This window comes from Eublepharis macularius, chromosome 14 (genome assembly GCF_028583425.1).
Source record: "Eublepharis macularius isolate TG4126 chromosome 14, MPM_Emac_v1.0, whole genome shotgun sequence".
Lineage (NCBI taxonomy): Eukaryota > Metazoa > Chordata > Lepidosauria > Squamata > Eublepharidae > Eublepharis > Eublepharis macularius.
In genome coordinates, this window is record NC_072803.1 from 3,443,060 (window position 1) to 3,585,313 (window position 142,254).

A 142,254-nucleotide genomic window follows, 5' to 3' on the forward strand; every position below is an offset into this window, starting at 1 on the left:
GGTGGCACCTGCAGGAAACCCTGTTCAGATGAGCGAAGCTGCCGTGGAGGAACATAGGGAGGGAGGTGGTCCAGTAGGTATGCTGGGGCAAAGCTGTGAAGCGCTTTGTATGTGATAACCAACACCTTGGCAAAGCTCTAGGGGAAAAGATGTTTAAAATTAGGAGGGCAAGGAGAGTGCTGGGAAGTTGTCGGCCTCCAGGTGGGGTCTGAAGATCTTCTGGAATTGCAACTGTTCTCCAGACTACAGACATCAGTTTCTCTGAGGAAAGTGTCTGCTTTGGGAGGGTGGCCCTCTATGACATACCCTACTGAGTTCCCTCCCCAAACCCTGCCATCCCTCGACTCCACCCCCAAATCTCCAGGAATTTCCCAACCCGGAGTTGACAACCCTAGAGAGAGCTAAGGGACACCAGGGTGGTAGGTCAGGAAAGGGGCATTCAGGAAGTTTCCGGTTCTGTGGTCACTGGGGCTTGGCAATCAGGACCACAAGGTGGCTGGATTTCGTCTCTTGTAGCCGTTGTTTTGGTTCTCAACTTCTACTGAGGCTCTCAGCTTCCGTTTCAAAAAGGGGAGTCACTCTTTCTGTGCATAATTTGTATGGGGGGCGAGAGGGAGTCAGAGCTGCCTTGTTCTGTCTTTCCATCTCATGGTTTGGTTCTCGATTGAAAGGAAATATCAACGGAGGGGTGGAGGGGGCGAGTTGATAGCTGAGTAGGTAACATACTAATGGCCTTAGCAAAATACTTCACATTATGGATCTCTAGAGTTGTAAAGCAGTTCAGAGGTGTGACCGAGTCTCTAGATGGTCGTTTTCACACCATGATGGCCCATCCTAGCTCTTAGGTGAGTGTACCTGTGTGATACATGCCTTTGTTATATTTATATGGTACATTTGTAAACACCAACTTAAAGAATACAACTAAAATGTCCATCTAAAAGATGAAGAAGCCTTCTGTCGGATGGAGCCTTTGGTTGAGAAGATGCAAAATTCAAAGCCCAGCTCCTCTTCTCTCCTCTGTCCCACTGAAGACCGTTTAAAAGGGTTTTTAAAAATTATCTTACTTCCCATCATATTTAGTTCTCCTTGATGACCTTGTGGTGCCTTCCTACAAACTGGGGGAAGCGAAATCGGCGTTTTGGTTCTTCAGATGCAAGAACTGGGGATGAATGCATTTAGTCTCAGGACGCTACCAAAGTCTGCATATCTGCTGTTTCAACTCATAAGCCCCCCCCACTCCCCCCGTTTCCATGTCCTTTCTCCCGTGTGCAAAGTCAAACCTGGGAGTCTTTTATTTTTCTGCCAAATTTTGTTTCCTTCTTCTGAATTTTTCCTGTTGAATTTGTGAGATTCTTTGACCTTACTTTTTCCATCAAAGGCTTATAAAAGGTGTAAAAACCCCAAACTAACCAGGAACTCCAACAACAACCCCCCCCCCCCGCCAAAGATCATGTTGATAAAGGGGAAGGAGCTCTTTGTACATCCCTACTTTAGTCTACCTGAACTCTAGCGGCAGCAAGCGTCTAAGAGCTTAAAGTCTCCTGCGTATATTAATAAACCTCGAGCTGTTTAAGAGCCAGGCTAAGCGGTTATTTATAAAGCACAGGTTAACTGTTGCTATTTTTGACCTCGACCCCCACTATGGAGCTCAGTTTAAATGCTGCCTGTGCTCTGATGCTGCAATATTTCTTGGGCTCTCAAAACCCTTTAAGGTCCACTCGGAGCTGTCTGAATCCCCAGGCTGGGTGGGGGATTTTGCACAAGCCACCTGAATGCTCTGGGGTTGGGCCTGCCTTTATACACAAGATCCTAGTTTGGGTTGGTTTCCTAGCAATAAAAGATGCTGTTTTCTGGAAAGAGATGGGCAAGCCCAGCGGCTTACATTAGGAATGAAGAAATCCCCAGGCAATGGGAATCCCAATTAGAGCTGGGAAATCCCTTCCCATCCCTGCCTAGAAGGCAAAAGTGGGTCCTGCTAGAGAGCTTTAATATTGGGTCTTCAAAGGGTCACTCTAGAGGTCTGGTGGGCTGACACCAAATCTTGCTCTGGCTGGCTGGCTGGGTGGGTGCTGGGCAGTCTTAAGTCAATGGCATTCTCTCTTGGGCAATTTCTGACACTGGGCCGTGCCCCAAATCTTTGGTGCTGCTTGTGTCACGGCATTCCATTGGCAGAAGAGGCGGTCACAGGGGCTGCAAAGCCGAGCTTACCGGGACCAAGCATTCACCTGCTCCTTCAATTCCCAGTTCGGCAAGGAGTTGTTGACCCCCTCCCTTGCTTCACTTCTTTGTATTTAGACAGATGCCCCGATATCACCCCCTTCCTGCACCCTAGCACTAAACTAGGTCGCATGACTGTCTTTTTCAGCGGTTCTGCAAATGTTTCTCCTGCAGTTGGCTGCCTTAGCCTGCCGTGTGGCCTCAACACTGGTGGAGATCAGCGCAGGAGGAAGAACCAGGTTGGGGGCTTCACAAATGTCCTGTTTTCTACCTCCGGTTGTGTCTGTGTGTGTGTGTGGGGGGGGGTTACGTCCAGCGGATTAAGCCTGTAGCCAGCTTTATAGGTGAAGTGTGGCCGCAACATTTCCAGCTGGGGCTTCCAAGACAGTGATTTCCTCATGACCAAGAGAAGCCTGAAGAACTTCTTTGGTATGGCCTGGGCATTTCAGTAAATTGCTAAAGCCAGAAGCAATCTGAGTAAGAGTGGTGATTTTTAAAGCTTGGAAGCTTTTTCCAACTTATAAGGACCCCCTCTGGTCGACAAGAACTTCCTTATGTTCATCTTCGTTCTTCTGTGCCTCCCCACATGGGGACTGCGCAGGCGCAGGCCAGCCGCCGGAGAATTTTCTATAGCTTCTATGGCTCCGAAGGGGCCGTTTGTCACATGCCTCAGCGACCGTTTTCCCGCCCAAACGGTCACATGCTCCTCCAGCGACCAACGGCCCCTTCCCTCAGTTCTCTTCTTGCCGCCGCTTGGAGAGAACGTGAGCTTCGTTGCTCTGTGCTTTTGTGCTTTTCTGCTTTGACTTCTGGATTGATCTTTGGCTTTTGACTTCGACTTTGGACTTCGTTTATTCTTCTGCTTGCTGATTTGGACTTTGGATTAGACTCGGTAATATACGACCCGGACTGTTTGACCCCTCTTAGCGTGCCCCTGAAGATGGCCTCAAAGGCGCTCTTCAAGCATTGCCTCCAGTGCCACACTAAAATGGCCAAGACCGATGGCCATGAACTGTGCCTGTTTTGTTTGGGGGAGACCCACAATGTTTCGGCCTGTAAAATCTGCCAGGGTTTTACCAACAAGGCCCGGCAGGAGCGCAAGGCTCGATTGAATTCATCCCTGTGGCAGAAGGTCATGTCCGAAGGTACCCCGTTGCCTTCCCCCAAGGCCGGCCCTAGCCCCTCTGCCGGACGGCAATCTAGAGCGGACTCAGTGGCTTCCGCGAAGTCGGGGTCGAAATCGCGTCCCCCAAGTGCCTCGGCGTCGAGAGCGGCCTCACCGGCGCAGGGATCGGCAAGGCCGCCCCAGAGCGTGTCTTCTACCCGCTCGGATCCGAGACCGGCTTCGGAACCGAGGATTGTGGTACCGAGTCCCCGTTCGGAACCGACGGCCGGCTCGATTCCGATCAGGGCGAAGGGGTTGAAGCCGAGGTCCACTTCGACGTCGAAGAGCCCATCGGTTCCGAGGTCTTCGTCGGAACCGCCGGCCAAAAAGAAGAAGACCAAGCATCGCCACCAGTTGCCGCGTCCCGCTCCACAAGAGGACGTCATTGTTCTCCCTCGCACGCCTTCTCCCCACCTAGGTTCCCTGGAACCGGAGGGGGTCTCAGAACCGGTGCCGGAACCGATGGCGTTCGAGGTGGTGCCGGGTGAGTTTTCTCCGGGGCCGGAGCCGAGCCCACTGCCGAGTCGGAGTCGACCATCGCCTGCCCGTCATTCCCCCTCTGCTGCCAGCCGTGAGCGGCGTCGGTCCGGAGGGAGTGCCAGTTCTGGCCATTCCATTGCGTCCCGTCACCGCCAGGCTTCCTATCTCCCCCCGACGTACCACTGCCAGTGGGAAGGGGCACCCGCCGGGTTCTCCAGCTCGGAACCGAGGCCTTCGACGTCGAGGCAAGCGTGGTTCCCCCCACTGATCCAGGGTGAGGAATCACAGCACGGTTCCGAAGTGGAAGAAGGAGAGAGCATGGGGGACTACCGTTCCGAGTCCTGGTCCGAGCCTTCGCCGGATGACGACGTGGCGCCAAGCACCGGCTCACCATACGAGGATCTGAGGATCTACTCGGACCAGATGGCCTGGATGGCACAGGCGCTGGAGATGGACATCTCATCGGCGACCCCCCAGACTAAGGATAAGCTCCTGAAGAGGATCTACGGGGACAACCCGGCGTCCATCGGCTTCCCCATGTTGGAAGGTATTGAGGAGATTGTGGAGAGGGTCTGGAAGGTGCCCTGTGACCAGCCTGCGACCTCCAAGAGGATCGAGCAGCTTTATAAAATCAAACGGGGCACCTGGCAAGCGTTGGTGAAAACACCCTCCACCCTCCTCACTAGTCACAGAGGAATTCCACCCCCGGCGTTCAGGCCACACTTCTGTACCGGCTGACAAGGAGAGCAGGAAGGTTGATGCGCTTGGCAGACGACAATACTCGGTTGCTTCGCTGGGCCGTAGGATCGCCAACTACCAGACCATCATGGCTGGTTACCAGCTTTATCTCTGGGAGAAGTTGGCGTCCTATGTTGGAGACCTCCCACCTGATAAGAAGGCGGTAGTATCCCTTCTGCAGACTGAGGCTGTGCGGCTGTCCAAGCAGCAGATGAACGTGGGGAGCCACGCTGCCGACACTGCTGCACGGGGAATGGCTTCGGCGGTGGTCCTCAGGCGCCACTCCTGGTTGAGGTCAACCGCCCTGTCACAGGAGGTGCGTTCCAGGGTGGAGAGCATGCCCTTCGAAGGAGACTCGCTGTTCTCCAAGGCCACCGATGAGACCTTGAAGAGGAAAAAAGAGGACAGGCAGACGGCGCAGTCCTTGGGGCTGGCTCCTGTGGACAAGCCCACCTCCAAGCCACGGGACACTCCCCAGTACGGCCCTTATCACTACCAGGGCAGGTACCAGCAGCAGCGGCCCGGCTACCAGCAGTTTTCTGCCTACCCGCAATGGAACTTTCCTCCTGCACAGCAGCCCAGGAGGCGTAGACCATTCAAGCCTCGCCCGTCGCAACAACCGGCCCAGCAGAGGGATCAGCAGGGGCCCGGGAGGCAGTACTGACGGGTCGCGCCAGCCATATCCCCATACTTTTCGGACAGACTGAGTCCACTCTTCTCTGAGTGGGAGTCAATAACATCTGACTCATGGGTCTTAACGATTGTTGATAAGGGATACGGGCTGGAATTCATTGAGCTGCCTAGGTGCAGTTCACCCCTGACAGCTGTAAATAACACTATGGCCGAGCTGGATGCGGAGATCGTGTCGCTCTTGGCCAAGGGGGCTGTGGAAGAATTGGCCTATGAGGACTCTGTAACGGGGTTCTTTTCTAGGTTCTTCCTGGTTCCCAAGAAGGATGGGGGCTTACATCCCATTTTAGATCTGAGGGGCCTTAATGCCTTCCTCAAGGTGACCAAATTCAAGATGGTTACATTGGCGGCTGTGATCGCCTTGCTGAAACAGGGGGATTGGTTTGCGGTCCTTGATTTGAAGGGCGCATATTTCCACGTGGGAATACGGGAAGAGCACAGGAAATACCTGAGCTTCGTTTACCGGCGAAGGGTTTTCCGGTATAAGGTGCTTCCCTTTGGCCTATCCACTGCCCCACGAGTGTTCACGAAATGTGTGGCCCCTGTGGTCTCATTCCTTCGGGAAGAGGGCTGTACCATCTTTCCATACCTCGATGACTGGCTCATCGTGGCTGAGTCAGAGGCTAGGCTGGTGCGGGACATTGACTTGGTGCTTAGCACTTGTCAACGCCTGGGGCTCTTGGTAAACTTTGAAAAATCCAAGCTGGTGCCCACCTGCAAGGTTTCCTACATTGGTGCACTGTTGGACTCCGTGGAGGGTAAGGCTCTGCTCCCCTGGGAGAGAGCTAGATCCCTAAGGGGTCTTGTGTCCATGTTTAAAAGGAACCGTTTCCAGTCCGTGCGCACTATCCAGTGCTTATTGGGTCATATGGCAGCGTCCACCTCTGTGGTACCCTTCGCTAGGCTGCATATGCGCCCCCTCCAGAACTGGTTTGTGCAGAGGTACGATGCTCAGCAGCACCCTCCATCCCTCAAACTCTCTGTCCCAAGGGTCGCCCTATCCTCCTTGGACTGGTGGCTGTCTGATGACCATTTATTTAAAGGGACCCCTTTTGGCTATCGGCATCCTGACGTCACGGTTACCACTGATGCCTCTCTGCTGGGATGGGGGGCTTATTGTGGTGATGTGTGTGTGCAGGATGTCTGGTCTGAGAGGGAAAAGACCCTCCATATTAACGTGCTTGAACTAAGAGCCATTCGTTTTGCACTTGTGTCCCTTACAGCACTTTTGAAAAATCGCCAGGTGTTGGTACAGACGGACAACACGACTGCCATGTACTACATAAATCAACAAGGGGCACAGTGTCCATGGCGCTCTGCAGGGAAGCCACGCTCACTTGGCAGTGGGCAATCAGGAATGGCGTGACTATTCGTGCTATACACGTGGCAGGGTCAGACAATGCCCGGGCGGATGCCCTGAGCAGGGTCCTTATGCTGGACCACGAGTGGGAACTGAACGTAGAGTGCATTGGGCCGATCTTTCAGAGGTGGGGTCATCTGGATATAGACGTGTTCGCAACTGCGGCGAATACCAAGGCCCAGACATTCTGTTCGAGGGCGGGGAGCGATCCCCTCTCTACTGGGGATGCCTTCCAGTGTATGTGGACTCAGGGATTGCACTATATGTTTCCCCCGTTCCCTTTGATTCCAAGGGTCCTATGCAAACTGGAGGCGGACGGGACAGACTGCATCCTGGTGGCCCCGTTTTGGCCCCGGCAGGTTTGGTTCCCAAAGCTCCTATGGATGTCCCAACGGACATATGTCAGTCTGCCCCCTCGTCAGGACCTCCTTCTGAACGGGGACTTAGTCCATCACGACCCCGGGAAACTGCACCTGACGGCTTGGCGGATCCTTCCTCCCCTGTAGGTTTTTCGGTTGAGGTACAGAGGGTCCTCTTGAATGCTCGCAGACCATCCACTAGGCGCTCTTATGCGGCCAAGTGGCGCAGGTTCGAAATTTGGGCACTTGCTAAAGGGGTGGTGCCTGCCAGCAGCCCCCTAGGGGTTGTATTCGATTACTTGTGCCACCTGCGGAACCTGGGCTTGAAGGTTTCCTCTCTCAAGGTCCACCTGGCAGCTATCTCTGCTGCTCACACCAGAGTTGATGGTGGTACAGTTTTTTCTCACCCTCAATCCCGTCAATTCCTTAAGGGCATGTTCAACCTATACCCACCTGTGTCAGCACCGGTACCTCAGTGGTCGCTTTCCCTGGTGCTCTCACAGCTTATGTTGCCTCCGTTCGAATCTCTAGCAACCTGCCCCTTGGACATGTTATCGTACAAGGTGGCATTCCTGGTGGCCGTAACATCGGCCAGAAGGGTCAGTGAGCTGTCTGCGTTGCGGTCTGACCCTCCCTTCCTTGTGTTTCATCCAAACAAGGTGGTCCTGCGTCCCTGCCTAGTTTTCCTGCCTAAGGTAGTGTCCGCCTTCCATCTCTCGCAGGATATTGCATTACCTGCGTTTTTTCCTCACCCTTCCTCGAAGGGGGAGAAGGCCCTCCATTCCCTAGACTTGAAGAGGGCCATAGCCTATTATCTGGATAGGACGAAAGGATTCTGGTCGAGCCCTCACCTGTTTGTGTGCTTTGGGGCCAAGGACAAGGGTAACAGGGCTTCTTCACAGACCCTGTCTAGGTGGATTGTAACGCCCATTAGCAGGGCCTATTCCCTGGCAGGGGTAGCTTGCCCGCTTCATGTCAGGGCCCACTCCACGCGGTCCCAAGCATCCTCCTCGGCGCTACTCAGGGGTGTGCCCCTGGCTAACATTTGCAAAGCGGCCACATGGTCCTCTGCAGACACCTTTGTCAGGCATTATGCCATAGATGTCAATGCCGAGCAGGATGTTTCGGTAGCCAAGGCTGTTCTACACTCCCTTTTTTCCTAAGGGAGTCTTGGAAAGGGTTTCTTGGCGTACCTGCTAGGTACCCTTGAGTGAAAGAGTGTATATATGTATATTTAGGTGTCTATATATATATGTAAATATTGGATACTTATATATCACTACACAGTTTGTATAGATGTATGTATGTATATCTATAGTGTTGTTGTTCTTGTTCTTTAATAAAATTGTGTTGGATTTCACCCCACCTTCCTTATTGTGTGAAGCTTGGTACACTCCCATGTGTGGAGGCACAGAAGAACGAAGATGAAAACAGGGTTAACATACCTGTAACTTATGTTCATCGAGTTCTTCTGTGCTGACACACAACCCTCCCTCCTTACCCCGCTGTGAATTCCAATGCACGACACTGTGATGGCTGTAACGGGAATTGGTGTTTTTAAGGTGTTATGGCTAAGTGTATTGGTCAAGCGGCGGCAAAGGAGAACTGAGGGAAGGGGCCGTTGGTCGCTGGAGGAGCATATGACCGTTTGGGCGGGAAAACGGTCGCTGAGGCACGCGACAAACGGCCCCTTCGGAGCCATAGAAGCTATAGAAAATTCTCCGGCGGCTGGCCTGCGCCTGCGCAGTCCCCATGTGTGTCAGCACAGAAGAACCCGATGAACATAAGTTACAGGTATGTTAACCCTGTTTTCTCCATGATCACAGCCACCCAGCACAAGGAGGTGGGCAGCGCAGGTCAAGGGTGAGCTACAGGCCTTCCTGAGGCTGCCTAGCAATGCCAACCTCTGATGCCAGCCCTCTTTCCCTGACACAAAGAAGTGTCTGCCTGGAGACGAAGACTGCTCAGCCCACAGGCACAGGAATGAGTGTTACTGAAAGCTTCTTTTTCTACAGCACAAATGATTTGGCAAAGTGACAGCCGTTGCTGCGCTGTAGGTACTTTTCTTATTTTGGAACTGCTCGGTGCCCCCCTTTCCCCATCAGCAAATGTAGATAATGAGGCACTGTTCTAGGTGAGGCCTGCTTGGTGGATATGCAGTAAGCCCAGATGCCCCAAATCTTTGCACAGAAAGTCCCTTCTTTACAACGTAGGTAAATGTTAGAGGTGAAAGCTCCGGCTACTCTTTTGAGAGCAGAATTTCTTCTTGAGATACAACCTGTTCTCGCAGCTTTTCTCCATGGCCTCTAGGCTTCTTGCTGTGGGTCTTCTTTCCCAGAAGCCAACCACTTCCTCTTTTTCCATTCCATGTGCCCGGCTCCTCCTCAGGGTTTTTATAAGCAGCCGTAAATTTAGCCTCTTAATCTCTCCACCCAATAGGTGCTGGCTCAGCCCTTTTCTCAATGGAGAAAACGAAGCTGAGAGAGAGAGAGAGAGAGAGAGAGAGAGAGAGAGCTCTTTGTCATTCCCTGGAGCAGAAATCCTGGAGCCACCCCCCACCCCCGCAAGTCTTTCTAATGCCTTAGGATCCAGTTTGACAGTTGGCATTCCTGTGACACCCTCCCCATACACACACAGTGGAGGAAATGCTGGCTGTTGCAGGGGGTGGGCTTCCAGGGACCCCTCCCCATGTGCTGTTTGGGGCAGAAGCTCCGCAACCCAACAATTAACCCTGCGAACCCCAGACTCTCCTGGCCAGCATCTCTCCTCCTTGCCCAGGCCTCCCTGATTAAATCATCTTGAGGTAATTCTGCATGTCATTGAGACAGATTAACAGTGACCTTCTTCTCCCAGGACAGGATTGGAAGGCAGCCGCCAAGCTCCCTGGGTCTCCCACATGAGCTCAGAAGGCACAGACTGGGCAAGAGGGATTTCGCCTGCTCCAGAATGGATGGGAACGTGGCAGGAAGCACAAGGAATTGCTAGCCGTAGGCCCTGCCTTGAGCCTCCACGGGGACACTTAGGGCCAGCAGGAGCTGCCGTGAGAAGGAGAGGTGTCTGCTACTGCTCCCCGGGTCCGGCCCTGGAAGCACACTCCGCTGGGAAAATGAGGTAAGCACACTGCTTCTTTCTGGCAAAAGGGCACGGGCAAGTTGGCCATGGAGTCTTTGGCCTGGGCTGAAGCCAACTCAGGGCAGGTCTCGATTCATGTCGTAGAATGGGAACACCGGAGCGTAAGTGGGGGTTTTCAACTTCCTGTCCTCGAGCCTGGGCCCCCTTCCACGTGTGCCGGAGCCAGCATCTCTCAGTTTGCTCCCCCAGAACACTTCTCTCCCCCTTGCCCAAAAGGCCTCTCCCAGTCCCCCCCCCCCCATTATGGGGTTAGGGTTGCCAGCTCAGGTTTGGGAAATTCCTGGACATTTGGGGGTGGAGTCTGGAAAGGGGAGGGAGCTGGCGAGGGATGCTGTGTCGTAGAGTCCACTCCCCAAAGCTGCCATTTACTCCAGTGGAACTGAGCTCTCTAGTCTGGAGATCATTTGTCACTCTGGGAGATCTCCAGCCCCTGACTGGAGGCTAGCAACCATAATCTAGCATCCAGCAAGCCTGGTACCATTCAGGGAGGGCGAGAGAACTGTCTCCCCTCTGTAAGAAGTTGCTTCCGAGGGTTGCCCTATCACTGGTTCTTATGAGAAATGAAAAACACCACCCCAGATGCTCTTGGAATGTGCTCTTGTTTTTCAATTTAATTATGGTGATTTATTTATTTAATCTATTTATTAAATTTATATTCCGATCTCCCTGCAGGGCAGGCTCAGAGCGGAGAACAACATCTATAAATATAGATCACATAAAAACATAAAATAACAGTCCATTTCAATCCAATAAAAAGACCTTGGAGCAGCAGCCCATACTGTCAACCCATGCATGTTCATCCCATGGGGCAAGAGGTGGCAGCAGTAATAATGAGTCAGTGGAAACCAGGGTGAGGAAGGGCTCCAACCCCCCCGCCTCCCCCAGCAGGGGGCTGGATGGATAACTCGTGATGGGAAGTGCCATCAAGTTGTAGCTGGCTTCTGCTGACCCCCATGGGGTTTCATGGCAAGAGACAGAGGTGGTTTGCCCTTGTGACCCTGGACCCTGGACTTCCGTGGTGGTCTCCCATCCAAGTACAACCAGGGTCAATCCTTCTGAAGCGTCCGAGATCCGATGAGATGGGGCTAGTCTAGGCCATCCAGGTCAGGCCAAGTTAATTATGGATGGATGCAAAGGAAAGGCTTTGAACCCTCCCTGGGGATCTTCTCCCTTTCTCCCCTTCCGCTAAATCAGGAAACGGTGTTCCTGACTGGGCCTGCCAGGTTTCCTGAGGTAAAGTGGCCTCGGAGCTCATTGTGTGCTACTGATTCATGAAACCGCAAAGTGAAAGGAAATCTTCAGCGTGCATACTTTTCATTCCGTCCTTTAAAAAAAAAACTAGGAAGGTGCACTCCGGGCACTTTGAACATCTACGTCTTTGTGCAAGTAGAGAACAATGGTAAGAGGGTTTGGGAGAGGGGAGCAGAAAAGACCTGCAGTACATGCAGATGTGAGTGAAAGGGAAGTTCTCCTGCAGACCTCTTATCTGTATCCTTCTCGGCCCAAACCTGCCCTGGCTGGATCTTCTAGAAGCCTGCTTCCCTCCCTGAGCGCCTTCCCAGAAACCCTCCCCTTTCCCTTGGGGGTCCAACAAACTGGGCATCTTACACTCCTGTCCTTGCAACCATGGCCAACTCCTCTTCAGCTCCCTGGAATTCACAGTGCAGCTGGGAGAGGGGATCTCTGTGTGTGTGTGTGTGTGTGTAGGTCTGTCTGTTGTGGACCATCTTTCTTGCACTCTTGGAGGAGAGAGCCCTTGGGAAAGGGAGAGTGTGGACCTCATGTGCTTAATGGGAGAGAGAAGAGGGATGAAAGCATTAGATGGAGCTGACCAGATTTATGGAAAGTCTTTTGCTAGCTAGGTGATGCTCAGTTGAGGCCTCAGTGTTCAGAGCAAAACGTCTCTGATGTCAGATATGGAGCGCAGCCAGGAGGGAAGCCAGTGGTGGCCTGCAAGGTTACATTTGTGTGCATTTGTGGTCATAGAAAGGGGACTGTGGGCCACCTGTAGCATCTTATTGGTCACTTAGGGACTGGAGGGACCACTGGTCAAATATAGTAGTGCTTGCCTGCACTTCTACGGCTAATGATGTACTCGCACACACATCTCAACCAGGGGGCCCTAGAACAAGTTTCTTGGATTTTATGTCACGTGTACGGGTTCCCGTGAGTTTTCAGGCCCAATCTGGAATGCTGGAGTGGGTCTGGGGTGCCGCACGGCTGCGTAGATCATTGCCCCAGTTCTTCCTCTGCCGTAAAATGGCCAAGGGAAGTTTCTTTCGCCCCCTCAACATTAATCCGCCAGTGAAGAAAAGGAAGGCCCTGCTGAGATGATTTTCGGGATGCGAATCGCTTAGCTGTCGTCTCTGTCCCTCCAGTCCACCGCGTTTCCCTGCTGACCACCCAGGGGGTTGTTGTCTCTTTGCGGGGGGGGGGGGGGGAGGTTGTATTTAATGATTTAACGTTTATTGTAAGCTGCACTGTGGATCCATTTTGGATGCTGGGAAGGACGGAAATGTTTTAAAGGCATAAATGAAAGGGAAATGAAGTTGGCAAGGAACTCCATCTCGTGACTGGGAAGCCAGATGTCAATGGATGGGGTGGGGAGGGACGGGGGGGCGAGGGCAGCGGTTCCTTAATGGCAAGATGCCGTCTGCACAGGGACTCTTATCCTTCTGTGCACCCCATCAGGCTTGTTGTCATTTCAAAACACACAATAAGGAGCTGAAAAAAGACCCCAACCCCAAGAAGGTTGCAGGCTCCTGTTCGGTAGAGCGGAGGTCTGCTGATCGCTGTGGACCCATGACATCCAGGAAGTCTTGTAGGGGGCATGATGGTAGGGCAGCCGGAAATGAATCCATGCTCAGAGGGATGCCAAACATCCAGTGCCCAGATCGCAGCGGCTGGGGAGAAAACCCCGAGTGCCTGCCATGCTTTCCGGCCCCATCTTTGCCACCTGCGGATCGCTTTTCCATTACAGGCACCGAAGACTCCATTAGAAATTCACGTAGAATTTGCTTTCTGGGGGCCTTGTGGGGGTGGTCAGCTGTACCCATAATTCTGTTTTCACTCCCATTGCGCAATATTGTCACCTTAGTCTTACAGTGCAATCCTGTGCAGTTACTCCATTCTAAGCCCCTTGCAATGTAACACTAAGGTGACAATATAGCACAATAGGAGTGCGATTTTCAGCCAGGGCGTTTTAAAAAAAAGGAGAGAACCAAAATTTTGCAGATAGTCATGGCCAATAGATTAGTTGCAGGGCTAAATTTCCAAATAAAGAGAAAGCTGCCTGCCTGGAACACTCACCTTCTGTTCCTTGATCTGGGTGAGCTAGCTTCTCAGGGAAGTTCTGTTTGTTTGTTTGTTCAAATTAGATATGCTTAGACTGTGTTTATTTTGAAAAGCGGGGCCCATGCTCCATCCTATTCCCTCTGGTTCACAACAAATTGCATTGGAGCATGGACTTCCTTGCCTAAGGCTTAAAATTCTTCTTTCAAGAAAATTATGCCAGCACACTGTACCTGATTGTCCAAATAGTTTGAACATGTGTGCGCGTAAAAGGTCAAGGTAGTCCCCTGTGCAAGCACTGAGTCATTACTGACCCACGAGGGGATGTCGAAATACGTTTTCTTGGCAGACTTTTTTTGTTACGGGGTGGTTTGCCATTGCCTTCCCCAGTCATCTACACTTTACCCCCAGGAAACTGGGTACTCATTTTTCCGACCTTGGAAGGATGGAAGACTGAGTCAACCTTGAGCCGGCTATCTGAATCCGGCTTCTGCCAGGATTGAACTCAAGTTGTGAGCAGAGCTTGGGCTGCAGTACTGCAGCTTACCACTCTGCACCACGGGGCTCCTGAGTACATGTGCACGTACTCTTGCATGAATTGCTCAGTTCTGTGAATTGCTGGGTCAGACAATGCTCCAAGGTTCTCAAGCATCTTCCCCTCCACAGGTATCTGCCCTGCCTGCTTCGGATCTGAAGGGAAGGGCCAAAAGACTGGCCAATGCTTAACATGGCACATAATTAGCTTAGCCATCTGCTGTTATGCAGTCACACGCCCCCGCACTCATACAAACACAAGCCCCAACCACACATGGGTGCATGGGTTTGGCTTTAAACCTATTATTTTAACATAGGCGAGAGGAGTGAGAGATTCCCCCGCCAGGAAGAGCAGAAGCCCCCACCCCTCCATCTGGTATGAATGCAGAGGGGTAAATGGCAATTGAAGGAAAGGCTATTTCCCTCCCCTCCCCAGACTGCTTCGCCTCATCTAGCCTGGCTGGTTTCAGCCAGCACCAGCAGGGTTGCCCAGTAGGGAGCTATGAGAATACAGGTGATGATATACAACAATTTAAACTGGTTCCCTGGTAATTCTCTTTGAAATGCAATCTGTACCAAAGAATGTTCCACACCCTCACCAAGTTACAATTCTTGGGGGACATCACGACATGTGAGAGGAAAAAACCCCAGACCTTTAGGGTTGGTATCCATTGACTGGGAATGGGCTATATGCCAATAAAGGCTAACTTGACTTGACTTGACTGGGAATGGGGATCTTTGTTGCTGCTGAGAAACTTGAGAATTGTGAATGCCAGGAAACGGTGTTCACATTTCTCTCGCAAATATTCCCAGTTTGAGTGACAGCTTCATGAATGTTAGATGGATTCCCTCCAGGCTTGGACTGTGACTGCTGTTGATTCTTGCCTGTCTTTAACCTTCTAAAATCTCAAGGCTGAGCTTGGGCTATGACAGCAGCCCACTCACCTCCTTCAGCTCAGTTTGACTCCAGCCCTGCCCAATTGCGTACTCTATGCTGATTCTGAAGCCCTTCAGAGTAGAACTGGCCACATGCTCCTAAACCAGCATGCTCTGCAATGTGGCGGAGACTGGCCCCAGCCCCCCCCCCATTAACATGTGATGGGGAAGGCAGCTTCAGAGAAGACCATACACCATGCACCTACTACGATAAAATGGTTTTAGAGAAGATACTCTTCCCATTTTCTTCCGTGTTTTTCCTCTTGAAGAACCAGCAGGAGTCACTCCATTGGAGTTCCCATATATATATAACAACGACAACAACAACGACAACATTTGATTTATATACCGCCCTTCAGGACAACTTAATGCCCACTCAGCGTGGTTTACAAAGTATGCTATTATTATCCCCACAACAAACACCCTGTGAGGTGGGTGGGGCTGAGAGAGCTCCCTAGAAGCTGCGACTGCCCCAAGGTCACCCAGCTGGCTTCAAGCACAGAAGCGGGGAATCAAACCTGGCTCTCCAGATTAGAGTCCTGCCGCTCTTAACCACTACAGCAAACTGGCTCGCACTGTCATTAGCTTTTGTAGTTGCACTTTCAACAAGTTCAAAGACTTCAGATCCATTATCTTAATTCCACGTTGGTAGCTGTGTTAGCCTGTAGCAGCAAAATAAAACAGGGAGGCCAGTGGCACCTTAGAGACTAACAGAATTTATTACAGCAGAAACTTCTGTGAGTCAGAGATCACTTCGTCAGATGCATGACACGCACATTCATTTAGATAATGCACTTACATACACCACGGAAAGTTCAGTGTGTGTGTGTGTGTGTGGGAGGGATAGTATGAAGATAGGCTGCTTTAAAACAAAATCCAACCCAAAGAGTAATCAATTCACGTGGAGTGATTGAGAGCCATCCCCAACTGTTGTTAGATGGGTAAAGTAGGATTAACATAAAATCTAATCTAGGAAAGTGCAGGATGAAACCAGATAAGCAGATCCAAATGGAAGTTACAGAAGTATAGTTGAACTAACATCTGTAGGAGATGGGATATGCAAGATATTAGCACCTACAGTGAGTGGGAAATCCAAAATCCTTGCTAAGACCTAGTGTGTGTGTTGAGTGTGTGTATGTGTAGCATCAAACTTAATGATTAATCCCGATTCTGAAATGTTGCATTGGACTTGAAGTTCTTCTATAGCAGAACAGTGACTTTCAGATCAAGAACAGAATGCTCTGGAAGTTTAAAATGTTCACTCGCTGGTTTCCGAATACTGTGGTTTGTAACGCCAGGTTTGTGTCCATTTGTTCTTTTGTGCAGGGACTGATCTATTTGTTGACATGAGAATGGCATAAATCAGGTTGGAAGACGAGCCAGAGGCAGCATAGCTGATGTTACTGGGGCGTGTTGCTTTTGCGTCTCTAAGGTCAAAGTTGGCGGGCTGGCTAGTTGCAGGGTGGTGTTGGGTAGCTCATTGTTGCAGGTGAGGAGTTGTTGTAGGTTCTGGGGCTCTCTGTAAGTGAGAGAAGACCAAGCTGGGATGCAGGTTACTGAGGCAGTGCTGGTCCGAGTTTTAGCAGTGCCTGTGAGCTGTAGGGGACAATCAGGATGGACTCCAATCAGCTGCTTTGGGAAGATTTGGTAGACGTGCGTGCTCACTCTTTGAGCACTGCATCTGAAACCAGGATGAAATCCCTGCCCCAAGTAGGGTCGCCAACCTGCAGGTGATGGCTGGAGATCTCCCAGGATTATTAGTCATCTCCAGGCAACAGAGATCATTTCCCCTGGAGAAAATGGCTGCTTTGGAAGGTGGACTCTATGGCATTAGACCCAGCTGAGGTCCCTCCTCTCCCAAACACTGCCCTGTCCAGGCTCCCCCCTCCAAATCTCCAGGAATTTCCTAACCTAAAGCTGGCAATGCTAGCCCTGAGTCAAACTGGTCTTGCTCCTGAAGATTCTTTTGCCATTCCCCGCCTTTCCTTGTTTGACTCACTGTATTTTTTTGAGGATAGTTTCAGGTGGGTAGCCGTGTTGATCTGCAGAAGAGCAAAAATCAGGTCCAATAGCACCTTAGAGACCAACTAGGTTTCCAAGGTGAAGCTAGCTGGGTAACCTTGGGTGAGTCGCAGCTCTCTCAGAGCTTTCTCAGCCCCACCCACCTCACAGGGTGTTTGTTGTGGGGACAACAACATACTTTGTAAACCGCTCTGAGCGGGCATTAAGTTGTCCTGAAGGGAGGTATGTAAATCAAATGTTATTATTATTATTGTGAGCAAAGAAAGCTCACACCCTAGAAATGTCGTTGGTCTCTAAGGTGCTATTGGACCCAATTCTTGCTCAAATTGTTTTGTTTTCATACATCTAGTGCCTTATGTTTAGCTGCATGTCCTGGATTCCATTGTCCAATCTGGAGCATGGATGCTCTTGACTTTCCTTGCAGTTGGGAAGATGATGTGAGGGACCTTTTGTACCCGTGCATTTGAGCACAAAAGGCCTACTGCATAAATCAGTGTTTTCCTCCCATAATCCTCACAGTTGATATCAGTGGCCTTAATGCTCAGCCATGACAGAAGAGACGTGGTTTTCAGCTTCTCACCTCAATAAGGCAACTTGAAAGGGCCTTATTAGAAAACCTACAGACACTCTGCATGTGCAAAACTGTATAAATTTTAACGGAGAAAATTTGCATGTTCAAGACCTTCCTTGTGTAGATTGAACATAAATGCAAGGGTGGGGGCAACCTATGTGTAGCTGCCTATCAGCTGAGATCTTCAACAGAGGCCCTGCTCTGCAGAGGTTTGGCGAGTGGGGATCAGGGCTTTCTCTGGTGTGGCACCTCACACACGAAGCTGCCCCCACCACAGTTGCTCACCCAGCTTAGTCAATTGTAGGGATCAGGTGAACGTGTTTCATGTTACGTTTGATAGTTGGAGTGAATTCAATGATGTCTGGCTGCTAGTTGCAGTTTAGGTCTTTCATCTGGTTGCACTGTGGTTTTATCATTGATTTTTGCAACTGTTTGTTAAATTGCCTTGGACGCTTTAAGCTGAGAATATCCAGGCTATACCAATTTTAAATTAATAAACAATGAACAGTTGATGCTGCCTTAACGTCAGAACCTTGGCCCACCGAAGCCAATTCTGTCTACTTTCCCAGGTCTCTTATCTTTCACATCACCCACTACCTGAGCTTTTTAAAAATTGGAGGTATTGTGGGGTGGGGATTGAACCTGGGACCTTCTGCTCTGCCACTGGGCCACAGACTGCCCCTAGGTATAAATCTGCTTCTTTGTGGTTGCTATGGTCTGTGCTTTTACCACTAGACTCACTTTCCTCTCCTCCCCTGAGCAAGCCACAACATAATCGGGACCTGCAATCTTAGACGTTTGCAATTAAAGCGAGTTTCAGCAATACCCAGTCTGACTTCCTCAGGATCAGTGTTAATCAAGTAAGAGCTAGCTGCAGTGACCCAACGCAAAATTCAGGAACCATGTTAAAAACCTCCCTCTATTATTTCCAGCATCTGTCAAGGAGGGGCCCCACAGCCTTTGAACTTGGTAGTGTCAGAACGTGAAAGCTGGTGCAATGTAGTGGCTGGACTGGGATCTGGGAAACCTGGGCCCCTCCCTGCCTCCCACCATGAAGCTTGCTAGGGCTAATCACATACTCTTTCTCTAACCTACCTTACAAGGTAGTAGTGAGGTTAAACTTCATTTATAACCCCACCTTTCACCCCAGCGAGGACCAAAGCAGCTTACGTTGTTCTCCTCTGCCCCATTTTATCCTTACAACAACCACCTTAAGCTAGGCAGTGTGTTTATGTGACTGGCCCAAGGCCACCCAGCAAGCTTCCATGGCGGAGCAGGGGTTTGAACCTGGGTTTCCCAGATCCTAGTCTGGCATTCTTATCATGACATAGTACTGGCTGTCAGTAAGAAGATGGACTTTTTATCTGAACCTCCCCTTACTTGCCACCATACCACAAAAGCCACCAGTTCAGGTTCGTAGCTGAAGCAAGACTGGAGCCTTTTGTGGGTATCTCAGATCCAAACAGCTGTCCCCAAAGCATCCTTTTGCGCATTGGTGGAATAATCCTATGCTCTCTTGATGTCTTCTATGGAAGGTCTCAACACCGGAGAAGGTGTAAAGCTCGGGGCTAGGCCCCACCTCGGCCTGTCGCAACCATGGCATTGCCTGCCTCCAGCAGTAACGTGGAAGGCTTGCAGTCAGATGATGAGATTGGTGCCCGCAGCATCGGTGATTGGTGGCTGATGTGTGAAGATTCACGGAGCCGCAGGAACTCCATCCCCCCAGCAAAGACTCCCACTGCCAAGCACATGTTGGCTTACCTCCCTCGCCCCCCCACAGATACAAGCAGATATGGGACCTTTCCGCAGAAGGTAGGAGCACCGGGCCATTTGGGCTAGTTGCCTCTTGGCTGTGGTCATCTAAGCGGGAGCGTCTTGGGGGTGGGGGGTGGGGGAGATCGGTTTTATCCATATGCTGTAATGGATCAGAATTGTTCCCCCGTCTCCAAGAGAGACCAAAATATTTTTGCTAGTGTATGTTGTTATCTGTATGATGCTGGGTTTCAGCAAGAGATGTTTTCATGAGCCCGGATAAGACTGCAGAGCAACTTATCCATCTAGTCTGCATCTTGGCCTTGTTAACCACTTCTTTATGGTGAACTTGGAACCGGCAAAAAAGGCAATATAGAGATCAAATAAATGCATTAAATGCTCCTCTCAAGCACAGATGGCAGACGCTTCCTTTCCATCCACGTCTCCTTTCCACCTCTGGAATCCCACTGAGCTGCCAAATATGTGGCTTTGTTCTAGCTCAGATGAGAACCTAACAATCTGGCCCTTCCTCCCCTCTCCCCTTTGCATCGGCATTCACCCCATAGCTGGTGCCGCCTCCTTTCACCTGACCATGGGGAAAACGTTCCCCATTAGATCATCGCAATACAAAGTGGGACAGGTCGCATTGCCCCTAGTTGCTAATTGGACCCCTCCCCCCATGTACATAGGACCAGGGTTTTTTTTTCTGGGAAAAGAGGTGGCGGAACTCTCAAGAGGGAAATGAGGAAGAAACACACGGGATTCTTTGAAATCATATTATTTTCACGCCCTATTGACGAGTAGTTTCAATAGGTGCCGGAACTCCGTTCCACCACATTCCTGTTGAAAAAAAGCCCTGCATAGGACCCCAGCCTTTTCAGGAGTATATAGCTTGGTTGATTTTCAGAAGTAGAGACCAGAGCTCTATATTTAAGTCTTGTTTTTAATTAGCCTGCTTCTCAAGATGCCTTAATTAATAACTGTTTCAAGGGAAGCCTTCCCCTTGACTGGTGAATCGGCATTCCCTACCTGTCTAGTTGCTTCTCTGTGCTACCTGCTGTCAGCTGGGGATGAGAGTTGGCTCAATCAGCAAGTGTGTGTATGTTTTCCTCCCCAAAGTACCGGCCTTTCCTTAAAACATTTCTCCACAAGGGACTATAGGAGTGAATGAGACGATGAAGAATCAAGGCAAGAATTTGGCGTCAAGGTGATCCCTCCCCCTCCCCCTCCTCCATAAAGCATTTCTCTGTGTGGTCAGAGAGATGCTGAGAATCCTATGAGTGGCACTCCCAGAGGTGCCACCCTCTAAAACTCAGGTGTGCAGGCGCCCGGTTTAGATTGGGATGTTGGCATAAAGGGAAGGGAGATCCCAAAGTGGTCCACAAAGCCAGTAGACTGCAAACAGAGAAGCACCCATAATCAGTACCTGTATTACAGCAGCACCTTGCAGGTAATTGGAAGAGCATCCCAAGAGAGAATTAGTATCCTCTTAATAACATAATAATAACAACATTCTATTTATATACCGCCCTTCAGGACAACTTAATGCCCACTCAGAGTGGTTTACAAAGTGTGTCATTATTATCCTCATGACAATCACCCTGTGAGGTGGGTAGGGCTGAGAGAGCTCTGAGAGAGCTGTGACTGACCCAAGGTCACCCAGCTGGCTTCCAGCAGAGGAGTGGGAAATCAGACCTGGTTCTCTGGATTAGAGTCGCTCGCTCTTAACCACAATACCAAACTGGCTTCCATTCACGCTAGTAATTTATGGACGGTGACAACCCCCAGACTAGCAGTTCTCACCCTCAGATTTTATCTTATAATGATAGCTGCTGCCTACATCTGGGTGGGGGCAGATTCAGGCTTCTCAAGTGGCTGGTATCTTCTTGATATTTGCCTGAGGGCAGAACAATCGAAACCCTTGCAGATAACCAGGCTCTTCAACAGAGCTGGCACTGCCTGTCTGGGAGGGCTTCGTGAGTATGGGACACAAGCACTCCCATTATACAAGACAGCTGACTCTTTGCCACAGTGGTGGAGAAGGACAGATGGACTTATTGGAAAGAACCTCTTAGGGGGCAGAGTGGCAGTGAAACAAACTCCCAAGATCATAGCTGATTTGTTTCCCTTGCTTAAAATTTGGTGGGGTCACAAGAGTCCAGATAAAGCCTCTTCAGGGGCAAAATCTAGCCCAAGATCCACCAGCTGGCCTCCACACAGGGAATTTTAGGCCTCTTGAGCAGCACAGCCTTGCCGACCTTTAGCTTGAAAGATGGGGGCTTCTAATTCAAGAGTAACTTCCATGATTGTACTAAAACTGATAACGCACTGATTCGGGGTGGAACAGGAGGGGATTTCATGCATGTTAATATTTTCTCTTGCAGCCTGAAATGGTGGCCATTCCCATGGGTCCCCTAGATGACAGCCACCAGCAAATGCAAACCACAACGGCAAAGAAAAATGCCCTAACGTGCAACTACGTTTCTGTATGCTGCAGCTCAAACATACCCAACGACAGGTCAGTCCTCCTCCAGAGAGCACACAGCACAGCTGAGCCAACCTGTTACGGAACCGTTGCGCCTACCAAACACCGGCCCAGTGTCTCCATCAACACAGAAGAGTTGCCCAAATACCACCGGGCCTCCAGAACTGACCCGTCACCATCTACACTGTGGCGGGACCTCAATACCCGCTTCTATCCACAGCACGCGCTCAGCGCCCCCAACATCATCAGCTCTGCTCGGAGCAAAACCCCAACCCGCAGTGTGGTCTCGGTGCCCACCTCAGACAAAGGGCAGACCCGGCGCTGCAAACTCATGGAGGATGACGGGCAATTTGGTTGGGGTAACAAACAGCAGCGGCAGCGGTATGTGACCAAAGTGGGCAAGTGCCAGGTGAATTTAGGCAACATTCAGGAAAAGAAAAGGTTCCTGTCAGACATCTTCACCACCATCGTGGATCTCAAGTACCGCTGGTTCCTCTTTGTCTTCAGCATGTGTTACATCACCACCTGGGTGGTCTTCGGTATTATATATTTCTTTGATGCCTGGGTCAGAGATGACGTCAGCCACATAGGTGACACCGAGTGGAAGGCTTGCATCGAGAACATTGATAGCTTCATTTCTGCCTTACTGTTCTCTGTGGAGAGTCAACGGACTATTGGCTATGGCTCACGAATTGTGACAGCCAATTGCACGGAGGGGGTCATTTTGCTAATGGCCCAGTCCATCATCGGTTCTATGATCGATGCCCTCATGGTGGGATGCATGTTCGTGAAGATCTCCAGACCCAAGAAGCGTGCCCAGACCTTAATCTTCAGCAAGAAATGTGTGATCTCCCACCGGGATGAGAAGCTCTGCCTCATGTTCCGCATTGGAGATCTACGGGACAGTCACATGGTGGATGCAAAAATAAGAGCCAAGCTGATTAAGTCCAGGCAGACGAAGGAAGGGGAATTCATCCCACTGGAGCAGTCAGAGCTGAACCTGGGCTATGACACGGGAGAGGACCGCCTCTTCCTCGTGGAGCCACAGATAATTTGCCACATCATCAACGACCTCAGTCCCTTTTGGGAGATGTCTGCAGAGGCATTGAAGAGGGAGCAGTTTGAAATAATCGTAATTCTTGAAGGCATTGTGGAAGCCACAGGTGAGCGCTCTGTCTATGACCAGGGAAGGGCTGAACCCAATTTGTTCAGTATTTATTTACTTATTTCTTCAGTATATTTTTATCCTGCTCTTCCATGAAGCTCAGAGTGGCACACAATGTTCTCTTGCCTGTCTTATCCTAAGAATCCTGTAATGGAGGCTAGGCTGAGAGCCACTTTGATGTAGTGGTTAAGAGTGCGGGACTCTAATCTGGAAAACTGGGTTTGATTCCCCACTCCTCCGCTTGAAGCCAGCTGGGGGACCTTGGGGCAGTCACAGCTCTCTCAGAGTTCTCTCAGCTCCACCCATCTCACAGGGTGTTTTGTTGTGGGGATAACAATAACACACTTTGTAAACCGCTCTGAGTGGGCATTAAGTTGTCCTGAAGGGCGGTATATAAATCGAATGTTGTTATTATTATTATTAGGGTGATTGGCTCAAGATTACCTATTGAGTTCCCATGGAATAGTGGGGATTTGACCTGGGTGTCCCAGATTCTAGTCACTCTAACCAGTACAGCATGCTGACTCTCCTCTCTGCTGCCAACGCCGCCCCCCACATCACACTCAGAAGTGACTTCTTAACATGAATGTTCTCAAAGAAACCAGATTTAACTCTGGAGCCCAAGTCTGGTCTCTGCCACCATTTACGATCAGGGGGTTGAGAGTCTTGTTGATTTGGGTACAACAGCCAGGTATGAGTCTGCGCAAGCCATACAACAGCCAGGTATGAGTCTGCGCGAGCCATACAACAGCCAGGTATGAGTCTGCGCGAGCCATACAACAGCCAGGTATGAGTCTGTGCGAGCCCTTCCCCCTGATTATGCTTCTGTCAATGTCATGCATTTCAAGTGCCATAAGAAGTCTTTCTTTACTGGACAAAAGAGGACTTGTTTAAGAGAGAAAAATTTTGATGTGGGAGAACATAATACAAAGTTCTCCCCTAGTAAATTTAGTCAACAACCAGGTAGACTCTGTGTATGTGTGCGCACATGTGCATGCACATGTACATGTGTTCACAGCTATCCATGAGTACATCTAATGGCATGGAAAAATGGCCAACAACCCCTATAGGAAGAAAGGAATACTTATTGCACACCAAATCCTAAAGACCTGTAATCCAGGAGGTTTGGTGCCATCTGGTGGTCCTTCATCTAGACTTTCTTTGAGTCTGAAATTGTTGCAAGAGGAAAAACTGTTAATCTGTTTGAATAGAGCTTGAGTAACTTGATTAATTCAAGATTTGGGTCCAGTAGCACCTCAAAGACTAACCAGATCTCCAGGGTATGAGCTTTCTAGAGTCTGACAAAGGGTTCTCTGACTCTCGAAAGGTGATATACTGCTATAGGAGCCTGTTTGCATAGTCAGCAGGGTCAAACTTTGTTCAAAAATAGGCAAGATTCTTGTGGCATCTCTAGAATTATTAAGGGAAAGACTGTTTAGTGGGTGAATCCGAGGTTAGAATAAGGTGGGAAAGGATCTGTGGTGTAGCGGTTAAGTTGCTAAGCTTTGACCAGGGAGGAAGGCCTGTGTTTGAATCATGAAGCTCAGGAGTGACCTTGGGCCAGGCACACACACTCAGCAGGGCTGTTGGGTGGAAAAAATGGGAGAAGGCATTCGTGTACACCACTTCGGGCTTCTTGGTGGGATATGAGGGGATTAATTTAACGCCTGGTGAAGCTGGAGCGCTTGGCAGCTCCCTCTCTTTCTTGGAAAAGTGAATGGTGTTATCTACTATAATCAGGTTGCAGGGAGATACATTGGTCCAAAGTAAAATCTAACCATAAAAGCTATACAGTATCATTTATAACAACCAACTTAAAAAAAACACAAAACAATATAAACCTCGTTAGTCCATCAAATGTTTCTTGAGACACTTAACTTTGGTGGATGAAGTTCACAGTTCAAGGGGGAGGAAAAAAGAAACGTGAAGAGCCCAAGAGAGCTGGCAAAGGTGTGTGTTTCTGAAACCCTCCAGGGTTTCTCTTGGAGTCAACGCTGAATCCAACATGGATTTAAGCCTATATGGTATTCATCACATTTTCTCTGAGACGTCACTGTTCATTTCTTGCAGGGATGACGTGTCAAGCCCGGACGTCGTACACAGAGGACGAGATCCTCTGGGGCCATCGCTTTGAGCCCTGTATGTCTCTGGAAAAAGGCGCCTTCCGTGTAGATTACTCTCGATTTGAAAAGACCTTCGAAGTTCAGACTCCAGCAGCTAGTGCGCGAGAAATGAATGAGATGAGGGCGCTGGAGACCCAGGACCAATCGACACTCAGCTTGTACTGGGACCATTTGGTGCACCCTTGCCTTTCAGCAGAGCTCAACAATGATACTCGGCACGGGGATGGCCCCAGCGAGGAAGCCCTCTCCAAACTCTACTTTCCTAACATCACAGAGGAGGAGAGAAGCAATGAGTACCAAAACCAGGAGGCCAAAATTTAAGCCACCTCAAAGCAGATGCTGCAGGTTTCTGCCCAACTCAACACAAGTAAGGAAGGCCCAGGTAACCGTGAGGTTGGTGAAAAGGTGCATCCTACTTCCTCATGCAATTGGGTGTATTAAGTTCCCCGTTGGGGCAGTATGGAAAATAAGGTGATCGAATTACTTTGCTTATGTGGGACTCAGGAAATCAAAGCACAAAAAGGTCCCCCGTGCTATCACTGAAGACTTTGGGCAATCCGTCACATCGCCTGTTTCCTCGCTTAACATGCTGTCCGTTGAAACAAAAAAAACCACTCTAGGAGTTGGATTATGGATATGACATTTGTCACGCTTCTCAAAAATCATTGTTTGGTTTTCCAAGAATGTAAAAGGCCTGGATGCTTATGTATTGATGAGAAAGATTCGTTTTGAGATAAGCTGCTGGAAAAGCATGGGTGGCCCACACCAGTTTTCTGGAGCCTGCTACGTCTTCCGGCAGCTCCCGTTCCTATGCCATGTACTGTAGGTGCCTGGAACCTCTGTGCCGCCCCCCATCACAGCTTCAGGCACAAATGTGAAAGTGTCTCGTCTTATTACAGTGCCATACGGAACTCTTGGTGGATGTTGCTCCCCATCTCCTGTAAATAGCCGACTACCTTCCCTCCTCTTTGCCTTTAGCTCCTGAACTCTTCTGGTTTCTGTGCTGTGGTTGCAGCTAAGTGGAATTATGTCTACACAAAGCCATCCTCTTTTGTAACAAGGACCTGTGGGGAGGGGAAGGGCATCCACAAGCAAATAAAGATTCTTCTTGAACGGACTCGGGTATACTTCCTTGTGGAACTTCCTGTCTTTCAGAAATGTGCATGAGTGTGAAAGGGACTCAAACAGAAGAGAGTCTCTTTCCCTCCCCAAAAATGCAAATTGCAGCCTGGTGCAACCTCAGTTTGGGGACCAGGCAGGGATGGCAGAGATGGATTAACCCTTTGATTTCTACTTGGTTTTGCTATTCAAAACTGGGTCTCCTGATCTGCCGTTAGCTTCTGCAAGGACAAAAGACATGTCGGGTTTTGTTCAGACAAAGCTTTTTGAAAGCCTTGATGAGGGGCTATGGCTCAGTCACAGAGTACCTACTTTGCATGTAGAAGGTCCCAGGTTTAATCTCCGGTTCTAAAGGTTCAGGCAGTAGAGTGGATCTCTTGTGAAAGACCCCTGCCTGAGACCCCGGAGACCTACTGCCCGCCAGAGTAGACAATGCCGAGCTTACAGACCAAGGGTCTGGCTCAGCAGATTGCACCAGCTCCTGCTGGTGGTGGGAGGCCTTTTTCCTAGAGCGGAAGGAAGGAGAAAACCCGGGCGACGTGGAGAGAAGCTGAACTGTTTGTACTTGTGCCAAGAGAGGAGTGCCTTGTGCTGGAGGCAGCTGCTGCCATGAGGGTAACGGAGTGCAAAGAAGATACTGAAACAACCACACCTTAAACCGGAACAGTGAAAGTCTGCCATGCAATATCATTACCCCGTAGCCCCATAGCTTGAGCAAACAGGTGGGTCCTTAAGGCCCTCTTAAGCCCTCTGGATTTTGCAGGTCTGCTCTTCCTTAAGAAGCCCTACAAGAGCTGGGCACATTGTTGGTGCTTCCATCTACTGTGAGAGCCATTGACTCTCAGCCTAGCCAGAAGCCCATGATAACTTTGCACTCGGGTTCCATATTGCTGCTGGATTCTGATTCAAAGAAAGGCAACGAGAGGATCAAGGAACAGGAAGTTACAGGGATACAAAGTATAACTGTGAACACTTACGAAATACAACCCAAAATGAACCATAGAATCATAGGGTTGGAAGGGACCTCTAGAGTCATCTAGTCCAACCCCCTGCCCAATGCAGGAAATTCACAACTACCCCCCTGACTGCCCCAGTGACCCCCTGCTCCATGCCCAGAAGATGGCAAAACACCTCCAGGATCCCTAGCCAAACTGCCCTGGGGGAAATTGCTACCTGACCCCAAAGTGGTGACTGGCATTACTCTGGGCATGTAAGAAGGGCCATGAGAACTAAGCACTGATGTAACCCTTCCTGCCCTCCCTCTCATGATCTACCTGGGTTCACAGAATCAGCATTGCTGTCAGGTGGCCATCTAGCCTCTGCTCAAAAACCTCCAAAGAAGGAGAGCCCACCACCTCTAGAGGTGTTTACTATTTGCAAACAAATGTTACTACAATAAATATCAGTCCCTATGTTGCTGACGGAGGAAGCTCCGTTTCAGTCTTCTTTTATAATAACATAATAATGACATTCGATTTATATACCGCCCTTCAGGACAACTTAATGCCCACTCAGAGCGGTTTACAAAGTGTTATTATTACCCCACAACAATCCCCCTGTGAGGTGGGTCGGGCTGAGAGAGCTCCAGAGAACTGTGACTCGCCCAAGGCCACCCAGCTGGCTTCGTGAAGAAGTGGGGAATCAAACCCGGCTCTCCAGATTAGAGTCCCGTGCTCTTAACCACTACACCAAACAGAATCTCTTAGGGTCTCTTCAACAAAGAAAAATCACTTCATCCATTATTTGTTCAAAAGCTGTATAACCAACACATACTGCTGCTGTTCTGTGTGTTCTACCTTATACTGAAACGGTGAGTCATCGAATACCATTTCTCCAAAGACCATGCTGCTGAAAAGACATTCAGAGCTGTTATTCCAGCTGAAGTAAGTATTTACAGAAAAAATACAAATATCCTTAACGTGCCAGTTCTACACTGTAACCATGCGACCCATGTTATACAGTTTATAAAAAAACAAGAAAGGTCCATGTTCTCATTTAAGTCATAGGCTGTAAGGAGATTGAGCTTAAAGGTCCACAGGGCTTCCTGCCTCAAAAGTGCAGTTTGTGTATCACTACCTGTAACGATTTCGAGTAAATGTGTGCATGTGTCTTTAAATGCTTGGTGAGAGCGGTGAAGAGTGGGGGGTGAAAGAGAGGGATGAGTGAGCAATACGATTGGCTCAGGACAGAGTGTGGGTGGAGTGAATGCAGTTTGAGACTGGGAGTGCAGAGAGAAAAGTTTCAGTCCGAAGAAAGCAGGCTGGCTGTGTGCAGCCTGAGGAGTTTTAAGCATTTCTGTGAGACAAATATTGAGTTAGAGAAAGAGGCTAACTGTGTGTGAAGGCTTGGAAGAGATCTGTGTGAATGAGAGTAAATGAAGTAACTTTAAGAACCGAGAACCACTTTTATGAAACCAATACGCTTCTTAACTAAATAAAAGTTTATCTTGTTTTGTTATATCCCCGAGTAGCTGTCATTGCTATATCCCATTCCTATCCTCAGGGCCACATAGAACCACAAAGGAGCCTGACGCTTAGGAACGTTACCAAAGGGAAAACTTAAATGAAATATATTGGAATATAATATTCCTGGTGGCAGCAAACTACCCAGAGGGTGTTAAGGGAAAGATTAAAGGAAAAATCTACCCCAAAGGAAGTAAAGGTTATAACACTACCGCTGGATCCCTTTTTGCTCCTTATAAAACTGAATACTTAAAATCATCTTTGCTATGATTCTGTTCAATGAAATCTGTAACAAGAGGAGCATCTATAGAATTAGGAATAGAGTGATAGATGTTCCTCTTGTTACACCTCAGCCGAGTTGCGAGGAGAAAAGGCAGCTTTCTTCAGATTTAAACTATTGCCTTCTGCAGGATTTTTAAGTGCCACTAACTGGAAAACATTTGATAGCACTTTGAAATAATTAAGAGAGACACTGACATTGCTATTTATTGTAACAATTGCGACATAGGCACTGATATTTATTGTCGTAACTTTTGTTTGCAAATATTCACTAAACATTTACATAAAAGCATTTTGGATTTTGATTCAAGGTGGCTCTGCATATAGCTCTCTCTTCCATGTTGTTCCTAGTCCCAGACGGCAGGGTAGCTGGCGATGGTAGCAGAATGCAAGAAGGCATTGAGAAACCGGAGCAGGTGGGAAGTTGTTATTTATAAGGCTGGAATGCAGCTAGTTCTGGGTCCTTTCAGAAGATGATCTCAAATGTACCCCCCCCCCACTAGAATACTCATTCACTCAGCTTGGATTGAGTCCGAACTATTTTTAGATTAATTGTACAGCAGACTTGGGACAGAACAGAGGCTTCTAACCATCTCAAGAAGACAACAGGTCTGTTAAGGGAAACAATGGCCTAGGGTCCAGCTTTAAGAGGTATAGAGCAAAAACTGAACACCCTAGAAAAAAGAAAACCCATGGAGCATGAAAGGAAAGACACTGGAGAAATTAATTACTGTGAGGAAACAAGATCTTTTTTTTTTAGTTTGCATTTCTCAAAAGAGGATTTGCTTTTTAAAGCCTGTAAGCTTTACCAGCACGGGAAGGGGAGAAACCTGTTTGGCGTGGTGATTTAATTTGTGGATTTAATTATCTAAAAGATTTATACTCTTTTCTCACTAAAAGTGCTAGACAAGTCAACGTTTTAAAAGAGAGAAAAGTCAGGAAAGCTAAAACTCAACCAACAGCAGCAATCATAAAAGCAGAAGTCTAGAATTGTAAAAAAATGGCACCAGCATTTAAAAAAAATCAACATGAATAAAAGTCAGAATGTCAATCTAGATGAAGTTAGAAATTCAACTTAACTACAGCCAACTGCCTACAGAATGAAATAGATTTGACAGATATACTGGAGGGGTGGGGTGGGTGAGAAGTCTCCTGAGGCAGAGAGTTCCAGCCCCGCCGTGCCCTAGCATTTTAATGAATTCTTACCTGGTTGCTTCAGCAGAGCTGGCTAGAATAAAAATGGACCATCTTCTCTTAAGCCAGCGGCTGGGCATGGCAGGTGACTGGAGTGCCAACACCCTTCTGCACACTGTGGCTTGGTGGGTGACACCCCCCCCACCTCCAGCATTGCTTCTCTGAAAGTTGGTGCATGGGGGCAGATTCTAGCCTGATGCCCCTTCCTCCCTCAGGTATTTGGTCCCAGCCACACTTTCAGTGCAATCCTAAGAAGATCAAAAAGAGTCCAGTAGCACCTTTAAGACTAACCAATTTTATTTTATTGTAGCATAAGCTTTCGAGAATCAAGTTCTCTTCATCAGATGCCTGATCCGAACTGGATCCTCTGGATCCTAAGAAGGGTTACTCTAGTCTAAGCCCATATATACTGATTTCAATGGACTTATGACTACAGTAACTCTTTTTAAGATTAGATCCAGGGGAGTTAGCCATGTTAGTATGCAGCTTCAAAATAGTAAAGAGTCCAGTAGCACCTTTAAGACTAACCAACTTTATTGTAGCATAAGCTTTTGAGAACCACATCTCTCTTCGCCAGATGTAAGCTGTGGTTCTTGAAAGCTTATGCCACAATAAAGTTGGTTAGTCTTAAAGGTGCTACTGGACTCTTTACTATCTTCTTAGGATTGTGTCTTTTATTTTAGAGATGCGCCATTGTCATTTTATTTATTGAAATTTACTGGATCATTATAAAGAATGTTACAACGACATAACGGCTAAGAATCTGAAACCTAACGCCTCCCAGCACAAAAGTGGCAACCAAATTTTGCTCTGTGGAATCCCATTGGCTTCATTTGTTTCTGCAGGCTCGTTTATTCAGTTGACTGTGGTTAAGGCAGCAAAGTCCTGGATTCAAATCCTCCCCTCAGTGACAAAGCTGACTGGGTGAGTCTTGGGCTAGCCACACTCTCTCAGCCTGGCCAACCTCACAGGAGTGCTGTGAAGAGAAAATGGAAGAGGAGCTACTGGTGGGTTGCCCTCAGCTCCTGAGAGGAAGGGTGGGATAAAAATCGTGGCTGATCATTTCAAGTATCAGAGAATATAATACAATTAATGTGTATTATATATATTATAATTTATATCGTATATGTAAATATACATATATATTTATGTGTATATAAAATATATGTATATGTACATAAAATATACATATAAATATGTTTCATATATATATATATATATATATATATATATATATATATATATATATATATATATATATATATATATATATATATATATATATATATATATATATATATATATATATATATATATATTACATTACATGACAACAGCCTTGTAAGGTAGGCCAGTTCGCTTATCTTTGTATTTTTAACCTGATGTGATCCTCTCTGAACCTGCTTGCGGCGAGAGCAGGCTATATATTTAATAAATAAATAAATAGAATATTATCCTCATACCAAGTCCAAGGCGCCTCAGAGCATCCCTCTCTGTCTCGCAGGGCCTCACGGAGGCGGCCTTTCTGGCGCACCGCCAAACCTTGAGGAAGGCCGTTGCCGCTCTACCCAACGTCCTATCTATGGTGAAACCTGACTATACTTTGCATGGAGAAGTCGCCAGTTCCGCCTGAGACCAGAAGTCCATTTTGTGCCGCTCTAGGCCAGGGCCGCCGCGATGCAGGCTGGGACATGTAGTCTCCAGCGGGCGGGAAAAGCGAGGCGCAACCACCGGCCGGGCGGCCTGCCGCGCCTCTCCTTTCCCGTGGTGCCTTGCGCGGCCGAGGGCTTCTTCCCATGGCGGAGACGGAGGCGGCGGCGGGCGCGTCGCTGGTGGCGGCCGTGCTGGAGGCCGCGCAGGGCTCCTCGGGCCGCCTGGAGAAGGAGGGCCTCGGCGGGCGCATCTCCCGCCTCTCGGATCGAGTGGAGGAGCTCAAGGTGCCCGGTGGGAGGGGCCTCAGGAGGGCGGGGCTTTATCTGAGCTTTGCCGTTACCAGCCTCCGAGCGGGGGCTGGAGATCTCCCGGAATTACTGCTGCTCTCCCCCTGGAGAAAATGGCAGTTTTGGACTCTGGACTCTGGCTTTATAGCTACTGAGGGGCCACCCCCTCCCCAAACCCTGCCCTCAGGCTCCACCCCCCCCCAACTCTCCTGGAAATTCCCAACCTGGAGCAGAAAGATGCCCTGGGGACTAGGGACGTCTGTGGCTTTTAACAGAAAGAGCTGAGCCCTGGCGCACGTAATATGTAATGGGGCTCCTGAGCATGCACAAAGTTCGTTTCTGCTTTTAGTGGAAGGTACCAGCATCCTTTAAGGTTGCCTCTGAGCATGTGTGAAATGCGTGGTGCCTAGGAGTTGTCAATCGACCTGGGTGAGAGCTGACGCCCTAGACTGGCTTTCTGGTGCTTTGTAGGAGTACCTGAGGCATGGTGCAGGATGGGGTCCTGCCTCAGCCGACTCCACCTTCTCCAACATCCCTTCCCCCCAAAGGCTCTAGAGATTGAGCTTGTGTGTGGAGCTTGGAGATTCTGTAAATGAATATTCTTAGCCCCACCCCTGCATGACTGAGTCCGGTCTGCTCCCCACTTCCCCTGGGGCTCTGAGAAGCAGAAGGAGGATTTGGGGCAGACTCACGTGGCCTTGGCTTGGTACTCAGAGGCTGACTGTTAGCCCAGTCTGAGATTCTCCCCCGGTTAAATTGGCCAGGGTGACTTGGGAGGTGGTTGCCCTTCTCTGCGGATCCCAAATGTGCCTTTTATCTGCTTGTGCTCTTGTTGGGTTGCTTGCATGGGGTTGTGGTGACTCTTCTCCCTGTCGGTCCAGGATGAGGTCTGCAACATGATCAACCAGCGCTATGTAGAGTTCCTGCCCAGCATGCAGAATGCCCAGGACCTGGAGTCTGAAGCCGAGGAGTTGTCCAGCAGCATTGAGCAGCTGAAGTCTATGATCGAAACAGAGGTGGCCGCGTCTTTGTCAATATGAGCCTTTAGTCCGTTAAAATGACTAGGACGTTTCAGGTGGATTACCAAAGAACTCAACAAAGTAGCCCCAGAAAATTATGAGACAGGCCTTGGAAATCTCGAGATTTTCAAAAATAAGATTTGCCCTCTTGGCTTCCGAGCATCGCCGCGTGTGACTTGTGCTTTTGACTGTGTATTTGCGAGCAGTCTTTTTGCTCTGCTTTCTTAAATACTAGTCTCCAGGAAAGCTCCGCAGCAGTTCGCTTGTTTGTTTATTTGCTGTATTCAAAAGCACGAAGTGTTTTCAAAATATTTCTATTAAATAACTGAAACAACTTTGAGCTTAATAGAAAACGAGAGCATGAATGGAGCTGAATCCGGGCCTGATTTGAGGGTGGTGCCTGCTGGCTGCCCTCATTGGCGTGACAGGTGGGAATCGGAAGGGGGTTGGCAGCTTTCTCTTGCCGTCCCCCTGAGGGAGTGTGAGTTGTGTATAGAAATTCTGGTGTTTGCTTGCCATGATTGTCGGTGTGTGTTTGTATGGCTCTTCCCCAGGTGCAGCAGGACCTTGACGTGGCCATTGCAGAATTCACAGAGCTGAGGCAACAGCTGGAGAGGGACTCGCTGGTTCTGAGCGTGCTGAAGCAGCTGCAGGAGGTGAAGGAGCCCAGCGCTCGCCTCTCCCCCTTCCTATCTCCCATTAGTGATTCCCGCACACTTTGGGGGAAATCCCTCGTGTGTTGCTGGATAATAATTTCTCTTTTCCTTCAAAAAGATCGATTCTGCCCTGAAGCAGTTCAGTGCCCTGTTGCCGGAGAAGAAGTATGTTTCCGCAGCGTGCCACTTGAGCAAGGTGTGTGTGGGTTCCTTGGATCTGTGCGCGCGTGTGTGTGTGTGTTTCCCTTGTCGGATCTGGTGACTCTTGGAATGGATTTGCTTGACATTCCTTGTGAGTTTTCATAGCGATAGTCCTAGAGTTGGAAGGGGCCGTCTAGTCCACCCCCTGCTTGGTGCTGGGAATCCAACATTCCTGACAGATGCAGTATAGTGGTGAGAGTATCAGACTAGGGACCTGGGAATCCCAAGTTCGAATCCCCGCTCTGCCATGGAAGCTTGCTGGGCGACATTGCACCATTCACACAATCTCTGCCTAACCTCCCTGATGGGGTTGTTTTGAGGATGAAATGGAGATGGGGAGAACAACTTAAAGCTGCTTTGGGGAGAAAGGGGAGGTATCAGTGAAGGAAATAAGTTAAGTGGATGTTTGCCCAGCATGTGTTGGAAGATCTCCGTTGAGGTGAGCCCACCACTCCCCTAAGTAACCGAGCTCTCTCTCTCTCTGCCAGGCCCAAAGGCACCTGAAAATGATGGAGTCCCGTCGGGGCTTTGAGCTGAAGATCCTGAAAGCGCTCCACATTGAACTTGTTGCGCAGACCCAGAACATCCTGGGTGTTTTGGGAGAGGAATGGAAGCAGCTGGCTGTGTGGAAGCTTCCTCAGTCAAAAGGTTTGGAGTCTTTTTGTGGTTGTCGCGTGGCTTTTTTGGGTTGTTGCGTGTGTTTAGCTATGCGGAGGAGAGAACTTTGGCTTCCACAATAGAAACGGTAATTTCGCAAATGCTTGGCATGGAGTATCTTTGGAGGATTAAGGCTCCAGCGTCACAGACAGGTGTGGAGACTGTTTTTGTTTATTGGCCGTCGTTTGATCCATCAAGCAAGTGGTGCTCACAGCACATCACCAAGGAAAAGTAGAACGCACCAAGGGGAGAAAAAGGTTGCTCAGAAACAGAGGTGTTGTTTACAGGCATGTTATGTTTTCATCCTTCAGGTTACGGCATCCAGAGTGCTGGGCTTGGATCTGTGATGAAATTCCTGTTCTTTCGTGGCCTTTCGTGGTTGCTGTTTCTTGGCTTTAGTTTTTGTGTCCGTACAGTGGTGGCATATCTTGCTGGACTGTTGAAAGGATCAAATGAGAGATTTTAGAGAAGTGTCGCTAGAAGTGTAGCCGACATGATAACTAACTGACAATGGTTGCGTTTTTCTGTGGGTAGCTATGCACCTGTCTTCGGAATGTTCTAAGAATTTGGGACCAGCAGTACCAAGAAGGGGCTGGAGCTCAGTGGCTGAGCATCAGTTTAGCATGCAGCAAGTCTGAGGCTCAATTCTGGGCATCTTCAGTTAAAAGGATCGGATAGCAGGTGATGGGAAAGATGTCTTCTTGAGAGCCACCGCCCGTCCGATTAGGGAATACTGTCCTTCATAGACCAAGAGTCTGGCTCAGCATAAGGCAGCTTTCTGGGTTCATTGTGTCTGTGTAACCCCTTGTTTTTCTTTGCTGTAAATGTTTAAAGCTGCTTGTGTGAACTGTTGGGAAACCAATTCTCATGTCCAGGCGCCAAAATGAAACTTAGGAACCAGTGTGGATTTCAAGGTGTTTAGAATATTGACTCTCTCTAAACTTCTTACTCAGTGCCTGGGACAGCAAAAGCACTTGGTATATGGTCTGTTTCAGACTGTTTGTTCAAAAGTTGCTGGGGCATGCTTTGGCTTCTTCAGTTTTTATATTCCCTGGCGCTTTCGGCGATTGCAGGTTGATGAGTTATCTGGTGCAATGGTAGCAGAGTGTAACTTGGAAGAAGGCTGGCAAATTGGCTTCAGGAAACAGGAGTTTTCTCTTGCCTGGTTAAGGTTTTACACTGATTTTATCCTGCTTTTCCTGGGAGGTCAGAGCGAGTGACAGTGAATAGCTGCAGAGAAATGGGGTTTATATCCCTTGTGCTTTACTTGAACAGACTCTGGAGGCTTCTCTTTTGAAACTGCTTGTAAGTTGCTTTTGTGGTTGGAGAGGCATGCCATGCCAAATGCCTCATTATTGCGATTCAGTTCTCTTCACTGTCTCTAAGCGCTTCCTAGCCTGATGCACCCTGTAACGGGAGCCGGTTTGTGTCTTTCCTTGCTTAGAAACTGGCAGTCTGGAGTCAGCCTTGCAGACAGAGCTGCACTTGCGGAAAACCGTCCCGGGCGAGGACTCCGGGGTTGGCTCATCTGCTACATCCGTGCTGCAAGGGCTTGCAATCTTGGGCGAGCTCAACTACAGGTTTAAGATCTTTGGTAAGTCACTTTTGTTCGCAGTGGCAGTTTAACGACCGATTTGCAAAGCACCTGGCCCACACTATTTTCTATCGAGCGGTGCCTTGTTCAGGTACTGCCATGTTCTTGATCAGCTCCAAAAGGAGCAGTCAGGGGTTCTCCTTGCTATTTGCATGGCTTCTCACATAATGGTGTTTGCTGGTGTCGCCCCCTCCCCATTTTGTTTTGTTGGGCAGGGTGTGCCCTGTGCTTTCTGGGCCATGGGATTCTGCTATGGCTGCCCATTGTAGCTCATGCTAAGTAGGGCATCTGGAGTCCCTCCCTTGAGACGAGGGCCCATAGGTTGGATGGGAGAGAGAAACCAATTCCGTGGGGTGTTTGTGAGGGATCTGGGAAGGTGGATCAAGCCCACTGGGTGGCTTAATTCTCTGCTTCCCCAGTTGGGGAAGATCCTGCCAGAAAGCCTGAGGTCATTGAGCCAAGACAGGCCAGTTCAAAGAAGGGCACATACCACCCCTAGGGCATTGCAGGTCCCCCTTATAAACTGGGTTCTGACTGCTGTCTCCTAACCCACCCTTCTTGTGTCAGGACAGCTATTGCTGAACTACGTTCTCAAGCCATTGATTTCTCATCCGTCGTTGCAGTCCTTGCTGGAGGAGCAGTCTGACGCTGTTGTGCTGCGGTTAGAGTCCGTGGGCACTCAGCTGGGCCACCCGTCCCCCACAGAGGTGTTTCCAAAGCTCAAGCTGGTGCTAGAGGTCCTTCACAAACATCTGTTGGGTATGTACTGTATGTGCTAGAAGCTTCTAAACCTGAGTAGTGTGGTAGAGAAGGGATAATACCAGTCTGCCTGTTCACATGCGCAAATGCGTCAGGGTTTCTTACTCCATGCATCCTAGCTTTCCTCACCTTATGTGCCATCCTAGCTTTCATAAAGGGGTAGGGAGGTCATTCTTGTCTAGTCCTAGTGGTTCCCTATACATACAGATATTGTAAAAATTGTAATATCATTCCATGATCCTTGAAGCAGACTTGTTTGGAAAGGTGGCCGTTCTTGCTCACGTGGAAGGATTAACTAGCGGCTGTTCCCGAATGGTTATGAGCCAAAAGAAAGTATGTAACACACAAAACTTTAAAGCAAGTCGCGGTTTCAGCTCACAAAGTGAATTTTTGGCTCACAGCATTGCACAGCTTAGAGGGAACATTGATTACCAGCTGATGGGGGTTCTCCGTGGGGGGTGGCATCCTCTCTTATGCCTGCCTGCCTTGGAGCAGCCCGGGGTGCTTGAGGCTGTGCGTTCCCATGGGCCTAACACGAGTGCTCCTGTGTTGACCCCCAGCTGTTCCCCTTGACCGCTGCGCTGGAGATGAGAGCGACACCAGGCCTGTCTTGGCAGAGGTACTGGGCGAGGTGATTTGGAAGGAGCTGTCCGATTGCCTCACGCGTGACTGCTTGGTGCATTCGATCCCAAGCAGCAGCAGCAAACTGGGGCAGTACGTCGAGGTGAGTGCTGCGGCCTCTCCCCGTATTGCCCCACGCTTGGTGGTTGGATCCATCCTGGAAGGTACTCAAGGCTGCCACAGTGTGAGCCTGGCTATGTTTGGGGGCTGCCATACCTGCCATCCTGAAGGGCCAAAAGCTATACTAGGGTAGTAGAATCCTTGGTTGAGGTTGCTTGACCGGTAGTTTGTGGGGATGGTAATGGAGGCAGGGGCTGATGGCTGCTGAGCTGAGAGACTCATCAGTTGCTTTTAAAGTGTGGATTCCAAACACAAAGGCTCAGGATACCCCCCAGCCCCTCTGATCTCCATTCTGCCCATCAAGAGCACACTTTGGCTGACTCGGCCTGTCCTTCCAGGTTATTAAAGCCACGGAGGAGTTTGAGCAAGCCTTGAAGGACATGCGCTTTTTAAAGGAGGATTCCACCGACTTGCTGACCTATGCCCGCAATGTCAATCGCCACTTTGCTGATAAAAAGTGCCAGGACGTGGTCGTGACAGCAAGGCATTTGATGATGTCGGAAATTCACAACACTGTCAAGGTATTTATTTTATTTACATTATTTCAGCAAAACTACTTGCTTTTTCCAAGCTCTTGGATTTCCCAGATAAGATGTGCAAGCCCATGCATGTGCTGTTTGCGCTCTTCTGTTTTAGCGCAAAGAATATCTTTTAATTATCCCAAAGTTTATATATGAGGCTCTGTTTTGGGTGATGCTTTCTGTTCTGACTTCAAAAAATGCCCAGTCTCTGGATGGCAACAGGGAATGCAGTTTTGTGGAAGTTAGTTCGGCATCCTTCTGGTCATTCATGTTGATTTCCATGACGGTTTCTTCTGAGCTTCCAAAATATCTGATTCCTCCCCGCCTCTCCCTCATAAGTGCTGATTCTGATTTTGCTCCTTGTTGGGAAGCCTAGAGCTACTTATGTACGTGGGGTTTTGCAGTGATCTCCTCTTTAGATCAAATGAATCTGCTTGGCTTGGTCAAAGCGACGGCAGTCACAGTTTCCAGACTACTGGGAAACTAACAACCCTATAATGATCCATTTTCTGTGGTAAGCCATGCAAATCCAGCCGACTTAAAACAATAAAGTGTATTTGGGACATCCTGAAGACTGACGGTTTGATTCTGGTATCGGCTTTTGTGTTCTGAATGCCTGGGAAACGTATGGCAGAAAGATTTCTTACTCTTTGTGTTGCCAAAGAACATTTTCTCTCCTCCTCTGGAATCTTGCCGTACGATGTTCATGTTGCATGCACCCAGATTTCTTGTTCTGTATATGCTGACCTTGGTTCTGTTGTGGAGGTGCTGAGCAGGGCAACATCTTCCATCTCTGATAGGGAAGGTTGTTGTGGATTTTCCGGGCTGTATAGCCGTGGTCTTGGCATGCCAAGACCATGGCTATACAGCCCGGAAAATCCACAACAACCATCGTTCTCCGGCCGTGAAAGCCTTCGACAATATATTCTGATAGGGAATTTCTATGGCCCCTATTCTAAAAGATCTATGTAGGAGCATTTATTGGAGTTGACCTTTCGCACAGAAGGGAAAAGCTTTTTCTTGTAAGCCGATTCCTTCTGACACAGTTTCAAACACTGTGGTTAAGTAAAGTTAGAAACCCTGTTGCAAGGACAGTATCTCTCTTGGTTGTTGTGGACTTTCCAGGCTGTATAGCCATGGTCTTGGCATTGTAGTTCCTGAAGTTTCTCCAGCAGCTGTGGCTGGCATCTTCAGAGGTGTAGCACCAAGAGACAGAGATCCCTCACTGTCACAGATCTCTGTCTCTTGGTGCTACACCTCTGAAGATGCCAGCCACAGCTGCTGGCAAAACGTCAGGAACTACAATGCCAAGACCACGGCAATACAGCCCGGAAAACCCACAACAACCATCGTTCTCCGGCCGTGAAAGCCTTCGACAATACATCAGTATCTCTCTTGTTTTGACTTTGTACTCAAGAATTTACCTTGGATAAGCACCCTCTCAGGAAGACACCCCAAATTCCTGTGTGGCCCCAGACAGGTAGCATGTTTATATTACAGAGAGAGTTTACTATCTTGTCAATCGGGCCTGTATTGGTGCCATGTCTCCTGAAGAATTGTTTCTATCTAGTTTTGTATAACAATATTATCTCCTTTCTATAAGCAATGAACTTTGGAAAGTATACAAGATTCTCTGCTATGGCTAGTCTTTATGCATATGTCATATTATTATTATTATTAAATAAACGTAATAAAACTCATGTTTCTTCACTGATCACAGTTTGGTGTCTTGAATAATGGAGAGTAGCGGCTATTATGGAAAATAAAATTAAAGCAGAGTGCTTTTTGAAGACATTTCCCTGACTCTCTCCTTTCCCTTCTCAGGTCACTCCAGAGTCCTCAGTAGGTCTGCCCGAGCTGCCTGGCCGTGCAGCGGGCGACCAGTCCTGCGCGCTAGTGGCCCCCGAGGTGCTTCCTATCCAAGCGGGGGATCTGGAGGCCAAGACCAGGCTCAGCCAGCACACCCTTTCTTTCCCTGCCTGCTGCATCAGTGAATCCGTACAGAAGTTGATGGCCTTGGCTTACCAGACGCTTGAGGAGGCCTCCGCCGGCACTGATCAGTAGTAAGGGTGCTGGATAGTTTCGGTTGAGCCCGGGGGTGGGTGGGGGGGAACCTTGCAGCCACAATCCTTTTTTCCCTAGGCCACAAACTTCTGAAGGGAAGTGCTTAGAAGGGTACAGAAAGCAGATGTTTAGAGGGAGCTCGGCGGCCTTTGGGAAGAATGTTGACCTCCCCGACCAGCTGTAAGCTGTGATCCCTGCTTGACATTCTTACAAGGAGCTCGTATGTTCAGACGGAGAGGAACACCAGTTCGTAAGGCCATTGTGGGGCAGGCTAAATGGATGCTGTTTGCATCTTTGCTGCAGCAGGCTTAGCCTGGGCAAGCGGGTGTCTGCCATCCTCTCCGCCCCTTGCAGGAGACGTGTGATAACATGCAGCCGGTGAATTCTCTTGAGAGCCTCCTGTCGAGGGGCGATGCGAATGGCTTCTCTGTGCTTCTCTCCTGCAGCAGCGCTCAGCTCTTCTACTTGGTGCGACACATCTTCTGCCTCTTCTGGGACGTTGTGCCGATGTACCATAAGTGAGTGGAGCCCTGCCAGACGGCGCTTCTGCCGAAGTGGTTTGGATCCCCTTTACGTGATAGAGTCTCTCCCCTTCGTTGCTTTGGCCTCCCTGGACTCTCCCACGTGCTGCACTCCGAAAACACCAGGGGCCATTGGATAGCAGCAACTGGGCAATATATTGGGGGAGGGGTGCGGGGATTGCCAAAGCCCCCTGGTCAATATATTGCCAAGGTGAGATTGGGACCAGAAACTTCATGCTTCCAGTGTGGCATAGTGTTCTAGAGAGAGAAGATTTCCAGAAAATTTGATGCCATGTGGGGGAAAGGGGGTGTGTTCCCATTTCAATCTTTTGGGGGGGGGGGGTGTTGGGGAAAATGGAAATTTTGGAAAAAAAATTGGGGTGGTGGGAATGCAATACTTATTTCTTACCAAACTTAAATCCATTTTTATGGTTTAACAACATCATTTATAAATTATCATAAAAATTGTTTTTGTGGGCATATTTATGAAATCTGAAAGTATAAATGCCTTAGTTTTCTGCAAGCAAAACTGCAAATGGTAAAGCAAAAAAAGTGATGTAAGATGCTGCTCCTTGCGCTAGAGAGAGTTCATGGGAGTCCTCTTTGCCAGTGCAGCCCAGAACTTCCCACTCTTTTATTGGAAACATTGAATGGCATATATTTTGAGTGAGTCTTAAAAAGCATTCCACACATTCCAACTGGGGGAAAGAATGCATAGCATTTTTTTTCAAGGCTTCCAATTTTTATTTGAAGTTTTTTCCATTGGATGGAAAAAACTGGAAAAGTTGGGGGGAGGGGGGAATGGAAAAACCTTATTTTCTCCCCCATTTTTTCCCCGCGCCTCTTTGTCCTCCTATGCCTGGGGACCTGGATTCATATGCCCTCTGTGTCATGGAGCTGACTGGCTTACCTTGAGCCAGTCTTTCATTTTATTTGTTTATTTGACTTATACCCTGCCCTTCCCGCAAGCAGGCTCAGGGCGGCTTCCAACGATATTCCAATAAAAATACAGTAAAACATTAAAACCACTTAATCCAGGTAACATGACAAAAAGATTCAGGCACAACTGATCAAACCAGGCTACTATAAAACCACTATAAGCAACGGGCACCGCCATGATGTAAATCTGGGGAGGCTGCAGAGGGAGGGCGAGGCAGTCAGAAAGGGGGACACAAAGCTGGTCCCTGATCAAAGGCCCAGCGGAACATCTCCGTCTTGCAGGCCCTGTGGAACTGTAATAGGTTCCGCAGGGCCCAGATCTTCAGTGGGAGAGCATTCCACCAGGCTGGGGCCAGGGCAGAAAAGGCCCTGGCTCTAGTCAAGGCCAGCCAAATGTCCCTCAGGCCGGGGACCACCAGGAGCTGCTTATACATAGAGGGCAAGGCCCTGCAGGAGACATAATGGGAGAGGAGGTCCTATCCCAGTGTAACGTCATGGTTAGAGTTTCAAGCTAGGATCTGGGAGAGCCAGGTTCGAATCCCTACTCTGCCATGGAAGCTTGCTGTGCGACCTTGAGCTAGGTACATGTTCTCAGCCTAACCTACCTCACAGAGTTGTTGTGAGGATAAAGTAGAGGAGAATGATGGAGGCTGTTTTGGGTCCCTGTTGGTGAGAAAGGCGGGTTATAAATGAAATACAAAGCCAAAGCAAAAGAGGCTTTTAAAGTGAGAGTAACTGTTCTAAAACGTCCTACCACAAACTCTCTCCACAAACAATGTACTTACATGAATCTGTACTGGATTAGTACTTAAAAATGAAATAAATAAAATCCCACCTCGTAGGGTTGTTGTGAGGGTAAGCTGGCAGAGGGGAGAAGGATGTAAGCTGCTTTAGGTTCCCATTGTAGAGAAAGGAGAGGTATAAAAGAAGTAAATAAATAATAAATATAGCTGAAAATGGGGGAAGATAAGAGGTGGTTGGTTAGTGGCTGGGAAGGAAACAGGGAAAGCTGAGGATATGGGGGAAAGAGGAAATAGGTTGGGGACAGGGCTGGCACGCCCATTGAGGCCAGGTAGGCGGTGGCCTCAGGCACGGGGTGCTGGAGGGAGTGCTGGAGGAGGCGTGGGGGTGCGCGCCACAGAGCTGCAGCCTCCTATCCCTCCCGCCCTGCGCCACCGCTGCCACCAGCACATGCCCCCGGCTGGGCGCAGCAGCTGCGGGCAGGCGTCTGCGGTAGCGCAGGCAACCGAGTGGGAGAGCTCGGAGGCCACGCGTGCACCGTCCCAGCCACCCACCGCAGTGATCGGGCCGGTGGCACGCGCGCACCCGTGACGACACCACACGTGACATCATCACGTAGGCTGGGGCGCACGCGTGAGCACCAAAAACCCTGGCGCTGCCCCTGGGTGGGGAAGGGGGGTACCGGGGGAAATGAGGTGCCTTCCACAAGTTTTGGGGGCCATAGTTACCCTGGGTAGAGGCTGCGGGGGGAGGGAAGGAGGGAAAGCCAAAGGCAGGTGAGCCGATAAAGGGTTGTTGTGAGGTGAAATGGCTGAGGGGAACATGATGTGTTCCGCCCTGAGGTCCTTGGAGAAAGGGCAGGATAAAAACATGTGGCTTGATAGACTCGTTGGACTGCGCCACCTCCGTCAGATCTCGTGGGTGTGCCTTCCAAGTGCCACTGCCTGCTTTTGTGTTGGTTTTTCTGGACGCACCTCCAGCTGCGGGGGGACCCTTTACTTTTGCTTCTTTTGATGCCAAGGAAAATGCAGAAACTGTTGATTTGGCCTTCTGAATGCTGCTCTCCTCTGCCTCCCTCTTGGCTAGGGAGAACCTTCAGAAGCTCCCCCAGCTGGCTGCAATTCATCACAACAACTGCATGTACATTGCGCACCACCTCTTGACCCTGGGCCACCAGTTCCAGGGCTGCCTCAGCGGCCTCCCGTGCGACGGGGCTGCCACCTTTGTCGACCTGGTGCCGATCTTCAGGAGACTGGGTGAGTCTGCTGCCATCCTGCGTTCGCCTCCTCGTGGCGTGGGGCTCACCCTGAGGGTGGAGGCCGGCCCTGGGGCCCATGAAAATGCTCTGGGAGGACCTGGCAGGGACGTGCAACGTCTCAGGAAGTACATTTGGGGCAGATCCGAAAACCTCACCATGGTATTGTGAGTCCCGGAGGAGGAGCTGAGCTGCGGTGCTCCCAGGGCAACCCTGTCCACTCCTGCCCCCCCAGGGACAGAATGTTTCCTGGCCCAGATGCGAGCCCAAAAAGGAGAACTCCTGGAGAGGCTGTCGAGTGCAAGGAATTTCTCCACCGTGGACGATGAGGACAGCTACGCGGCAGCGAACAAAGCTGTGCGGCAGGTTAGCAGGGGCAGAGTGGGGCCAGGAAGGGCGCTGTCCTGTTACCCAGTCCCTGGCCTTGTGGGCCCTGTGTCTTGTGCGCCTCTCTGTGCAAGGCGGCTGTCCTGAGCAAATCTCGCAAAACGCCCTTGCGTGTCTCGCTGTAAGGCGATTCTGTTTCCTTCCAGGTCCTGCATCAGCTGAAGAGGCTTGGCAAGATCTGGCAGGGCATCCTCCCAGTGAACGTCTACTGCAAGGCCATGGGGACTCTGCTGAACACCGCCCTTGCGGAGATCATTAGCAGAATCCTTGCCTTGGAGGTGAGGACCAGGCGGCTCACAGGGGGCCTCTCCATGCGGCAGTTCTGCTCCTTCGACTGGGGCACCTGCCGCTCTTGGGGCAAGCAGCTTGGCTTTTGCCACCCCAGCCCTGGCGTGTGTGTGAGAGCAAATCGCCACGGCCCTTGAAGTCCTCCAGCCGTGTCTCCTGTCATTCCAACACTTGTAAGACTGGCAAGGCACGCACACAATGGAATTTGCATACTTGGGATTAAGATGCCTGCTTGTGGATTTGATTTGCGCTTGGGGCATTGTTCCCTTTTTAAAAAGAAACCAAAAGGAAACGTTAAACCAAACCAGGAGTATGTTTGGATTTCCTGAGGGACAGGAGTCTCTCTGCTGGCCTCATTTAGTTCTGATACACCGTCTTTTTTATTGCAAGGGAGATATGCAGACTCTGGTCCTCGGGTTGCAACTTCTACCCAAATGAGAAACTTTGATGGTAGAAATTAAGAATATGGGAAGGTAGGGTCAGAAACCTTGTCGAGGCGCTTGGTGAGATGTGCCTGCAGCTCAGCTTTTGCATAGCTTGAGAAAACTGCTTAGGGAGACCAGTTTGGCGTAGTGGTTAAGAGCAGCAGGACTCTAATCTGGAGAGCCGGGTTTGATTCCCCACTCCTCCCCTTGAAGCCAGCTGGGTGACCTTGGGCCAGTCACAGCTCTTTCAGGGCTCTCTCAGCCCCACCCACCCTACAGGGAGATTGCCATGAGGATAATAATGACATACTTTGTAAACTGCTCTGAGTGGCCATTAAGTTGTCCTGAAGGGTGGTATATAAATTGAATGTTGTTGTTGTTGTTGTTAAATGGGACAGTTTGCTTCTGGCCTGTTGGTGGGTTGATGAGGAAAGGGATATGGATTTCTGGAAAGTGGACTGGGAGGAGTGCCTCAGACCAGCCGTCTATCTGGCCCAGCAGCCTGTTTGCACAGTGGCCCGGAGGGTCAACCAGTGTGGCATAGAGACCAAGGTTCTGATACTGCCTCCGAGCACTCATAATCAGCCCCTGGCTGGTTGCCACTGATGGACCTACGTAGCCGTTGAATCTGGAAGGCTCTTTTCAGCAAGCCACCAAATAATCTATTCCCCCAGATTTCCTGTCTCATTTGCTTGTTCTGTGTCACGTTGCAGGATATCTCTGCCGAGAATGCAGACAGGCTGTTTGCGCTTTGCCAGATGATGGTGGAAGAGGGGCCCCAGGTGTTTGTGCCTCTGCCTGAAGAAAAGCACAACAGGCCCTTCCAGGAAGAAGTCCCGCTCTATGTACCCAAATGGATGATGTTCAAGGAGCTGATGTTGGTGCTACAGGCCAATCTACAAGAAATAATGGACCGGTGAGTGTGGCGTAGACGCTGCCTAGTTCTTTGGGGCGGCCAGATGGGAACAGAGACAACACGTGTACAAGACATTATGGCAGAAGAGCTGCAGCCCAGTACAGGCTTTTTCTGGGAGGGGTGCATGTTAAAAAGTGAGGTTCCTTTATGACTATACTACATTTGAAACGGGGCACAGAGCAAACATGCTAATTGGCATTTCTGCTACCTTTCAGATACAGATTTTTAAAATGACTTGTTCCTTCTGTGTCCTTTTTAGAAGGGTTTTAGAAAGAAAGCAAGGACTGGAAGTAAGAGGACAGGATAGGCGGGACAGAAAGGAGTGGCAGGGAACTGATGCCCCCTCCCAGTGGCGGGTTATGGACAGAAGGTTCCGCAGCCTCCTTTAATGCTCCAAGCTTCTGCCCTAGCCTCACCCCTGCGTTTTTTGAGTAACAGCCTTTCTCTATTTTGCTCCCAAGGTGGGCAGACAGCAAAGGGCCCCTGGCAGCAGAGTTCTCCCCAAGCGAGGTGAAGAATCTAATCCGAGCCTTGTTCCAGAATACAGAGCGGAGGGCAGCTGCCCTGGCGAAAATCAAATAGCTTTAGCGTCACACCTGCACCTGAAACGTCTTCCGGGAAGCGCAGTGGTCAGCCTGGGCTGTGGCCCCCACATTGGATTTGACCGTACCCCCTCCTCCCAGTTGACGAACTTCTCTGGCTTTGTGTGCAGCTACTTCCTGGAGACCCAAAGAAAGTGTATGGGGGCGGGGGTATCATTGTCTAATGCAATTATCAGGGCAGTGTAGCTACTTAATGCCTGACAGTACCTGGCCCTGATCCATCTGCTACTCAGAGGGAAATCCGACTTGTTGCGATTTCATTCCTGTTGTGGGTCTTTCCAACACTTTCATTTTCCGCTTTGGGTATTTGGAGGACCTCGTTTGGTCCCGGAAAACTCTTGGCCAGTGTGTTCTGGCACTCCCCCTGCCTGGGGGCACAGGCATTTCCGGCGTCCTGATAGAAAAGCATCTATGCAGCTTCTTTCAAGGTGTGTGGGGGGGTGCCCTTTGCATACAGTACCTCAACTCTTTCTTTTGCAACTGGCTTCTAAAGCCCCCAAGACTTGGGGGAAAAAAATCCCACGAATGGCCTTTTTAAGGCTCCGAAAGTGCCAAATGGCCAAAGTTTGCTAGCTACTTCCAGGTAGCCGCTTTGTTCCACTCATGGGCCATGTCGTTATTCAGAAGAGGCCACATCTGAACACTGTCCAGTTTAACTTGTTGGATCGGGCAGGCCTCTCCCACACCCACCCCCTTCTCCAAACCAGCCACATATATTTTGTGTACCGAGTGTGAGATCTGCGGTTTTGTTAAAATGGAAATCTTTTGTCTTTGGGGATCTAGACGGCACTTTCTATATAATAAAACCGAAGTCCTTTGGCACTTTAAAGACTAATGACATTTATTTCACTGTGAGCTTTTGTAACTCACAACTCCCTTAAGAGAGATAAGTAAAGGAAAATGGTACTGGGAAAACTTGTGTGGATGGTTGGGAGGCCGGGAGCCAAGGATTTGGTGGGAGTGACACGGCGAGTCTTTCAGGTCTAAATTCACAGTGTTAGGGGAAAATGGAGGAGGTGAAGTCGAAAGGAGACAATTGGCTAGTACGTGTGCTGGATGGTGAGTGAGGCCAGAAGTTCAAACAGAAAAACAATTAACTAATACTAGTAGAAGGTTGTAGACAAGACCAGGTTCTCTGGAAAAGTCAGTAATGCTAGGAAAAGTGGAAGGCAGTCAGAAAAGAGGAAGACCTGAAACGATAAAAGAAGCCACATCCTCCAGTTTGCAGGATCTGAGCAAGTCTGTTAATGAGATAAGACATTTTGGAGGTCTTTCATTCGTAGGGTCGCCATAGGGCGAAGGCAACTTGATGGCACATAATACACACAATAGAAGGTTGTAGTCTGATAAAACATGTAAAGAACACCCTGATGCATAAATAATGCCCAGAAAAGAGAGAGCATGCGTGCTTCATAGCTTTTGAAAATAAACCTCTATACCTAGAAGTTAAGCATCAGCCACCAGCTTGGTGCGCAGGGACTATGTCGGCTAAACAGAAGGGGTCGCACCAGCTTGTAAAGGGACAGTGCTGTGGGTGGGAGCTCGACTTTGGAACTGGGCTTGCATGCCAGTGCATCTCTCTGGTTTTGTGTTAGCTTTTCCGATTGCTGCTTTTGTGGGGAAGCGATTCTAATGCGCATATAGTTTCAGGTAGGTAGCTGTAGTCATCTGCAGTAGGACAGCAGGACTTGTGAGAGACCAACAAAATTTTCAGGATGGAAGCTCTCAAGAGTCAACGCTCCCTTCTTCAGATACAGGGAGGCGTGGAGAGATCCTGAGCTTCTACTCTGAAAATCTTGTTAGTCGGTAAGGTGTCGCTAGACACACTGTGTAATCTGCCTTGAGTCTCAGTGAAAAAGACGGACTAGAAATGACACACATACATAGGCTCAAATCCTAATGTGCTTATGGTAGAGCTTTACTGTCAGTGCTGCAAGCTGCTACCTAAAAGGCAGTCGGCTGATATGTGCTCATGTCAGTTTTTCTGAACCAATTAGGTCTTGCAGGACGTTGGCAAGGGAACAAGACAGTTGCAGCTTTTGCTACACGTGGCATTGCTGGGCTGTGGGAGAGCCAGCTTGGTGTAGTGGTTAAGAGCACAGGACTCTAATCTGAAGAGCCAGGTTTGATTCCCCACTCCTCTGCTTGAAGCTTAGTGGGGTGACCTTGGGCTAGTCACAGCTTCTTGGAACTCTCTCAGCCTCACCCACTTCACAAGGTGATTGTTGTGGGAATAACAACAACATTCTTTGTAAACCACTCTGAGTGGGCGTTAAGTTGTCCTGAAGGGCGATCTGTAAATCGAATGTTGATGTCGTTGCTGGGAAAGAGAAGGGAACCAGAAGCGCAGAAATGTGCACAGTTCGGAATTGTAGCATAGGCCGCAAGGCCATAACTGGTGGAGGGTTGTGGATGTTTTTTTTCCCATGAAATGTTTGGCTCGCCACCATATTTATCTACGTTGGACAAGTGTTTTGTTAACATTTCCTTGTTCGAGTTTAAGGTGGAGGTGAGACATCCTCTTTGGTTTAAATCCAGTGTTTATATTGAATCATCTTGATGTAAATACTTCTAGAGGTAAATACTTTCACGTGGGTCCCTGCAGCCTGGCCCCTCTCCGGTTGCATGGGGAGCGGGGGGGGGGGCGTCTTTTCCCGAAGAGCCCCCAGGGCTTTAGGGAGGGGCTGTAGCTCAGAGGCAGAGCATCTGCTTGGCGTGCTGAACTTTGTAGGTTCAGTCCCCAGCATCTGTAGCTGAAAGGATCAGGGAGTGGTGGTGTGAAAGAGCTCTGTCTAAAACTCCGGAGATCTGCTAATCTGAGTAGACAGTACTGATTTTGATGGGCCAATGATCTCAGTTGGTGTAAGGCAGATTCCTTTATGGGTGTGATGTCTTTGGTGGTGACCTCTGGGTCTGAAAGGTGAAGCATTTTATTTCACCTCATATGAAACATGTTCTGTGGCTCACAACACAGGCAGCATAACAGTAAACACCAGCCAGAAATAAAGGAAACCAGCAATGAAAACCTGGGAAAGGATAACCAGCCAGCGATCAAGAAGAGCACTCGGCAGTCAGCCATGAAACACAACCCCTCTAGCACCCCAAAGCCCACTGAAAACACATGGGATTTCCAGCAGGCAGAAAGAACCCTGGCGAAGGTGGTGCGAAGGTGGCCATCTTCAGCAGCCGTGGCACTATTGATGAAAAGGGCCTTGTGTTTGGGGCTGACTTCTATGCACACGGAGAGGGAGCTCTGCCCTTGATCTCCTTGGCGGAGTGGTTCTGCATGGGAGAAGATGGATTTTGAGGAACCCTAGTCTTAGAGAACTTGAGAGCTGTAAAGGTGAAGGCCAGCACATTTTGAACTGGGCCCAGATGTGAGCTTGTAACTAATGGCACTGGTAAAACATTGCAGACACACACTTATTCCTGGGGCAGCTGCATTCTGAACCAGTGGTATTTTCTGAATACTGTTCTAAGTATTCTTGAGGCCAGATTAATCTCTCTAGGAAAGAGTTTAGCTTGTAAAAGATCCAGAGGAGTTAGCCCTGTTGGTCTGTAGTTGCAAAATAGTAAAGAGTCCAGTAGCACCTTTAAGACTAACCAACTTTGTTGTAGCAAAAGCTTTTGAGATTCTCGAAAGCTTATGCTGCAAATGATGCATCTGACGAAGAGAGCTGTGGTTCTCAAAAGCTTATGCTACAAACGCAGCTGATGAAGAGAGCTGTGGCTCTCGAAAGCTTATGCTACAATAAAGTTGGTTAGTCTTAAAGGTGCTACTGGACTCTTTACTAGCTTGTCAAAGGCATCTTGGGCCACTGCTATCGCCTGCCCACTACAATAGTAGCTCTTTATATGTAGCATGTACATCATGTCCCTCCTCTGCAGGGCTCAGGCCCAAAGTACACGTTTGGTTTTTTAACATGTTGGGTCAGGGTTCCCCAGATCTAACCTGAGTTCCCTGCAGACACAAAGCAGCTGCAGGGAATGGATTTTAAAAAAATAAACGAGAGCCCCAACAGGCTTGGAAGGCCTCTGTAGCGGAGTGCGTGTTCCTGTCTCCCACCTCAAGCTGTCTTCCTGCACAGAAATAGTGCGAGGGGGAATTATTTCCCTTTTTTTGCTGCTTCACTTGGAATTTGGCAACTTTATTTTTAAAAAGCCATTCCCCGTAGCTGCTGTGTGTCTGTGGGGAACCCAGGCCCAGCTTGCTAAAAAACCTGAATATGCATTTTGACCCTCAGAATGGGATACATCTAGTTCTGCTAGAACATGAGGTTGTAGAATACAGCTTAGCTGAAACATGACGGAAGGCTAGGGAAACAATAGCTCTAATGTGCCAGGTAGATTTACTTCAGAAAACCCGGTGGCCCAGAAGACCAACAGTGCAAACCTAAGCAAAGTTAAATCAGTCTAGGCCCGTTGATTTCAAAGGGTTTAGACTGGAGTAACTCTTCTTAGGATTGAACTGCGAATCTGTGTTCCGTGTGTTTTTCGCTGTGCTCTACACAGTCTTCCTTGCAGTTGCTTAAATGACTTTGTTGCAAACAGTGAGACTGTCCTAATAGCGCGGTCCCCCCCCCTCCACCCAGTCCTTCCTCTGCCAGTTGCAGCAAGCAGACCTGCCTTGCCGTGACTGATCAACTCTCATTCCCCAACTGATACCAACTTCATGTCCTGCAGGGACGCTGATTTAGGACTGTTTTCTTGCATTGTAATTGATACCAGCGCGATAAAACATTGATAGGAGAAACAGGCAGCGTTAAGCTAGAAGTTGGAGTAAAAATACCTTGACCTTGTCAGGGTCAGGAACTGTTCTTGCTTCTGTTCCCTTATTTCTTATGGGGCAATTGTATTGCCACCACACAATTTTCTACAATGCCGTAATCTTCAGGAATGCAACTGCTGTGCTTGATTTTCTCCTCCTCCGTTTGATTCTCACAGCTCCCCTGTGAGGCTGGCTCGGCTGAGAGAGACTGGGCCAATGATTTGCATGACTGAGTAGGAATTTGAACACGGATCTGCCCAGACTTAGAGCAGCATTCTTAGCTACTAGGCCGCATCGGCTGTCACAGGAAGAAAGTGCAAGTTTATTCTTTCTGCAACAGGTTTGGGTGCTGGGTTGAAAGTGTGCCAAGGTAGAAACTCTTGCATACCCTGGTGAAGCCTTGTATAAACATCTGAAATAAATCTGTGCTCATCTCTGCCTGCAATAGTGATGAAGATTCAAAGAGCTGCGCCAGCATCTTAAATGTGCCTTCTGCGATTTACGGCTCATTGGTTTCAGTAGCTGAATCCTCTCCTTCCCGTGGCTTGCCACAAACGACTTGGTTTCCCCCTAGGGGCAGCTGCTTGCTCTTCCCAGCCCATGAGCCCCCAGCCTGTGATTTTTGCCATGTCAAACTAGCATTCACGGCTAGGGCTACGTGTCGATTTTCCCAGGAGATACTGTCTCCTCCTATGTTTTATGTGTGCAGTAGGATTTGTTAAGCACTTCCTTGTTCCTTGAAAGTCTCATCAGCACCTGAAAAAGAAAACACGGCTGTGTCTCCGAACCCTGTTTTGCTTTATTTGCCTCATAAGAACAGTTGGGGGAATGCAAATGAGCCAGTCCCCTAGCCAAGCAGCTTTTCTGTCTGTAGAAGAGACGGTGGTTATTTCTGCTTAAGTCTCCCCCAGTCCTCCCCCTCTGCTGACCCACAGAGAGTCTTCATCAGGCTTTGTGAGCTGCAGCAGGAGGGGAAGGCGGGACTTCACTCACCGGATAAAGTCCCTGGGTGGCTGGATTCACACCCGTAACTTCAGGGGATTTGGCCTCTGAACTTGTGCAAACTCCTGTTTAGAGGTTTCCTTCTTCTGCTCCCTAAAGGCTTGGTGTGGCAGAGGGGCAACAGTCATGTTAACAGAAACGAATAAAACAGATGCCTTTGACGGTATCTTAAGTACACTGGTAAAGAGTCCAGTAGCACCTTTAAGACTGACTAACTTGATCGTAGAATAAGCCTTCGAGAACCACAGCTCTCTTTGTCAGATGCATCTGAGGAAAAGAGCTGTGGTTCTCGAAAGCTTATGCTATAGATGCATCTCACAAAGAGAGCTGTGGTTCTCGAAAGCTTATGCTATAGATGCATCTCACAAAGAGAGCTGTGGTTCTCGAAAGCTTATGCTATAGATGCATCTCACAAAGAGAGCTGTGGTTCTCGAAAGCTTATGCTACAACAAAGTTGGTTAGTCTTAAAGGTGCTACTGGACTCTTCTGCGGTTTTTTCGCAACGTTCCGGGGCGTTCCAAATGAAGGTGAGTAGTAGTGTGGAAACGGCCAAGGTGAGCTCCAGTTCACTGGAGATGTGGAATATGGCAGCAGCCACCAGGTGGCACCATTGCCCCAGTCTGCCATAAAGACCCCCCCATGCCCCTTGAAAGCTGCTGGCAATGCCACCTGAAAACGGGTGCAGAAAAGATGGCAAGGAGCAGGCATTTTTTCTAGCCTGTATTCCCACCCCACCCCCACTCCTGATCCAGGACAGGTGCCATTCTATGAATACCTTAATAATAGCATTCGTATCTGCTGGACAGTTACCAAAATAGTGTTTTAATTAAGCAGAGCAGAGAAGGGGCTTTGGGTCTTCAGAGAGAAAGAAGCTCTGGTTAACTGACCAAACCTCAAAAACGCAACTAATAACCGGGATTTACTGCAAGGTGTTAGGCAAGGAGTGGCGCTCAGTCCCTAGCGCATGACGTAGGTCTGTGGATGAAGAACAGAGGCGGAAGGTGGAAGAGACTTTTCAGATGCCAAGGCTGGGGGCTTCCCTTCTTTGAGCTCCCGTCCCTTCGTGGTTCCAGGTCGTGTGTCCCCGTCTGCCTCCGAGAGAGAGGTTCTCATTGCGGGATCACCTTTTGGCCGTTAATAGTTCTGGAAGACAACAGCACCATTCTCTCAGATGCTGGCCCCCCATAAATAAAGCAAATGCTGACTTTGCGGGACCTGGACGTGTTGGTCCTGGTCCCCAATGCCCCAATATCTGGGACTTCTTGTGGCTAAGCCACCACTTTTCAACAGAGTGGTGTTTACGTAAGGCCAGGCCAAGTCCTGGGAAGTGCTGGCAGAAAAGGGTAAGGAAGGGCCACTTTGACCTGATGCTGACCCAGCTGTGCCTCAGTTGGCCTGTTGCTTTCTTAAGTCTCTCCCTCCCCGTGCACATGATGACACACAAGCGTGGAAACAGCTTGCACAAATCAGTTCTGTCTCCCCTAGCGTAATGTACGAAGAAGCTCCATCTCTTCTATGCAGTGTAGCTACTGGAGGAACCGGGAAGGAATGTTTTGCCACAGTTCTAGACAAGAGCATCACTTTCCCACTCAATATTTTTATGATGAAGTGAGCCCATAGATCAGTGGTGGGGCACATGAGCTGCACACAGCATACAGTCTCTGGTTAGCAGATCTCAGGAAAAGCTTTTCTCAGCCTGAAAGCCACAGCTACTCCACATGGGCAGTACGGAGTCTGTCTGTTCCTATCTGGTCAAGGTGCCTTTACAGGGGAAGATAAGTTCATTGTGTCTTCAAAAACTACAAGTGGTAAAATCTCAAGATTTGTCAGCGTTCTTTTTCCACAGGGAGGGGTTTTTAACATCTGTGGTGGATATTGGGGTGGACATGTGGATCAGCCACTTTTCACTAACACTTGAGGGCCAGTTTGGTGTTGCAGTTAAGAGCAGCAGGACTCTAATTTGGAGAGCCAGGTTGGATTCCACGCTCCTTCGCTTGAAGCCAGCTGGGTGACTGTGGGTCAGTCACAGCTCTCTCAGAGCTCTCTCAGCTCTAACAAGCACAGGGTGATTGTTGTGAGGATGATAATAACACACTTTGTAAACTGCTCTGAATGGGCGTTAAGTTGTCCTGAAGAGTGGTATATAAATTGAACCAGAGGAGTTCGCCAAGTTAGTCTGTAGTAGCAAAATAGTAGAGTCCAGTAGCAGCTTTAAGACTAAACAACTTTATTGTAGCATAAGCTTTTGAGAGCCACAGTTCTCTTCGTCAGACGAAGTTAGTCTTAAAGTGGCTACTGGACTTTTTACTATATAAATTGAATGTTATCAACATTATTATTATTGTGTGAATTGGCTCTTGCTGTTTGCTAACAGATGAGTAACTTGTGGGCTCAGCCCAGCTTCCCCTCCCTCATTGCCCACTTACCTCTATGACATGATGTATCCAATCCAGAAATTCCATCACTTTGGTGTAAAGGACAGGATGGCCGGGCTGTGCACACTTAGAGCCCCAACTTCCAATTCCAACCAAGTGCCACGTCTGCTCGTGCTGGCAAATCAGTGGTTCCGCATTGTTTCTCTGAAAAGAAAGGCATTGTGAGTATCTAAGCCTGAAATGCACAATTTCAGGCTTAGACCATTGAATATGTGTTTAGTAAATGGATTTTTAAAAAGAATATGCCTCGAAATGGGAATAGAGGTACCGAGTGCTAGACACACAGCTCCATTTAGCAGGAGATACTCCCAGAGTCTTTTGTGGCAGTAGATCCAGAGGAGTTAGCTGTGTTAGTCTATAGCTGCAAAATAGTTAAGAGTCCAGTAGCACCTTTAAGATTAACCAACTTTATTGTAGCATAAGCTTTCGAGAGCCACAGTTCGTCAGATGCATCTGACGAAGAGAGCTGTAGCTTTCAAAAAATAAAGTTGGTTAGTCTTAAAGGTGCTACTGGGCTCTTTACTATTTTGTGCCAATGTTTCGCAGTTTGTTTTTGGCATCTCAGGGTAGCAAGAAGAAGGGTGCTATCGCCAGATGGAGACTTGAGATGGCTGTAGGTTTTTTTCAACCTCTGGATGGGGGGACCAAGAGGAACACAGAAGGGCTTGTGAGCCTGTTCCTTCTCACAGATTAACAGATTTTCCAGGGCAAAGACTCAACAGTCTTTGATACTTGAGCCTCTTCTTTTGATATGTCCACCTCATTGGGCTACTAGCCAGGCTCTAGTCCTCAGGTGTTGCGCTGAACTACTAGCCACCTATGTATGCCCCTGCAAGCACAAGGCCTCTCCCACCGTTTACCTGGCAGGCATCAATGCTTTCATCCAGGTAGCTGGCACACAGCATCTGGGCCGTGAGCTCACCTGCATGTGCGCAGGAGCTGTTGCATTTCTTGGTACTGATCAAAGTGGCTGGCACTTCCTCTGGCTTCTCAGCTGCTTGGGCTGAAAAACAAACAGTAGCATCCTCTCATATGCTAGTATCAAATGAAATGAATGCTGGGAAGCGATCCACAGGGCCAGTTGGAGTGTGTGTGTGTGTGTGTGTGTGTTGCCTCTGCTTCAGTGTGGGGCCGTGTGGTGGTGGTGAGAAACCATGACTGGAATTAAGCCAGTTAATTTGTACATACTGTATTCTGAGATGGATGTGGTTGATTTAGGCTCCATCTGCACAGGACAAGGGACTTGAGTGCGTTGGGGAGCAACTCAAGTGATAAATAAATCGTTATATAGGCCCCAGAAACCTAATTAAAGGATTCCATGTTTGGGCCCATTAGCAACTTTAAGACTAACCAACTTCAAGATGCATCTAATGAAGAGAGCTGAGGTTCTCGAAAGCTTATGCTACAACTAAGTTGGTTAGTCTTAAAGGTGCTACTGGACTCTTTACTATTTTGCTACTACAGACTAACACGGCTAACTCCTCTGGATCTATGACTATGTTTGGGCCATTAACAGAGTCTATCATTTGGCAGAGGATACTTGATTAGAGGTGGCTGTGATCTGGTTCTGCTGGCTGGTGTGTGTTCAAGACAGAAAATAACAAAGCATACACTTGCTTATACTGAGAAAGAAAGTAAGAGTTCTTTATTGTAGGAACGTCATACTCTGATAGGAAAGGAGGAGTGATAGATCCTAACTACCTATCTAGTCTAAGGATGGACATGGATGCTAGAACAAGTCCTGCATCCATGCTTCCAAGATGGAAGGAGGAGGGAGAAATGGTGCTTGGAATAAACCCAGGAAAAGAAGAAAGAGAGGGAGGAAGTCAGGAGGAGGAAATTGTGAGAATTGCAATCTACATATCAAAGGGAGAGGCAGAGCAGTAAAGAGAGTGCCCTGACCTCTCAATCTAACTGTTCGGTTTGTCCCCCTCTGAACCTGAGGAAAGGGACAGCCCTGAATCCTCCTCTTCCAGCAACAAGGACTTTGCATCACATCATAAGCATCATGGGAGTTTTGCGCCTCCCAGATGCATGCTGGCTCTTTTCTGTTTGCAGTTACAGAATGCAGGGAGAAGCAGCTTTAGCTCCCACCTCCACCTTTTCAAGTCTGTAAACCGCCCCATGAAGCCACAATTGGCTCTGTTTTAAAAATCTTCCTTCTGTAGCTATGCATAAGTTTCACAATGGAACCTGTAGTGGCTCCAAGGGACATTAGAAAATGCAAAGACCAGGTGGGGTGGCTAAAGCTGCTTTTCCCTGTGTGCTGTGGAGGCACAAAACTCCCATTGCACGTGGGATACAAATCTATTGTGTTGTTCCGCAACGAACATGAGGGCATTATCACGTGCAGGTGGAGCCTCAGGGACTAGTGAATGTGTATCTTTGACAGCACATTTGGCTCTCCGCTGCTTGCTGTTGATCTTTTGGGTCCGTTTGTGTCTTGTATGTGTTACTTGATTTCCTTACGCTAGTTACAATGCAGTTATAGTTCAATGTATAGTGTTGAATGATGAATAAAAACCATCCAAACATACATCTATTTATTTTACAGGGGGGAAACTGGTGCAAGAGAATAGAAAATGGTGCCAAAATAAACAAAAAACCTGTTTAATTTGCTTTGTGGAACAGTGAGATGGAAACAGGCTCTGGGCCGTCTGAGGTCAAAACTGGGTTTATTGGGTCAGAGGGGGCTTGTGGGGTGCTGTGCCTGCTATCCTGGCAGATGCTCACCATTTTCTGACCCTGTGAAGTCCCGTCCTGCGATCCAGCACCTGCTGCCAGTGGGCATGGTTTGATGGTACCAAGGCAAACAAATTGCCTGGGACGTCTCTAAGGAGGGAGGGAGAGAAAGGAGATTATTCCAGACATGCCTCAAGGGAGGCGTAAACTGCTGATGCAAGAGCACCTTACAGGTCCCACCTTTGTTTTTGTGCAGAAGCCAAATTTGTGCCAGAAGGACTTAGATGTGTCACTTTCTAAAGAAACAGGATTAGTGATGCCCGTCTGGGAAAGCAGAATGTTTACACGTGCCCAGCCTGACAGAACAGGATATCAAGCAAGCAGGAGTTCTTCCATGTAACTCTTTCAAAGTCATCCTCTAAAAACTAGTGATTGATGTAAATGGCATTTAGGGAAGCCAGACCTGTCAGCGCAATCCCCTTGGGTGGCAAGATCTGTGCGTGACTACTGATCGGTAAACACCTCTGTCAGTTACCTTTGTGTTAAGTCCCCCTCCCTCTCTCTGACTTCATTAGCTGGATAGTTTGGCACCAAAATAACACCCCAGCCCAATTGTTTCCTAACGTTAACCTGATCAGATTTCTCAGTTTGGATTAGTTATAACAATGTTACAGAACAGCAGGATATGAGTCCGGTGGCGCCTTAGAAACCAAGATTTTCAGAGAAAATCTGGGAGCTCTGACTCTCAAAAGCTTACACTCTGAAAATCTTGTTGCTCTCTAAGATGCCATTGGACTCAAATCTTGCTGTTCTACTGCAGACCAATATGGCTACCCACCCAACCAGGGCTTTTTTTCTGGGAGTTCTGGTGGAACTCAGGACCTCAGGACCGCACAATGACGTTATTTTGGGTTAGCTGGAACAAGGGGAGAGTTTTTAAAAGTTTAAATTGCCCTCAGCGAAAGTGGTCACATGGCCAGTGGCCCCGCCCCCTGATCTCCAGACAGAGGGGATTGGCAATCTCAACTCCCCTCTGTCTGGAGATCAGGGGGCGGGGCCACCGGCCATGTGACCACTTTCAAGAGGTGCCGGAACTCCGTTCCACCGCGTTCCCGCTGAAAAAAAGCCCTGCACCCAACTAATGTTAAAGAACATACTGTTTAACTTTTTTTTTTCAATCTGGATTTTGATTAGTTAATATCTGCATGGGCACTTCTAATTTCCTGGGATGCTCTGAAGTACGGGGGCAGTAGATTTCAGAAAAGCCTTCACAGAGCTGGCACGTTCAGAGTTTCAGAAGGTCCCTTATTTGGGAAATCTGGTGCCGATTCTTGCTGGGAGCTGAGGACCCTCTCTGCATTCCCTTTTGGCGCCGTTGTCTGAGCCGGTTGTCTTTGAAGCAGCTGTTCTGCTCCTGAGGGTTTGTGCAGGTAGCTTTAGCTCTAGAGTCCCCTGCCCAGGTTTCTCTTCCCCTTCCCTTCTTTGCAAACACAGTCTGGGCAGTACCCCTTCCCCACTTGCTCAGAGTCGCCGTGCTCAGCCCTTCACAGCAGATGGAGCTCACCTGAGAAATTCAAGGGCTCCTTCAGTTTCAGCATTGCGATGTTGTAGTCCCGACTCTGGCCACCATAGCGGGGGTGGGGGAGGACCTTCTCCACGGCAGTGCCCATCTGCTCCTTGATGCCAACATGGGCTATGAGCCTGCCCTGGACCGCTTGCCTGGGATCAAACAAGCAGCCTCAGAGCTCGGCCTTCCAGCTCTGTTGGTCCCTCCTTGGCTTCCAAATGAATTCCACTAGAGCCATTGAGGGGGGGGGGGGAGGCTAGCCAAGTCCTCAAGGCTAGCAAAGCCCTTCTCCAATTGTGCCACTCGACATGGAGGAGCCAAGAAGTTCAGAAAATGGGAGAAGATGCTCAGCTAGTCTGCTTTGCCTCTTCTGAGAAAAGGGGGCTGCCCCTGCAGGGGCCTTTCCAGGGCCACCCAAAGTTGCAAAGGCCTGGCTGATACCTGTAGGAGAAGAAGGGTGTGGAATGGGCTACACAACAAGCTGCGGGTGGGGGGGGGTATTCCTGTTCTGACTGCTCTTTAGCATTCAACACTTCAAGCAAAGAAGGAAAGTGGTGCAGCTTGGAGAAAGTCTCTAGCGAGGGTTGCTGCTGCCAGCCTCCAGGTGGTAGCTGGAGATCTCCCGGAATTACAACTGATCAGTTCCCCCCGGAGAAAATGGCTGCTTTGGAGGGTAGACCCTATGGAATTATACCCAGCTGAGGTTCTTCCCCTCCCCAGACCCCAACTTCTCCAGGCTCCATCTTCAAAATCTCCTGGAATTCCCCAGCTTGGAGCTGGCAACTCTATTTCTAGCCCTTTATGCTGATTTTCTGTTTGCAGGGAGTTTTAGGCGGGCTCACATTTTGGCATTAATTTCTCATAGGATTGCCGTCCTTCAGGTGGGTACCACACCTAGGTGTGGTTTCACACCTAGATCACTGAGGCTTTAGCGGTCTTTACCAGGGGAGCCTCTCTTGCTTGTATACTTCAGGTGGGGCTGGAGTTCTCCTGAAATTTCAAAGAGAAATTCCTCAGGAGGAAACAGCAGCACTGGAGGGCAGATTTTACGCCATCACATCCCTGCTGAATTTCCTCCACTGTCTCTGATCTCCATCTCTCTCATCTTCTGCCCCCAAACCTCCAGGAATTTCCCTACTTGGTTGGCAACCCTAGCTTCTCCACTTGCTGTCTTACATGGTGCAGCCCAGTTCTATGTCTGCAGCATTTCAGCTCCCCATTCACTTGCACGTATAAAGCAGGCCTGACGTAGCCTCCCTGGGGCCGGTTCACCAATCTCTTTTTCCTCATTCTGGCGTATTCAAACCATAATCCTGCTTCCTGCCTTTCCCCCAGGGAGGTACCATGGGACCATCACTCTGAGGCTGCCGATGGCAGCTGCTCTCGAGTCTTTGTGGTCCCTGCTAACAGTGGTTGCCAGCCTCTGGGTGGGTCCTGGAGATCTCCCAGAATTCCAACTGATCTCAGACTACAGAGATCTTTTCCCCTGGAGACAATGGCTGCTTTGGAGGCTGGACTCTAAGGCATTGTACCCCGCTGAGGTCCCGCCTCTCCCTTCCTCTCTTTAAACTCTGCTCTCAACAGGCTTCGCCCCCAAATCTCCAGGAACTTTCCAGCCAGGAACTGGCAACCCTAGAAGGGATCCGCTGCACCGTGCTCTAAAACGTATCTGTACATCAGAAAAGGCAGCAAAGATCTCCTCGCTCAGCCAGAAGTAACCGCCTGCCCTCTCCCCTGTGCTTGGGTGTAGACTTGCTCCATCTTACTTGTACACGCAGTGGGCAGCTGTAATGATCCATTCACGTGACAGCACTGATCCTGCACAGACATGTCTGGTGCTGAGGTGGAGGCTGGCTCCCCATGGCCAGTGGCCCAAAGGGGCCTCACTGCGTCCCTTGGAGAGGGAGCCACATTCTGTTGTGGGACGACAAGAAGAAGAAGACTTTGCTAGGAGTTAGGGAGGCCTAAGGGAGAGATGCCTCTCAAATCACGCAGCTTCCCCTAAAAAATAACCACATCAAGAACAACTTCCCTGTTCCCTATCAGGGCAATTCTGATCCCAAAGCAAAAGGGACCCTCCTTTCTGCCAGAAACTTATGTTTTCACCAGTTCAGAACCCAGTGCCCTTGTTCTGGGCTGGTCGATCCAATGCAAGGTTGTTTCTTCCAACTTATCGTCAAAGTCTTTAGCGTCATGTTCTATGATTCTACCTATGAAAAACTGAATTACTCGGAGTCTTCCCATCCAGTGAAATGTTTTAGATTCTGGCAAAATTCTTTCCTGCTGGAAAGTACAAGTTTTTAGCTTTGTGTTACAGCAAAGCATTTCAGCAAGACTCATGAAATGCCTGTTCCAGACAGCAGCAGCAGAGGAGCAGGTTCTGTGGTCCATTTCTCCTTCACGTACCAGCCCATTCATTCAACCCATGTCTCTATTGTCTCTTCCCCTCCCGCTCCCCTTCCCCACTTCACAGCACTCCTTGCCTAAAAACTGCTGCTAACAATCAACTACAGGATGGAGAATGAAGTGTGAGCACTTCTGCAAAGAAGCAATTCGGCAGAAGAATGCCCACGGCTACTCTGCCTATAATTGATTTTGCAGATAGACTTTGCTTTGCCTTAGATTTTGTTATGACAAGGTTTTTTTCAGGGGGGGGGGGACTGGATATTAGCAGCTGCTGTGATGTCAAGTGTGCCTATAAAGCAAAATCCCTCTGTGTGGATCAGTAGAAGCCAAAGAAGAGGACATCTGAGTGCAGTACAGGCTTCCTGAACCAAGGCTCTTACCAGAACATTTTAGGGCCACAACTCGTCCTGAAGGGCACCTGCTCCTAAAGGGGGGAAAAAAAACTCCTGCAGTTAAACTGTAAAGCACAAATAACATTTCTTCCTAGGCAGGGCTTTTTTTCTAGGAAAAGAGGTGGTGGAACTCAGTGGGTTGCCAGCACATGGGGCAACTCCTGGCAGGAGGTGGTGCCCCTGGTACCACATGCGCACGTGCAAAGTGCACGCACGCATGCTCCCAGGACCGCACAATGACATCACTTTGGGTCAGCTGGAACAAGGGGGGAGTTTTTTAAAGTTTAAATCTCCCTTGGCAAAAATGGTCACATGGCCAGTGGCCCTACCCCCTGATCTCTAGAAAGAGGGGAGTATAGATTGCCCTCCATGCAGCAGTGCAGAGGGCAATCTAAACTCCCCTTTGTCTGGAGATCAGGGGGCGGGGCCACTGGCCATGTGACCATTTTCAAATGGTGCTGGAACTCCGTTCCACCGCGTTCCAGCTGAAAAAAATCCCTGTTCCTAGGCATTGGCAAGCTGGAAAATCACTTTAAGAAATCGTCTTACTGTTCATGCCACCTACAAGTAGGGCATGGACACTCCCTTTGTTATCGCCTCCTTCCCAGCCACTGATATAAAAAGGTACATTGCCTCTCAATGTGGAGGTTCCATCTAGCCATCATAGTGAGGGGTCTTTGATGGCCTTGTCCTCCATAAGATTTCTAATCCCCCTGTTCTAGCGCAGTCGGGGGTATTTGTGAATTTCCTGCATTATGCAGGGGGTTGGAATAGATGACCCTAGAGATACTTTCCACCCCTGTGATTCTATGTTCTGGTCTTTTGTCTGTTAAATGCCCATTTAAGATACATGGAAAAATCCAAGGCGGGCAAGGAAGGGGGGAGTAATTTTTTTTTTTTTGGAAAGTCCACTGTCTGTGAAAGGCCACCTTCCATCTAACAGGCTCTGCTCCACTGGCCACCCACCTGATTTGCAATACATCTTCAATGTTTCCTTTCCAGTTGGGTGAAAGCTGGGCAAAGGCTCGGGCATTATTCACTTTCACGTCTGTCAGGTTCACCCCTTTGTGGTGGGTGAGTCTGTGGGAGTGACGGACAGAGCTTGAGAGTGTGGCTTCGTCTCAGCAAAACAGAGGGGCTGGTGTGACCCGCAGAGTGAGCCGTGCCAGCCAGACACAATCGCCCCATGCCAACCGGCCCTTCCACCCGTTCTCCTGTGCTGCTCCTTGTTCCTGGAACTCCCTCCCCAAACACATCTGCGAAGCCTTTTCTTGCTTAAATCTCTCATCCAAACCCACTTTTGGGGGGTGTGGGGGGGGTAGGTATTCATTCATTCATTTTAAACTTTTATACCATACAAGTCACAACTTAGAAGACACACAAGGCATCAAGATAAAGCAATGTACGATCAAAACACCCAGTACAATAAAGTATATTAATGATAAAAAATCAGGCTGTGAAGATCATAAAAAACAGCAGTAACAGGAGATGCTAGGGTTGCCAGTCTCCAGGTCGTGGCTGGAGATCTCCCAGAATCACAACTGGTCTCCAGGCCACAGAGATCGGTTCACCTGGAGAAAATGGGGGTGGACTCTATGGAATTATGCCATGCCAAGGTCCTTTCCCTCCCCAAACCCCACTTTCTCCAGGTTTCTCCAGGTTTCGCCCTTGAGATCTCCAGGTATTTCCCAACTTGGAGCTGGCAACCCTAGGAGATGCCATAAGACCCAGTCCGGTCAATTGGAGCAGCAGCCATAAAAAGCAATGAAACTCCTGGGGGCGGAAGGTTTTCAGCAGGCACCTCCAACTAAGTCGACCTGGATCTTTGCTCTGTAGGGAGACAGTTCTAGAGATGGGGGGCCAGCACTGAGAAGGCCTCCGCACGGCAGCCAGGCATTGCCTTTCACCTCCTGGGCCCTCTTCAAACGATCATAGCTGCTGAGATGGAGCAGGTGATCCTTCGTGAGTCCTGCTCCAAGGCTTTAAATGTAACAAGCAGCACCTTGAGTTGCACCCCAAAGTGGACAAGCAGCCAGGGAAGCTTTTATAGAAGGGGGGCAAGTGGGCCAGTCTGATTTGCACAATTTAAGGTCTAAGCGAAAACCAAGGCTGGTGCAACGTCTGGGCATGCCATGGGGTAGGAAGGGCAGGCTTACCGCACATGGCCCAGTTGCCGGCAGATCCACGTCCCCAGTGCGACGTCCCAACTGTCGTGACATACCAGAAGCCAGCTGGGTTGGCCCCCTGTCTGCACTTCCAATAAGAAGGTATCTCTGTTGACTCTGAAAGATACTGAAACCATTGGGTTAAAAACTCAACCTAGGGGACCTGATTATCCCTGCTTTTCTTCAGTGACTGTAAGGAGCCTGTCTGAACCGTTTGGGACAACCTTCAAGAATGTTTGTTTTTTGCAGTTCTATCCTAGTCCCCCACTTCCTCGAATGCACGGGAAACGCAGGGCCCAAGGCTGTCTGGTAGGAGATTGGCCTACTAAACATGTGCCCTTGCCAATTGCCAGGAATGTCCTTTGGGACTTTCTCTGTGAACCATTTGGGGGTGTTCTCAAGGTTGCTTTCGGGAGGGAGGAACCCTGGCTCAGTGGCAGAGCATCTGCCTTACATGCGGAAGGTCCCGGGTTCAATCTGCTGCCTCTCCAGTTAAATGGATCGGACCCAACAGTAGTTCACGTGAGATCCTGGAGAGCTGCTGCCAATCGGAGAAGACAAGACTGACCTTCACAGACTGAGAGCCAAGCTACAAGTGACGCCTGACACAGGTTGGACACTTGTCAGCTTCCCTCAAGTTTTGATGGGAAATGTAGGCCTCCCGGTCTTGCAGCTTGGCTCTCCGACTGCTGTCCAATGGACTTTTCAACTCTCACTTGTCCAACATTCCGCCAAGCTGACGGTTGCATCTGATGAAGAGAGCGGTGGTTCTCGAAAGCTTATGCTACAGTAAAGTTGGTTAGTCTTAAAGGTGCTACTGGACTCTTTTCTATTTTTGCTACTACAGACTAACACAGCTAACTCCTCTGGATCTATATAACCAAGTGAGACCACCATGCATTTCTATGAAGGAATGTGATTATGGCGCTGAATGGAGAAGCTCTTATTGATACCGGAGTCCCCAGCTGATGCCTTTTAGTAAACCCTGGATTGAAGCAAGTGCATTGAAAGAGAGATCCATGTATACCTATGCAACCTGGCTGCATTTTTTGGACCATGTTAACTATTTCAGTGGCACCCCCAGTAAGCGAACTACCTGCATCTTTTTTTATTAAGCCCTTCTCACAACTGCCTCAGTAGCTGAATGTATTTAGTTGAAGAATCTCAATTTAGCAGCAGAAATTGTGAAACAAAAACCTGCCGGTAGTCTATCTTCTGTAGTTGGATTTCCCTGGAAGCATGAGATGCTCTAATTAAATTTGCATAAGCAACCAAAACAGCCTCCAGGCTGGGAATACATGGTGGGAGGCACAGTGTTGCTCAAGGCCCCCCACTGAGGAGAGGAAGGCATTTCAGGGGAGGAGAAGATGGGGAGATTCCAAACCTTTCTGGCTGCCGGCTGTGCCAAAGGGGACTCCTTCCTCCTCTTCTTCCTCTTCTTCGGTAACATCTCTGCACCGTGTTAGAAGTGCCTGTGTGTCCTGGAGTGGGGGTGTCTCTGGAAGGGGAAGGGGCTTCAGCAGGTGCTTTGCTAAGGGACAAAGGAGGGGGCAATAATCCAACAGTGTTCCAAAGGGGGATGCCCCCCCCCCGGGGGAAGGTTCTCTTCTGGCTGCCTCGAGCTCTGGCATGATCCAGATGTTTGTGAATGCTAAGACATCAATATTCCACAGGCGCCTATGAGTTCAACTTCCAGGTGGGTGTCCTTACCTAGAAACCAGACCCCAACAGCGGCTCCAGCCAGCACCCCCAAGGTTCCAAGGAGCAAGAGGTGCCTCTGGGCTGTGCAGGGGTGGGCACGAGCTGTTTTGGAAGGCCCTGGATGCAAAAGGAGAGCGGAGGTGGATGGGGTTAGTCTTCTGGGATGCGGCCCAGATCCCGAAAAGAGCTTGTCCAGTTTTGTACAAGGAAGGAAGAGGAAGTAAGGGAAACAAACAGGAGAATGGTTAAATTTTAATGTTGCATGTCTTCCCTCTACCTTTACAGAACCCAGATTTTAGGGTTGCCAGCTCTGGCCTAGGAAATTCCTGGAGATTTTGGGAATGTGCTTGGGAATGGGAGAGACCTCAGCGGGGTATACTGCCATAGATCCCTCCCTCAGAAGGTGTCCTTTTCTCGAGGGGAACTGATCTCTGTCACCTGGAGATCAGCTGTAATTCTAGGAGAACTCCAGACCCCACCTGGATGTTGGCCACCCTAGAAGCCATCGGATTCCTTACCTGGCCCTACAGATTCCTGTAACCCCTTTTTGTCCTTTGAACCTACAGGACCAAGCTCATGGCTGTGAACCTGATTCATAGGAGCAGGAAAATCCACAATGAACTGTGAAGCTGATCCAAGATTCTGTAGAGAAAACACAACAACCCCTCAATAAACTCCCTTCTCCCCTCCCCCACCAAAGAAGCTTGAGAAGTAGAAGATATATTTTACAGATGGGGAAAGCTTGACCCAAGGCCACTCAGAGTTCCTGTCTGACCAGAGGTCTCACTCCGCATCTGTCCCTCAAGTTGAGCATGTTCTCTGCCACACCACACCACGCCACGCCATGCCACACGGCCCCCATTTTGGAGCGACAGAGGGCTACCTGATACAGCAATGCCCCCCACCCCTGTTGCGTCATTCCTCAGCTTCATTGAGGTCAACAGAGGGGATTCCATGGTTCCTTGCAGGCCCACATACTGACCCCTGGCAGCCCCCAAGGGAATTTTCCAAACCTCTCACCATTATGGGAAATACTGGCAGGCTGAAGGATGCTGGGAGGGGGGGAGATTCTGCTCAGAGTCCTGGGGAAGCAGCGAAGGCTGAAAGGGACAGCGTAGGTGACCTGGCATTAAATAGGCCTCTGGCTTGGCTCCACCCTCCACCCCGCCTGAGCGCCTGCAGGACCCTGACCCCCTTGTTTCGAGACTTGCTTGTGTCCCCCACCCCTTCATCTCCAACCTGCTGATCGGATGCCTGAAAGGGAGGTATGCAGTTGCTTAGCAACCCCATCCCTTTCACTGACACCCCCCCCCCCAGATGCCACTCACACCACCGGGCAACTTCCTTGGAGTCTGTTGAGATAGGAAGACCGAGTGACATTTGCTGTTATTGAGATGTGGCCACAAAGAGGCCCCAGAGGATTTCTTCCCTCCTCCCTCTCCCCCCTTGGAGTCCCAGAATTAATGGGCAGGTGATAATGACGCCTGTTAAAGGAAACGACCCCCTGCTCCGTTCCTGCCATCTTGCCAAAGGTCACGCCAAATGCCATCTCAAAAGGGCTGCGCTCATCCCTGCCAAGAGAGCCCTCTGTCTGTGCGCCAAACTCCCCAGCGCTTGACAGAGAAAAAGAGGCACTTCTTAAGTGAAAAGGCTGTCGGTGTCGAGGTCTATGGTGGAAGTTTGTACAATGATCAGGATCCTCGGCTGGGAAACCAGCTGGCTTTGGGTCTGGCGTGGTGTGCCTTTGATGGCTGCAGAACGGACAGAAACCCAACTGGTGAAGCGTTCCCGCTCACTGCCTTTCCATGCTAAGGAGGAGAGCTGCACCTGTTGAATTTCTTGTCTTTTAACGACCAAAGCCAACTTTCTTAGATCAAGAAGAAGAATCTGTGGCTCGCGAAAGCTCCTACCCTACCACAAATTTTGTTGGTTTTGTAGGTGCTACTGGACCCTTGCTCTTTTCTAACGCTTTCTTAGGACCACCATACAGGGATCTGCTTTCAGTTCCTAAGATGAACTATTTTTAAAAAATTAGAAAACTAAATGCTAACGTCACATCTTCCGCAGAGGAAAATGCTGACCGTGTTTTTCGGCTGCTCTTTTTAATCCCATTTGACACAAATGTTGCCCGGGATGCCATACATTAAAAGTAGGAGCTTCTCGGCAAGATCTTTTTCCTGGTTCCTGTCCAAGGAGGCCAGCAGATGGTGCCAGGGAGCTGCAGCAGTCGGTGGAAGTACCAACATTTCCTCCACAAATCTCCCTTCCTTGGGACCTGATCTTCCAGGAATTTGTCCGGAGTCTGTTTGCAGGATGAACGTTTGCTTGGGAAGGAGAACACGCGTTGCTTCCCGGCCTCCCCAGCAAGGTCCTCTTTGATAATTTTCTTTAGTGTGAGGAGGTTGCCGGGCATGCAAAGGAATCTGAGATGGGAGTGAATACGGGTATCATTGCCATTAATGTCCCCAAGGCGCCCTTCCTCCAAGGAGCTCTGGTTAGCACGCATGGTTCTCCATTCGATCCTCACAACAGCCCTGTGAGGTAAGTGATCTTGAGAGAGAGATGAGAGAGTGAGAGATTGGCGCAGCGGGGATTTGAACCAATGTTTCACTGGTCTGGTACTAATTTGAACTCTTACCTCACTACACCATGCTCGCTTTTTCATACTGGCTCCCCAGTGTAATTTTTTTGGCATTTTGCATGCAGAGTTCTAAGGGGTGAGGGGAAAGACTTCAGGCTTATCAAACAAAAGACACGTCCAAGGACACCTTAACAACCTCCCATTTATTCCAGGATGAGTTTTTGTGACTCAGAGCTCCCTTCTTCAGATACAATTGGAAAAATAAGCGGAGTTACCAAACAACAGCTCAAGATACATCCCCTTTCTCTTGTTGCTTTTCCGCTAGCGCTTGCCAGGTGGCTCCAGCTTTACACAAGTGCAAGACAATTTTAATGAAGACAATAGTGAATGATTGCCAGGATACTTGGAAATCCTGGAAGTAAAAGAAGTGGAAGTTTGGTTGCCAGCCTGCAGGTGATCCCGTCAGCAGTTACATCTTTGAATTTTCCTAGTGGCATGTGCAATAATATGTATGGATATAAGGAATTATTGAATATTTGAATGAAATTAACATATGTATGTATGGAACACACTGTTGTTGTGATCTGCACTCTTGAATGATATTTAAAAGTGCTTTTGAATTGAGTTTGAGGATTCTGCATAATTACTTTCGTTAGTTGGGCACGGTTATTTGCATAGTTGCTGGTTTGATTCCGTGCCTCTCTCTGTTTGTTTTTGCTAGCCTGCAGGTGGGGCCTGAAGATTCCCCAGAATTACTACCGATTCCCCAGACCACAAAGATCAGTCCCCCTGGAGAAAGTGGCTGCTTTGGTGAGTAGGCTCTATGGCATTAAACCCTGCTGACGTCTGTTCCCCTCCCCAAACCTCACTCTTCCCAAATCTCCAGGAATTTCCCAACCCAGAGCTGGCATCGCTAAGTGGAGGAAAGCCACCATTCGGCATTTGGCTATCTAGGGCAGGGCCACTGGGCTCAGGAAGCAGGGGCAAGGGGGAGAAGCTGACATCCCCCCCCAAAGGATATCTGGCTACCCCAGAAGCTGAGAGGAAGAACATCACGAGAACCGGCACCTCTTTCTTTTAGGAAAAATGCACTGAGCACAGCTATGTAATGCAATAGGTTGTCAAATGATTGCCCTAGTTTGAATTAAAAATTTGAAAAACCCATAGGCAGAGTTAAATAAAAGAATCTCTCTCTTCGAATCTAGCAGGCAGAAGGTAGTGAACCTACTTTGGGTGAGGTGGGGGGTGCAGTTTTCCATCCAGCTAGCCTGAGGCCAAGCCCCTCACTTCCTGGCTAAAGGGGGCGGGGGCGTTATTTGCTCTCTCAGTAATGTAATTTACCTCCTCTTAGCTCCCTGAAATGAATGAGTCTAGAGTATCTCCTACACTGGACAGTGTCCAGCCAACCCTCTTTGAAGAAGACCAATTTTGATAGGGGTGTCATGCTGGTATTCTGAGGCTACAAGTCAACTGTTTTCTCGGATTTCCTTTTATTTTTTTTGTTGCCAAATTAGTAGACAGAGTCTATTGCATTCTTTCAGTATTGCCAAATGCAGCTCTTCTAAACCATTAAAGCTCTAGACAGAGTCAATTGCATCCCCTCGATATTGCCAAATGCGGCTCTTCTAAACCATTAAAGCTCATCTCACAGGCCACCAACAGCCACCTCCAGGAAACAATTTTCTCTTTCCACACATTGTCAGGTCCCTTTCACACAAATGGCTGGAATTACTGGAATTCACGGCTACACCAGAGGCCTGTCGCACGCAACGTATTGGAGCAGTTTGCTGGAATGCGATAAAGCCCACCACTGTAGCTGCAGTTGATGAGGACATCATTCACAGAGACGTTTCTCTCGGTTAGTTTCCAGGAAAAATCCTGGAAAATGCAGCAGCTGCAACCCTTAACTGCAAGTATCAAAGCGAAGGCCAAATTAAGCAGGTCAATCAAAGACAATCCTTCTCAGCAGCTTTGATCCTTCTCTGTTGTAGGTTTCTATTGAACCTGCCACCCTGCGGCTTCTTGAGTAATCACTTATGAGCCGGTCTCGGTTCCTCCTGCGGCGAGGTAGGCAGCAGAAGCAACCTGACAAAATCTAATCACGACTCAAGAGCTTGTTGCAGGCTTGGCCCAGCAGGCTCTTAGGGCTGTTGGGTCTCCCAAATTGGTTGGTACTCAGACAAGCATTACAGAGAAATGTTGCTTTGCGGAGTTCCCTTCCAGAGCTGATGGTGTGCACGATTTCTTAGGTCCCAGACAATCCACAACGGGGCCTAGACTGATGATCCAGAATGTGCAATTGGCCAGGGGCTGTAGGTAGCTGACCGCAGCGCAGACTTGGAGTGCTTAAGGGGCTGCAAGCAGAAAGTTCAGCTCTGTTGACCAAGCAAGACCAGAATAGCACTCTCTGAGTGTTTATACTGAGCCTGGTCAATCCTGGGCCAGGAGCCAACATTGCACTGCAAGAACCCCCAGTTCCCAGGACAGTGATTCCTTCTGGTCCCCCCCCCCTTCAACCAATTGCCGCTCAGACCATCATATGCAAACAAATCACACATTTTGCTGGGTACCCCTCCCCGCCCCAACTAGGTTTCAGCACGTGGCCATGCCAGCAGAATTCCAGAAACACTGATAACTGGACTTGCCAATCTCCAGGTAGGGCCTCGGGTTATGAAAAGCTGCCTTAGGACCAGGGCTTTTTTTCAGGGGGAACGCGGGGGAACGGAGTTCCGGAACCTCTTGAAAATGGTCACATGGCTGGTGGCCCCGCCCCCTGATCTCCAGACAGAGTGGAGTTGAGCAGCATGGAGGGCAATGTCAACTCCCCTCTGCCTGGAGATCGGGGGGCGGGGCCACCAGCCATGTGACCGTTTTCTCCGAGGGCAACCCACTGAGTTCCACCACCTCTTTTCCTGGAAAAAAAGCCCTGCTTAGGACTGTGTTAGTTTAATCCCGTCGCCACCTTCTGACTCTGCTTTTTTAAACGCTTCTCTGTTTGCATTAGTCATATTGAGTTTTGGGGGCAAAGCAGCCTGGGAATCTCAGTACATTTTAGAGACTTTATTGACTCCATCCCAAGGATCTCCATCTTTAGCAAAGGGGGGCACTGAGCAACTTTTGCAGAATTGGCCTGCCGACTGCAAAATATGCTTCTGGTCTAAGCTATCAGATAGTGTTGGAAGGGATTAGAATAAGGCACAGAGGATAACTCCATCGGTGGCCCATTAGGCATGGAGGCAAGATGTAACCTCCATTTCAGTGGCAATAAACCTCTGAATGTCACTGGCTTTGGGGCAGCAACTGTGTGTGTGTGTGGGGGGGGGGCTCTGTGTCCTTGCTTGTGGGCCTTTCAGGACATCTGGTTGCACTTTGAGTGCTGGACTGATTCTGCACAGCTACTCTCAAGGAATATCTGGAAAGCAGACCCACCCTGGGATCCAGGGAGAAAGGTGGACTATAAATGAAAATAACAGTAACAACATCTTGGTTGCAATTCAGTCTTATAGATCCAGAGGACTTAATTGTGTTAGTCTGTAGTAGCAAAATCGAAAAGAGTCCAGTAGCACCTTTAAGACTAACCAACTTTACTGTAGCATAAGCTTTTGAGAATCACAGAATCGCATCTGACGAAGAGAACTGTGATTCTCGAAAGCTTATGCCACAGTAAAGTAGGTTAGTCTTAAAGGTGCTACTGGACTCTTTTCGAATTAAATCGTATGTTACTTTTCCAATTACTGCAGGCAGCAGGCGTCTGACTGCAGCTCTTTCCTGTGCTGTGCACCCTACATGGCATGCCCTTCACCCCATCGTATCATATCGTATCATAGTCTGACGGAAAGAAACCTGCTCTTTGTAGCGTGAACTGGTTCTGTTTTCAGCTAAACATTAGGAAGGATTTCCCAACAGATCACTTCCTCCGTGGAAGAGGCTTTCTTGGGAGGTGGCAGGCTTTCCTTCCTTGGAGGTATTTAAGAAGAGGCTAGACGGCCACCTGACAGCAATGATGATTCTATGGCTCAATGTGAATATACGCAGATCGGGCAAGTGAGGGCACGAAGGGATGAGCCGGTGCTGGGCTCTCGTGGCTCTTTTTTATGTGCCCAGGGTAATGCTGATTGACTCTTTGGGGTCAGGAAGGAATTTCCCTCCAGGCCAGATTGGCCAAGGACCCTGGAGGTTTTTTGCCTTCTCTGGGCATTGAGCAGGGGTAACTGAGTTAGGTGATGGGGGGGAGACAGCTGTGAATTTCCTGCATTGTGCAGGGGGCTGGACTACATGACCCTTGGGGATCCTTCCAGCTCTATGTTTCTATATACATTTCTGTACAGCTTTTGTTTAGGAAAAGGCTCTCAGCACCTGCAGTGAGTGCTAAGTCAAGGCACATAGTCAAAGCTCCCACAGGCAGAGCGCAAGCGTGGCCTATGTGTTTCCAAAAGTATCTCTAAGACCCAGAGGGCTAGAAAGACACATACTGGAGGTCTTGTCCCCCCTGCCAATAAATGAAAGCAGAGCATTGCAGGAATCCAAGTCTTTCTGCCTCATTTGCTGTACATCTCTGAGCCTAAGGGACCATTAACACATTACTGTGGCAGAATCGCTGGAGATTTTTTAAAAAAATATGTATTAAAAAATCACATTAATGTCATGTAGTGACAGAGGGGCCGCAGGCAGTCCAGATTTTACATGTGAGCTGATTCTTGGTCTGAACTGTCCCAAAATAGTTTGGCATCAATGCTGGAAGAAGAGCACACAGCCCTTCCTCAACCCCCATGTGTATTGCACGTCGGGACTGAAAACCCCAAACCTGTGCAAAATTCTGCAGCAAAGGAAACAAGAAGGGATTGAGCACATTTGCACAATGCATTCCCCTTCTTCTCTTCGTCGCCGGTGATGGGTAAGGAACTATTGAGGTCTCTGGAGCTCAAGCCACTGGCCAGGAGCCATTTTAGCCCAGCATTTCCTAAGAATTCACCCCTATGCTATCTTGCATTTCCTTTCATTTCAGGTGGGTAGCTGTGTTAGTCTGCAGGAGAAGATCAAGACTGGGGTCCAGTAGCACCTTGAAGACCAACTAGATTTCCAGGGTATGAGCTTTCAGGACGAAGGGAACTCTGACTCGAAAGCTCATATCCTGGAAATTGAATTGGTCTTCAAGGTGCTACTGGACCCCAGTCTTGCATTCCTTTGCAACATTAAGGTCTAGGAGCTTGCTTCTTTGCAAAGAATTAGAATAATAGAATCACAGGGTTGGAAGGGACCTCTAGGGTCATCTAGTCCAATCCCCTGCACGATGTAGAAAATTCACAAATACCCCTCCACCCCACGCACACAGCCGGTGACCCTTATTGTGAGCTCAGAAGATGGCAAAACACCATCAGGATCTCTAGCCAAATAAAGGTTCTTAAGAAAAAAAAGAAGATTCTTAAGAAGGAACATGAAGGTTCTTAAGAAGCCAGCCTTCTTGAGTGTTCGCAGCCCTGTCACTGTTGGCTCTTTCAGACGAGCCAATGCCAGCTTGGGACATTGCTGGCGAGATTTGAGGGCAGAGCTCTGGGAGGGTGGAGTTTGGAAGCGAGCTCAGTGGAGATGCGATTGCATAGAATCTGCTCTCCAAGGCTGCCATTTCCTCAGGGGAAAACTGATTTCTGTAGTCTGGAAACTAGTTGTAATTCTGGCAACCCTAGCCTCAGACATGACATCTGAACTGTATGTAATGTACACACGTGTGTCCCCATGTGAAGAAAAGTGTCACAAGTGTAGTGACACCTATGCCAGATCTTAGGAGAGAAACCCACCCCTCCAATTTAACACACACACACACCTTGAAAAATCCCTCCGGACCCTGATCACTCCTTCTGGCCCTGGCCAAGGTGTGCGTGTGTGTGTGTGTGTGGGGGGGGAGCTTTCAGTCCTTTTCTTCTGATTGCTGCAAGAAGAATCCAGTCCACAGGCCTTTGTCATGCTGGATTGATTGAGGTAGGGGTGGGATAAGAGGCACTGGCGGAGCTGTAGGTGTGGGAAGAGCTGGTGTGGTCCTTGAAGAGGCAACAGCTGCAGAAAGAGGCAGACAGGAAGCGGAGGGCTCCGATGTAGCAAGCGTCCCTGGAGGGCTCTGGCTGGAGAGGAATAATGGGGGGGGGCAGTGGCTCAGTGCTGGAGCCCCTGCGTGGCATGCAGGGGCTCCTGGGTGCTTCCTCCTGGGTGCAATTCTAGGAGCAGGTTGGGGAGGAACCTTTCTTGCCTGTGATTCTCCTAAAGATCTGCTGCATTTCAGATTATATGGCCCAACAGTAAGGTTGCCAACCTCCTGGCGGTAGATGTTGCAGAATTACTACTGATCTCCATGTCACAGAGATAAGGTCTCCTGCAGAAAATGGGTGCCTTGGACTCTATGGCATCATATACTGCTGAGATTTCTCCCCTTCTCAAGGCCTGCCCTCTGCAGGGCCTACCTCCAAAACCTCCAGGAATTTCCCAACGTGGAGCTGGCAACCCTACCTGACAATACAAATCATCTTTGTATGAAAAGGGGCTCAAACTGCTGGTCACTCAGAGGCAATGCAGATAGACAGACAGACCAGTTAGGCATCGGTGGCAAGAGCAGAGCAACCAGTGGTGCATTGCACACAGTGCAGAGGGGGCGCAGGCTCGGTTCACAAAGGATTTGAGGCCAACGGGAGCTGCCCTGGATGGCTGCCACCAGGCCTTCCGCTATTGACTATCTGAACTGAAGGTGGGGAGCCAGGATTAGAAAGTCTGCAGTCGGGAATGTAAACTGCTAGAACCAGCAGTCTTTGGTACACTGACACTCCGCCACCCATTTTTGGAGCTCTTAAGTTCTTGCTTTCTGTGTGGCCTTTAAAAAAAGTTGTGTTTTAACTGGTGTTTCCTAGCTGAGAAGTGAGAGACTGGAAGAAAGAAGATTGAAGCAAAAGGTATGGGGGGGGACTGGGAATTGGGGGAAATGAGCTCACATGGGCTCCGCATCCAGGAAAATGATGGCGTTATCTGCTTAAGTAACCGCGGTATTGTGAGAAAATATTTCTGAGCTTAAGCAGTTATTTACAAAAGCTACCTGGACGAACTTGAGAGTGGACGAGCTGTGCAAAGTCACAAAACAACTTTGTATTTCCCGTTTGTCTTTTTCGGGTCTCGATCCTCCTGAGTCCTTTAGAAGGAGCAGCAACTGCCAGCTGGACTGAAAAGCAATCCATGTTTCCTGAATAACAGTGCGGCAGAACGGCTGTAAAGCTTCCGCAAAACATACCGCTGGAAAATGCAGTAAGATTAAACATGCTAGATAAGTTCCGTGTAAGCACATCAAATTCTTGCCAAATGCCATAGAGAAGCACCGTGGGGTTTTAAAGACACACACACATTTGTCACCTGCTTTCTCTGGGTAATGAAGCAGCCTAGTTAGGGAGAAAGCTCAAATTTAATCAGCATTATATGGAATACAGCAAATCTCTAAGGAATATAATGTTCTCCTTTGTGCAGGAAGAGGAAAGTGGCTCCCAGCTTCCAAAATAACTTCATTTCTCCCACCCTGACTGCTCCCCTCCCTAACCTTCTTGATTTATCCTGCAGAAGCACATTTCTCAGAAAAAGATTAGACAGTGAACGAAATAAAAAACTAGAACAAGTTACTCCAGGGGAGTTGGCTTTGCTTGAGAAAATGAGCATATTGGCAAAATGTCTCTCCCAATCATGATTGTCTTGGCCAAGCGAAAACGCTCACCCCGTCTCTGGGTATCTTTATATAATTGCTGCATGTTGGGGAAGGTTGGCTGGAACACTGGACTTGCTGCTTGCAGCTGCTGCACTTTACAAATAAATTTCCACTTAACATTTCCCTCCCTGGTAGCCACAAGTTCAGAGTACGGCAAGGGGACATGAAGGAATCTATCTATCTATCTATCTATCTATCTATCTATCTATCTATCTATCTATCTATCTATCTATCTATCTATCTATCTATCTATCTATCTATCTATCTATCTATCTATCTATCTATCTATCTATCTATCTATCTATCTATCTATCTATCTATCTATCTATCTATCTATCTATCTATCTATCTATCTATCTATCTCATTTATAGTCCGTCTTTCTCACTGAGTGAGATTAGCACAATGTGAGATTAGCATCAAGGACATTTCCGTAAACAGCACCATAGGGTAAATAAATGCAACTTTACAAATACATAGCACGAGCAAAAATCCAATACAGAGTTGATGCTGAAACAGAACGTAAGCAATTCTAGGACTGACATTAGACAACACAGAACTACCCAGCAGACTCATACTTAAAGCAAGCGGTAGTACATCGGAGCACAGACTTAAAGCAGCGCAGTGCATAAGGCAACATAGTGGTGAAGTCTATGGTCCCTAACTCATTAGTGAAACATCTCTGTGAGTCAGACCCTGGCTCAATCATTGTTTACTATCCAGGCCCCACCCTCACCTCCAGATAATTTAAACCGCCAGAGCGATGCATTCATTTTCATTATCTTCATTATTGCTTATGTTCGTTTTTGCTATTATCTTTGCTATGTATCTTTGCAGGAATGCTCTCCTCGTCTCTCTCTCTCTCTCGCCATCACTCTTGCTGTGCTGTGCTGATGACTGACAGACAGTGGTAGTAAGGGGCTTGTGGTGGTGCCAGCTCCCCATGGGCTAATCATCTCTAGGGCAGACAGGTGAGAAGTGACTCTCCCTCTGGGATACTGTTTGAAACTAAAAAGAGTCTCCCGCACCTAATATTTATCAAAAATATTTTTTTAACAGTGTGAAAAGTGCGATGTGCATAGAATAAATAGTACACAATACAAGCAACAAATCACTACTGTACAATAAATATCCGTAACATTAACAATCAAACTGTTTCGCAATGTATCAATGCATAATAGCCGAAAATCAGTCAGTACAATCCATGAAAAGCTTAATCGAGTAGTCGTTATCAGTTACTTCTTCCCTTGTTGCACAGCTGCTTTCAGTCAATGAAGTCTTACAATAGTCCTCCTAAAACAATGGCTATGTTGCTCTTGCTTGCACTTTTGGGGATTCAAAATGGATGTCCAGCCATGGAATGCCCCCGGTGAAGATGTGGCCCAACAAACTGCTAGCCGCATTTGTTTCGCTCTTCAGAGCTTTTTCAAGGGCAGTTATAGAGTTGTCTATTATTCATTCAAACATCAGATGTACCTCCCATTTCCTCTGACAGATGCGTGGGAGATTCTTTTTAGTAGCATAGTAGCACCTTCTCCTACTAAGGATCCTCTTTGTTTAGTTCAGATACTGTTTATAAGGCCTCCTTGGAGTTGCCCCTTGGTGCACTCTGGGAAATGTAGTCTTTGTGGTGACTGAAGCTGGTAGTGGACAGGCTGCCTGGTAAAGCCACTGGCACAGTTAGTGAAGTGGAGGGGAGAAGAGGTGGAGGAGAGGGGTTTCTCTCACACTCTCTCTGATCTTCTTCACCTCTATAAACCAGACTGCCAGGCACCAGAAGAAGGGATGAATGAAAAGAGTTTGGCCATTTCATTGTTTTCGTTTGTTTGGCAATGAATGTCTATCTCTACTGACTTGGGATGTGTAGTTACTTCACAGGCAATGCCAGTGTCCACATTTGCTAACTTGGCTGCCGCTATGAGAGGTAGCTCTGAGGATTCCTTCCTTCCTTCCTTCCTTCCTTCCTTCCTTCCTTCCTTCCTTCCTTCCTTCATGCATTCATGCATTCATGCATTCATGCATTCATGCATTCATGCATTCATGCATTCATATGCCCCACCTTTCCATGTCGTTCAAGGCAGGTTACAATAATAACTAAAAACATTTCCCGTTAAAACAGAAATAACAAATCCCGGGTTTGGATGGGGTTTGGATGCGGATGATGAGATCAAGGACAGAGGGAGAAATACTACTGCAAGATGCGCCCCTGGCATTCCCATCTGATTTGAGAAATCATCAATATCTGCCTGCTGGGTGGGACCAACTCTCCTCCCAGCAATAAAAAGGAAGCATGATATGGTGGGTGGGGCTGTCTGCAGATCAGGAGTGTGTTGCTGCATTGATGTGTACCCTCCTGCCTGCCCCAAGAAAGCAGTTGTGAGGGGGGATGTAGACAACTCTTGATACCATCATAGATAGCTGGAATGTTATCGCAGGAGTTTCTGTAAATCCCATCCGTATATGCATACAATTTTACAGGGAAATGCAAACAAAAACAACAGGGCCATTTCCACATGTTCCGCGGTCCCAGAAAAGGCACCAAAAAATGGAAGCCAAACAGTCTGTAGCTGCTTTGAAAACGGAGATGTCTGGAGTCAAGGGGGAAAGCCGTCAGCATTCAGTAAGTGGTCTGTCCCTCTACGGACTTGTGGAAATGGCCCAGGTCTCTGCCCCAAGGAACATGAAGTCTGTTCAATGTATTGTCGAAGGCTTTCATGGCCGGAGAACGATGGTTGTTGTGGGTTTTCCGGGCTGTATTGCCGTGGTCTTGGCATTGTAGTTCCTGACGTTTCGCCAGCAGCTGTGGCTGGCATCTTCAGAGGTGTAACACCAAAAGACAGAGATCTCTCAGTGTCACAGTGTGGAGAAGATGTTGGCAGGGAATTTATATCTACTCAGGAAAGTGGGTTTGGTGCATATCAAGCACCAATCCATATGCAAAAGAACCTCCTCAGGATACAGTGACGCCTCCCTCCATTAGCATTCCACATCCTGGGAAACTCTTACAGGATGACTCAGCCCAAACCCACCTTCCTGAGTAGATATAAATTCCCTGCCAACATCTTCTCCACACTGTGTCACTGAGAGATCTCTGTCTTTTGGTGCTACACCTCTTTAGATGCCAGCCACAGCTGCTGGTGAAACGTCAGGAACTACAACGCCAAGACCACGGCAATACAGCCCGGAAAACCCACAACAACCAACATGAAGTCTATTTGTGTCTAAAACATCCATGATCCATGTAAATTTACATTTGGACTAAGATACCATTCAAAGTAGCCAGTTGCCACAAAAGTCAGCAGCTTGTAAAGTTATATAAAGGTGAATAAAGCCCTCTTAACTTTTGAAAATGCCGTGATCTTGTTTCTAGAAATATGTTCCTGCTGCCAAATCTTTCTTCCTGTTAACAGATGTGTGAAGTATCTGCTTTGAAGAAGTATATTATTTTTATTACAATGAGTCCTTCAATCTGTGAAAAAAGGCTTTTCATGACAGGGGGGGGGGGAGTCTCTTCCTCAAAATGTCATCCTGTACTCTGCTCTCTAAAGCATGTTAGAAGTCGACTCGTTAGAGATGGAAATTAAATCCTGTCATTGCACATTTTAATTGCCCACAAAATGAGCTGCATAGTTAATGAATATTGTTGTTTTGCAAAAACTCAAAACTCACACATGTAAGATTTTCAAGTTTACGTCTTCTCCTCTGTCTGGCAAAAGCTTTCTAAAAAAGACCTGATCAAAAAGGCAGCGATGTTGAGAGATGCCATAAGGCTTTGGAGCCTGCCGAGGAAATAGAGGATCCATTTCACTCTACATGTATGTTATACTGGATCCAGCGTTATTACTAGAAAAACAAGTTAAGGCAGTGGCAAAAAATGCTTTCTACAACCTCACTCTAGCTTGGAAGACGGCTTCTTACCTCGACACGGCTGACCTGGCCACCTGGATCCATGCTATGGTAACATCAAGGCTTGACTATTGTAATGCTCTATACATAGGTCTCCCATCTAAGTTAACTAGGAGGCTCCAATTAGTGCAAAATGCTGCAGCTTGATTGTTATCAGGAGTGAGCAGGAGCATGAACATCACTCCCATCCTATAGTCGCTCCACTGGCTACCCATCATTTACTGTGCTCAGTTCAAGGAATTGGTTATTATTACATACAAAGTTCTTCATGGCTTTGGTCCGGCATACCTATGGGACCCTCTCCCTCCCTATGTTCCTCCATGGCAGCTTCACTCATCTGAACAGGGTCTCCTGCAGGTGCCAGGCTGCACACAGGTGAAGTCAGCAGTAGCCAGTACACGGGCTTTCTCTGTGGTGGCCCCTATCCTGTGGAACGACCTGCCTGAGGAGGTCAGGAGAGCCCCCACCCTCCTGGCTTTCTGTAAACGATGCAAAACCAAACTATTCAAAAAGCCTTTTTACTCGAATGGGAGGGCTGCATTGTAGGGATGGGGTCTCAGGTGCTTCACTAATGAGTTGCGGATCATAGACTTCATCATTATTTTTGCCTTATATATTATCTGTTGCTTTAAATACATACTCCTATGTACAACCAGCGCTTTATGTTGTCTAATGTTAGTCATAGACTTGATTATGTTTTGCTCCAGTATTTTTTCTACTCTGTCTTCTCGGATCCTTGCTAATGCTATGTCTTTAAACTTGTATCTGTTTACCTTATGGTATTGTATCGAAATGTACTTACTTGATACTGATTGTATTAACCTCATACTGTGTAATCCGCCTTGAGTCTCAGTGAGAAAGGCGGACTATAAATGAAACAAACAAACAAACAAACAAACAAACAAACAAACAAACAAACAAACAAACAAACAAACAAACAAACAAACAAACAAACAAACAAACAAACAAACAAACAAACGTGTCTGCTGCTTAAAGCTGCCCCCCCTGCCCCCATTCACTTGCAATGGATGTCAGAAAAAAAGGACCTAGCTGGACATCTGGACCCACCTTTTTCCAAGTCAGGCCATATCTCTGTATTGTCTACTTTGGCTGGCAACAGTTCTGAGGGCCTCACGTAGACCGAGGTCTTTTGACACACCTGAGATGATTAAGCGGAATATGCTAGTGAGAGAACCTGGTATCTTGGATGTGCAAAACATGTGTGCTCTTCCTCTAAGTGCTGGGCCCTTCTTTGTATATGTGGGCAGAGCAGCATATGCCCGAGTTCTCAAACGAGAGCTAGATCGCTGGTTCAAAGCAATGCCCTCCCTCCTTTGCCAGCGCAAAGGAACATCGGAGTTCTTTTGCAAGATCAAACCAAAGGGGAAAACAAACGAGAGACTGATGGGTGGGAGTAGGGAGGGGGCAGTGAATTGTCCATGGAGAGATGACATGTGAATGAATCCTGGCCAGCCTCCCGCCCCCCCCCCCTTTCCTGACTGCAAGCTGCAGATGCTTCCAGCGCCAAATGGAAAGGGGTGTGGTGTGGTGAAGAACTGCAGTTGGCCGAGCAATGGGCTGTTAAAGACTCATTGAGCCTAATGTGCTGCAACAGTCTTCTAATTAAAAGCCATTTGTGCCACTCTTTGGGACATCAGTTATCACCATTTTAGCGGAGGAACATTAACGAGCAGAGTTCTTTATTTTAAAAAAGCAAGATAGAATCTCGGCTTTGGCTGTGGCACAGTGTGAAGAAGAACTACCCCAGTTTGGAGAAATGCAAAGGAGAGCTGAAGTCGGTGTTCTTGGGGCAGAGTGGCTGCTGGAAGCACCGAGTGATTGGCATCTTGGCAGGTACCCTTCCTCCCTATCGCTGTGGCTGTGTTTCAGTCACTGAAGATGCATCTTGGTGCCCGGTGCCTGAATGGAGCGTCCAGTGGCTGCCGGGCAACTGTCGAGTGCTTTGTTTTTTGCTCTTGCTCACGTAACAGAGTCAATGTCCAAGAAAATGATGAATCAGGAGGGTGGTCCTAAAAAACAAAGGGTAAGCCAATTGCTCTGGACTAAACATTGAGGGGGCAGGGGCTGGGGCACAATTGGTTTGCCGTTCTGGTGGGGATTAGACTAGCCAGTTGATATTTCTCAGCAGAAATGCCAACTCTCAAGGATCAGAAAGATTTCTTCTGCTCAGAAGCTGTTATGCAAACCCCAGGAACTGATCTCCTCTTCTCTTCTCCACCAGCAACAGTATTCAATAGCTGAACAAACTTTGTGGCGTTACCTTGAAGGCATAGAGCGAATGAAGAACTCTGAGTGGCCTGCTACCCTCGCCAGGGAACTCTGAGCCAAGCTACAAGTGATGCCTGACACAGGTTGGACACGTGTCAGCTTCCCTCAAGTTTTGATGGGAAATGTAGGCGTCCTGGTCTTGCAGCTGTAATGAAGTGCCAAGCTGTAAAACCAGGACGCCTACATTTCCCATCAAAACTTGAGGGAAGCTGACAAGTGTCCAACCTGTGTAAGGCGTCACTTGTAGCTTGGCTCAGTCTGAAAACATGCCTACCATAACCCATGGTTCTTTCCCCAATATATTAAACAGGGAGCATAGACTCCAGTGCCCACTTTGTGGTGGGATCCAGTTCCAGATGCACCAGGGAGTGCACAAGGTACACCACGGGGACTCTAGTGGGTGGAAGGGGTTGCCACCAGGCAGGGGGTTGGCCAAGACTGGTTTTGAAGCCATCCCAGTTCTATGAGCCTACGGATTCCACCTGCTAAGAGGACGAGCTTCGGTACAGAGAAAAGTATTTTGTTTGTGCAGCATCTCTTGGGAGTTTTATTCTTTGAGACGTGTGTTTCTATTAAACGCTTCTTATCTGCTCGACGCGATGTGTTTCAGTTGCTCCAAGTCAAAACCCGTCAGTTTCACTGACAGGCTGGTGGTGCGCCATCCATCTTGGGAAATGAGAACAATTTGATCAACTTCTCTGCACGTGTGTCTCTTGCCCCAGGCTTTTGCCAACATGCCGCCACCGCCGCTAACTCACTGGGGCATTTCAGATTTCCCCCGGGGAAACTTTGCAGCGGCCAGCTTCGGCTGTATTTCTTTTGGGTGCAGAAAACCAGCAGCAGACGCCGCCTCTGAAATCCTCTCTGAAAAGTCCTTTCCTTTCCTCCTTGCACAATCCAAAAGGAAACTGGAGTGCCTTTTTTCACCTTGTACCCCTGCTGAGCACCGCAAGGGCCGCGCTGAAACAGATGGGGGCTTTTCTGAGTCCCTTGATTCCAGTGTTTAATTTTGGCCTCTGCCAGAAAGCTCTGGGGCCAGGTTTTTAATTTTGCAAGCCAGATTTATAAAATGACAGGTGCCAGACACTCCAGAGAACATCGCTAAACCCCTCATCCCTGATTTCCGAGGTGTGCATCTTGGTTTTGGTTACTCCTTGCTGAGGGGAAGGCACTCTGCACATGTTTAAGAGCACCCCTTAGCATGAATCAAAAGGGCTTTCTTCAGCAGTCAACAGAAATGGCTTCATTTTCCATCTTTTGTTCATTAAAAAACCGAAACAGAACTGGGTCCGCTCATTTCCATCCACTGTTGAGTGTCTATGTGTCAGAATCAGTTTGGACTTTCCTTTCCCACTGGAAAATGAGTAAGCTGGCATCATAAAGACTTTATGGGAACAACCGCATATTGTGAGGTGAATAACATGAAACCCAAAGTAGAGAAGGCAATTGACTTTTCCTCATTTAAGCTCTTCTGGTTTCCCTCAGAAATCCTGAGTAGTTTGACCTGAGGAAGAAAAAGATCCCCCTCAAATTGTATTTCAGGCACAGTCTGAGGACTAACTTATGATACATGGAAATTCCTTGAGAAATTCTTGTCGTTTCCTACAATATTTCTCAGACTTACTTTGAATTTCATTGTAGGTGGCAGGGCTTTTTTTTCAGCTGGAACACGGTAGAACAGAGTTCCAGCACCTCTTGAAAATGGTCACATGGCTGGTGGCCCCGCCCCCTGATCTCCAGACAGAGGGGAGTTGAGATTGCCCTCCGCACCGCCGGAGGACAATCTAAACTCCCCTCTGTCTGGAGATCAGGGGGCGGGGCCACCAGCCATGTGACCACTTTCTCTGAGGCCACTGAGCTCCACCACCTCTTTTCCCAGAAAAAAAGCCCGGGTAGGTGGCATATCCATCCCTAGACATAAAACTTTCATTCCTTGAAAATTCACCCTGTGTGAGAGCCAAACTATAAGTGACGCCTTACCCAGGTTGGACACTTGTCAGCTTCCCTCAAGTTCTGATGGGGATTGTAGGCATCCTGGTCTTGCAGCTGTAATGGAGAGCCAAGCTGGAAAACCAGGACGCCTACATTTCCCATCAAAACTTGAGGGAAGCTGACAAGTGTTCAACCTGTGTCAGGCGTCACTTGTAGTTTGGCTCTGAGCTTCTTGCACAGATATTCCTCATTGGTTGGGAAACCTAAGTTTCCTGCTTCATGATCCCAACCTATATATTGATGACTGTTTGTCACATTTATTTAAGACACCTTTCTCCCGACCATCTCAGGACCCAAGGTGGTTCATGGGAACGAACCTTAATGAGCATGACCCAGTTCAAACAACCACACTTCCTAGGGGTGAGCTGAGTGTTCCTGATCTTCCACACATGCCCACACACACATATATTTCCATGGATTCTGCAGAAGATAAGCATTTGGGGGGGGGGTTGCTGACAAGTACAAGAATTGGGAAGGGGAGGGTAGTTGTGAAATCCATTGGAGTGGCAGCCCCTGCCCTGGGGGAGCTTTATCAAGCAGCTGAGCATACTGCATTTCAAGAAAGAGAGTACCGTGCCATAAGTTCCCCTGTCCTAATGATCTAATTACACCTTTTAATTAGAATGTAATTAAAGGGCCCGTTTCTCTAAATAAACCCACAGGCTGCAATTATACAATTATGAAATGGAGTTGCAAAACTAAGATTGAATTGAAGCAGATGGAAGCTTCCCCCCTCCCCCCGCTCACGTGTACCAAGAGACAGAAATCTTGAAGAGAGGTGGTGAAAACTTTGAGAACTTCTTTCTCTTTTGCTGGATCATGAGGACCAACTGCTTCACATGCTGTGAATGTCCTTTGCCATTGGCTGAGCTGCTGTGATGTCATGATATCTCCAAGAGGGAAAAACCATTCACGGAACACTGAAAAACCGTGCAACTGATGAGAAGTCAATGAAAAGCCCATCTCTCTCTACTTGTATTGGTTATGTGTTGCTCTAACTAGCTATTAGTTGGCCCCCCACATCAGATATGATCCCTTCCTCTGCCTGAGCGTGTCTTCTCATCTGCAAAACTTTGCACTAGGGGAGAACAGCAGGGCTTCTTCATTGAAAACCTTTCAAAAGTGATGTTAAGTGTGGTTTAACAGCACTTAAGAGTGATGGTTTTGGGTAGGTGGCTGTAGTGTTAATGTGTGTAATGTAACCCAGGCTCTGGAGTTTTTAAACAAAGATTATTGTGATGGGGATTTTCAAAATGCATGCATCGTGTTATGGGCACCACTGGGCTTTATTTGTGAGTCACTAAGCAAACAAACGTCTAAGATCTGTTTGGGCAGAGCTGGAGGAGGGAGCGCGCCATTGGGTGGTTGGGCGGGAGACTAGTTGAGGCGTGCTGGAGAGGTATTTTATCATTCTGAGCAAGGTAGGCCCCCTGCCTCCCCCTGCCACCCCCAGCCAGGTCCAAGCTGCCCTCTGAAACAACGCAGAAGCACAGGGCCTCAGCCATTGGTGGCCCTGGGCCAGGACGGCAACATCCCTCCCCTCCCACCGCATCAATGGCCAGCAGGGAGCTGTTTCCAGAAATGCTCAGGGTGTAGGCATAAACTGGATCCTCCACACAAGCAGGGCTTTTTTTCGGGGAAAAGAGGTGGTGGAACTCAAGATCGCGCAATGACGTCACTTTGGGTCAGCTGGAACAAGGGGGGGGTTTAAAGTGTAAATCGCCCTCGGTGAAAATGGTCACATGGCCAGTGGCCCCGCCCCCTGATCTCCAGACAGACAGAGGGGAGTTTAGATTGTCCTCTGCGCCACTCAGCAGCACGGAGGGCAATCTCAACTCCCCTCTGTCTGGAGAGCAGGGGGCGGGGCCACCGGCCATGTGACCATTTTCAAGAGGTGCCGGAACTCCGTTCCACTGCATTCCCGCTGAAAAAAAGCCCTGCACACAAGCAGTCCCAGACCTCTGTGTCAAGGAATCGTTTCTCTGTGCTCGAAATTAACAGGCTTTTGGGTGATACCTGTTGGAGGGGCTTGGAACAGTATACGGTGAGGGAGGCGGTACTGAACTTTTAAATTTTTATTGTAAATATGAAACCAACAGAAGTAAAAGCAGGTAACAGTAGATTGACTGAGAGAGCAATATACAATCCTAAATTATGGAAATACGAATAACTTGATGGTATATAAAAACTCACAAGAATTTCTGGAACAAGCAACAGGAAGCCAGCCAGATGGTTCCTAGTGATCGCTGTTCAGTTATGCTAGAGGCCTCCTTCCTCATGCTCGAAAGAAACCAACCTGCCAGAGGGGCCGCCCTAAGAGAGAGACCAAAATGTGGATGGCAGGAGAGCGAGCGAGTTGAGGGTGGCCTGTTCCAAGTGGGGAAATTCCTGGATATTTGGGGGGTGGTGCTTATGGAGGGGAGGATTTGGGGAGGGGAGGGACCTGAGCAGGGTATAATCGCATAGAGTCTACCTTCCAAAGCAGCCATTTTCTCCAGAGGAACTGATCTCTGTCCACTGGAGATAAGTTGTAATTCTGAGAGATCTCCAGCCACCACCTGAAGGTTGGCAACCCAGTGTCGGGCTAAGATGAGGGCACGGGGAGGAATGGAGGGAAGGCAATAGGAAGCCACAAGACCACAAAGTTGCTGGCAGAAGATCAGAGAGTAGAGCCTTCAGGGAGGTGAAGATGAAATTAGCAAACCCTCTGAGGAGCGATCTCTGTCAGCTCTGTCTTTTAAAACTACGCTTCCCGGCTAATATTGCATCTTCCTACACTTGATGAACATGCGCTGAGGTGTCTCGTGTAGAGAGACTCTAAGCTGCTGGCTAAGGTGTCAGTAGTTTGCAGTCCTGGGAAGTGAGAATAGGTCAGCAGGAGATGGGCCTTCCAGCCTGGCCAAATGGTCAAATGATGGTTTTCAAAGGGTTAGGTGTGTTTATCAGATTGGTTATCAAGTCAAGTCAAGTCAAGTCAAATCAAAACAGTTTATTGTCCATAGCCATAGGCCATCACAATTCACCAAACATTGACTAATAAATCCCCTATCACAGTTTGTATAGGTTACTAAAATTAATTAAAACAATACAGTATGCCAAACTATCCCTGGAGTCACAAAACAGCCTCATTCAGTACCACCTTAGATCTTATCTTTTTAGCTGCAAGTGCAAACTGAGAGACTCTATAGGACACATAATTATTAGTGTCAGATAACAAAAACACAATCTTCTCGATTTCAGAGTATGTGTTTGTCCCTGATAGGATTCTAGCCAAAAATTTAGCTCTGGGTACACTATATAATGGACAATAAAGCAGGTAGTGGGAAAGGTTCTCCACTGTAGACAATCCACAAATGCAGGTGCGACGTTTCATGGGGGTGTGAGAATAATGCCCTGCCAAAAGAGCTGTCTGCATCATCTGGAAGCGCAGAGCAGTGAAAGACACTCTGAGGTTGTAATGAGAAATACTGGCTAGGCAGGAAGATCTTGAATGGTCAAATTTGATTAGTTTATACCAAGGAGCTGCCTTAGATTTTGATATTGATAGCCGATCCGTCACTGCATCTGACTTGAGATTGGTTATCAAGCTGCCAATCATTGGTTCATGCATCACCCTAACTATGAGGAGCCTTGGAGGAAGACAGAAAAGAGGGGTCTCAATAACAGGGTCCAGAATTTATGGAACGAGGGCACTTCCTCTTGCAATTGTCCTTCAGCCTAGTTATGTCAAACCGCCCTGAGCCCGTCTGACGGGGAGGGCGGTCTAAAAATGTAATTAAATAAATAAATAAAATAAAATAAAGATGGAGGCCTTTTGAACTTCTGGCATCATATGGCACTATACTTTCTCAGAAGGATTAAAAATATGAGTCTATGGCTAAACTAACTTCCTATATGCACAATAGACGAAGACAAGAATTCCAGGAAAAATGGAACAACAACAACAACAACAACATTTGATTTATATACCTCCCTTCAGGACAACTTAACACCCACTCAGAGCGGTTTACAAAGTATGCCATTATTATCCCCACAACAAAACACCCTGTGAGGTGGGTGGGGCTGAGAGAGCTCCAGAGACCTGTGGCTTCACCCCTCCTGCCTCTCAGCCCTCCCCACCCCCCATTGCCTCCCTACCTGCCATCGCTCCCCAGACCCCTCCTACTTCTCACCTCTCCCCAGACCCCCCTTGCCCCCACCTGCCAGCCCTTCCTAACCACCCCCCCCCCAGCCCTCCCCAGCCCCAGCTTTTGAGAGCCCGTTGTATTTATTTGTACAATGGGCTCTGTTTCTACTTAACAATATGTGGCCTATTAGTGAAGGACTCTATGGAGAAGTAAATGGGGCAGAGCTACACTCTTAATATTTAAAAGGGAAACAGAAAATGAAACGTGCAGTTATAGCGGTAAACTGGTGTCTGTATATGGCAACCATCTATTTCATAGCACCACACACAGAAGGACGTCCGGAAATCTTTTGCAGATGGTACCTGTCCAAGATTAAATAAGATATAGAGTTCCAGTTAGGATCGTTGGCAGCACAGCACTTCTGAAAAAGCTTTTATAGGTTGTTAGTGGCTATGCCTAAAGCTAAACTGGTTTAGATAAATGCCATCAAATTATTCAGGGACAGAAGGGGATACAGAATTCCTTTGGAGCCCCTGCTTTATCGCTGGTGTAAGTGAAAAGTGTTGGAGATGGTTCACAATTAGTTTAAAAACTATAATAACACTGGCTCAAGTAGACATTGTGGACAGATGGAAAGTATCAACACAGAGAGGAATCTTCCAGAAGCTTTTAGTGGGATTGAATTTACTGAAAGTAAACTGGTTTGGATTGGATTGGAACTGAAAGGAGATGGAGTCATAATGTAGATTTTTTTTCATTTCTGAAAGTAACTTTGGGTGAACAAACCTGTCATTTTGTGTCATTGAGCTATGCTGCAAGAGACGAATTACACGAGGAGGAGCACATAAAGGCCCAACCATGTTGCTGAGTGGATACCAAGGGTGCATCCTTGGATCCTCTTAGGGTTGGAGAGCCCTGGAGATACAAGTAACATAGATCTTTTATGGTCAGGAGTCCGGACTCAGGAGGAGCAATACAAAGAATGGACCTTGTAATTATGTAGCTAGAGGAGGTATATCCTACTAAGAGGTGCCAGAACTCCGTTCCACCGCATTCCAGCTGAAAAAAAGCCCTGGATGAGACTTTCAATCAACTATGCAATAGTGTTTGGATTGCAGAAATATGAAAAGAAGCAGAAATCCGATACAGAGCTGAATCAAACATAAGCAATTGAACATAACATATTAAATGATACAGAAACTACTCAGTAGGAGCATACTTGCTGCAAGAGACAGTACATGGTACTTTTATTTCAGTGTCCAGGAGCAAGTCGCACCTCTGCGGAGCGTGGCTTCCTTTCTCCTTAGGTAGCCCCGAGCAGACATATGAGCGCTGACTCAGCACTGAAAAGAGCCAGGTAAGGTTGCCTGTGGAGGACAGTGGTGATATAGAAGGATCAGGATCATAAGTTACAATAAAATGAAAAAGGTACTCTCTACGTGTTTTCAGCTGTCCTGTTCTCAAACTGCCCAGAGCCTCAACTGAAATACCATCTGGCCACTCTGGGAATCGCTTAACAGCACATTCCCAAGAAATTGTTTTGTGTCTGTGCCCGTAGCCGAGCAGCTGCTGCAAAAGCCCCTCTCCAGTGCCAGAACAGGAGACGAACCGTTGCACAATGAAACTGGAGAGACCGGCTAGATTCCCTGCAGCCTTCCTAACCTTTCTGAGGCAGCCAGACTCTCGGAAGGCGCTTTCATTTGACTGGGTTCAGTTGGTTGGAAAATTAAAAACAAAAAGATGGGATTGCGCTTGGAGAGGCTTCTTTTCCTTTTCCACAGCTCTCAAAACAGTTGTGGGGTGCATTCCAGCTCTTACATGAGCATTTCATGGCTGTGGATATTCAACTCATCTCGAGGGCTCAGCAAACTACAGAGCACAATAGGGATATTGGGCACGTCTAGCGTAGTGTCTAGTTGCCAAACACAACCAGCCAGATATCTCCAGGAAGACCCCAAGCAGGGGATGAAGGCTAAAACTCTCCCTGTTAGGTGTCCACAGGATCTGTTATTCAGAGGCATATGCGGTGCTATAGCTTCCAACTCTGGCCGTTTCCACACGCCCTTCAGTGGATGGCCCACTCATGGAATGCTGGTGGTGACATCTCCATTTGCAAAATGTTCGCAGGCCATTTGGCGTCTGTTTTTTCAGCGCCTTTTCTGTGACCATGGAAAATGTGTTCCCAGGAAAGGTGATGAAAAAACAGAAGCCAAACGGCCTGCAACTGTTTTGCAAATGGAGGTGTCCGGATTCCTGGGGAAAAGCCACCAGTGTTTGGTGAGTGGGCTGTCACTTTAAGGGCATGTAGAAACAGCCTGTGTTTTAAAGGCTTTTCTCTGAGTGGTGGTAGGCATACAAGGCTACAAGCAGGAGGCCTACCTGCCCGCAGCCCCCTGGCCCCACCCCCAACGTTACTTGCCCCCCATTTTGCCACCCACAACCATCTCACAAGTGGCCAGGCTCAATCTGGCAAAACGAGGGGTGGGGCTCTTTTCCAGGGCTGTTTCTCCCTCCAGATGTTGATGCCTGAGATTGCCAACCTCCAGGTGGTGGCTGGAGATCTCCTGGAAATACAACTGTTCTCCAGGCCCTAGAGATCACTCCCACTAGGGAAAATGGCTGCCTTGGAGGGTGGGCTCTATGGAATTATACCCAGCTGATGTCCAGCTGATGACAAGCTGCTCAGAAGTGCGCTGCCCACCACGTCTAGACTTGACCCTTTGCCTTTCGTTGCTGTTGGTAGCGAGCTGGGCTGGTTTGGTTGAATGGGTCTGGGAAGTAGTAGATGCCTCTCTGCAGGAGGGTGTAATGACAACTGCCTTGAATCATGCATGCATCTGACGAAGAGAGCTGTGGCTCTCAAAAGCTGATGATGCATCTGATGAAGAGAACTGTGGTTCTCGAAAACTGACGATGCATTTGACGAAGAGAGCTGTGGTTCTCGAAAGCTTATGCTACAATAAAGTTGTTTAGTCTTAAAGCTGCTCCTGGACTGTTTACTATTTTGCTACTACAGACTAACACGGCTAACTCCTCTGGATCTATATCAAGTGGGACATCCCTAAAACACTTCTCTAGGACTGCCGAGAGCGCCAGTTGCGAGAGGAAACGTTGTAATTTCAGTTCCGTCCTGTTACAGGAGAAAAGCAAGATAGAAATGGTTTAAAGAAATAAATTTCATCAAGTGATATCAAAGGTAAATTCAACTTTAGGGAGCTTTGCTAAATCAGATTGCATCGGGGCGTGTGCTATTTGAACACTTCTTTAGCTGCTTTAGCACGTTAATGATTCCTGCCTGCCCCCCGCCCCCAGCAAATGAAAAGCCGTTCAATTCCACGATCTGTTCAGGCTTACACCGCCAGGAACCTCTTTGAAAATCCCTCTGGAAAGCGAGTTTGGCCTGCCTGTAGGAAGCACTGAAAGGATTCCCTCCAACCCATTAGCGGAACGTGAAAGAGTATATGCATGTGAAGAAGGGAGCTCTAGCACACACAAAAGCTCCTGCTAGAATAAATGTTGGCTTGTCTGTAAGCTTTTACCAGATTTCTGATTCATCAAACCTTCCATGCCGCATAGATAGCATGCGTGGTACTGACTGAAGGGGAACCCTGTAGGTATTCTTCGGGCCCCAGAAAACAGCGCTAAGGATTCTATTCTAAGCTCTTTTCAGTTAAATGGTGTCAGAATGGCCCCAAATATAATCTGAACCAGATAAGATCACAAGGGTTTTTTTTTTTATTTAGAACATTTTATGCTGCCTCTCCAGGAACCTGCCTGAGCTGGCTTACAAAATAAGAATGATAAAAACAAAACATTAAAAGAGCCTCAAAGGGAAGGGCATTCCAGAAGCAAGGTATCGCTCGGGGAAAAGCCCTGTGCCCGGCTGCAGCCTACCTAGCCTCTGAAGGCAGAGAGGCACGGAGAGCAGAGCTGGTCTTTAAACGGTTGTCAATTCCAGCTTGGGAAAATTCCTGGAGATTTGGGGCAGTGCCTTCTGGGGAGAACAGAATTTGGGGTGGCAAGGAAGGAATACTATAGAACCCACCTTCTGAAGCTACAATTTCCTCCAAGGGAACCAATCTCTGTAGACTGGAAATTAGTTGTAATTCCAAGCTTAACCTGAGCAAATCAGAGCCAGGAAACTAAGCAGGGTTGGCCATAGTTAGTAGTCAGATGGAAGATCACCAAGGAATACTGGAGTTGCTATGCAGATGAAGGCAATGGCAAACCACCTCCGGTCCTTTCTTGGCTGGAATACCCTGGGGAGGGAGTCACCACAAACCAGTTGTGACTCAATAGCACATTCTTCTTTTTCCAGCCCCCACTTGAAAGTAGGTTACCCTAAATGCAAGTCTTGGGACAGTTTGCTGGTGGAAACTTTTTGAGTTAAATAGACAAAAAATATGGTTGTTGTGGATTTTCTGGGCTGTATCGCCGTGGTCTTGGCATTGGAGTTCCTGACGTTTTGCCAGCAGCTGTTACTGGCATCTTCAGAGGTGTAGCACCGAAAGAGAGAGAACTCTGTCTTTTGGTGCTACACCTCTGAAGGTGCCAGTCACAGCGGCTGGCAAAACGTCAGGAACTCCAATGCCAAGACCACGGCGATACAGCCCGGAAAATCCACAACAACCATCATTCTCTGGCCGTGAAAGCCTTCAACAATATATCAGACAAAAATTAGATTCTTCCTGGTCATCAGTAATAAGTACTGTTGCACTGTTTTATATGGTTGTTTTAAAAATGTAAAATGTAAGTTTTTAGTGTGTTGTTTTGCAGAGTATAATCCTCCCTAAGCCTGCTAGTCGGGGAGGGCGGAATAAAAATCGAAAGAAAATAAAATAAATAAATAAAGTATATAATTTTTAAAAAACATAAAAGGTGGTTCTAATGTCTTGCTGTGGAGCATCTGCAATACAGTGGATTATTTTAATGCTAAACAGCTGGGCGCATGTTTACCTTTTGAATTTTACATGTTGAATTACAGATTTTGTTATGACCTGTGATCCAAATTGCCTGCCTGCCTGTCTAGCTCCCTGAGCTACTTTTAGCAAATACTAAAGGGCATCTGCTTTGAGATAAGATGGGGGCATTGGTTCTTCCTGAGCAGAACCCAGCCTGGCTGAGTTGCAATATTCACACGTTCTGCAGACACACAGGACCAAATCAGGGCGATGTGACTGCCAATCAGCTGCAGGGATGTGTGTGTGCGAAGGGAGACTTATCTTCCAGGTGGTAGAGGTAGATAGCTTATCTGTCTAATAAGCTACAAATGCAGCAACTAATGTTTACTAACCTACGTGGCATCAAATTAGCCTTTGCAGCCATCCGTATCTTAAGTATGCGGGCTCAAGTGATGGCTGGATCTGAGCTGTACGGAGACAGATGCGGGGAAACAAAACGCAAAGCAAAACTTAAAGGAATGGCAGCAGGCGTGAGGGTGGAGGGGGGCAGACAATGCACTTAATGGGCATTCAAATGAGCTGGGAATTGTACTCAAGAAGACCCATCAGTCTCTTTAACTATGAACTGCAATGTTCATTTTAAAAAAAACAAGCACAGCTGGCTAGACATGAGAAACAATTCGCCCGTCCTGGGGGATGTTTCATTAAGAGATAAAGGAAAACATATTAGCAATAAACCTGTGGGTGCCTCATCATGCAAATAGCTTTGTTTGTTTCATCTCTGTTCCTGGTGTGAAGGCAGGACGATTTTGGAGAAGCAGAGGTGGACCTTCAGGAGAAGACAGGGGATCGAAAGGCCTCAAGGAACAGTAGCAGTTCTCAGCCACTGGGGTTTTTTGTCACTTCCGTTAGGAGGCATTCCAGAAACAGCTCGCCTTCTTCATTGCTGGGGGAAATAGATGCTACTTTCACAAATTTTGCTCCATGTATGTTACGACGAAGCTGTGAGGTAGGGGGAAACAAAAGAGTCTCCTGATTTCTACAGATGGGAACCTTGGTGGAAGTGCGCGGTGGCAGGAAATGGGCAGTGATTGGAGAGCTACTTGTAAGAATTGGAAGAAGGCAGCAGTCAAGGACTGCTTGAGTGTAGGATGACTGCTTAATAGTATTACATCTGTCCAGGTGGGGCCTGCCCTTGTCTGATATGAAAGAATGAACAAGTGAAGGAATGAATGAAGGAATGAATGAATGAACAAACGAGCAAGCGAGTGAGCAACCGAATGAACAGACGAACGAAGAAATGAACGAATGAACGAATGAACGAACGAACAAACAAACAAACGAACGAACGAAAAAGAAAGAAAGAAAGAAAGAAAGAAAGAAAGAAAGAAAGAAAGAAAGAAAGAAAGAAAGAAAGAAAGAAAGAAAGAAAGCTACTTTGAGGACTGGGGCCAGCCATGTCTGCTGGTGCCCACTCTAAGTTGGTAATGCATTGGCCATGCTGTGCACCATTGATGCTAATTCTGTGTCTGAGAAAGACTGTTGGTGCAAGCATTTCTCCAGGCTGGCAGATGCACTGACTGGAGAGGAAGGAGCATGGACTCCTGCCAAGCTCCTTCCCCTCTTCAATGCTGAGTAACTAACTGGAGCAGCCAAGGAAAAGTGCTGTAAACGTCCCTCTGGGGGTGTGTGAAGGAATCCCCCTCCATCCTCCATAAGGGCATATGAGCATCACAGACAAAAGTGGAGTCATGAGCTTTCCCAAGAAACCTCGGAATTATAGTTCTCTGGCGGAAGAAGGCCGGAGATTTCTAGCAATCCTCCTGCTGCGATTCCCAGCATTCTTTGGGCCATAAAAGGCCATGCAAGTCCAACAGTGCAAGAAGGAAGGTGGCGAGGTGGGGACTTTGCAATTAATTTGGTCTGGGGGCCAAATTCAATGACAAATTTGTGACCCGATCACTCTGCAGGGTTTTAAAAAGTAGGGCTGTGTGGAGGTATTAACACAAATCCTTCAAAAACCTGGAACGAGGTTTATTTGGAAAGAGGCACGTTGATCTGAGACGCCTTGGGGCGGGGGGCGGGGAGCTAAAAGTCGAACTGAATAAATAAATCAATAAATAGCCAGGTTAGTCTGTCTGTAGCAGTATTAAAAAGCAAGAGTCCAGTAGCACCTATAAGACTAACAAAATTTGTGGTATGAGCTTTCATGAGTCACAGGTCACTTCTTCAGATACCTGAAGATACCTGAAGAAGTGAACTGTGACTCACAAAAGCTTATGCAATAATCAAAATAATCATAAACCATTTCTAAACCCATAGAACAAGGCAGGATCGCCTGAAATGGGGACATTTGTAGCCTGCAGTGAGGCCCTACTTACGCCACCAGCTGGAGACATATAACTCTCTGCCCGTGCCCCTCTGCAGGAAGCCTTGGGAATGAACCTTCACCTCTGGGCCAGGATGCTTTGGCCCACTGCTAGCAATATGGAATCATCAGCTTGGGATACTGGGTCCAGTCTTGTAACCCAGAAGGAAAGAGCAGAGCTGGGAAAACCTTTTCTTTGAGACCTGGCAGAGCTACTGCCAACTGGCAAAGACCACGATGGGCTACATACACCAAGGCCTGACTCTGTCTACAGCTGGTTCAGGAGCACCCTTCCCTCCCGTCCAAAGCCAGCCACAAGACCAAACAATGACTCACAGGTAGTTTCCTTTTCCCATTCCTTCTGATCCGTCCCCAGAACCATGTTACTAAGGGCCAAGCTACACATGACGAATGACACTTGAACGGCAAGTGGATTGAGTGGAGGGCAAGTGAACAGGGAGAAATACACTTGCTGTTCAAGTGTCATTCGTTATGTGTAGCTTGGCCCTATGTTAATATGCAGAATGTCATGCTGAATGGTAGCTTGTGAAATTCGTCTCTTCAGTTCAAAATCATTGGACGGTTGCATTTCCTTTCCCTGTGATGAGATGCAGCCTGGAGGATCTTGTTGCCATGTATGCTGTAGAGAAAGACAGCCCGTGGGGTCTCATCTTTGGAGGCGTGTTTTTTTCCTGAACCAAGAGATGGTGGGAGTAATAATTTCTAAGAGCATAAAAAGTGACAACATTCAAAAAAGTGTTATGTGAGTCACAGCAATGTCACTGCGGAGATGCAGGCTTTTTTTTTTTTAAACAAGGAGCTATTTAAACATCTCTTGTCTAGGAGAAAGGCTGGAGAGGCATATAACTGACAGTCTTCCAAGGGAGAACGGTACTGGGGATTTAAATGGCTGCAGAGTTTAATATTAACACATTGGAAATAAGTAGACAGGCTTACTACGTATTAGGGAAAAGGGTACATTGGCGAAAAAATAAAGAATAGCTATCTGTCTACATCTTGATGGTTAACTAGAAGACTAAAACTGCATACTGAGAGAGAGAGAGAGAGGACAAAGAGCAATAAAACCTTAGTACATGTTGCTAGTTAATTGCTCCCAATCAACTGGTTCGTCCAGTAGACAATTCTAGATCTCTTCATTAAGACTAAAGACTCCCCTTTCAATGGGTGGAGGTCTAGGTGGGCCTATGCTAACTAGCTGTCTGACTAAACAAATAGAATAACAATTTAACTCTTTCATGACTGAATGTAGGACACTTGCTAAAACCCCGACAAATGGTGGGCTCTTTTGAGAGGGCAGAAGACCTTTTGGCAGTTCATGGTTGCTGAGTTCATTCTTTCTCCCACCACTTAGCAGAATTGTGAAGGTGTTTGTGAACCTGATACAGATAATAATTGTAATAATAATAATTGTGCATCTCTCTCTCTCTCTCTTCTAGACAGCTTAGTGCCCTGCTCCAAGCAGTGAACAAAGTCAGTGTTATTATTATCCCCACAATTCAGCTGGGGAGCTGGGCTAAGAATGGCTTATCCAAAGCTGTCTGCTGAGCTTATGACAGGAGTAGGATTCGAACCAGCAGAGTGCTGCTTTGCAACTCAACCACTTAGTGCTCCGCTCAGAGCAGTGAACAAAGTCAGTGTTATTCTTATCCCCGCAATACAGCTGGGGAGCTGGGGCTGATTGGAGTGGCTTTCCCAAGGCCACCTGCTGAGAGCCAGTTTGGTGTTGTGGTTAAGGGCATGGGACTCTAATCTGGAGAGCCAGGTTTGATTCCCCACTCCTCCACTTGAAGCCAGCTGGGTGACCTTGGGCTAGTTACGGCTCTCTGGAGCTCTCTCAGCCCCACCCATCTCACGGTGTTTTGTTGTGGGGATAATAATGGCATACTTTGTAAACGTCGTGCAAAACTCGCGCGAGAAAACGCGATATTTCGCGTTTTCCCTGCAAGATGGCGCAATGTTCCGGAGGCAGGTAAGCCATCTGGAAACGGCCAAAGTCAGTGTTGTTATTATCCCCACAATGCAGCTGGAGAGCTGGGCTGAGAGGAGTGACTTCCCCAAGGCCACCTGCTGAGCTCATAGCTATAGTGAGATTCGAACCAGCAGAGTGTTGATTTGCAACCCAACCACTTAACCACTATGCCACGTCCTCTGAAAATGTGCATTTGAATTTTGATGTCACAAAGAACAGAAATTCATCGAATTCCTGCATATCCTCAACTGTTTAGAAACCAAAATAAACCAGATCTGAGATCCAAAAGTTTCATCTAGTTAGAGTGATTTCCCAGCCAAGAATTACTCACCAGAAGGAAAAGCTATTTTTTGACTTGCTTAACTGCTCACATTTCAAAGGAGTACGTACCTATTAATGAATGCACATTCAGACCAATTTTTTTGCCACTGGAAGTTATTTGAGATCCAATTAGCCATGATTATGTCAGGACAATGCCCTTGGCTGGCTTCGAACACTGCGCAGCCAACTGAATTTAGAAACGGGAACAAAGTCTCTGGAGGGGGCCTGCTTGTGCAACTGGGTCAATATTTTTTCTCATCGATTTTTCCAAATTGCTCTCTGTTATGGAATAGAATTACATAAGCAAGGTCTACGTGAAATGTGCATACACCCAACAGAACATTCATCAACAAAGTATCTCATTAAAATTCCCCTTGATTGATTGTGGCAGAATCTTTCACGGATTAGAGCCGGTTCCTCGGTGCATGAAATGTACCTGCAGTTGACAGCTAGTTCATACACTGGATAGCACACACACACACAAAAGTAAGTTAGGCAGCAAAATGCAAGCGGTACAGCCAGTGACAATTCAATGCACGTGTATTAAAACCAGCATTTCTGAAACTTCAGGTCCTTCCTTGAACACACTCCTCTTTGGCCTCCAGCTGCACTGGCCTTGCTGTCCTTCTGTCCAAAAGCGTCTCTTCTTTCCTAATAATGCAAACATCTTAGAAACTTGATCCTCAGTCCTATTTCCCGCTCTACCAACACAGCAACCAGTGTACACTGGGCGGCATGTGCCACGGCAGTTTCACTCATCTGAGCAGGGCCGTCGGGAGGTGCCCACCTGCAAAAGGGCAAGATAGACAAAGGCCTGTGCATGTGCATTCTCTGTCGTGACCCTCATCTTAGTTTAGTTTAGTTTATTGGACTTATAGCCCGCCCGCCCTGCAAGCAGCTCAGGGCGGGTCACAAATCTATAATCCACCTTGTGGAATGGCCTGCCTGAAGAGGTCAGGAAAGCTCCTACTCTCCTGTCACTCTGCAAACTATGAGCAGAACCACAAGTGACAAAAGGCACAGGTTGGACACTTGTCAGCTTCCCTCAAGTTTTGATGGGAAATGTAGGCGTCCTGGTCTCGCAGCTTCGCTCTCCGACTGCTGTCCAATGGACTTTTCAACTGTCACTTGTCCAACATTCCGCCAAGCTGTTAAACAAAATAGTTCAAGAGGCATTTTTATAAATATAATGGGTGGGTGTGTTATAACAATGGTTCAGGAAGGTGTTTCAATAAAGGGAAGGGGATTGCGGACAATACCACTGTATATAGATGCAGAGGAGTTAGCCGTGTTAGTCTGTGGTAGCAAAATCAAAAAGAGTCCAGTAGCACCTTTAAGACTAACCAATTTTATTGTAGCATAAGCTTTTGAGAGCCACAGCTCTCTTCATCAGATGCATGATACAGAGACTGGTCAAATATAGAAGAGGAGGGAGAGAAGGGGAGGGGAGAGAAAAGAGGGCATTAGGGGGGGAAAGGGGAGGGTGCAACCAAAACGTTCCTTTGCTAGTATATGTAAACATCTCCTTTTGGTGGGGGGGTCAGTTGGCTTGGGTGAGGCTTCAAAGGAGTTTGCCGTGTTAGTTTGTAGCAGCAAAACAGCTTGACTATCCAATTCCAATGCAGTATAAGCCTTCGATAACCACAGCTGTCCCCGTCAGATGCGTCTGACAAAGAGAACTGTGGTTCCCGAAAGCCCACGCCAGGTGCCACTGGGCTCCCCCAGATAGTATGCATTATCTGTTTGCTGTCTGTACTAAATTATTCTCGTAGCTTTGTTTTTCTATTTATGTATTACCATTTTCTGCACTGTATAACATTTCATGACTAATATTTAATGCTTTGATTCAGACTGCTGTAATCCTAATCCTATTACATTGCTTATTAGATTTTCATCCTATTGATTGCATTGGTTTATGCTGTGTAATCTGCCTTGAGTGTCAGTGATAAAAGCCGACTATAAGTAAAGTAAATAAATAAATGTGTAGTCTTGGATGCTTTCCATCACTACTGTGTAGCCCTGCCAAGGTGCTATGTCCTTGAAATTTCTAGAAGAAAGGCTTAAGCCTTCCTGCTCCTCTTTATGGGAACCCCTGATCCTTGTCAATGCCGACAAGGAAGCCGGCAAGAGGCAAGCAAACCATTCTTCTGGCTAATTATGCCGGGCAGGTGCTGTCCAAGTGCCCCCAGAATCTCACCCCCTGGCTTCCCTCTGGTGCCAGCTGAGAATGAGGGAGCACAACAAACTGCAGCAATGGGGGAATTTTATTTATTTCTTTTGCATGTGGCTCTAGAGCCAAAGAATTCATAAACTCCATTGGTGATTGAGAGGATCATATCTGAACCTGCATGAATAAAACAACGATCACTTCATGAATAAAACAACCTCTTTCTCTTTTAAAATTCCAGGATTTGGAAGGGTTCTTAGCTTGCAGCTCCTGTCCGTTTAGAGAGCAGAAGGGGCAAGCGTGGGGCTGGGCTCGATATCCTCCAGACACCCTCTTGCTCCCCCGCCTGAAGCTGATTTTCCTAAGGAAGGTCTAAAGGGTGGATGGAGATGACCGAGGGGCAACCAGAGCAGCCCCTCATGAGGAAAGGGTTCGAGTGACTCTCCCACCTGCCCCGCTGACCCACTTCTCCTTCACAGCCAGCTCGTGGTACAACAGGCCACTCCGAGGGGGCCCATCACTTCTCTGCTGGCATAATAAGATGCTAAAAGGGCCTGATGGCAAAGTGCCTGGAAGCAAGCCGTGCGTCTGTCATCAGGGAGGAAAGGAATGAATGTAAATACCGATAAAACAATTGAGCAGTAATTACGCTCGCTGCTGCAATATTTATTAGTTCTCTTATTCGTTAATAGACTTGAGCATTTAGGCTAAAAATGGGTACAAGCGAGAAACTGTGGGGGGATACGAGACATCCCGAGGGCGTAAATGATGGAAGAGATGCTAATGACAGAACGCGATGGCGGGCGTTCTCCAGGCAGCAGGTATGCTGAACAAAGAAGAGAGAGGAAATTACAACCTCGCCCTCCTCAAATCAGCTCCCTGCTAGGGATTAGGAGGACTTGATCTCTATACTAGCTGATGTTCCAGCATCCCTAATAAGAATAATAATGCACACGGGTTGCCTCTCTTTGATTTGCCCAAAGTTATCCATGATGGCAAAGCACCAGAGAGGTGTCAAAGAGAAGATTCATGCACACAATGAATCCTTTACAACATGCCTGGAAGGTGGTGAGTGACATTCTCCAAATAGTGATGCCATTTGGTGGCAGAGGAGGTCAGTGGGTTCGATATCTGATATACAGTTTGGTACCAGAAGGGGCAGCTGCCGAGGTTGTGAGCATCACAGAACCAAGAACAATGGGGTCTACATCAGGCTTGGCTACAGACACACATCCATGTGGGTCCAGAAGAGTTAGCCATGTTAGTCTGTAGTTACAAAATAGCAAAGAGTCCAGTAGTGCCTTTAAGACTAACCAACTTTGTTGTAGCATAAGCTTTTGAGAACCACAGATCTCCTTGTCAGATGCATCTGACGAAGAGAGCTGTGGTTCTCAAAAGCTTATGCTACAATAAAATTGGTTAGTCTTAAAGGCGCTACTAGACTCTTTACTATTTTACATTCATGTGGGGTTTCCCCAAAGAACAGATGGGAGACATGGCTTGCAACCACCACCTGAACTTTGTTACATGTAGTGGCAGAGCAAGATGGGTAGCTGTGTTAATCCGCCTGCAGCGGTAGAAAAGACCAAGAGTCCAGTAGCACGTGTAAGACTAACACAATTTATGGTGGGGTATGAGCTTTCGTGAGTCACAGCTCACTAATTCAGGTAGAGGAAGAGTTCAGTAGCCCCTATAAGGCTACCAAAATTTGTGGTAGGGTATGAACTTCCGTGAGCCATAGCTCACTTTTTCAGATACCTTCTCTTGCTCTTTTCTACTGGCAGGGCAAGTTACACATCATTGTCCTTCTGTCAAATGGCTTAGCCCTCCTCCTCCTCCTCTGACCCCAGACAGCCCCAAATGCACAGAATAAATGTGTACAAAATAGTAATGTAAGCTTACAAAACCCACAAAGGTCCAACTAAAGTACTAACTGTGACAGATTCTGCCGGCACAATATCAACTATCACTTGGGCTGTGCAACTAAAGCCCTATAAATAAGGATGACCCATCCAGTTTAACTCGCTAGCAAGTTTAATTGGACCTTTGTGCTTTTTGTAAGTTTACATTACAATTTTATACACATTTATTCCTTCTATTTTTATGCAGTGATTGGAACATATTGGAATTGCTCTATTCTGTTGATGATCTTGATTATGTGCTTGTAACATATTGATCAGTACGGCTGAGGTTTAGGACAGTTATTGGATATTGCATTTTTTCATATTTGCATTGTTTTCTTGAATAATTGCATATAGAATTCATTCTAATACATTTTATGTTTTAGCATTATTTTTGTTTACAGGGTGTTTTTCTGTGTTTACCTTCTGCACACCCAGGGCCCTGGGCTTTTGACATTAAAAGGACCCAGGGCAGTTCACTATATAAAATCTAAACTTATAAAAAAATACATTAAAACTAACATCAGATTTAAAACACTCAGCACAACAAATGTCAAGCTCAGTTAAGGGAGGAGCTTTCATTCATAATCTCTTTGTTCAGCACCTGGAAAAGGAATGACTTTTCTTTATTTCCGATAGTCTGCAGGGATGGCTCCCTTCTCCAGGAGGAGAACATTCCAAAATGCAGCTGGAAAGGTCCACCATATCACAGTAGGCAGGGGCTCTGCATGTGTGTGTGTGCGAGAGACCTCCCTACTTCTTCTCTGTGCCTCCCTCCACCAGGTAATTTGGGATCTGCCACCATTCAAGACTTATCTCTATCTCATTCATCAGCTGTTTGGGACACTGGCTGGACTCTGTGTGCATTAGAGGAGAGGGGAGTAGATATAGGCACGAACTGAAATACGAAACAAATTTCAGGATGAATCGGGCCAATTCGTGTTTCATGAAATGCTTTTCATGGGGCCGCAGTTTTCACAAAATTCACAACTTTGGGGGCCGATTTGTTCGATTCATGAATGATTTGTGATGCCAGACAGGCTGGTGCCGATCTATTGATTCACTAGGCAACATAGGCCTGGAATGTCTGCAGACCTTTTGTTGCCATTGGAAACCCCAATCTTAGCCCACATAACCTTGATAGGCAGCTCTCCCTGCCAACTGGAGAGCTTCCATTCTTCCCTATACAGCAAGGAGCAGGGGGGTTAATCCCCTAGGCAACTGAGGAGATGAGCCTTCTGTAGCCACGGGAACACCAATCTCATCCCTTCAAACCCTGTTAGGCAGATGTGTCTGCCAACCAGAGATCTCCTGTTCTGCTCTATGTGAGCGTTTCTTAAATAAAGCACAGGTTTCTGCTTCATGCTTTTCAGTTCCAGTAGACAGAGGGAGAGAGAGTGGAATTGGGAGCTGTCAGCAGGATTTGCTGCTGCTTTAAAAGAGACCGAAAAGCCTCTTTCTTATTTTCGGCTCTTGGCCTTGCTGGGAAGGTCGTTGGGTGAGGGTGCCTTCTTTCCTCCACCCGACCCAACCCCAGTCTCAGGGCATTGCCTGGCTCCGGGGCCTAGCTTGACTGAGGCCTACCTTTTTTCTTTAATTTTCTTTGCTTATATTCTTATTTAGAGCATTGGTTCTTGCTGGCTTGTTGGGTGAGGGTGGGTGGAGGAGAGCCTGCTGAAGTCTCCCTGCGAGTTTGGCATCTCTGGGTATGAAGGGGGCCATTGAAGTGCCCTGGGTTCTGACGAATCATGAAACTAATGAATCTTTTCACGAAATGGGACAATTTCATGAAAGTTTGTGATTTGTGATTCGTGGAATGCGACGAAACACGAAATGCTCATTTCATTTTTTCCCATTTCGTGCCCATCTCTAGAGGGGATGCTCCTAGCTCCACTCCACTTTCTCTTGTTTGCTCTCCAATCCAGCCTAGCCAAAAGATTATAGTGTATTCACTGAAGAAATGGCCAGATGCACAAGCGAGGCTCCGTTAACCCAATCTGAGTTCTTAAACGAGAACGATCTTTATTCACTGCAATACAGCTTTACACCCTAGAGTACCCATGCATAGGGAAACAGGTGCATCGCAACACTAAGGACTATTGCAAGGTGAAGAAAGAAAATAAAAACACTCAAGGCTAATCTAAGCTTAGAGACACAGATGTTATCTCAGCATCCCCTCCTTGGGATGGACACAAGCCCACTGGAACTTATGGAAGAGAGGCTGACCCCCTTTATTCCCTCCTACATTCCTGGTCTGACATGAGCACTGCTAATAGGGTGTCCAGAGCTTTTAACCTTCTTGCTCAAGCTGGTGGGTTCCCCTTTACTCAGTGCTGAAGTTGGGAAGTGATGCCACTGGGGCGGGGGGGGGGGGGTCACTCAGCACTCTTTTGTCCAGTCAACTTGGAGCCAATGTCTCCCTCCCTCATTGCCTCACTCAGGCCATCCAAATAGCCATCCCTCTTGCCCCGTCCTGTCAATTGGACAAAGAGATCTCTCCTTGCAGAAAACCCATCTCTGCTTAGCTGGCATTTTAAGCAGTTAAATATTCCCTTCCCTGGGAAAGAGCTTTGCCTCCTGAGATAACGGTCTTCTGAGTGTCATTCAAGGCATCGTACACTTTCCTGTCACAACACACCAGTAGGACACAACCAGTCTCACCAGATAAGACCACAGGTCTCAAAGTTTAGGCATCTTGGTGTAGGTGAAGGGGGACCTTCAGGGATTGTGGACCCAAACCAGTTGGGGCTTTAACGACTGTAAACTGAGTTCTGAAATAATTTAGATGAGTAGCTGTCTTGATCTGCAGTAGAACAGCAAGATTGCAGTTCAGGGGCTCCTTAGAGACCAACGAGATTTTCAGAGTGTAAGCTTTTGACAGTCAGAGCTCCCTTCTTCAGATACAGGGAGGAGTGGAGAAATCCTAAGCCTCCAGAATGAGATACAAGGGCTCCATTCCGCCCTGCATCTGATGAAGAGAACACTGACTCTTGGAAGCTTACACTGTGAAAATCTTGTTGGTCTCTAAGGTGCCACTGGACTCAAATCCTGCTGAAATAATCGAGCCACCAAATTATGACCCTAAAGGGATAACAGCAGAAAGGACCCAGGCTGACCATATCAGGAGGGAGAACCAAGCAGCCACGCACAGGATTTTGGATGTGGGGGAGAGTGCTACTTGGATTTCCTGCCTTAAATCAGAAAATGTCTCGAGTCACACTTGGGCAGGCTCTCCCCAACAAGTGGCGGATCTGTGGGCCCTTGTGGCTGCTTTCCCACTGTCCATCGGATGGCTTGGCTCCAGTTTGGATCAAGATTGAAAGCTGGCTTCAGTGACACACATCCTGAATATCAATATCCCGATAATGAAGGACAGATGTGATTTTGGTTTCTGGGCATCCTTATTTCTTTGGAGCTTAGTAATCTGCTAGTCAAATTGGTGTCAGAGAGATTGCTGTGCTGAAGAAAGAAGACTCGGCTGTTGTGTGTTCCTCTTTAAGACCCACAAAACCACAACGGCCAGCGAAGATGGCAGGTAAGGAAGGCGGGGAGGGGGAGAGTAGGTGGGTGTCTGTGATTTGCCTTGACTCTTGTTGATGAAAAGGCTTTTCCCAGACATCTGACGGGTGCTGCCAATTCACATTCTTCCTTTGCAGCCTTCCAGCGTTGCCACGAAACCGTCTCTTCCTGTGTTTTCCCCACGTGAAATCTATATTTTATGTTCTGTTATGAAATGTCTGTGTTTTTGGACAGCAGGCTGTGAAAGGTACCTCTTCTCTTCAAAACCTCAAGCTCCTACTCAGAAGAAACACTTTTCTTTGTAGAAACATCTTTGGAGGAGGAGGAAGAGGGCCAATACGCTTCAGGCCTCCAGCGGGCATGTCTGGGAATGTGTTGGAAAGCAAGGATTAGAGTCTTGAAACAAATCAGTGGACCTTTTGAAGCTACTCTCTGGTTGAAGACTGCCCGGATAAAGAAAGATCAAGATGAGTAGTTGTGTTAGCCTGTCTGTAGCAGTACGAAAGAGCAAGAGTCTAGTAGCACCTAAAAGACTAACAAAATTTGTGGGAGAGTATGAGCTTTTGTGAATCACAGCTCACTTCTTCAGAGCTGTGACTCACGAAAGCTCATACCCTACTACAAATTTTATTAGTCTAATAGGTGCTACTGGACTTTTGCTCTTTTCTACAGATAACGTAAGGTTGCCAACTCTGGGTGAGTAAATTACTGGAGATTGTGGGTGGTGGTGGGGGGGAAGACTGGCAGAGTCAGGGTTGAGGGAGGAGAGGGACCTTAGCTGGGAATAACGTGACATGGTCCACCCTCCAAAGCAGTCATTTTCTCCAGGAGAACTGATGTCTGGTGTCTGGAGAAAGCTGCAATTCCAGGAGATCTCACCCACATGAATGCACTTGAAGCTGTCTTATACGGACTCAGACCAATCGGTCCGTCAAGGCCAGTATTGTCTACTCAGATCCTATTCGGCATCTCAGGCCGAGACCTTCCATATCACCTGGTCCCTTTAACAGGAGAAGCCGGGTATTGAACCTGGGACTTCTGCATGCAAAGCAGAGGCTCTTCCACTGAGCCACGGGCCCCACCAGGAGGTTGGCAAGCCTAGATACAAGCTGCAGGTGGGCGCTGGAATACCGCAGTGGCTTTCTTCACCTGCCAGCAACCTTTTCCTCTACAACCAGATTAAAGAACTTGGGGAAAGGATCCGGGACCCCCTACAAACTATAAACCAGGTTGCCCCGTGTGCCAGACTGTCCTTCTCTCTGCTTTCTTCTGCTCTAAAACCCTCTTCCACTATCCAAAGTGTGTTCTGTTTCTCTCTGGACCACCTCCAGCCCATGGTAGCTTCTGCCACAATAAATCTTCCAGGCTTTAAGTTGCTGCTGGACCAGGGGTCAGTTTTGCTTCACGAGACAGAACACAGCTGCTGCTTCCCAACTTATCTGGAAAATAGCAAGTGCTCCTCTGATGGAAGCTGGTCAGAAGCCCCATGCGTTTTAGGGGAGCAAGCTAAAATGACATTTGAACACCTTTTCCTTTTCCTTGTGCGCCTACAAGCCTGCACAACTTATAAAATGAAAATGAAACGCCACCAATCACTAGCTACGATATGTAATGGAGAATAGATGCCAGTGAGCATGCCCAGCAGGGATTGTGAAGCTGTATACTGAGTCGGGCCCTTGGTCTATCACGGTCGGCATTGCCCGCTTGGACTGGCAGCTGCTCTCCAAGTTCTGAGGCAGAGGTCTTTCACATCACCTACTGCCTGAAACTTTAAAGGCCGGGTATTGTACCTTTTTGCCTTTAAGAGTGAGCCACATCCCTATGAAGGAATGGAGTGAAATCCACAGTTACAGCTGCCGAACAGATCCTTATTTCCCCAGGAAATAAGGTTCTGTTTTGTAACCATAATTGCAAATGCAACAAATTTAATGTCTCATTAGATGAAAATCAAAGGAAATAAATGGAAACAAAATTGAAGGGTTGTTCCCTGCTGTTGATTGCCAAAGCGTGTTAGTACCCCCTCCCATTTTTATAATGATACATGGGTATCTTCACAAACTGGATTCTGCACCAGTGTGTGCCACTTCCATAGACCTGGGACAATTCCCTCCCCCCCGCCCCCCCCCAGCTACTCACTCCAGCCTCTTCCTTGTTGAATTGCAGAAGGCGTATGATGGCAAAGAGTTTACTCTCTAATTCACCCTCTTCCATCCCCGCTGAAACAAGACTGTGAACAATAAGCAAGGTTGTTACCTCTGTTGATTGGATTTCACAGTTCCTTGGAGAAACAAAATAAATGTTCTTAGTGTTTGAGGTGCCACTGGATGCCTGCTTTATTAGATCCAAGCAGAACAATTGGAAGTCTTTCTTTGCTGTAGCGTGTTATCTGCCGTCGTTGTCTCTGACCTATGGCTGTAGACTAGGATTGTTTTTATGATGTAATTGCAGGCTCCACATCAGAACAGCACATTTATACTGCCTGATCTACAATCCAATTTCTTGATACTGAATTCGGTGCCTGGTTGGGCAAGCACCGTTTATTCCAAACCTAGTGGAAGGAGAATGATTGCTGGCCAATTGCCGGAAGTTCTCCTGGAATTACAACTGATCTCCAGGCTACAGAAATCAGCTCCCTTGGAGAAAAGGGCGGCATTGGAAGATGAGATCTATGACATTATACTCCACCGAGGCTACTCCCCACCATAAAACACATTCTTCCAAGAATCCACCCCCAAATATCCAGGAATTTTCCAACACATCGTTGGGAATTCTATCAGCCACAAATGCTCAGTTCCCTTCCCAAGAGCAGAGGGAAGTTGCATAGCTAGAAACTCAAGAGTCTGCCTTTGAATGCTGTGACCTCAAAAACAAAACTCTCCTGCGTTTGGATTGTTTTGGTGCTATTTATTTTATATTTCAATTTATATACCACCCATCCTCAGGGGCTCTGGGCGGTGATCAGTTTAAAATCAATAAAAACAAGAAAACAACAATACTAAAATCAATATACAAAACAGTAATGAAATAAATTAACCAAGTGCAATGGTGGGGAGAACCCCAACACCCACCCCAAAGGTGGGAGGCCGACATGGCGCCACCCCCTTCAACCACCGAACGCCTGGCGGAACAGCTCTGTCTTACAGGCCCGGCGGAACGATAATATGTCCCGCTGGGCCCGGGTCTCCATTGACAGAGCGTTCCACCAGGCTGGGGCCAGGACTGAAAAGGCCCTGGCCCTGGTTGAAGCAAGGCGGGCTTCCTTAGGGCTGGGGACCACCTGTAAACATTTATCGGCTGATTGAAGCAGATTTTTGTATAAACAGTGCTTAAAGAGCAGGGCTTTTTTTCAGCTGGAACTTGGTGGAACGGAGTTCCGGAACCTCTTGAAAATGGTCACATGGCTGGTGGCCCCGCCCCCTGATCTCCAGACAGAGGGGAGTTTAGATTGGTCTCCACGCTGAGCGGTGCGGAGGGCAATCTAAACTCCCCTCTGTCTGGAGATCAGGGGGCGGAGCCACCAGCCATGTGACCGTTTTTTCCGAGGGCAACCCACTGAGTTCCACCACCTCTTTTCCCAGAAAAAAAGCCCTGGATATGTGTAACCCTCTCACCATGGGTGCGGGACAGGGGGCAGCCATGGGTGATGCCATCTGTCCAGAGAAGCAGCTAAGCCTGGTGGGTGGATTGAAGAAGTTCCTGCCAGCCCAAGCCAATGGTCCATCCAGCATTCAGTTGCGTTACTATAGGTTGTGAAGTGTCATTTGTTCTTCATACCTGACAACGGCCGTTTCCGCACATCCTTATAGGGATGGCCCCCACACAGAATGCTGCTGGCGACCTCTCCATTTGCAAAACAGTCGTAGCCTGGTTGGACTTCACTTTTTTGACACCTTTTCAGGGACCATGGAAAGTGCGTTCCCAGAAAAGGGGCTGAAAAAATGGAAGCCAAACAGCCTGCAACAGTTTTGTAAATGGAGGCGTCTTCTGGATTCCAGGGGAAAAGCCACCAGCGTTATGTGAACAGGCCATCCCTATAAGGACATGTGGATACGGGCAAATGTATAGAACTATCTTCTGCATTGTGTTAGCCGTAATCTACCTCGAGCAGCTCTACACCCAACCTCATGAGTTGGACAAGAAAAGGTTTTGTTCCCCTCATCCCAACAAACTGCAGGCTGGGCTGGCGAGTCCCCCTGCATCTCTGGCTGCTAAAAAACTGCACCCCCCCCCCCACACACTTGGATCCAATGCAGGAAATTCACAGCTACTCCCCCTCCCCACACCCCCAGTGCCCCCTGCTCCATGCCCAGAAGATGGCAAAACACTGTCAGGATCCCTAGCCAAACAGGCCTGGGGGAAATTGCTACTTGATTGTTATCTCAATCAATCATTGCTCATAATTATTAGAATTATCTGGCCAGCCCTGTAGGACACATTCAAATACATGCAGTGGCAAAACAAAACAAAACAAAACAAAACAAAACAAAACAAAACAAAACAAAACAAAACAAAACAAAACAAAACAAAACAAAACAAAACAAAACAAAACAAAACAAAACAAAACAAACAGAAAGAAAGAAAGAAAGAAAGAAAGAAAGAAAGAAAGAAAGAAAGAAAGAAAGAAAGAAAGAAAGAAAGAAAAGGTCCCTTTAATTCAGAAGGCCCCGCTTCATTTCCGCACTACTCACCTAATATTTATGAAGGAGTGTATTTCTCCTGCCCCACTCTTATTGCAGCCAGTTGCTCACTGGATCTTTTTCGGGACGAGGAGATTATATTCTTTTGTCTTCTCTTTGGCTGGGTTTATCTGCATGAGTCAGCTGGACAGCCTTCTCAGTAAGCTGGAATTAGGGTTGCCAACTCCACGTTGGGAAATTCCTGGAGATTTTGGATGTAGTAGTTGTGGAATTTGGGGAGTGGAGAGAGTTCAACAGGATATGGATCCATAGTGTGTACTCTCCAAAGCTGCTATTTTCTTCAGTGGTCAAGACCTGGGTCCAATAGCACCTTAAAGACCAAGTAGATTTCTGAGGTATAAACGTTCGAGAGTCAAAGCTCTCTTCATCTGATAAAGGGAGTGTTGACTTTTGAAAGCTCACACTTTTGAAATCTAGTTGGTCTTTAAGGTGCTATTGGACCTGGATCTTGCTCTTTGACTGCAGATCATCATATCTGCCCCTCTGAAATTATTTTCTCTGTAGTCTGGAGATCAGTTGTAATTCTGGGAGAACTGCAAGCTGCACTGGGAGGTTGGCAACCTGAGAGGGAATGGATGGAAACTTGGCCCCTTGCAGTGCAATGGATACGTGGTCACTCGAGATGGGGACGAACCGGGAAAATACTGAACTGTGAGGTTTGTGGTTCATCACGTTTCATGATACACGAACCATGAATTTTAATGAACTTGTTCTGGTTCGCGAACCAGTTCATTTGGTTCATGAAAACACCACTTCTTGGGCAGCAGGTGGTCTGCAGAAAGCTCATCCCCCCACTGCCTAGGAAACTGATTGGTGCCAGGGTGTCTGCAGTCATGAACCAAAAAACAAACCAAATGAACCAGCCTAAACCAGCCAAATGAACCAGCCAGAAATGGGCTCTGACGAACCACAAGTTTGCAAACCACAAACCAGCCTGGTTCGTGACAAACTTTGGTTCATATTTCGGTTTGTGCCCGTCTCTAGTGGGTCACCAATGGAATCATAAAAGGCCTATGATTTTATGAATGGATATTGGCTATCACAGTTGTGGTAACTCTTCTTTTATGCTAGAGAGTCCCCTACCAGTATAGCTTGATGTAATGGATTTACTTTTACCAGCTTACTCCCCAAGCAGTATCCCAACAGGCTCTCTACCTCATAGTTGAAACCAGCTTCAGATCTATTGATTGCTACTTGAATGGTCTTCTACACATGCTCTTATTACTCGGGTGAATTAACCAAGATGGCAGCAGCCACAGAAGACGGCTCCTTTGGGCCATCCGCCAACATGATTAAAATTCTCCACAATGTACAGCAAGCTTGTTCTACGAGAGGAAAACAAAATTCTCTAATATTGGGAAGTGGAGTTTTTTGTATTTTTTAAAAAAGTGCCTTCAGGGAAACGAAGCTAACAGCAAGTAAACACAATTACCTATCTGCTACGAATTAAACATTTAGCAGGCTGATGTAGTCTATTCAAAACCAAGGTTTGCAAAAGTACTAGCTAAATACCCAGTTTTATAATATTTCTGCCGTTATTATCTGCATGTAGACTTTTATCGTGATTGTTGGATTCATCTGCTTGGTCAATTATGACTCAGGTGGCAATTGTTAATGCTCACATACACATTATTAGCTATTTATTTTTGTTGTTTCTTTGGAGGGGTAAAGTGTTGCTTTTTTGTGGTTTAATAACAATGAAATATTAATTGTAGGAGCCCATGGCGCAGAGTGGTAAGCTGCAGTACTGCAGCCCAAGCTCTGCTCATGACCTGAGTTCGATCCTGGCGGAAGCTGGGTTCAGGTAGCCGGCTCAAAGTTGACTCAGCCTTCCATCCTTCCAAGGTCGGTAAAATGAGTACCCAGTTTCCTGGGGGTAAAGTGTAGATGACTGGGGAAGGCAATGGCAAACCACCCCGTAACAAATAGTCTGACAAGAAAACATCAAGATGCGACGTCCCCCCATGGGTCAGTAATGACTCAGTGCTTGCACCTTTACCTATATTAACTGTACAAATTAAATGAATTCTGCTGCTGATAAGGAAAACTTCACATCTCTCATCCCCCCTTATGGTTGCCAAGTCCAAGTTGGGAGATTCCTGAGCTTTGGTGGTAGAACCTGTGGGGGGCAGAGTTTGAGAAGGAGAGAAATGTCATACCATAGAGTCCATACTCTGATGCAACCGGTTTCTCCAAGAGAACTCATCTCTGTTGTCTGGAGACACAGTTGTGATTCCAGGAGAACTCCAGCCAGCACCTGGAGGTTGGCAATGCTACCCATCATCTACCACAATGACCAATGAATTAAAGAGCTGTTGATTTGGAGAGTTAGAAAAAAGCCGTGTTGGTTTCTGATACCAGACAAGCAGGGCAAGAGACTTGTTGGGTTCCTGCGGCTGGTATATGGGGTCCTTTTTGGTTTGAACCCAGCCTCCAGAATTTGGGCACTTGGCCACTGGAGAGGGGAGACTTGCTCTGTAGTGGCATCACAGTTATGGAACACCCCCCCCCCCAAGATGTTTGCTTGGCAAGCTCTTTACTCTCCATTCCTCATCTAGAGAAGGCAGCCCTGTAATATATTCCACTCACTTTTGCATTTAATTTTGTACAATGGAGTTGCTGGTTTTATTTGCATGTCATTGTAAACTCCTCTGAATGATTTATATCTGTGGTTTCTTGGCCTGAGGTATCTTTTTTTTACTTCTGCTCTGGGTAGCTTGATCGGGAAGTAATTTTGTTTTTGTTCTGATTGTTTTCATATCTCTCGTAAACCACCTTGAACGTGATTCTGGAGCAAGTATTTTTTTAAAGAAAACAGGAGACATTCAGAGGGCCAAATGGAGGCAGATTATGAAAGGCTCTCCTTCCATCTGGCAGAAGGGTTTAAAGGAACCCACATCTCTGAAAGGAAGGCACCACGTCAGGAAGGCCAGTAAGTGGCTTAGCAGCATTGGGGCAGAAATCAATAACTTTTCTCCAGCTTCCCAATCAATAGTGCCGTGCTGAGTTGGTCTCTTGCTGGGCAAGTATTAAAATTAAAGTTAGTTTAGTATTAAAGTTTCATTTGCAGAATGACTCCATTGATCCAGAGATATAATAACCTCTTAGCAGCAGGCCAGGTCTGACAAATTGTCCCTGACATTGAATTTTTCTGCTGCATTTCTGACACATCTATTGCGCGTCCTTTGGCCGAGTCTCGAGAGCGTTCCTATGAAAACATTTCACAGGTTTTAAAAAACAGTATTTAATTCTTGGCCTTTGGGAAACTGCTCAATAACTACCAATTTTGTGTCTTAGAGGAAGCAATCAAACCTTCAGAAATGCTCAAAAACGGACTAGCCTTTCCCACGAGAAGAGTATTTACAGGAGTACAGATTGGGGGTGGAAATGGAGGTCTTCAAATGGTAGAGTGCCACTCAAACTGACAGTCTATAGTGCTCACAAAATGCCTTTCAGAAGTTTGAAATGCTCTCCGAATCAAAATAGAGCAGTGCGCCGATCCTGCCCGTCCGATGACCTACATTGAAGATGTTGCGTTTGAGCTTTCAAAGTACACGGAGCACTTCAGAAAGGTAAATGTTAAAAAAGGTTTTAAATCAACACATTAACAGGTGAAGCCCCCCCCAGTTCGTTCACAGAGGATGCATTCTACAACTTCAGCCATGAATCATTTGGCTGAAGAACGTCTGCAGAGGGGCAGCTGTGGGGAGGGGCAGAAACATTGGCCGTCGTCACACGGCCCCTTATTTCATTAGTTTTGTGCTAGAAATCGTTTCCTCTGTTATCATTATCAGAACGGATTCTCCCATAATTTGATGACTGCTTGCAATTCCAGTTGGTCACATTAACAGGGAAAAGCACAATTTGACAGGCAGTCAAAGTGCCTCTGGAAATGGGGCCAAAAAATCCTCCCCCCCTAAAATCCCCCCCCCGCATATTTGCGCTATATCACACTTCCGTTATACCAGTGTTGTGCTGGGCCAACATTGATACATATATTAAAAAAGGGGAGCCAAGACAGGCAGCGAAGCCGAGACTCCACGGCTACTTGGCACTAAAATTTTAGGGGAAATGTCAGTGTACTCAATCGGCGTAAACTGCTTCAGTTGTTCTTGCATGGCAGAATATCACAATAGCGCTATAAAGCTTACCTTTAAAAAAAATTACTTTGAGGCTTAATTGCGGGTCGCGCTGGGGCTTGTGGGAGTGTGGGGCAGGAGAATCAGCGTTAGGTGGGACAAATGATCGGGGAAGTGAGTGCTTTGGTGTTGCAAAGCATTCAGTCGATCCAGGGCATTCACATGGAAGTGGATGAGGACAACATAAAGAGTCACAAAGTGTGATTTGGGGAGAATGGCGAAATTGCAACAGAACCGGAATAAGGTGAGCATTCAGCGGGAGATGGCGCTAGTTTGACGCTAAATTTATGGCCATGTGACGACGGCCGTAGTCCCAGGGGCCCTCTTCCTGTGACCCCCTCATATGCTGCCAGTAGATAGCGTAGCGTATACCACATAGAAAAATATATTTAAGTTTGATCAGAGTTGCTGCCTTCTTGCATTGATTCTTATGTTTTAATGAATTTTAAAGTGAACAATATATTTAATATATTTTTTATTGATTAATGTTAGCCGCTCTGAGTCTGCTTATGGGGAGAGCGGGTTATAAATATAATAAAAGAAAAGAATAGATAAATAAATAAATAAATAAATAAATAAATAAATAAATAAGGTTCCTTAAACAAGCAACTGAGCTCCTCTTTTCGATTCTGCTGGCCACCGCCTTGCAAGTCAAAGGTGAAAGGCCAGATGGATGGAGGGTTGCCAAGCTCCAGGTAAGGGCTGGAGTTCTCCTGAAATTACCACTGATCTCCAGACCACAGAGATCAGTTCCCCTACAGAAAATGACAGCTTTGCAGGGCAGACTCTATGGTGTACCAGAGAATCTAGGAGAAACAGGCATTACCTCCAGATTGGGGGAAATACAGGGGTCAAATTACAAAGTAAAATATTAAAATATATTCAAAATACATATGTATTATCCATCATAGATCCAGAGGAGTTAGCCATGTTAGTCTGTAGTAGCAAAATAGTAAAGAGTCCAGTAGTAAAGAGTCAGATGCATCTGATGAAGAGAGCTGTGGTTCTCGAAAGCTTATGCTACAATAAAGTTGGTTAGTCTTAAAGGTGCTACGGGACTCTTTACTATTTATTATTAGTGTACGCAAAGTTCAAGTTACAGACAAGTTAAAAACACTGGACCTGAATAGCAGGCTACATACATATGCTGAAAACAGTAAACTGTTCTCCATGTACCGTTGATGATACTGTCAAATGACCAACACTAAAACAGACCAGATGTGTTTTGGACCCAAGGCCTTCCTCAGTGGTTAATTGTACAATATTTTGGGGAAACAAACAAACCCACACATCCAGAAACCAATATAAAAATGCTACTGATGTTCTTATCTAAAAACGCAAAAGGAGAAAGGAGGAAGAAAAAAATATTTTTAATGTTGGCAACTACTATACTATAGAAATATTTTTTTAAAAAACACTAACCAATTTTACCTCTTGTGTTGTGTGGTACAATACAGATTATTGCAGCAGGCCATGGGCAGCTTCACATAGCGACTTCGCTCATACAATGCTCTTCATTTGGTATTATATTTTATAGAAGAAAAATAACAAATGAGCTAAATATTACCTACAAAACGTTTTAAACCCCGCAAGGCTCCCCCCCCACTCGCCCCTTTCCTTTCTTCACAGATTGCCTCTAGATCTCCAGGAATTCCCCAAGGCAGAGTTTGTAACCACGTGTCTGCGTCTCCAGATCTCCCACTGCGAACACCAGTTGCCTGTACAGTTCAGTCGCAGCTCAACTCTGAGAAATGTTGCGCTCAATAAATAAAACAAGCCTAGCAAAACTGAATAAATTAGGCGTCCAAGCTAGAAACTGTATAATTAGGTACGAAAGCTGAAGTTAATAATAAAATTGGGTGCCGCTTTTGGAAGGGAGTTTGTGAAGGTGTAAGACCAAACAGTCGCTCCTCCTGCGTGGTTGATGTCGTACGATCGAGGCAGAGAGACCTAATTAATCATCCACCGTGAATCACTCATAATTTCCTTTGGAAACAGTTTTATGTTTGCTTGGCTGGAGATATTCTCTGGTTGCATTGGACAAGCTCCCATCTGCCAGCCCTCCAAATTCTGGGTGCCATTTAGATTTCCCATTTCCAGCACCAGACTGGGGGTGCTGGCTGTTTTAAGATGGGTTTTTAAATTCATTTTGTTGCATATGTCAGATAGATTCCTTCCCCAGGGATCTTCTTAAAACCTGGTCTACAGATCTGTAAAATAAGTCTTTGCTTTTTCTATCTGACAATGGAGGGCCAAGTAGTACGCCCAGCAAGTTGCTTGTTGTCAAATACACGCTGCCCTTAGAGTAAGCCAGGACTTTCTTGTCTTTCATTCACGGGGCCCTCAACATGACTTCTCCTCCTTGTGTTTTCACTACCTCCCAGCTCATTAGGGCAGATTAGAGGAAGCATCGCTGCTTCCTCCTGGCTTTTCCTCAAAGCTGCCAACCTGTGGGGGGTTCCTGCTGACCTGCTTTAATCATGAATTCTTTTGATCTGGAGGCTCCGGACACAGCAATGTCAAATGGAATCATTCTAGGAAGACAGGAAGAGTTGGTTGGAGGAGTTGTGCTCGATAAATAAAACAAGCCTAGCTTGCCAGCCTTCATGTGGGGCTGGGAGTTCTCCTGGAATTACAGCTGATCTCCAGACTACAGAGATGAATTCTGCTGGAGGACACGGGTGGATTCTATGGCGCGGCATCCCTGCTGAGCGCTCTCCCTTCCCTAAACTCCACCCACCCCCAGGCACTGCCCCTAAATCTCCATGAATTTCCAAAACTGAAGTTGGCAACCTGAGTGGGAAGATGCAAGCCGAAAAGGAGGAGAAACTCCAAAGGCTGGCCTGGCCATCAGTTGAGGCAGCAACCAGGAATCCTCCGTCATGCCTGGGGTGAGTCTTCCTGTCTTCCCAAGCACCTTTTCAATTACAAATAGTTGATATCTGCAAAAAGTTTTAATTGCTGTAAGCTACTTTGGGAGCCATTTTCCAGCTGAAAAAAAAAACAGAAAAAAGAACATGTTTAAAAAGTTGTAACGTTAATTCCTGCAAAGGTGAGCCTGATCTCGTCAGATCTCAAAAGCTAAGCAGGGGTGGCCTTGGTTACTAATTGGATGGGAGACTTCCAAGGAAGACCAGGGTTGCAGAGGCAGGCAATGGCAAACCACCTCTGGCAGTCCCTTGCCATGGAAACCTCAGCAGAGGTTGCCGCTCTGACTTGAGGGCTCTCTCCACCTCCACCTCCTATTGGAAGAAAACTCCACCCTCCCCTCCCATAGAATGCCCCATTTTCAAACATTGCAGCCGTCCAAGCCCTTCACAACTGTGAGTAGGGAGTATTCCTCCATGCCCTTTGCATGTACGTGAGTGTGTGAGTGTGTATGTGTGGGGCTATCTGGGAGACTGAGGACAGGTACTGAAATTCTGCCTCTGTTAACCTCTAAGCTGTGTGAAAGGAGAGGCAAATGACCTTCTTCTCTTCAGGCCAAATCCCAGGTAAAAGTGTGCGTGCATAATAGAACACAAATTCGATTCAAAATAGGATTTTTGTCTTTTTAGCAACTTGAACTGCTTTCTTTGATATTAGAATCAGGGCTTTTTTTCAGCTGGAACGTGGCGGAACAGAGTTCCGGCACCTGTTGAAAATGGTCACATGGCTGGTGGCCCTGCCCCCAGATCTCCAGCCAGAGATTGCCAGCGGCACGGAGGGCGATCTAAACTCCCCTCTGTCTGGAGATCAGGGGGCGGGGCCACCGGCCATGTGACCATTTTTGCCGAGGGCGATTTAAACTTTTAAAAAATCCCCCCTTGTTCCAGCTGACCCACAGTGACGTCATTGTGCGGTCCTGAGTTCCACCACTGAGTTCCACCACCTCTTTTCCCAGAAAAAAAGCCCTGATTAGAATGAAAGGTGCTCACATTAGTTAATCAATGCTCTAGTTGTCTTAATTAGTTTCAAGGAGAGTCATGTCCCCCCATCCCCCCCTCTGTTCTTAACTGGATAGAGCTCAGGGTGGGGGGTGGGGAATATTCTGATACCACAAATCCGAACTAGTAGAAAAATACCAGAAAGCAACAGATGCTGCAACCACATATATATTTTTAAGAAATAGTGCCACTTTCTTGAGAAGTTTGAATCTGCCTTTCATTTGGGGGTTGGGAAGCACTCACCTGAACCATCCCATCTGCAATGTGTGTCTGGGGTGCTGGCCAGAAGGAAGGTATGCAAGAAATATGTTTCCTTTCTCTCCTGCAACTGCACTGCTATGCCCATTTTTCAGACCTGGAGGTATAGAATGACTCGTATTTGCCTCTCCCCACCCAACTTGCAAAGCAGATGAGTCTACTATTGGGAGGAAGCCTGAATCTCTGCCTCTACTTCCTCCCCTTTACACAGCTCAGGCCAGCCCACCAGTGTGTACAGAGACACACAAAATGGTTTCAAAGCCAGCAAGGCGGTGGGATAATGTCAATAATGGAAACACCACGTAGAAGTGTTAATTGGGATGAACCTGTTGGGTGAAAACATCGCCAGGTTTTCTGGTTGGACAACAACTCTGTCAGGCATCCGTTTGCTGAATCCCTATTTCCAGGGAAACTGTAAGCTGGCTGTGAGATGACAGAACAGCCATCAGACCAAAAGACTTTCAACCATTCCAAATGTTGGAAATGATCCTGTTTGGATTAGGAGCGTTTGCAATATTAAAGATTGGGTACATTTGGGTAAGATTTTGATAAGTAAAGGTACGCCGACCGGTCCTCAATGGCTCTTTTCTATTGCTCTCTATTGCCAACCTCCTGGGAAAACGGCAGCATCCCATATGCTTCAATCTATGGATGGAATTGTTGAAGAATTGCCGTTTCTTCCTTTTCAGATGAAGCTACCCAGCTGCATAGAAGTGCCTTGGGTTTTATTTGGGTTTGTGGGGACAGAGCACTTTCCAAATGGAAAGGAGTAACGTTTCCTCACCGAGAGGCTCCTGCGGCAAACCTGAAGCCGCCAGGATGAGAAGTCAGCCCCCCACAGCTTGGCTGCAGAAGCAGGAGCCTTGGCGTGTTGTCACTAATCTGGGGGCGGGGGGGCGGTGGTTTCAGGCTGGCAAGGAAATGATCTCTAAGCCGCTTCTGTGCTCCATGCATTTCAGTAGAAAAGTTGGCATTGCTCTGGAAGACGGCTCGAAACATCCCGCCTGCAACCGCTGCTTCCTGTTATCTCCACCTGCTGAGCTGCCACAACCCACATCTCTGATCCTTTGCTCAGCTCAGACTTGTCATTTGCTTGCAGGCATGAGGAAAAGAAGCTTTTCCGTGAAAAGGAAGACGGGTTGGAAAGAAGGAATGAGAAATGGTACTTCAGGGAAGGGCTCCCGGTGTTCTCGAGCACTGCCAAGCAGGGCATTAATTTTTATAGCAGGCTTGGGGGCTCATCCCGCCTGGAAGTCCAGCCCTTTGAACCAGAATAGTCTCCCTACTTTCAAATGTCAAAAGGAAGCTGCAGTTACTCTGGCTGTGGATGGTCCAGGCTAGCCCCATTTCATCCAGTCTCGGAAACTTAGCAGGGCCAGTCCTGGTTAGTCCTTGGATGGAAGACCACCAAGGAAGTCTAGGGTCGCTATGCAGAGGCAGGCAATAGCAAATCACTTCTGGCCATTACTTCCCTTGGAAACCCTGCGGGGTTGCCACAAGTCAGCTACGACTTGAGGGCACCTTACACATCCTCAGTTACTTAGGGCCAAGGGTGGGCGCCAAAGTATCCTTGCCACGTTCCCAATGCTGAGCTGGGTAAAAATGGTGGGGAAGCAATCTCTCAACGCACTGGCATCACTCCCTGTGTGCCCAGAAGTGACATCAGCGTATTGCCAGCAATGTCGTTATGTTGCCAGCGATGCCCCCTGGGTATGTCTCCTGCTGGTTGAAAGCCGTGTGCTGATAACCTTCCTTAGGGCAAACATTGCGGGGGAAGGCTGTTACTTGTATGTCTTGCTTTGGGAAATAGTAGAGAGTCCAGTAGCACCTTTAAGACTAACCAACTTTATTGTTTATAAGCTTTCGAGGACCACAGATGTCTTTATCAGATGCATCAGATCTTGCATCTGACGAAGAGAGCTGTGGTTCTCGAAAGCTTATGCTACAATAAAGTTGGTTAGTCTTAAAGGTGCTACAGGACTCTACTATTTCGCAACTACAGACTAACACAGCTAACTCCTTGTGGGATTAGAAAATTTTAGTAGTGACTTTAGCTCAATCATGTAATCACACTAGTATAGAAAAAGAGACATAAAATATAATGTGCCTTTAAAATGGCATGTACTCCTTTGTTCTGGTAGTATACTCAGAGCTCACCTTGCAGCCGTGTACTCTATTTGCAAATATACTTCGTTCTCTTTACAGCCGTCCTTGTCTGTCTCATCTCTTCTGCTCAGCAAATTGGAGGAGCAAGGGGGGGGGAAGCACATCTGTGCCACATCCTCTTGCTTTGGGAAGTACCTTCTGAGCATCTGGCCAGTGCAGGAAACAGGATTCTGGACTTGAGGGTCTGATCCAATAGAAAGCTTTTCTTATACTCTTATGAAATACGCCCTGCAACCATTCGGGCAGGTACTTCTTCCAAAGGTTCCCAGAAGCTGCCTGAGGTTTTGGCTGGCTCACGTCAATCTTAGCAGAAAGCTTTGGAATTAGTGTTGTGTCTTTCATTGTATTCCTTCAGTTGTCCAACGCTCAGCTAGCAATATGTTTTTATCACACCGTTCTTGCAAGGAGCCCAGAAGGTGCTATGTGGATCTCTCCTTTGTTCTCCCAGGAGGCAAATTCCCCTGAGAGGGTGACTGGCCCAAGATTACCCAGTGAGCTTTGTGGTTGCATGGGGATTTGAACCCAGGTTTCCCAGGGCCTAGTCTTATTAACAATGGAAATGCTAGTGATGAGTGGAAGGTCTGACCTGGAGTTTAAGGTGTCACCCAGTCTGGATGGAGTAATACTCTTCTTTAAGAAGAGGTATGTCGTCTCAGGGTGCTCTTGGACCCAGACCTCCTGTGGGGTACGCAGGTAGTGGTTTTGGGAACACTTGATGGAAACCAGCTTGGCGGGTGTTTGCAGCTGCCTGGCACAAAAAAGAACAAACCAAGTGAGCATGTCTCATCTGATTGCCACCTCTGAATATGGTAATTTCAATGGTCTAATGTCATTATGTTGCCAGCAATGCCCCCTCCCCACCCAGGTAAGTCTCCTGCCAGTTTATAGTCTTGTGCCGATAACCCTAGCGCAAACATTGTGGGAGGAGGTGGTTACTTTTATGCCTTGAAATCTGTAGCATCTCTAATCCCGGGATATTCTCAGCAGGTCTGAGTAACGCCTGCTTCCCACATTAATTTAATCACCTGCAACCAGACACAACTAGTACTTATTACATCACCCTGTACTTTTTCATGGTACCTCTTACAACAGAAAGTTTGAGCTGCCCTGTGACAGCTCAGATTCCCGACCCCTTGCACCAACGGGGTCTCAGATCCCCTTGCACCAGGGGTGTCTCTCACCAGGTTTGGCTGGTGAGCCAGCTGCCGCCTTTCCTGGGTTGGAAAGATTTAGCCACTGAGGGCCAAGCTACAAGTGACAAATGACACTTGAACGGCAAGTGTATTTCTCCCTGTTCACTTGCCCTCCACTCAATCCACTTGCCGTTCAAGTGTCATTCGTCACTTGTAGCTTGGCCCTGAGATGCATGCCCTGGTTACATCTATTCTAGATGGGGTGGTTTTAACTCTTCGGTTAGCTTTTTTGTGGGGGGTGTCAGGGCGGGTGGGAACATTTCCCCTTTAGTGAAGCTGTGGCTGGCTGCCATAGATGCCCCATAAATCTGCTGACTTCCATTGCCTTCCAAGCATTTCATCAGAAAGCATCGTCGGTTTCAAGCAGCAGTCACAAAGCTCGGCTTTGCATTCTCTACCGAGGGAAAACATTTCCCGTCTCCCTCGTCTTCCAGCAGGCACTAATGGAATCTTCAATCTTTTCCCACCACGGGGGTCGACAGAGAAACACACCCTTCAGCTTTTGAACTGTTGGAGAATGTTGGAAATTGGAAAAATATTTCATAGACCACCCTCCACTATTTACACCTTTATCTCAGAAATAAGATATCTCAGCAGCCCCTAAGTTTAATAAGTACATATGGGAGGGCTTTTGTGTGTGTGTGTGTGTTTAATGGGAGCTAAATTGCAGTTCAGAATGATTTTTAAGCTCATAAGTATAGTTTTAAAGGGAAGTTTGCCCTGTGGAAATGTGGTGAGATATCTCTGCCAGCTGACAAAATTTAATACTAAAGCAATTAATGTTCTTTTATTTCTTAGGCAAATGTACAGCTATCATTTTGCAGGAGTAATGACAGGTTATGAATTTAATGTGGTTTCCATTAGCCTGCCTCTGTCTTAGGTGATGGGTGCAAAATGAGGGGCATCCATCCACTGGGCAATATGAGAAAGAAGCAAAACGCCTACCGGGACAAAGGGCTTTTATGGTGTTCTTTGACTGTTGGGAAGGAGGTGGCTGGAGGGAAGCAGAAATCAGGAGACAGTTTGGCCCCAAATATTTATTTATTGTAAAAAAGAAAAGAGAGAGATTTAAAAAGCAAACAGCTTACACATTTTCCTGTTAGCCCACCTTTTTAGTTGGGTTGGCCATGTCTAGCACATTGATTACTGGGAACAAAGTAAAAATAGCCTAAGTCCCTTCCAGTTGAATAAAGCTTCTCTTGCACGGCCACCTGGGCTGGAGACAAACCATTATCCCCGCAGATCGTCAAGTTGATGGCTATTTATAAATGATGAGTAAAGAAAACCAGTTCAGCTCTAAACACAAAGTGGGTTGCAGAATTCTTTCCCAATCATGTCAAGTGCGTATGACCTGGCAACCCACCAGCCACTTCACACATGCATATCCATCCTTAAATCTAGTTTAATTGAGACAAGATGCTGCTTGGAAAATTTGGATCACTGTATTAGTTGATGGTTTGTTTCTGAAATTAAATACAGTTCACATTGCTGGTCCTTACCAGTAGACCAAGGGCTTCCTTCTGGAGGCCTGTTAGTCAGTCAGGAGGGTGTTAAAGACAGTCAAACCACTGAATCAAGATCATAACTATAGAATGCTTTGGGCAGGGGTGGGTCCCTCCACCAAATGCTGCCAGTTATCACTTCTTTAATTGTTCTTACTAAGGGCTGGGCTCAGCTCCATCTGTCATGTTTGCATTCAGTATTTAACCAAGGGGAAAAAATACTTACCTGTCCTATTTTTTTGTAGTTTGTGCTACATGCTGTCAAGTTGCTACTGTACTGACTTACATTGACCACATGAATTAACAACCTCCAACAACTTCTCATCCTTAACAACCTTGCTCAGATCTTGCAAAGTGGGGGCTGTGGCTTCCTTTACTTATTCAAGCCGTCTCATGTTGGGTCAACCTCTTTTCCTGCTGCCTCCAACTTTTGCTAGCATTATTGTGTTTTCCAGCGAGTCTTGTCTTTTTTCTTTTCTTTTTTGCAGTCTTATGTTTAAAACTTGGATTAGAAATATCAGCTCTGCTGCCTACTGATAGAAATGCCTAACAAGGGCATCATCTTATAAGCTGAGAAAATGAGCTGCTGTTATTATCTTGCAACAACAGGCATTTTGCACGGATGGGATCGCAGGGTGCCGAATATTCCCCAGTTCCTTTTGCAGCCCTCAAGAGCGAAATAGGCCAGGCAGTTTTCGGTGGTTCTCCATTTTTGAGGGGAAGAGTGCTGGACTCTAGCCTGCCCAAAATCTCAGGCCTTGAAGCCCCAGACATACAGAACTGGTTGTGCTAGCTAGTGTAGAGGTAAAGTCCCTTTGCACAGTCTCAAACACTCTTTCTCCAGTTCATGCATGTTTCCAGATCCTGACCCTTGGCAATAAAAATAGATTCTGGGCTTAAACCCTCAAACCCTGGCTCAGGTCTTGCTACTTCTTACTTATTTCCTTGTTACCTTTTTCTCACTTCTGCCCAGGGCTTTTTTTCAGCGGAAACACAGTGGAATGGAGTTCTGGCACCTCTTAAAAATGGTCACATGGTCGGTGGCCCCGCCCCCTGATCTCCAGACAGAGGGGAGTTTAGATTGCCCTCTGCACCACTGACAGCGTGGAGGGCAATCTAAACTCCCCTCTGTCTGGAGATCAGGGGGTGGGGCCACCGACCATGTGACCATTTTTGCCGAGGGCAATTTAAACTTTAACCGCCTCCCCTTGTTCCAGCTGACCCAAAGTGATGTCACTGTGCGGTCTTGAGTTCCACCACTGAGTTCCACCACCTCTTTTCCCAGAAAAAAAGCCCTGCTTCTATCAATGAACTAAAATTATTTTGAATATTCCGAGTTCAGAAATGTGTACTTTAAATCAGAGATTCAGTTTCAGAAATCCCCCCTTCTTTAAAAAAAAAAATTGATGTCATGTCTTGGCTTGGAAACTATCTCTTGTAAACACAGGTTTTTGTAAGGCTTTAAAACCAACTTTTGGACCAAAGGTGACAGTGTGTATTCATCTTATGAACAAGATTTGGGTCCAGTAGCACCTTAAAGACCAATGAGATTTCCAAGGTATGAGCTTTCAAGCTTTAGTCTCTAAGGTGCTACTAGGCCTGACTCTTGCTCTTTTATTACAGACCAATTCTGCGACTCACCTGTCACTCACACTGCTGATATCTGTGGACAGCTTTGGAACTGCCCCATTTTAGTGACTTAATCTCCAGCTTGCAATCTTCTGGCCTCTGAAACTGTGCCAGGTAGGCCAGAAATGGGGCACAGGCTGGCCCAGAGCACCCCCCCCCCAAACTATGTAAAAGGGTGGTTTCATTTTGGAGAAGTTGTATATTGAGGCATGCCAGTCCCAAAGGGTTGAGGGGATTAATGGCTAAAACCTGCCCTTTGAAATCAGCCGGCAAATAATACCAGTTATTTAGCCTGATTAGGTCCAAGCAGTTCACCCATTGTGTGTTTGCATCATGATAAGGGGAAATGACTCTCAGGCCACAATCAACTCCTGGGCTTTCTCCCAAGCCTTGACAAGACCACAGAGAGTGTCAGATCAATGGGTTTATGAGCTGATTTCTTGCAAGAAGTAAATCCACAGTACAGAGCAAAGATCGCTCCTTCCTTCCCCCCATCAGCCCTCACAATGTTAATTGCACATGTCTGCAACATGAAGAGTCAGCTGACACCTGAGAAAGAACCTGCGTGTCAAAACGGTGATCTCAACAGGGAGCAGAACAAAATCATTCCATAGTGACCTCAGGAATCAGGCACATGTACACAGCTTCATCCGCAGATGCTCCGGACCGCTCTTCCACTCCAAGCCTGGATTCTCTCGCATGTCTTTAACTGGAATCTTATTTTATAAAATGCTCTTGCAAAGTCGTTCTTGGAGGAGTGAGAAGGCAATGCAAATCTGTTCCCCTTGAGCTGGCAGGCAGTCACAGGGCCCAATGTGCGGCAAAGCATTTTGCACCAACTTCAGCGTCTGCCCTAGCCGTTCCTCCTTCCCTCTTCTCGCTTCAAAAGCTCCACTTGATATTCCCATCACTTCTCACTCTTTTTCTCCTCACTTTGCTTATCTGGGAAAGGAAAACATGGCTTATTTTAACACTGAAAAAAACCTGTTGTGTCAAAGTGACAGAACAAGAGTAGCATTCATGCTAAGTGTTTGAGGTGGGGGGGGGTGACAATTTGCTTTGCTGCTCATTAGTGCCGGCAAGGTTTGGGTGGCTGGGGCCCCGACTAATGGCTTGCTTGGTTCTGAGTAACTTAAAGTGTGAAAATATGCTAACAGAGAGAATGCAAGTGCAGAGCAATTGGCCTCCTTTGCTTATTCCAGTAACTTGCTGATTTCCCCACTTTGGAACTGGAGGCAGGGCTCTAGGTTCAGGATTGCAATGGGAGGCTTGGTTGGGGCCAACTGCCTTGCTTTTGCCCAGGGGACGACTGGAAACTGAGAGCTGAACTAGACGAGACTAATTACACGAATCTATGCAAGTGGCCAGATTCATTTTTTCCCCTCACCTTCCCGTGTCTCTTTTACCCCCAATGAACTCGTGTCCGTGGCTCTGCTCTGTGCATGTGTCAGCAAAAAAGTGGTTTACGTTGGCGAGTGTCCGTGGACCATGTCATCATATCGCCGTTGCAGAGTGATGGTTCTGTTTTGTTTTCGCTTCCCTCTTCCCTCACAGAAAGGCAATAGGGGACAGGGGATGGTTTAAGCATGTGCAAACTGGTGGTGCATGATGGGATACCATTCCTGTGTCTTGGAGGAGCGCAGAAGAAACCTGGGCCAGCACAGACATGGGATCAAGTGCAGTCTGGCCGTGCTGACGAGTGTCCAGGAAAGCAACGGGAGACACGTGTAAGTCTGTTCACGTGTCATTCGTGTGTCATTCATATCATGTCATTTGGCTCTCAGCATCATGCAGCATGGGCCATCTGTCCACCAGGAGAACAAGCCAAAGTCAATGGAGAACCTGTCTATGGCAGGCTGGAAGAGAAGGAGGGAAGAGTGCTGTTCCCATTGGAGGTTCCTTGTATTAAAACTGAGGGGCCATTAAGAAAATCCCATCTTCCCAGCACTGGCACAAGTTACTATAGAGTTTGCTGTAGCATGCATGAGGTCTTTTTCAATTCCTGTTTAAGAGGCAGAGACAAACCTATGCAATACTGTAATCAAGATTTGCAAATGAATGGCATAAAGCACAACCATCAACTAACACAAAGCAAAATGATCAGATAGACTACATTCAGGCGCAGTCTTCCTTGATAACATCTAAGGACTTTGATGGCTTCTCCCTCTCGGTCTTCCCTTTCTTTGGAGTGTTCTTTTAGTCTCCAGGGTTCAAGGTCAACTATAAAGTCATATGTTCACATCTATATCTAATGGAAAAGGCAAGACTAAGTTGCAACATCCTTCAGAATCAAAGTCTGCTGTGATGACAGGAGCACCTTGTATTTGGTTACCAAATCACCTGGCTGCTGACAAAGCAGGGACAAGTTCTCCCCAGCAGCTCCTTCTTCTTTTCCCTTTTTATCTGCCAAGCTGCTGCCAACTGGCGGAATCTCTAAGGAAAAGTTTCCTAAAGGTTCTTTTGTTTTCCTTTCAAACCATTTAATGTGAAAGAGACCTTAAGAGAAATGTCTGGTGTGTTTTGACTCACAATTAGAGATGGGCACGATCCAAAAAAAAATTAATGATCCAGCTGATCGTGGATTGGCACCGGCGACAATCCCGAATTAACGATCCACACTGATCATCTCCCGTTCCCGAGCCATGGATCATGGATCATGGATTGTGGAGGCCAAAGCGGGGTGTGCTGGTATTATGTGGGAAGGTGGGTGGTGCTGGCGGCTGCCGAGCCTGGCAGGCATGGGGAGGCGGCGATGAGCAGGGGGTCTGGCCACTCATCTATGTTTGGCCGTCAGAGCTGCCTATCAGGGTTTGCAGGGATGAGATTGGAGTGCCCATGGCTACAGAATACCCCCTTCCCCCTCCCTCCCCTGGGTGTCTTCTCCCAACTTGTGACTGCTTTGCTGCTCTGTGGTTGGAAGGAAGCCCTGCTGATCAAGGAAAGTTGGGCTTCCTTTCGGGTTTCCAGGGCGACAGAAGGAGGGCAAACAGAGCTCAGGCTTTCCCCTGGCTCTGTTGCCAGGGGAATAGATTGCTGGCGCCTGAGTGTCTGGATCCCCGATCCAAGCCGAAACACAATGATCCAGGCCTCTCCCGATCGCTGGATCGTTGGCCGTGGACAATCATGATCCGCCGGGTCACGATAGCGTGATCGCCATTATCGTGGGTTTTTTTCTATCGTAATGCGGATCGTGCCCATCTCTACTCACAATGCTTGTATCACTTGTTCTGCATCCACACACTCACACCATGCACACAGCTCTTTGGCTCTTCCTGTTTCGCACCCGTAACCTCTGAGTCTTACTGCTTCAGGCACATTTTTGACGGTACATCGGGGCTGGAAGGATTTTGGAGTTGTGACATTTCAAACCTGCCTCACAGGGAGGATGAAATGGAGGGTGGGGTAATACACATTGCCTCAGCTGTTCAGGGGAAGGACTGAATAAAACTGTTGTGGACAGATATGCTAAGGAGAGTTTGATGGGAGACTATGGGCTATTGTCCCTCTGGTCCATTTCTCTGTGTGGTGATGATGAAGTTCTTTAGTGGAGAGCTTATGGAATATGATGTTGCTTTATACTGTTTTGTAGTTTATTAGTTCATCAAATTCAGTCTGGTCTATTCTGACTGGTCTATTCTCCCAGGTCTTTTCCAGCACTTGCTATCCAAGCTCCTTTAAGTGAAGATGCTGATTGTGGGATCTTCATGCAAAGCAGAAGCTCTGCCACTCAAATAGAGGTTTCCACGATCCCCTGCAGCAGGGACTGATTGGGTAATAGATCCATTTCAGATCCACCTGGAATGCTTGGGAGGGGGAGGGAACATGAGCTCTTGTGTCCAAACCACCATCACCCATTTGAGGATATATTTTAGCTCACAGGGAATATGTATTGTCAAAGGCTTTCATGGCCGGAGAACAATGGTTGTTGTGGATTTTCTGGGCTGTCTCCAGTGACACTGAGAGATCTCTGTCTTTTGGTGCTACACCTCTGAAGATGCCAGTCACAGCTGCTGGCAAAATGTCAGGAACTACAATGCCAAGACCACGGCAATACAGCCTGGAAAATCCACAACAACCATCACAGGGAATAATTTACAAAATTTGAATCCATCCTTGGAAATAATTCATGTAGATTCTCAACTTTCAGTTCTGCATGGGGGAAAGTTCCCATGTGGATCACAGAATGGATCCCAAATTTAATCAATCCCCCCCCTAATGTTGACATCTTGAATGTTCTACGAGTCGAATTTTATAAAGAAGACTTTGATTGTGATTCTGGCTTTGTAGTGTTCCATGTTGTGTTGCTCGGGAATATTTTTCCTGTCTCCACTTCTTACTTCCCTGAAATTACTCAGGCCTCCCATAAGGCAGAGAACAGATAAGGCAGAACAATATTATATTAGCTGTCATTTTAAGCTCATGCTTCATCCAACGACTTGGGTTGCGTCTCCTTCTGACAGCTGATGTTATCGCCTTGGGGAGGTATGTTTTTGTTTCTTGGGAAGCTTAGCATCTCATCTTTGTCAAACTCTAAATGAAACAGAGTTTGCAACATTAAAAAACCCAGCAAAGTGGATGTTCTTCTCCATTAGACACTTTGATAGGCATCCTAAGTTGCTTGATTTCCCTGCTGTATTAAGAATAATTCCCCATTTCACAGCGCAATGCAGGAGCTGGTGGAACGCGACATGCTCTCTCAGATATTCAGAGCCGTTCTTCCTGCCAATGGGATGTTTTCTGCAGACGGATAGTGGAGATTAAATAGCTTAGGAGCAGCAGAAAATTGTAAGTTAGATACACCCCAAGTCACCTTTGTTTCCCAAATCTTTTTGCTCTTCTGCTCGGCATTGAATTTCAACACTGGAATATGTAACAGGTGCAACACAAACCACTTAAAAAAGATGTTTGCAAAGTGATGGAGGGCTGCCTCACACGGCAGATGTTTGTCTGCAAAATTGTTTACACGGAGAAACCCGCTTCATGCCCAATAGGCTCCGCAGATCTGTTTTGCCTCTACCTCTCTCTAGGAATGGAGGGAGGGGCTTTGGCTCAGTGGCAGAGTCTCCGCTTCGCATGCAGAAGGCCCCAGGTTCAATCCCCGGAATGTCCTGTTAAAAAGGACCAGGCAGTAGGTGATGGGCAAGACCTGAGACCCTGGGGAGCGGCTGCCAGTCTGCGTAGACAGTACTGACCTTGATGGACTGATAGTCTTATACAGTATAAGGCTGCTTCGTGTGTGGATGCAAGGCTCTGAGGGGCAGAAGCTCACTGAATGCTTCACGTGGGGCTGCGAAGGGAGGGGCAAAGTGGCAGCCCTGGCCACTCTGTTAGCCCACCCTATAAGACGCCAGTTGGGGAGACTTGCCAGCGGCTCTTGGTCCAAGCAGGAACGTTTTGGATGTTTACCTGCTCTACATTATTGCAAAGAGAAGAAATAATGAAATCTGACTGACTGGAGGACCAGTTAGGTCCTAACTAGGTGGCATGGACGAGACAGATGATTGCAGAGGCTATAGAAAACTTGTAGGCACCAGGAGTGGAGCAGGTGGGACTGGAGTTCTCCTGGACTCGCCACAGATGTCCAGACTACAGAGGGGTATAGAGAGACCCAGTGTGGTATAGTGGTTTAAGTGTCAGACTAGGATCCAGGAGATTCCGAGTTCAGATCCCGAGACTCTGCTATGGAAGCTCACTGGGCAACCCTGGGCCGGTCACATCCTCTCCCCCATGCCTACTTTACAGGGCTTTTGTGAAGAATAAAATGGAGGACAGGAGAATGATGTAAGCTGCTTTTGATCCCCGTTGAGGAGGAAGGTGGGGCATAAAATGAGCAAATAAATAAATTGGTCCCCATGGAGAAAACGGGACTCTTGGTAGGCGGACTTTATGGTATACCATGAATTCTAGATGAAATCCCTCCCCATATTCCTCCCTCCACAGGGACTGCCCCCAAACCTCCAGGAATTTCCTAGGCTGGAGCTGGCAACCCCAACCTGGAGGAATCCAAGGATGAAAGGGTGCGTCCCAAACCCAGCGACAGGGGCTTGGGCAGCCCACGCTGAAGGGGGTGAATGAAGTGAATAGTTAAGAAAAGTGTTGTAGCCGATCAGTCTGAAATAAACCTCATTTTCCCAGTTCGAGGGACTGTTCGTTGCAGAGAGTTGGAGCAAAAGGTAGCCCACCCTTGTTCACTCTCTCTAGAGGACATTTCAGACTCTCCTACGTTCAAAGAGCTCAGAGCAGCAAACATTATAGACCATTCCTCCATTTCACGCTCACAACAGCCCTTTCAAGTAGGTTGGGCTGAGAATCTGCAGCTGGACCAAGCTAGTGAACTTTGGTAGGAAGGCGATTTAAGTCCAACACTCTAAATATTACACCATGGTGGCTCTCACTTCCAGAAATGAAAGGAAAAATTAGGAAAATTCTTTCCAGGGATGAGTTTCCTTGCCAGAAGAAAGTCTCGGAGATGTGTTTTCGTATTCAGATCAGCCGAGCATCTCTTTAAAGCAGCAAAGTTCCTCTAAACAGCATCATATAACCTCCCGCCCTCCCTGCTTCATGTTAGAGAGCTGCAAAAATCCTGTTTGTTTTCTCCATTGCTGTCTACATTTGAAATTATCAAGCATATCCTTCCTTTTCAAATGAACAGAAAAATATTTTTCCAAAAAAACTCACAGAAGAATCATCCAAGAAAACAAACAGAGAGACGCCCAGCAGGCTTAAGGCCAAGCTACACATGACGAATGACACTTGAACGGCAAGTGGATTGAGTGGAGGGCAAGTGAACAGGGAGAAATACACTTGCTGTTCAAGTGTCATTCGTCACGTGTAGCTTGGCCCGTAGTCCAAAGACCCCTTTCGTGGAGCGTTCCGTTCCCCCGAGTGGCTGCCTCTCAGAGAGGGGGGCTTGTTTCCAGCACAGCCCAAACTGTTCATAATCTCTCCCCTCCCCTGTTTATTTAGCTGCGCCTCCTATTTCCGACTTTGGAACGGGCCAGCTCTTCATGGTCCAGTTGCTAACCCTTAGCTCTTCATTACAAAATAAATAGTATTTAATTGCAGTAATTAATTTGCTCTTTCCCTATCTGCAATTAGACACCAGACTAATTATTTTCTGAAATGCTGTGTTAATATTTGTGTGTTTATGCCATCCGTTCTGCCCCTGAAGCATTCTGATGCCAAGCAGGTCAGATGTTCATGGGAAGCAATAATTTTTATTAAGAATTAAACAGACCAGATTTTTTTTTAAAAAAATCTACTTATTTCTTCCTTTTTTTCCAGATTTGCTCCCAGAGATCATGTCCTGAACGCTATTAGCAAGGGACAATTAATATTGTTATTTCCATAAACGAATCAGCACTCTGGTGGAAGCATATTAATTAAAATGCCTGAGCAAACATACCTGCTAAGAATAAAAAACAATATGATATTTTCTATGCAAATGCAATCAAGAGATTGAAACAGACACAATTTGCCTAACAATAACGGGAATTCTTAGAGTTGACACAATTCAAGGCTCATGGGTGGAGGTAGGGTGGGGGGCAATTTTCCTGATTTGTATTTAAACATATAGTATAGTGTACAGATCACATGAAGTGATGGTATCGCTCTAGTCTGCTCTGGTTAGACCTCACCTAGAGTACTGTGTTCAGTTTGAGTACCACAATTTAAGAACAATATAGACAAGCTGGAACATGTCTAGAAGAGGGCAACAAAGATGGTGAGGGGTCTGGAGCCCAAGTCCTATGAGGAAAGGTTGAAGGAGTTGGGTACGTTTAACTTGGAGAGGAGGGGACTGGAAACCAAGCTGCATGAGATGCCTGACATGTGGCGGGGTTGCACAAGTATACCTGGGAACTGTAGTCAGGCCAGGAGGGCAGCAGAGCCAAAAGGATGGGAGGGAAAGAGTCAGAGAGGGGAGCCCGAAGTGGACAGGTGGCGAGCAGTGGCGGAAGGCTCTCTTCAGGCTCTCTTCACTGATTCTTTCCCTCCCACCCTTCTGGCCCTGTTGCTACTGCTGCCGGCCCAACTACAGTTCCCAGGTAAACTTGCACGAACCCACCACGTGTCAGGCATCTTGTGTAGATTGGCTCTGAGAGGTGGTATGCTAACCAACTTCAAGTACTTGAAGGGCTGTCATATAGAGGATGGTGCGGAATTGTTTTCCGTTGCCCTAGAAGGTCAGACCAGAACCAACGGGTTGAAATTAAATTAAAAGAGTTTTGGGCTAAACATTAGGAAGAACTTCCTGACAGAGCAGTCCCTCAGTGGAACAGGCTTCCTCGGGAGGTGGTGGGCTCTCCTTGGAGGTTTTAAAGCAGAGGCTAGATGGCCATCTGACAGCAATGCTGATTCTTGAACCTGGGCAGATCATGAGGGGGGGGGGCAGGAAGGGCTACACCAGGGCTTAATTCTCGTGGCCCCTTCTTACATGCCAAGGGTAATGCTGATCACCACTTTGGGGTCAGGATGCAATTTTCTCCAGGTCAGTTTGGCTAGGGATCCTGGAGGTCATTTGCCAGCTTCTGGGCATGGAACCAGGGTCGCTGGGTGTGTATGTGTTGAGGGTGGGGGGAGGTGGCTGTGAATTTCCTGCATTGTGCAGGGGGTTGGACTGGATGACCCTGAAGGTCCCTTCCAGGTCTATGATTCTATGATATGGAATGCCGCATGTACAGCTCCAAAATGGGAGGAGATAACTCCCCCTCTGGGCTGTTTCATAGGGCATAGGGGAGAGAAGTAAGAGCACTTTCTCCCTTTTCACACAGTTTTGAGTTGAATCGGCTCCACTGGGGTTTAAGAGGCCATTCCCTGCAGCTGCTGCACGGCTGTAGGGAACGTGAGTCAAGTCTGAACTTGCCCTCCCCCCCAAATCAGGTAGTTTGGCCCTCCAACCTTCCAACCCAGCTGTTGATTCCTTGCCTGTTACTTAAGTTACTCACCTGCTGTGTGAAAGGTGTATGTCTTACAGCTGCAGAAATCTGTTGCATTGATTTTCCTTAGCGCTTTGAGAAGCACAAGCTCAGTTGCTAGGATCCTAAATATATTGTCAAGGTACCACTATGATTTCCAAGGCTAATACACATGTCTTGGGACTTTTCCAATAGTTGGTTAAACCCTTTCATGTTCATCCCTTTTTAATTCATCAGCACAAGCCAGATTAGAGGTTTTCTTTTGTGCTACCTACGACAACAGCAGTCGGAAAAATATGTGCTGTCAGCCACGGCTGGAGTATTTCGGTGTGTCCAAGGCTGTTTTTTTAAAAAAACAAACAAACAAAATCTGGATAGGATCCCAGTGGTGTGCCCTGAAAGTGTTAGGTTTATTTAGAGGGAAATTGACAGGGGGAGAGGGAAATCATATGGCCACATAACTGCCTAGCAGAGGTCTGGCTGGTTATGGACTGCCACAGGCATTTAGAATCTCAACTGAGTTCTGGGCTGCATCTTTAAAATCTCAAAGGACCACGTCGGAAACTTTCATGGACTGAATGGAGGGGCTTACACGTACAGTACAGCAAGCCTAAGCTGCATATGAAGAATGTTGTGGGTTTGTGATGGGAGGCAGGGAAAGTTGTTGCTCACACCAGTATAGGGATCCCATTCCCCTGGTGGGGGCAGGGGATCTTCTCCACCTTTCACCCCCCCCCCCGCCTCCACTTACCTGGCCAGCAGGAGGAAAGGCAGGGAACGGGCCTCCCAGTGGCGCTCCCAGGGCCGGCGCAACAACACTACTGATGTCATTGTGCAGCCCCGAGAGTGCTCCTGCATTTTGCAGCAGGCTGATTTGGTCCCCAGTTGGGCCCGTTTGGGGCCCAAATCAGCCTGCAGTGAAGCATGTGTGTGCTCCCCAGTCTTATGCAACGATGTCACTTCCTGAAAGTGATGTCACCATGCCGGTGTGGGGCCACATGCACACGCGGAAAGTCCCCGAGCTCCAGGAAGGTAAGCGCTGGGTCCCCCACCCTTTTCTCACCAGGAGGGTAAGGGGACCACACAACCTTACACCAGCTGCACTTCCTGCTACGGGGGTCCCAGGTTGCAGGTGCTGGGAAGAGCCTTTCTCTGCCTGAAGCTGGGGGGAAATGCAGTCAATCCGAGGAGGCGAGACTGACAACACTGAGCTCTGGGTATGGCAGCTTCTTACAGCCTCAGGCAAAGTTCAACCGTCCTTTCCCAGATCTTTCCAGAAGCCTTTTTGCAGGTCCCTACTATATAATTTTTGCTTCATTTAATGTGTCATGTTCATACTTAAGCGTTGCTTTACCAGTGTTTCTGATCGCTGCTTGGTTCCAGACTTCTACAAGTCAACCTCTATTGCATTGTCTATTGGCTGTCTTATCCTGTTGATTGTATTAACTCAGAGTCTCTCTGCATGAGACATCTGAGAGCCAAGCTACAAGTGATGAATGACACTTGAATGGCAAGTGAACAGACTCACATGTGTATTTCTCCCTGTTCACTTGTGCTCCACTTGTGCTCCACTTGATCACAACAATTACTCTGTGAGGTGGGTGAGGCTGAGAGAGCTCTGAGAGAGCTGTGACTGACCCAAGGTCACCCAGCTGGCTTCAAGTGGAGGTAGGGAATCAAACCCTGTTCTCCAGATTAGAGTCCTGCTGCTCTTATTCATGACACCAAACTGGCTTTCACAGGAGGTGAAATCGATTTCCCCCTAGGTTCGTGGTTGGATCAACTTACTAAATGATGCTGAGGTTGTAAAAAATGATGACTCCTTGTAGCTGGAATATCATTTTTGTGTATGAATTAGAAAAAACTTTTTAGAATAAAAATTATAAATGAAAAAAAGAAAGCTGTGACTCCCCTGTGGCTAGGTGAAGACAGACAGGATCGGACAGTCACAACAGATGAACGTGGCTACCTCTTCGCAAACAGATGGACACCAAATGGTGAGACTTTTTTTAAAAATGGCAGTGTTTATTTCTCTGTTGCTGACTGTTGTGGTTGAGTCTTCATTTAAATAATTGGCATTGGGGCGTGGCAAGGGGACACCGGTGTCTGTGGGTTAATAAGAACTGTGTACGGCTGTCTGTGTGCATGGAAATCAGCCCACTGAGTCGGCTTGAGCTACTTGTGAGCAACTCAGATTGCCTGACAACATAGGTCCCATGTTTGCAATGGTGGAACGGGGTGTGAGCCAAAATGGCAGGTGTGCATCCCTTACAATGACTGAACCTGAGCCCTCCCAACCAATTATTATTGTTGTTTTTGTTGTTTATTTCTCACTGAGATCCAAGGCAGATTACTTACTGCAAGTGAATACAATATAATCAATAGCTAGGACATTCACAGAGCAAAAAATACAACATGAATAAAAGTTAGGACATTCAATGAAAACAGATACAACAGGGTATGGTGGCTGTTAATGCCTATGTGGACTTGGAAGATGTAGGAGAGCCGTTTTATCTTCAGATAGGAGGGCTGTGTTAGGGAGTCTCAGGGCCAAGCTACAAGTGACAAATGACACTTGAACAGCAAGTGGATTGAGTGGAGTGCAAGTGAACAGGGAGAAATACACTTGCCGTTCAAGTGTCATTCGTCACTTGTAGCTTGGCCCTCAGATGCTTCGCTAATGAGTTAGGGACCGTAGACTTCACCACTGTGTTGCCTTACATATGTTGCTTTAAATATGTGCTCCTATGTGCTACCTGTGCTTCATGTTGTTTAATGTAAGTCCTAGAATTGCTTATGTTCCTTTTCAGCATTTATTCAGCACTGTATTGTATTTTTGCTAATGCTATGTCTTTGTAAATTTTCATTTATTTACCCTATGGCATTGTTTATGGAAATGTCCTTGATATTGGCTGTACAAATCTTGCACTGTGTAATCCACCTTGAGTTTCAGTGAGAAAGGCGGACTATAAATGACACAAATAAAATGAATAAAATGAACCCTGCTTAGGGTTACCAGCCTCCAGGTGGTAGCTGGAGATCTCCAGGTATTACAATTGATCTCCAGCCGACAGAAATCAGTTCCCCTGGAGAAAATGGCTGCTTTGGAGGGTGGACTCTATGGCATTAGACCCTGCAGAGGCCCCTCCCCTCCCAAACCCCACCGTCTCCAAGCTCCACCCCCAAAATCTCCAGGAATTTCCCTACCTGGACCTGGCAACCCTAGGCCTGCTACAGGAGAGGCCCTAGAGCGGGCAGCAGCTGCCTTCACCTGAAGTACAGGTGTGAAGTAGAGGGAGGAAATCAGGAATCGGGCCTTAAGATGTCTGGAGTGCTTTGTGGAGTTTTCAGTGAAATGTCATTCCTCTGCAGAACAAGGACCTGATGCGGTAATGAGACATCCATTCTCTGTAGGAGCAACCGCTCGCTAACTACCAAACACTCAAACTAGAAAGATCACGGGGTAGCCGCCAACATTCCCTTCGCCTGGAGTGCTTCAAATGTTCAGGAAAAAAATACTGTTCCTCCGGAAAGACTGAGGGAATTGATAGAGTTGTGCCTCCCTCAAGCGCACAGACTAGCAGTCACTCTTTTTTCGCTCATCTCATCAGGCAACAGGTAGTAATATTGTGTTTGTGAGCTTCACTCCCCCCGCTCCCCAGGTGTCACTGAGGCCTGAATGGTGCTGAAGGTCCAGGTGGCCTTTTGATCCAGGTGTGACATTTCCAGGAGGAAGTTCTCCTTCACCATCTCTACCGAAAGCAGGGCTTTTTTTCAGCAGGAACGTGGTGGAATGGCGTTCCGGAACCACCTGAAAATGGTCACATGGCTGGTGGCCCCGCCCCCTGATCTCCAGACAGAGGGGAGTTTAGATTGACCTCTGTGCCACCGAGCGGCGCGGAGGTCAATCTAAACTCCCCTCTGTCTGGAGATCAGGGGGCGTGGCCACCAGCCATGTGACCATTTTCTCCGAGGGCAACCCGCTGAGTTCCACCACCTCTTTTCCCAGAAAAAAAGCCCTGGCCAAAAGAACTGGAAGGCAGAATGCACACAAGTGCAGCTCCTGCTGCCTCCACCGGGGTTGGCAAATAAGGGCTTCCTGCTGCACCAGGCTCAAAGCAGGTCACTCACTTTCATCCGCTGCCTTTCCATACCTCCAGCTGAAAGCGCTCCACAAAAGCCAAAGTCTTGTGTGCCACCCAAAGTTTCCTCAAATCAAAAATTCATTATTTTGCTTGCTTTTAAAATATTCTGGTTTTTGAAGGATGTGATCCTTCTCCCGTTTAATGCCCTGGGGGTATCTAGATGGAAGCCAATTAAATAAAAGTTAGTATTTCCATTTCCATCAAGCCTGCTTGTCCTCTTTGCTCATCCTATTGATGCCTTTGTTACTGACTTCGGGGAGCAGGGCAGCCCCTTCATATCCCACAAGCAAATTATCGCTTGCTCATTTTGATGTTTCTGGGCGCCAGCTAACGAGAAGGTTGGGATCATTTCCTGCTTATTGTGGGAAACTTTCCTCTTTACATCTGGCCCTGCTTGAAATGACAACTGAAGACCAAGAGTCTGTGGATTATAATGTATTGTTTTGTTTTTACTCTGAGTTCTGTTGATCTTATGGTGTTAGCAAAGATCAGAGTGCTCGAACTGGGCAAAAGGGACATTTGGAGACACGTTGGTCTGAATTAATTTCAGTTCATCTACCCCCTTCCTCCCTTGTTCTTTATCAGCACCAGGCACTGAATTCTTTAATCCGACTGAAATTAATGGTTTAGGTTGGACTCCATGCCAAGTCAGTGCTCTTTCATACGCTCCTATGAATGGAAGCAAATTCCACATTTCCTGTTGAGGCTTTCTTAGTGGCTTTTGGTAGCCCATCAGGAAAGCAAAAGAATTCTCCTCTGATGGGTTTTTTTGAAAGTCAATGCATCTCCTTCTTTCCCTTCAGTATACCACTGCTGGTCCCCCAAGCCTGCAAAGTTACTCAGATAGCCAAGAGAAGTGCCCTCATTCCTAGCAACTCCCAGAGTGGGGGGTTTATTAAGAAATGAGTGGGCTAATAACCAAAATCTCCTTCCGCTCTTCACTGCAGTTGTTATTTGAATGAATATGATTAGAAATGCGTGACAATGCAGTCAATAGCATTGCCAACAGGAAACCAAGAGAGCTCCATTGTGAGCATCCACACGATAAGAAGGAAATTGATATGAGTCTCCCCCTGGAAGACTCCAAAGGTCTGGCTGCGACCCTGATTCTTTTGCTGACTGGTGTGTGTGCAGTAGAGAAAATAAAAAACATACACTTGCTTTATATTTAAAAAAAGAAATAAGAGTTCTTTATTGTAGGAACTCCATAAGGAAAGGCGAAGAGACAGATCCTAACTACCTGTCTAGTCTAAGGATGGGCATGGATGCTAGGACAGGGGCTGCATCCATGCTGCCAAGATGGAGGGAGGAGAAGGAGAGAGGTGTTGCCTGGAACAATGCCAGGAAGAGAAGAAATGAGAGAGAGGAAGACAGGAGGAGGAAATCCTGAGAATAGCAATCTGCATATTAAAGGACAGCCTGAGCAGTAAACAATAGTAAACAGAGTGCCCTGACCGCTCTATCTTTCTAACTCTTTGGTTTGACCCTCTCTGAAACCCGAGGAAAGGGACTGCGCTGAATCCTCCTCTTCCAACATCTTTGACCTGCATCTTCAACAAAAGCAGCCAAGATAACATATATTACCCCACTTTTGTCACAATCACCACCCCTACAGACACCGAGATGCTTCTAGGAACTTGGAACGTGTGACCCACTTCAGGATTGGATCAAGCAGGATGGAGAGAGGTAGAATTCTCCCAAAGTCAGTGCAGGCTTGTGTAAAACAGTAAGTGGGTTTCAAATGGGCTCATCTCACGTTTCTGAGAGCCAAACTACAAGTGACGCCTTACACAGGTTGGACACTAGTCGGCTTCCCTCAAGTTTTGATGGGAAATGTAGGCATCCTGGTCTTGCAGTTGTAATGGAGAGCCAAGCTGTAAAACCAGGGCGCCTACATTTCCCATCAAAACTTGAGGGAAGCTGACAAGTGTCCAACCTGTGTAAGGCGTCACTTGTAGTTTGGCTCTGAGCTGATTGGTGGCAGCTTAGCGAGGACAACAGAAAGTTGCATTCCAACCGTTCTGCATTTCCCAAGACCTGTGTGACTTCAGCAAAAGGTGGAGTCCAGTGGGGACCTAGGCAGGAAGTCTGTACGTGCAGCAGAGCCCAGCCTTGCTTTGAATCACGGGCTTCTAGATGCTGGTGAATTTTAGCCTCATTTGCTGGCCACTTGAGTTGCATTGCAACTTCATCCACCAAAGCACATTGATGCTTGGAACCCTTGAAATTTGATCATCCGCTCTCTCAGAGAGGAGCTTCTTCTTCTAAGGTGGTTCCTAAAGGTCTGTTCACCTGTTGCCATCTGGCTGGGAAAAAACCTCATTGCCTCTTACCTCCTTAACATCAGAGGAAAAAAGCCACTAGTAGCAGTAAGAAACAAGGAACCTCATTTGCCTTTTCTTCCCATTTGCAGAACTGAATGGGAGAGCGTATCAAGATGGGTAGCTGTGTTAGTCTGTCTGTAGCAGTAGAAAAGAGCAAGAGTCCAGTAGTACCTATAAGGCTAACAAAATTTGTGGTCGGGTATGAGCTTTTGTGAGTCATTGCTCCCTTTTTCAAGCTACTGGACTCTAGCTCTTTTCTATTGGGACTCTAGCTCCTTTCAAGCTACTGGACTCTAGCTCCTTTCTATTGGGACTCTAGCTCCTTTCAAGCTACTGGACTCTAGCTCCTTTCTATTGGGACTCTAGCTCCTTTCAAGCTACTGGACTCTAGCTCCTTTCTATTGGGAGTGTGTATGGTATGGACCCCTGGAGGGGTCTTTTGTTGCCTGGCAGCAGATCCCTGCCCATATGCCAAGAGAATGAAAGCACTTTGGGGACCTGGCTTGCACCCAGGAACGAGCCTGGCACAAAAGAACTCTCATAGAAGAGATCATGTAGGATTCGCGGAGCCTGGGCTCGTTCCTAGCTGGGTTGTGTCCAGAATTGCCACTGAGATCGCGATGCTATGGCTGAGAAGGCCAGATTTCCCAGGTGACGTTCCGTGCTTTTCTGGGGCTGAAGAGTGACCCAAAGGATCCCAGGAAGAAGCCCCTCTCTGGCAGGGATGCTCGGGTCTCCCCTTCCCATTCAGCTCTTGTCTTGCATCACTGGAGCCAAACTTTTGACAAGCTTGACTGTGGAAAGAAGATGACTCCTCATGCGCACTATTGATAATTGGAAGGATGTGTCTGAATGCACAGGCCTAAATGGGGGATGACATGTGAGTGTTCTGGTACTTCACAAGTAGGTCACTGTGATGAGCCAACCATGACCCTGTGGGATAGGTGCCACTTGCTCTGATAACTGAGATGATATAGCTCATGGACTGCCCAAGTGCAAAAACAGCTGCCAGTTGCAATAGAGGCTGCAAACACCACTGGCTTGCCAAGGCGCCGCTGAGCCACGAACCTGGCACACCAGCGGCTGCATCACCAGCATGAAGCGGCTTGGCATGGCGTTCAAAAAACAGCAGTGAGGCCATCCAACAAGGGGGCTCAAAGTGGGTGCGAATGAGAAGTGTGAGCAAGGTAGGTGCCACTGGCAGCTGCGTTTGCGTTAAAGTTCTTCGCAGTTCTGCTCTCCGGGCTCTGAGGGTTGGTCTCCAAGTAAGGCTCAGTGGTTCCGGGCATTAAAGGGTCTCAGATCCTGAGAAAGACCTTTCTCTGCATGAGAGATGCTGGAAAACTGCTGCCAATCAGAGGAGACAGAACTGACCTACGTGTCCTCCTGGAGTTCAAGGCTGCATTATATGGTACGTTCACATCCAGCCAACTCACAGAGACTGCAAACCAGCTATTTTCTTATACCTGTCGACAGATCTGCCCCTCAGGTGGTGGAGAGGTCGCCTTCTGCTGGCTCTCATCCCCAGCCACAACTATCAGGAGACCGGCAGAAGATTTATTTATTTATGTGGAATATTTCTATGCTGCCTCTTCAGAGTCCTACTCTAAGTACGGAGCATAAAAAAAATAAGCCATTAAAAACGAGCCTTTAGACAGAAGCAGCATAAAAAAGATCCACCAAGCCGAAGCAGACCATTGGCAAGCAGACAAGATGAAACTGCTAATTAAAAGCCTGGGAGAAAAGGTGTGTTTTGGCCTGGAACTCAAAAGAAAGTAAAGGAGGTGCCGGGCGAGTCTCAATATTATGTTTGCTGTAAACTGCCTGAAACATGGACTGACTGACTGACCAAAGATGAGCTCCTGTTGAGGAAACATCTACAATCCTTAGTGAAGAAGAACATTCTTTTGTCATCTTCCCAACTCTCATCGTGTGCGGCCCTCAACAAATCCACCCACAGTACTCCAAACGCACGACCACAACACCATTTTTCCAAATTGTGCACTGATGTTAGTGATTCGTGGAATGATTGAATGGCCCAGAAGTAGAAGAGAAAAGCAACACAGACTCCTGAAGCTGAGCATGAATTCTGTTGATCTTTCTGTACAGATCCGATTTCAAGTATAACTGATCGCTGCATTCGTCTCTTTATT

At 47.6% G+C, this 142,254-nt stretch overlaps 3 protein-coding genes across 4 annotated transcripts; 2 read left to right on the forward strand and 1 right to left on the reverse strand.

Annotated features, from left to right (window-relative positions):
* The first annotated feature begins 19,091 nt into the window (after positions 1-19,091).
* Positions 19,092-30,024, forward strand: LOC129342289 (G protein-activated inward rectifier potassium channel 4-like). The gene is made up of 4 exons (XM_054997978.1): positions 19,092-19,307; positions 21,632-22,895; positions 24,968-25,143; positions 29,947-30,024. Exons 1-4 carry the CDS (start codon positions 19,092-19,094, stop codon positions 30,022-30,024), a joined length of 1,734 nt encoding a protein of 577 aa, XP_054853953.1.
* A 1,767-nt stretch (positions 30,025-31,791) lies between these two features.
* Positions 31,792-47,122, forward strand: ZW10 (zw10 kinetochore protein). 2 transcript variants are annotated; one of them, XM_054997795.1, is made up of 16 exons: positions 31,792-32,011; positions 32,896-33,030; positions 33,588-33,689; positions 33,808-33,885; positions 34,379-34,538; positions 35,992-36,141; positions 36,709-36,900; positions 37,461-37,624; positions 37,980-38,162; positions 39,987-40,225; positions 40,673-40,744; positions 43,514-43,683; positions 43,918-44,048; positions 44,216-44,347; positions 45,496-45,698; positions 46,160-47,122. In XM_054997795.1, the coding sequence occupies exons 1-16, from the start codon at positions 31,871-31,873 to the stop codon at positions 46,278-46,280; spliced, it is 2,373 nt and encodes a 790-aa protein (XP_054853770.1). In that variant the 5' UTR covers positions 31,792-31,870; the 3' UTR covers positions 46,281-47,122. The 2 variants fall into 2 exon arrangements, with proteins under 2 accessions (XP_054853770.1, XP_054853771.1); XM_054997796.1 differs by having other exon boundaries at positions 39,987-40,222.
* TMPRSS5 (transmembrane serine protease 5) lies at positions 46,289-67,924 on the reverse strand. Its single transcript, XM_054997979.1, has 13 exons — positions 67,694-67,924; positions 65,937-66,060; positions 65,428-65,535; positions 65,102-65,248; positions 63,709-63,844; positions 62,519-62,632; positions 61,541-61,584; positions 60,521-60,668; positions 58,752-58,906; positions 57,239-57,337; positions 55,366-55,508; positions 48,040-48,087; positions 46,289-46,417 (listed from the first exon to the last, which is right to left on the reverse strand). Exons 1-13 carry the CDS (start codon positions 67,922-67,924, stop codon positions 46,289-46,291), a joined length of 1,626 nt encoding a protein of 541 aa, XP_054853954.1.
* Positions 67,925-142,254: the final 74,330 nt, after the last annotated feature.

What these genes read in the sequence shown, in the direction of transcription:
- LOC129342289 (XM_054997978.1), top strand. Translation starts at nt 19,092, where the DNA reads ATGGCATTGCCTGCCTCCAGCAGTAACGTGGAAGGCTTGCAGTCAGAT. An exon ending in ATGGGACCTTTCCGCAGAAG is followed by an intron (nt 19,308 to 21,631) that starts GTAGGAGCACCG and finishes TTTCTCTTGCAG; the next exon opens with CCTGAAATGGTGGCCATTCC. An exon ending in GAGAAATGAATGAGATGAGG is followed by an intron (nt 25,144 to 29,946) that starts GCGCTGGAGACC and finishes AGATGAAGTTAG; the next exon opens with AAATTCAACTTAACTACAGC.
- ZW10 (XM_054997795.1), top strand. Translation starts at nt 31,871, where the DNA reads ATGGCGGAGACGGAGGCGGCGGCGGGCGCGTCGCTGGTGGCGGCCGTG. An exon ending in GAAGCTTCCTCAGTCAAAAG is followed by an intron (nt 34,539 to 35,991) that starts GTTTGGAGTCTT and finishes TTCCTTGCTTAG; the next exon opens with AAACTGGCAGTCTGGAGTCA. An exon ending in GCAGAATCCTTGCCTTGGAG is followed by an intron (nt 44,348 to 45,495) that starts GTGAGGACCAGG and finishes GTCACGTTGCAG; the next exon opens with GATATCTCTGCCGAGAATGC.
- TMPRSS5 (XM_054997979.1), bottom strand. Translation starts at nt 67,924, where the DNA reads ATGCGTGCTAACCAGAGCTCCTTGGAGGAAGGGCGCCTTGGGGACATT. An exon ending in CGGCAACTGGGCCATGTGCG is followed by an intron (nt 62,633 to 63,708) that starts GTAAGCCTGCCC and finishes TCACTCCCACAG; the next exon opens with ACTCACCCACCACAAAGGGG. An exon ending in GAAGATGTATTGCAAATCAG is followed by an intron (nt 61,585 to 62,518) that starts GTGGGTGGCCAG and finishes TCCCCCCTTTAG; the next exon opens with GAGCAGGTGCCCTTCAGGAC.